The sequence below is a fragment of the Hemiscyllium ocellatum genome, chromosome 50 (genome assembly GCF_020745735.1).
Source record: "Hemiscyllium ocellatum isolate sHemOce1 chromosome 50, sHemOce1.pat.X.cur, whole genome shotgun sequence".
Lineage (NCBI taxonomy): Eukaryota > Metazoa > Chordata > Chondrichthyes > Orectolobiformes > Hemiscylliidae > Hemiscyllium > Hemiscyllium ocellatum.
In genome coordinates this window covers 4,048,918-4,188,990 of record NC_083450.1, presented here as the reverse complement: position 1 = coordinate 4,188,990, position 140,073 = coordinate 4,048,918, and the positions used below count along the sequence as shown (strand labels likewise).

The window sequence follows — 140,073 nt, the reverse complement described above, 5'->3', positions numbered from 1 at the left end:
CAGGAAGGAGCTAAAGAGGGAGCTAAGAGAAGCGAGAAGGGGACATGAAAAGTCTTTAGCTGGTAGGATTAGGGAAAACCCAAAGGCTTTCTATAGGTATGTCAAGAATAAAAGGATGACTAGGGTAGGTATCAGTCCAGTCAAGGATAGTAGTGGGAAGTTGTGTGTGGAGGCGGAGGAGATTGGAGAGACATTAAATCAGTACTTTTCATCAGTATTCACTCAGGAACAGGACACTGTTGCTGATGTGAATATGGAATCACAAATAATTAGAATGGATGCCCTGGAAATATGCAGGGAAGAGGTTTTGGGAATATTGGAAAGGATGAATATAGATAAGACTCCTGGGCCTGATGGCATTTACCCCAGGATCCTATGGGAAGCTAGGGAGGAGATAGCAGAGCCATTGGCCTGGATTTTTTATGTCGTCATTGTCAACGGGAATAGTACCAGAGGACTGGAGGATAGCGAATGTGGTCCCATTGTTCAAGAAAGGGAGTAGGGATAGCCCTAGTAACTATAGGCCAGTGAGTCTGACTTCAGTGGTGGGCAAAGTCTTAGAGAGAATGGTAAGGGATAAGATTTATGAACATCTGGGTAGGAATAACGTGATCAGGGATAGCCAGCATGGTTTGTGAAGGGCAGGTCGTGCCTCACAAACCTTATTGAGTTCTTTGAGAAGGTGACTAAGGAAGTGGATGAGGGTAAAGCAGTAGATGTTGTGTATATGGATTTTAGTAAGGCGTTCGATAAGGTTCCCCATGGTAGGCTAATGCTAAAACTTCGGAGGTATGGCATTGAGGATACATTAGAGGTTTGGATTAGGAATTGGGCTGGCTGGAAGGAGACAGAGGGTAGTAGTTGATGGATTATGTTCATCTTGGAGCGCAGTTACTAGCGGTGTACCACAAGGATCTGTTTTGGGACCATTGCTTTTTGTTATCTTTATAAATGATCTAGAGGAAGGACTTGAAAGCTGGGTAAGCAAGTTTGCGGATGACACAAAAGTCGGTGGAGTTGTGGATAGTGAGGAAGGAAAGTGGTAGGTTACAGCGGGATATAGATAAGTTGCAGAGCTGGGCGGAAATGTGGCAAATGGAATTCAATGTAGCTAAGTGCGAAGTCGTTCACTTTGGTAGGAATAACAAGATGATGGATTACTGGGCTAATGGTAGGCTACTTGGTAGTGTGGATGAGCAGAGGGATCTTGGTGTCTATGTACACAGATCTCTGAAAGTTGCCACCCAGGTAATTAGTGCTGTGAGGAAGGCATATGGTGTACTGGGCTTTATTGCAGAGGAATTGAGTTCCGGAGTCCTGAGGTCATGTTGCAGTTGTATAAGACTCTGGTGAGGCCTCATCTGGAGTATTGTGTGCAGTTTTGGTCGCCATACTATAGGAAGGATGTGGAAGCTTTAGAACGAGTGCAGAGGAGGTTTACCAGGATGTTGCCTGGAATGGTAGGAAAATCTTATGAGGAAAGGCTGAGGCACTTGGGGCTGTTCTCATTGGAGAAGAGAAGGTTTAGGGGAGATCTGATAGAAGTGTATAAGATGATTAGGGGTTTAGATAGGGTAGATACTTTTACCGCTAATGGAGTCAGGTGTTACTAGGGGACATAGCTTTAAATTAAGGGGTGGTAGGTATAGGACAGATGTTAGGGTAGATTCTTCACACAGCGGGTTGTGAGTTCATGGAATGCCCTGCCCGTATCAGTGGTGAACTCTCCTTCTTTATGGTCATTTAAGCGGGCATTGGATAGGCATTTGGAAGTTATTGGGCTAGTATAGGTTAGGTAGGATTCGGTCGGCGCAACATCGAGGGCCGAAGGGCCTGTACTGCGCTGTATCCTTCTATGTTCTATGTAGATGGAGGGAGAGGAAGACATGGGGAAGGGGTCAGAGAGGGATGGGGAGAGAGGGAGACATGGCACGGGGGTCAGAGAGAGATAGGGAGAGAGGGAGACATGGGGAGGGGGTCAGCGAGAGATGGGGAGAGAGGGAGACATGGGAAGGGGGACAGAGCAAGATAGGGAGAGAGGGAGACATGGGGCAGAGGACAGAGAGAGAGACATAGGTAGAGGGACAGAGGGAGATGGGGAGACATGGGAAGTGGGAGAGTGAGATGGGGGGAGAGAGAGAGACATAGAGAGAGACATTGAGAGAGGGTCAGAAACAGATGGGGAGAGAGAAAGACATGGGGAAGAGGACAGAGAGAGATGGGAGAGACGGAGACATGGGGAGGGGAACAGAGGGAGGTGGGGAGTCATTGGAAGGAGGCGACTATGAGATAGGGAGAGAGTGAGAGACATGGGGAGCGGGACAGAGAGAGATGGGAGAGTTCCAGACATTGGGAGGGGGACAGAGAGAGAGGGGGAGAGAGGAAGACATAGGGTGGGGGACAGAGAGAGATGGGGAGAGAAGGAGACATGGGGAGGGGAACAGAGGGAGATGGGAAGAGAGATAGATATGGGGAGAGCGATGGCGAGAGAGATGGGGAGAGAGGGAGACATGGGGAGGGGGTCAGAGAGAGATGGGGAGAGAGGGAGACATGGGAAGGGGGTCAGAGAGAGATGGAGAGAGAGGGAGACATGGGGAAGGGGACTGTGAGAGATGGAGAGAGAGGGAGACATGTGAAGGGGGACAGAGAGTGATGGGGAGAGAGGAAGACATGGGAAGGGGGACAGAGAGAGATGGGGAGACATGGGAAAGGGGAGAGTGAGAGATGGGGAGAGAGGGAGTCATGGGGTGGGGGACAGAGAGAGGTGGGGAGACAGGGAGCCATAGCGAGGGGGGACAGAGGGAGATAGGCAGAGAGGGAGACATGGGGAGGTGTTCAGAGAACGATGGGGAGAGAGAGAGAGACATGGGGAGGGGACTGTGAGAGATGGAGAGAGAGGGAGACATGTGGAGGGGGGACAGAGAGAGATGGGGAGAGAGGGAAACATGGGGTGGGGCACAGAGAGAAATGGGAAGAGAAAGAAAGAGACATAGGGAGATGGGGAGGGAGGGAGAGACATGGGAAGTGGGGATAGAGATGGGGAGAGTCAGTCAGAGATGGGAACAGAGAGAGATAGAGAAAGAGAGATGAGGAGAGAGAGAGATGTGGGAGGGGGTGGAGAGAGACAGAGATGCAGTGTGTGAGAAAGATGGGTCAGAGACAGAAAGATGTTGAGGGGGTGTAGAGAGAGAGCGGGAATTGAGAGAGGGAAATGGAGAGTGCGAAATAGAGAGGAAAAAGTGAGAGATAAGGGAAGTGAGAGAGATGGATGATGGGGAGAATAAGGCGAAAAAGGTGAAAGAGAGAGAGATGGGTAGAGAGAAATGAGAGACAGGCTTGGGCCAGAGATGGGGGTGAGAGAGAGGCAATTGAGGGATAGAGAGCAGGAGGATGGACATGGAAAGAGAGGGATAGGAAGAGACGGGAGATAGACTTATGGGAGAGGTAGGGAGGAGGAGAAATGGACACAGAGGGAAGGAGGGGGGGAAGTGCATGGTTGGTAGGAAGTAGATGAAGGGAAGAGGAAAAAGGGAGGGTGACAGATGAAAGAGTGAGAGTGAGACAAAAAGCTGGAGGAATGAAAAGAGGGATGGGAGTGGAGAGCGAGAGCGCGATTCCAGGCATAATCTTTATGCCTTCTCTTTCTATCCATCCTTTCCTTCAATCCTCTTTTTCTCTCTCCCCTCACCCTCTTTTCCCTCCCTTTGCTCTCTCTCTCCTTCTCACTCTATCTCATCCCTTGCCTCCCTCTTCTCTCTCTACTTGCCCTCCACTCACTTGTTGTTCCCCCATACACTCTCCCTCTCCTCAAACACTCTCTCTCTTCCCCCCACCACCCCTCCACAGTCTCTCTCTCCCCTCTCACTCTCTCCTCCTCACACACTCTCTCTCTCCTTGTCACACACTGTCACTCTCCCCCCCCCCACAAACACTCTCTCTCCCTCACACTCTCTCACCCCCCACACAGACTCTCTCTCCACATCACACACTCGATCTCTCCCACCACACCCCACAGTCTCTGTCCCCCTCACACATTCTCTCCCCCCCTCACACTCGCTCCTCCTCACACACACTCTCCCTCTCCACTTCACACACTCTATCTCTCCACTTCACACACTCTATCTCTCTCTCTCTCACCCCCTCACACAGACTCTCTCTCCACATCACACACTCTGTCTCTCCCACCACACCCCAGTCTCTGTCCTCCTCACACTCTCTCTCTCCATGTCACACTCTCTCTCCCCCCCCCACACACTCTCTTCCATTATCACTCTGCCTCCCTTTCTTCACTCCTCTTCTCTCTCGCTCCCTCTTTTTATTTCTCTCTCCCTTTCTCATCTTCTCTATACCTCTCCCTGTATCACTCACTCTCTCTCCCTCTCCCTTTCTGTCTCTGTCTCTCTCTCTCTTTGCCTCTGTCCCTCCTTCACCCTCTCTTTTTATATCTCTCTCTCTTTTTCACTCACTCTCTGTCCCGTCTGTCTCTCTGCCTCATTACCTCCCTGCGGTATTTCAGGAGTCTGTGTGTATTTTTAGACATTGATAATGGCCTGCGCAGTGGGGCTGGTTGGAGACTGGAGATCAGCAGCCCTGAACAAGGTATCCTTTCCTGACCTTATCCTGTTAGCTGCATCCCTGTGTTCACCAGGAGGGCTGGGGCCTTGGGGTGGGGAGACCTACAGAGACAAACAGATACGTGCAGAGACATCAAAAGCAGAACGACGGGGATGGGAATTAAATCTGGGACACTTGCTAAGTTGAGCATCTGTTTCTGAGGTTAAATAGATCCACAATTAACCTCTGCTCTGTTACACAACACACACTGACTACAGAGTGTCTCATCCTGAAAGATCTCAACTCATTTTCTGAAGGTATCTACTTCTAAGGCTTTCCTCTGTCCCCTAAGTCACCTTCACTCTTCTGTCTCTGTCCCCTCCCTCACACTCTGCCTCTTTTTCTCTCAACCACATCCCCCAGTCCCTTCACAATCTTTTCTGTATCTATCTCTCTCTCTCTCTCACACACACACACACAGTGTAATCCAACTCTACCTTTGTCTGTCACCTTTGTCTCAGGACCTTCTGTCTCTGTTATCTCCCTCTCTATTCTCCTTCTCTCTTTCCCTCTTTCTTTAACTATTTCATGTTCCCCACCTCACCCCATTCCCATTTATGATCATTCTCTTTGCCTTTACTTCTCTCTCCATCTCTCTCTCTCTGTTTGTCTGTCTCTCTCTCCCCCAAATTGGCAATCCCTTGTTCTTATTTCTCTCGGGTCCCTCTCTCTCTCTCTCCATCTCTCTCTATCTCTCTCTGTCTGTCTCTCTCTCCCCCAAATTGGCAATCCCTTGTTCTTATTTCTCTCGGGTCCCTCTCTCTCTCTCTCTCCATCTCTCTCTATCTCTCTCTGTCTGTCTCTCTCTCCCCCAAATTGGCAATCCCTTGTTCTTATTTCTCTCGGGTCTCTCTCTCTCTCTCTCTTTCTCCATCTCTCTCTCTCTCTCTCTGTCTGTCTCTCTCTCTCCCCCAAATTGGCAATCCCTTGTTCTTATTTCTGTCGGGCCCCTCTCTCTCTCGCTCTCTCTATCTCTCTCTGTCTGTCTCTCTCCCCCACATTGGCAATCCCTTGTTCTTATTTCTCTCTGGTCCGTCTCTCTCTCTGGTCCGTCTCTCTGTCTGTCTCTGTCCCCCAAATTGGCAATCCTTTATTCTTATTTCTCTCTGGTCCCTCTCTCTCTCTCTCTCTATCGTTGTTAACCTCTCTCTCTCTCTTTCTTTCCTCCCCCCTCCCTCTGACAACACCATCTCTTTCTTTCTCCCAATGCATTCTATATGTCTCACGTTCACCTCCTTCATCCCTCCTTAACACTCTGCCTCTCTCTTTCTCTCCCCTTTTACCTTCCCCCTCTTCACCAGTCAGTCTCCTTTCCTCTCTCTCTCTTTGTCTTTTCCTGAGTGATACCTTATCTGTTCGTATCTGGCCCTCTGTTTCTGTATTTCTTTCTCTTTCTGTTTCCCTCCCTCTCTCTCTCTCTCTCTCTATCAGTCACCTCTCCCCCACTCTCCCTGTTACTCACTTTGACAATGCCCGCTCCCTCAGCACTGCCCCTCCGACAGTGCCCACACCCTCAACACTGATCTCCCGACAGTGCCTGCTCCCTCAGCACTGACCCTCCGACAGTCCCCGCTCCCTCAGCACAGATCCTCCGACAGTGCCCATGCCCTCAACACTGATCCCCCGACAGTGCCTGCTCCCTCAGCATTGACCCTCCTACAGTGCCCACTCCCTCAGCACTGACCCTCCAACAGTGCCCTATCCCTCAGCACTGACCCTCCAACAGTGCCCTATCCCTCAGCACTGACCCTCCAACAGTGCCCTATCCCTCAGCACTGACCCTCCGACAGTGCCCGCTCACTCAACACAGATTCCCCGACAGTGCCCGCTCCCTCAGCACTGACCCTCCGACAGTGCCCACTCCCTCAACACCGATCCCCCGACAGTGCAGCACTCCCTCAGTGCTGACCCTCCGACAGTGCCCGCTCCCTCAACACTGATTCTCCGACAGTGCCCGCTACCCCAGCACTGACCCTCCGACAGTGCCCTATCCCTCAGCACTGACCCTCCAACAATAACCGCTCCCTCAACTCTGACCCTCCGACAGTGCCCACTCCCTCAGCACTGATCCTCCGACAATGACCGCTCCCTCAACAATGACCCTTCGACAGTGCCCACACCCTCAACACTGATCCCCCGACAGTGCCTGCTCCCTCAGCACTGACCCCCCGACAATGACCACTCCCTCAACAATAACCCTCCGACAGTGCCTGCTCCCTCAACACTGACTCTCCGACAGTGCTCAATCCCTCAGCACTGACCCTCTGACAATGACCGCTCCCTCAACACTGACTCTTCAACAGTGCCCACCCACCGACAATGCCCGTTCCCTCTACAATGACCCTCCGACAATAACCGCTCCCTCAACACTGACCCTCCGACAGTGCCCACTCTCTCAACACTGACCCTCCGACTGTGCCTACTCCCTCAGCACTGACCCTCAGACAGCACTGACCCTACGACAATACGGCACTCCATCAGCATTGACACTCTGACAATGCCCACTCCCTCAGCACTGACCCTCTGGCAGTGCACACTCCATTATAACTGACCCTCCGACATTGCCTGCTCCCTCAGCACTGACCCTCCGACAATGACCCCTCCCTCAACAGCGACCCTCCGACAGTGCCCACTCCCTCAGCACTGACCCAACGACAGTGCCCGCTCCCTCAGCACTGACCCTCAGACAATGCGGCGCTCCCTCAGCACTGACCCCTCCAACAGTGGCCCCAACCTCAGCACTGACCGTCGAAAATGCCCACTCTCTCAACACTGACCCTCTGACAGTGCCTGCTCACTCAAAATGACCGTCCGATAGTGCCCACTCCCTCAGTGCTGACCCTCCAACAATGCTCACTCCCTCAACACTTACCCTCCAACAGTGCCTGCTCCCTCAACACTGACCGTTCGATAGTTCCCACTCCATCAGCACTGACCCTCCAACATATCCACTCCCTCAGTGCTGGCCCTCCGACAATGCCCGCTCCCTCAACACTGACCCTCTGACAGTGCCAACTCCCTCAGCACTGACCCTCAGAGAATGCCCGCTCCCTGAGAACTGATCCTCCGATAGTGCCCGCTCCTTCAACACTGACCCTCCGGCAGTGCCCGCTTCCTCAACTCTGACTCTCTGACAATGCACACCCCCTCAGCACTGACCCTCCGACAATGACTGCTCCCTCACCACTAACCGCCCGACAGTGTCCACTCCCTCAGCACTGACTCTCCGACAATGACCGCTCCCTCAACACTGACCCTCTGACAGTGCCAACTCCCTCAGCACTGACCCTCTGAGAATGCCCGCTCCCTGAGAACTGATCCTCCGATAGTGCCCGCTCCTTCAACACTGACCCTCCGGCAGTGCACACTCCCTCAGCACTGACCCCCTGGCAGTGCCCACTCCCTCAGCACTGACCCTCTGGCAGTGCACACTCCCTGAGCACTGACCCTCCGACATTGCCCGCTCCCTCAACACTGACCCTCTGACAGTGCACACTCCCTCAGCACTGACCCTCTGGCAGTGCCCACTCCCTCAGCACTGACCCTCAGACAGTGCCCACTCCCTCAGCACTAACCCTCAGACAGTGCCCACTCCCTCAGCATTGACCCTCTGGCAGTGCACACTCCCTCAGCACTAACCCTCAGACAGTGCCCACTCCCTCATCACTGACCCTCTGGCAGTGACCACTCCCTCAGCACTTTACTCACCGACAGTGCCTGCTCCCTCAGCACCGACCCTCTGACAATGCCCCTCCCTCAGCACTGACACTACGACAGTGCCCGTTTCCTCAGCACTGACCGTCAGACAGTGCGATACTCTGTCAGCACTGACCCCTCCAACAGTGCCCACTCCCTCAGCACTGACCGTCGGACAGTGTGGTGCTCCCTCAGCACTGACCCCTCCAACAGTGCTCACTCCCTCAGCACTGACCCTGCGACACTGCCCACTCTCTCAACACTGACCTTCTGACAATGACTGCTCCCTCAACACTGACCGTCCGATAGTGCCCACTCCCTCAGTGCTGACCCTCCAACAATGCCCACTCCCTCAACACTGACCCTCTGACAGTGCCAACTCCCTCAGCACTGACCCTCTGAGAATGCCCGCTCCCCCAACACTGACCCTCCGACAGTGCCCACTCCCTCAACACTGACCCGCCAAGAGTGACCGTTCTCTCAGCACTGACCGTCCGACAATCTGGCACTCCATCAGCACTGACCCTCCGACAGTGCCCGCTTCCTTATCACTGACCCTCTGACAGCACCTGCTTCCTCAGCACTGACCCTCCGACAATAAGGCGCTCCGTCAGCACTGACCCCCGAAAGTGCCCATTCCCTCAGCACTGACCCTGCTGAGGACTCCCTGAGAACTGACCCTCCGACATTGCCCGCTCCCTCAACACTGACATCCGACAGTGCCCGCTCCCTCAACACTGACCCTCTGATAATGCCCACTCTCTCAACACTGACCTTCTGACAGTGACTGCTCCCTCAACACTGACCGTTCGATAGTGCCCACTCCCTCAGTGCTGACCCTCCAACAATGCTGGCTCCCTCAACACTGACCTTTTGAGAGTGCCAACTCCCTCAGCACTGACCCTCTGAGAATGCCCGCTCCCTAAGCACTGATCCTCCGATAGTGCCCGCTCCTTCAACACTGACCCTCTGGCAGTGCCCGCTCCCTCAACATTAACCCTCCAACAATGACAGCTCCCTCAACAATGACCCCTGGACAGTGCCCATTCCCTCGACACTGACCCTCCGACAGTGCCCACTTCCTCAGCACTGACCCTCCGATAGTGCCCACTGCCTCAGCACTGACCCTCCGACAATGACCGCTCCCTCAACACTGACTCTCCAACACTGCACACTCCCTCAGTGCTGACCCTCCGACAATGACCGCTCCCTCAACAATGACCCTCCAACAGTGCCCGCTCACTCAACAATGACCCTTCAACAGTGCCCACTCCCTCCACACGGACCCTCAGACAGTGCCTGCTCCCTCAGCATTGACCGTCAGACAATACGGCACTCTATCAGCACTGACCCTCCGACAGTGCCCACTCCCTCAGCACTGACCCTCCGACAGTGCCCACTCCCTCAGCACTGACCCTCCGACAGTGCCCATTCCCTCAGCACTGACCCTCTGGCAGTTCACACTCCCTCATAACTGACCCTCCGACAGTGTACACTCCCTCAGCACTGACCCTCCAACAGTGCCGTCTCTCTTAGCACTGACCCTCTGGCAGTGCCCACTCCCTCAGCACTGACCCTCTGGCAGTGCCTGCTCCCTCAGCACCGACCCTCTGGCAGTGCCCACTCCCTCAGCACTGACCCTCTGGCAGTGCCCGCTCCCTCAGCACCGACCCTCTGGCAGTGCCTGCTCCCTCAGCACTGACCCTTACACAGTGCCCGCTGCCTCAACACTGACCCTCCAATAGTGTCCTCTCCCTCAGCACTGAGCCTTCGACAGTGCCTGCTCCCTCAGCACTGACCTTCTGACAATGCCTGCTCCCTCAGCACTGACCTTCTGACAGTGCCTGCTCCCTCAGCACTGACCCTTCAACAGTATGGCACTCTTTCAGTATTTTCTCTCATCTGTTCTCAATGTTCCAGGTTTGAAGGTCAGTCTCTTCCCATTATTTTAATCATCGGCAATGGAGGTTTTGGTGTCCCAGAATTCATAGCTGTATTGAAAGTCCCCTCTCAACATCCTCCCACATTTTCCCTCTTGTCATCTCTGTGCTGTCTCCTCTTGTCCTGCCCCGTCTCTCCCCGTCCCTGTCTCTTGCCCTCCTGGTTACAACTGTCTAGATGACCCCTTTCACCTTCGACCTCCTCCCATTGGCCCATGCTCCTATTTGCTCTCTAACCCTTTCTCATGTCTTTCCCTTCCGATCTCTGCCTGAGAATTGTCTCACCTCACCTCTTCCTCTCCCTCCTTGTGTTCCCCTCCTCACCTCCACTTCTCTCATTCCCTCTCCTCACACGCCCCCTCCTCTCGCTCCCCTCCTCGCGCTCCCCCAGTCTCCCACTCCCCTCCTTACACTCCCCCCCTCTCACTTCACCTCCTCTCACTCACCCTCCTCTCGCTCCCCCTCCTCTCACTCCCCCTTCTCTCGCTCCCACTCCTCACGCTCCCCCTCCTCTAGCTCCCCCTCCTCTAGCTCCCCCTCCTCTCGCTCCCTTCCTCTCGCTCTCCCTCCTCTCACTCCCCCTTCTCACACTCCCCGTCCTCTCACTCCCCCTCCTCTCAATCCCCCTACCTCTCATTCCCCCCTCCTCCCACTCCCCGTCCTCTCGCTCCCCTCCTCTCGCTCCCCTTCGTCACACTCCTCCTCCTCTTACTCCCCATCCTCTCACTCCCCGCTCCTCTCGCTCCCCCTCCTCTCACTCCCCCTCTTCTCACTCCCTTCCCCTCTCACTCACTCCTCCTCTCGCTCCCCCTCCTCTCACTCCCCCTCCTCACACTTCCCCTCCTCTCACTCCCCCATCCTTGGGAAACAGATTTTGGAAAGGTGCAGAAGCCACAGGGTAGTAGTCATGGGCGATTTCAACTTCCCAAATATTGATTGGAAGCTCTTTAGATCAAGTAGATTGGACGGGGCGGTGTTTGTGCAGTGTGTCCAGGAAGCTTTTCTAACTTAGTATGTAGATTCTCCGACCAGAGGGGAGGCCATATTGGATTTGGTACTTGGTAACGAACTGGGACAAGTGATGGGCTTGTTAGTGGGTGAGCATTTTGGTGATGATGACCACAATTCTGTGACTTTCACCTTGGTTATGGAGAGAGATAGGTGGGTGCAACAGGGTAGGTTTTACAATTGGGGGAAGGGTAAATACGATGCTGCAAGACAGGATCAGAGGAGCATAAATTGGGAGCATAGGCTGTCAGGGAAGGATGTCATTGAAATGTGGAACTTTTTCAAGGAACAGATATGACGTGTCCTTGATATGTATGTACCTGTCAGGCAGGAAAGAGATGGTCGTGTGAGGGAACCTTGGTTGACGAGGGAGGTTGAATGTCTAGTAAGGAGGAAGAAGGAGGCTTCCATAAGGTTGAGGTAACAAGGTTCAGACCAAGCGTTGGAGGGATACAGGATAGCCAGGAGGGAGCTGAAGAAAGGGATTAGGAGAGCTAAGAGAGGGCATGAAAAATCTTTGGAGGGTAGGATCAAGGATAACCCCAAGGCCTTTTATGCGTATGTGAGAAACAGGAGAATGACGAGAACGAGGGTAGGTCCGATCAAGGACAGGAGTGGGAGACTGTGTATTGAGTCGGAAGAGATAGGAGAGGTCTTGAATGAGTACTTTTCTTCAGTATTTACAAATGAGAGGGACCGTATTGTTGAAGAGGAGAGTATGAAACGGACTGGTAAGCTAGAGGAGATACTTGTTAGGAAGGAAGATGTGTTGGGCATTTTGAAAAACTTGAGGATAGACAAGTCCCCCCGGGCCTGACGGGATATATCCTAGGATTATGTGGGAAGCAAGAGAGGAAATTGCGGAACCGTTGGCAATGATCTTTTCGTCTTCACTGTCAACGGGGGTGGTACCAGGGGACTGGAGAGTGGCGAATGTTGTGCCCCTGTTCAAAAAAGGGAATAGGGATAACCCCGGAATTACAGGCCAGTTAGTCTTACTTCGGTGGTAGGCAAAGTAATGGAAAGGGTACTGAGGGATAGGGTGTATGAGTATCTGGAAAGACACTGCTTGATTAGGGACAGCCAGCACGGATTTGAGAGGGGTAGGTCTTGCCTTACAAGTCTTATTGAATTCTTTGAGGAGGTGACCAAGCATGTGGATGAGGGTAGAGCAGTGGATGTAGTGTACATGGATTTTAGTAAGGCATTTGATAAGGTTCCCCATGGTAGGCTTATGCGGAAAGTCAGGAGGCATGGGATAGTGGGAAGTTTGGCCAGTTGGATAGAGAACTGGCTAACCAGTCAAAGTCAGAGAGTGGTGGTAGATGGTAAATATTCAGCCTGGAGCCCAGTTACAAGTGGAGTTCCGCAGGGATCAGTTCTGGGTCCTCTGCTGTTTGTAATTTTTATTAATGACTTGGAAGAGGGAGTGTCGAAGGGTGGGTCAGTAAATTTGTAGGCGATACGAAGATTGGTGGAGTTGTGGATAGTGAGGAGGGCTGTTGGTCAGCTGCAAAGGGACTTCGGTATGATGCAGAGCTGGGCTGAGGACTGGCAGATGGAGTTCAACCCTGTCAAGTGTGAGGTTGTCCATTTTGGAAGGACAAATAAGAATGCGGAATACAGGGTTAACGGTAGGGTTCTTAGTCAGGTGGAGGAGCAGTCTATGTTGGGGTCTATGTTCATAGATCTTTGAAAGTTGCCACTCAGGTGGATAGAGCTTGTAAGAAGGCCTATGTTGTATTAGCGTTCATTAGCAGAGGGATTGAATTCAAGAGTCGTGAGGATATGTAACAGCTTGGTAAGGCCATATTTGGAATACTGTGTGCAGTTTAGATTAGATTAGATTAGATTAGACTAGATTAGACTTACAGTGTGGAAACAGGCCCTTCGGCCCAACAAGTCCACACCGACCCGCCGAAGCGCAACCCACCCATACCCCTACACTTACCCCCTACCTAACACTACGGGCAATTTAGCTTGGCCAATTCACCTGACCCGCACATCTTTGTGACTGTGGGAGGAAACCGGAGCACCCGGAGGAAACCCACGCAGACACGGGGAGAACGTGCAAACTCCACACAGTCAGTCGCCTGAGTCGGGAATTGAACCCGGGTCTACAGGCGCTGTGAGGCAGCAGTGCTAACCACTGTGCCACCGTGCCGCCCACAAGTTCTGGTCACTTCATTTTAGGAAAGATGTGGAAGCTTTGGAGAGGGTGCAAAGGAGATTTACCAGGCTGTTGCCTGGAATGGAGAATAGGTCGTATGAGGATAGGTTGAGAGTGCTAGGCCTTTTCTCATTGGAACGGCAAAGGATGAGGGGTGACTTGATAGAGGTTTATAAGATGATCAGGGGATAGAGTAGACAGTCAGAGACTTTTTCCCCGGGTACAACAGAGTTTTACAAGGGGACATAAATTTAAGGTGAAGGGTGGAAGGTATAGGGGGGATGTCAGGGAGAATGGTGGGGGCATGGAATGCACTGCCTGTGGGAGTGGCAGAGGCAGAATCATTGATGACCTGTAAGCAACTATCGTATAGGTACATGGATAGGTGCTTAAGCTAGGACAAATGTTCGGCACAACATCGTGGTTGAAGGGCCTGTTCTGTGCTGTACTGCTCTATGTTCTATATTCCTCTCACTCCCCCGTCCTCTCGCTCTCCCCTCCTCTCACTCCCCCGTCCTCTCGAACCGATCCTCTCGCTCTCCCCTCCTCTCACTCCCCACTCCTCACACTCCCCACTCCTCTCACTCCCCCTCCTCTCACTCCCCCCTCCTCTCGCTCCCCCTTCCTCTCACTGCCCCCTCCTCTTACTCCTCTCCTCTCACTCCCCCACCTCTCACTCCCTCCTCCTCTCACTCCCCCTCCTCTCACTCCCTATTCTCACTCCCCTCCTCTCACTTCACCTCCTCTCACTCCCCCACCTCTCACTCCCTCCTCCTCTCACTCCCTCCTCCTCTCACTCCCCCCTCCTCTCACTCCCTCCTCCTCTCACTCCCTCCTCCTCTCACTCCCTCCTCCTCTCACTCCCCCACCTCTCACTCCCTCCTCCTCTCACTCCCCCTCCTCTCACTCCCCCACCTCTCACTCCCTCCTCCTCTCACTCCCCCTCCTCTCACTCCCTCCTCCTCTCACTCCCCCTCCTCTCACTCCCCCACCTCTCACTCCCTCCTCCTCTCACTCCCCCTCCTCTCACTTCTTCCTCCTCTCACTTCTTCCTCCTCTCATTCCCCCTCCTCTCGCTCCCCCTCCTCCCACTCCCTCCTCCTCTTGCTCCCCCTCCTCTTGCTCCCCCTCCTCTCGCTCCCCCTCCTCTCGCTCCCCCTCCTCTCACTCCCTCCTCCTCCCCCTCCTCTCGCTCCCCCTCCTCTCACTCCCTCCTCCCCTCCTCTCACTCCCTCCTCCTCTCACTCCCCCTCCTCTCACTCCGTCCTCTCACTCCCCCTCCTCTCACTCCCCCTCCTCTCACTCTCTCCTCCTCTTGCTCCCCCTCCTCTCACTCTCTTTCCTCCACCCTCCTCTCACGCCCCCCTCTTCACGGGCTGTTGGAGAGTGAAAGGAAATGATTCCAAACTGTTGCTGGAAAGCCATGATCTTTTTAGGGGATAAAAGACAGTCCCAGGCAGAGAGAGAGAGAAAGAGAGAGAGAGAGAATCCAGCTCTGCGATCGGAAAGGTTTTCTGATGCAGTAACCCTCAATCATTGGACAGAATCCAAGGCAGTGATTCTTTCCTTTCTGCTACTGAAATACGTTTTTTTGTTATTCGAATGAAGGAAGTCCCCTATGGCTTTTTCACCAGGAATAAAAAGTGCCTTTGCAGGAGTTGTGAGGTGAATATAAAGACACAGGCTCCATTGTGCTGCTTGTTTTGAAGACGGTCAGATTTGGCCACCAGAGCTGGACCTTGGAAATTCTCAACGCTCCAAGGGAACTGGCTGGAGCCCAGGGAGAGAAGTGGAGAGATGAAGGCGATGGGAACAGGAATTGTCCTCCACTGGCTATGCGGGGAATTATTTTACAAAACAATTACCCATTCACTGGACCGGACTGTCAATGTCAAGGGGAGGATTTATGACCTGCCCTGAATTGCCCTGTGAGAAGATGGTTTCACAAAAGACTAGAGATAGGGGTTAGCTCTGTAGAGGTTAACATGACAGGTAAAGATAGGTTTAATGGCGAGAGTCTTTTCCCCAGGGTGGGGAATTTCAAGACCAAGGGGCAGAAGGTGAGAGGGGAAAGATTTAAAAAGGACAGAAGGGGCAATTCTTTTCATACAGATGGTGGAATAAACTTTCTGAGGAAGGGATGGGTGTGGGGACAGTTACAATGTTTAAAAGACATATGGATAAGGACATGAGTAGAAAAGGTTTGCAGGAATGTGTGCAGAGACACACAGGTGGGACTGGTTTAGTTTGGGATTATGGTTGGCATGGACTGGATGGGCTGAAGGGTCTGTTTCAATACTGGATAAGACAATGACTCCAGGTCCTACAAGAAGACCTCTCCCTATCCCTATCTCTGTCACCCCCTCCAGCCCCTACACCCCCCTCCCTATCTCTGTCACCCCCTCCAGCCTCTACACCCCCTCCCTATCTCTGTCACCCCCATCAGCCCTACACCCCCTCCCTATCTCTGTCACCTCCTCCAGCCCCTACTTCCCTCCGTATGTCTGTCACCTTCTATGAACCTCCGATATCTCCCTGGTCGTGTAATCCCACTGCTCAAGCATTACCAATTCCCATCATTCCACCACTGGTGGCTATGCCTTTAGCTCTATGGGGCCTTGACCTCAGGAATTTCTTCCACAAACCTCTACACATCTCTCTCTCCCTCTCCTTTAAAATCTTCAAACCAACCTGTTTGACCTTGTGCCTTTCCATAACATCCCCTATTTTGACCCTCCTGGATTATTTCTCCTCAGCTTTCTCTGACTGTCTTTGATTGGTCACCAACAAAACCTGCTCCGTAAATGCAACAACTCAGATTTTCGGAGGTGTCCAGGAAGGAAAGAATGCGCGAATGGAGAGAGTGACTGGCTTGAGCCAATTTCAGTGACCGCCGTTGGGCGGTCTAGAGTCACATGCAAGCCCAGACAGGGTTAGGGTGGCTGATTTAGGGGGTGATGGGGACGTGGCAGGAAGTGGGGGTTGATCAGATCGACCTTGACCTCACTGAATGCTGGAGCGGAGTGATGGGCTGAATGGCCCACATCTGCTCCATGTCTTCAGCTCCTGAGGACAAAGAAGCATGGTAGAGGGAGGATAAGGCAACTGTGGCTGCCTAGAGAAGTTAGCGACAGTGTTAAAGCGAAAGAGAAAGCATATAATATGGCGAAGGATGGTGGGAAACCAGAGCATTAGGAAGCTTACAAACACCAACAGAGAGCAACAAAAAAAGAGAAAAGGAGGGGGAAATTTCAACGTGAGGGTAAGCTAGCCAGTAATATAGGGGAAGACTGCAAGAGTTTCTTTAGTCATATAAAGGGCAAAAGAGAGACACTGAGCCACTGGTAAATGATGCTGGAGTGTGGAACAAGGAAATGGCTGAGGAGCTGAATAATTACTTGGCGTTAATCTTCACAGTGGAAGACAGGAGTAACATCCCAAAAATTCAAGAGAATGAGGGGCAGAGTTGAGTCTGGTGGCCATCACCAAGGAGAAGGTGTTAGAAAAACTGAATGGCCTCAAGGCAGATAAATCACCTGGACTAGATGGAGTACACCCCACATTTGGCGTAGTGTGCACAGTTTTGGGCCCCATATCTGAGGAATGTACTGAGGAATGTACTGACCTTGCAGCATGTTCAGAGAAGGTTCACAAGAATGGTCCCAGGAATGAAAACTTTAACATTTTGAGGTCTCTGGGTCTATACTCGATTGGGTTGAGAAGGATGAGGGGGAACCTAATTGAAACTTACAGATACTGAGTGGCCTGGACAGAATGGATGTTGGAAAGATGTTTCCATTGGTAGGAGAGACGAGGATCCAAGGGCACAGCCTCAGGGTAAAGGGAAGAGCTTTTAGAACGGAGATAAGGAGAAACTTCTTCAGCCAGAGTCATAGAGATATACAGCACGGAAACAGACCCTTCGGTCCAACCCATCCATGCCGACCAGATATCCCAACCCAATCTAGTCCCATTTGCCAGCGTTTGGCCCATATCCCTCTAAACCCTTTCTATTCATGTACCCATTTAAATGTTGTAATTGTACCAGCCTCCACCACTTCCTCTGGCAGCTCATTCCACTCACGCACCACCCTCTGCATGAAAAAGCTGCCCCTTACGTCCCTTTTAAATCTTTCCCCTCTCACCCTGAACCTATGCCCTCTATTTCTGGAATCCCACACCCCAGGGAAAAAGACCTTATCTATCTACCCTATTCTTCCCCCTAATGATTTTATAAACCTCTATAAGGTCACCCCTCAGCCAACGATACTCCAGGGAAAACAGCCCCAGCCTGTTCAGCCCCTCCCTGTAAACTCAAACCCTCCAACCCTGGCAACATCCTTGTAAATCTTTTCTGAATCTTTGCAAGTTTCACGTCCTTCCCATAGGAAGGAGACCAGAATTGCACGCAATATTCCAAAAGAGGCCTAACCAATGTCCTGTACAGGCACAACATGACCTCCCAACTCCTGTACCCAATACTCTGACCAATAAAGGAAAGCATACCAATTGCCAGAGAGTGGGGAATCTATGGAATTCACTGCCACAGAAGGCTGTGGAGGCCAGATCATTGAGTGTATTTAAGATGGAAATAGCTAGTTCTTGAGGATCAAGGGAGAAAGTGGGAGAATGGGGTTGAGAGACTTATCAGCCATGATTGAGTGGGGGAGCAGATTCAATAGACTGAATCGCCTAAGTTCTGCTTCTATGTCTTATGGTCTTATAGTTTTATTTATTTTCCTGGGTCTGGGACAAATCGACCCGACAAATCCTCCCTGCGCTCTCTCTCTCTCTCTCTCGTGCATGCACATAGCACCTGTACCGTCCTGAGTTTAATCAGGGCCTCGAAGAGGTGAGATGGGGAGGGTGTGGAGAGGGAATCCTAGAGTCCAGGGTCCCTGACCACTGCCAATGGCGGAGTGGTTTAGGCAAAACAGAGTGGCACCTTGACAGGTGGATATTTGAGATGATAGAGGTCTGCAGCACAGGGAAGAGGCCCTTCGGCCTATCACAGCTAACCCTTCTCATTCCGTTTACCAGCTCTCGCCTCAGCCTGGACATGTTGCCATCTCTATTGCTGATCTTCATTCTCCAGGATGTATCGATGGCTCTGCCTCTGTCAAACGCAGTTCAGGGTAAGAGTCTCTCCCCTTCGGGTTTATTGATGGCGTTTTGTGTGGAATTATTCCACCCCCTTCCCCCCGACGCTCTCTGTAAGCTCAGGTCCAATCTAGAGACTCGGGAACCAAAACAGAAAATGCTGGAAAACCTCAGCAGGTCTGGCAGCATCTGTAAGGAGAGAAAAGAGCTGACGTTTCGAGTCTAACTGACCCTTTGTCAAAGCCTTTGTCAGAGACTCAGGGTTCAAGGCTCACCTCAGCAATGCTATGGATTATTAGTTGCTGTGTTAAGGGCTCACACAGCGTAGAAACAGGCCATTCTGCCCATGTTGTCCCTGCACTGGGAGTATTCGATGGGAGGCAGTGTAGAGGGAGCTCTATTTTCCCTCATTTTCAGCATAGAAGAGTAGAGTGAGTTTGACTTTCAATTCACAAGGGCTGTCTGAGTTTTATTCTGTATGTAATCCCATGCTGTACCTAGCCTGGGAGTGTTTGATAGGGACGCTGCAGGTTAAAATAATGCTGAAAGCTTCACTCGGTATCTAATCCCATGCTATCCCTATCCTGGGAGTGCTGGAAGATTAGAGGAAGCTTAGCTCTATAATCTAACCCTGTGCTATCCCTGTCCTGGGAGTCTTTGATGAGAACCGTGTAAAGGGACTTTACTTTCAATTTCGAAGAGTAGAGAGAGCACTACTCTGAATCTAACCCCGTGCTGTCCCTGTCCCTGGGAGTGTGTGATGGGGGACAGTGTAGAAGGAGCTTTACTCTATATCTAACCCCGTGCTGTCCCTGTTCTGGGAGTGTTTGATGGGGGGACAGTGTAGAGGGAGCTTTACTCTGTATCTAACCCCGTGCTGTCCCTGTCCTGGGAGTGTGTGATGGGGGAACAGTTTAGAGGGAGCTTCACTCTGTATCCAACCCTGTGATGTCCCTGTCCTGGGAGTGTGTGATGGGGGAACAGTGTAGAGGGAGCTTTACTCTGTATCTAAACCTGTCCTCTCGCCTGTGTAATCACATCCTTCTGATAATGTGGTGCCAAGAACCACACACAGTAATTCCAAAGTTACCTAAACATTGCTCTACACTGTTCAAGACTTCCCTGCTCCGATATTCAACACCCTGGTTAATGAAGGCATCTTGTGTGCTAACTCCTTCAGGGATTTATGGATTTGGATATGGAGTTAGGCCATGGAGCCATCATGACCTCGTTGACTGGCGAAGGGGCTGAATGGCCTTCTCCTGGTCAGTCACAACTTGGGGGATTTGTTTATTTTTAAACTAACTTACTCACAGGCTGTAGGCACCGGTGGTGGGGCCCGGAGTTGTTGCCGGTCCCCAGTTACCCCTTCAACCCGGTTAGACGATTTCAGAGGGCAGTAAAGAGGTGACTCCCATCGCTGTGGGCTCTGGAGTCGTGTGTAGGCCCATACCTGCCTGGTAGGAATGGCAGATTACCTTTTCCATCAGTGAACCTGAAGGGACTTTTTAATCTCCATTGTCAATAGTAATGTTGTCACCATTTGGCCCAGTTCTAATTCCATACTTCCAAACAAAAAGGAAATGGTGGGGTTTGAACTTGTAACTCAGGCCATTAGCCTGTGCTTCTGGCTGACTAGCCCAGTGACATACCACCACAGCAGGTTAATGCATATAAAATGGGAACAGGAGGAGGTCATTCGGCCCCTCAAGCTTGCTCCACCATTCAATAGGATCATGGCTGATCCAACTCTCTTCCTGCCCACTTTCCTGCCCTGTTCTCCTCTGTAATGTTTGATTTCCCCAACTGATCAAGAATCTAGCCAACTCAGCCTTAAAAATAGACAAGGGCACTGCCCCCATAGCTCTCTCTGTGGCGAGGACTTCCAAAGACTTAAAAACTTTGACAGGATAAAATCCTCCTCATCTCAGTCTTAAAGTGGCGCCCCCTCTGATGATACCCTGTGGTCCTGGACCCTCCCAATGAGAGGTAACATCCTCTCAGATTGTCTCAGTCAAGACCCTTAAGAATCCTCAATGAGATCACCTTTATCTTCTAAACTCCAGTGAGTAGAGTCCCAACCTGTTTACTCATAAGTCAATCCCTCCTACCTGGGATCATCCTAGTCTTTTTATTAAATGTATTCATTTTGCAGGACATGGGTGTCGCTGACTGGGCCCAGCATTTCTTGCCTATCCCTAGTTGCTCTCTTGAGCAGGTGGGGGTGAGTTTCCTTCTACAGTCCATCTGCTGTGGTTGACCCACAATGCCCTCAGGGAAGGAATCACAGGATTCTGACCCAGCGACACTGAAGGGACGCTGATATATTTCCAAGTCAGGATGGGAAGGGGCTCGGAGGGGAATTTGCAGGGGGTGGTGTTCCCATGTATCTGCTGCCCTTGTCCTTGTAGATGGAAGTGGTGGTGGGTTTGGATGCTGCTGCCTGAGGATCTTTGGCGAGTCACTGCAGTGCATCTTGTAGATAGTACACACTGCTGCTACTGAGCATCAGTGGGGGAGGGAGTAGATTTTGTGGGTGTGGGGTCAATCAAGTGGGGGCTGCTTTGTCCTGGATGCTGTCAAGCTTCTTGAGTGTTGTTGGAGCCACATCCATCCAGGGCAAGTTCGCTCTCCTAAAGCCGAGCATCCCACTAACTACGGCGAACAGCAGCTTAAGAGGATTCACTAAACTCTACAGTGTGAGGGACACATAGCCCGACTGAGCATTAAAGGCAGAGAGATGGGAGGGGAGATGGCAGTGGGGGTGAGAGCAAGAGAGGGAGGGAAGGAGGCAGTGAAAGACAAGGAGGAAGGGGGAGAGAGAGGGAGAGTGAAAACAAGAGAGGGAGTGAGAATGAGAGAGGGTGAGAGAGGGAGTGAACAACAGAGGGGAGAAAAGAAAGGTGTTGAGAGGGCGAGGGGGTGAGAGACAGAGAGAGAGGGAATGAGAGATGGAGGGTGGGGGGTGGGAGAGAGACAGAGACAGAGACAGAGACAGAGAGGGAGTGAAAGAAGGTAGAGAGGAAAATGTGACCAAAATGTGAGTCAAGAGGTAGGGACTTAAAGAGAGAGGGAGGGAAGGGGGGGAGAGAGAGAGAGAGAGAGGGAGAAAGAGAAAGCAAGAGACAGAGTCAGATGGAGGGAGGAAGGGAGGAGAATGCGACCAAGAGAGGCAATCAGGTGGAAGTTAAAGAGAGAGGGAAGGGAGGAGAGAGAGAGAGTGTGAAAGAGAAAGGAGGTGGGGAGGGGGGGAGGTGATAGTGGGAGTGAGAGCAAGAATGAAGGGAGGGAGTGAGATGGAATGCTAAAGCAACAGAGGGAATGAGACACTAGGAGAAAGGGAGAAATGGAGGTGGGGAGAAGGGAGGGAGGAAGGAGAGTGAGAAGAAAGGGAGAGAAATTGAAAGGGGAAAAAAGTGAGAGGGGTACATGAAAAGGAGGGTTTAGAGGGATATGGGCCAAGTGCTGGCAAATGGGACTAGAGTAATTTAGGATATCAGGTCAACATGGACGAGTTGGACCAAAAGGTCTGTTTCCGTGCTGTATATCTCTATGACTCTAAGAGACGGAGAGAGTGTCAGAAAAGAGGGAGAGATACAATGAGGAGAGAGCTGAAGGAGGGAGAGAAAGGGGAATTGAGAGAGGGAGAAAGCTCAAGAAAGAAGGAGGGACAGGTGAGGACGAGAGAGAGAGGCAATGAGAGAAAGACCCAGTGGGAGGGAGGGAGAACGAGGGAGTGTGGAAGAGAGAGGATGGGTGGAAGATAGAGAGGAGAAGGTAAGGGAGGGTGTTATTGAGAGAGAGGGGGGGAGAAGGGAAATGGAAATAGAGGAAGGATAAAGAAAATCGGAGAGAGGAAAGATAAAGTGATGGGATGAAGGAAGGAGGAATGAGACAGGAGATGCTGAGGATTAAACAGAGAACGCCAGAAGCAATGATGGAGTGAGGGGACAAGTGCGGGAGTAATTGGCAGAAATGGTAGAGGGAAGGGGAGAATAAGAGAGACAGAGAGATTGGAATGGGGTGATGGATGTGGACAACGATGTGTGACCAATCGAATGTGCTTCTCTCTCAGAGGAGGTGAGGGCGCTGAATGTGACGATCGGTGCCCTGACACCAATACAGGGGGTGCTGGGTGACAGCCTGACCATTCCCTGCTTCGCCTCTTATTCCGAGCCCCCCCAGACTCCCGGCACACCGAGAGTCAAGTGGAGTTTTATTCGTGATGGCAACGAGACTGACATCCTGGTGGCCACGGTGCTCAAAGTGAAGGTCAACGAGAGGTACCACCGGAGGGTGGCACTGCCACATTACCCAGCCACGGTCACCGATGTCTCCCTGGAGATTCGTCAACTGCTCAGCAATGACTCGGGGATATACCGCTGTGAGGTGCAACACGGGATAGACGATGCGCAGGACTTCACTGAGCTTGTTGTCAAAGGTAACGGGAGAGTGGAGTGTGCTGCACAGTCAGAGGGTCAGCGCTGAGGGAGTGGGCACTGTCCGAGGGTCAGTGCTGAGGGAGTGGGCACTGTCCGAGGGTCAGTGCTGAGGGAGTGGGCACTGTCAGAGGGTCAATGCTGAGGGAGCAGGCACTGTCGGAGGCTCAGCGCTGAGGGAGTGGGCACTGTCAGAGGGTCAGTACTGAGGGAGTGGGCACTGTCAGAGGGTCAATGCTGAGGGAGTGGGCACTGTCAGAGGGTCAGTACTGAGGGAGTGGGCACTGTCAGAGGGTCAATGCTGAGGGAGCAGGCACTGTCGGAGGCTCAGCGCTAAGGGAGTGGGCACTGTCAGAGGGTCAGTACTGAGGGAGTGGGCACTGTCAGAGGGTCAATGCTGAGGGAGTGGGCACTGTCAGAGGGTCAGTACTGAGGGAGTGGGCACTGTCAGAGGGTCAATGCTGAGGGAGCAGGCACTGTCGGAGGCTCAGCGCTGAGGGAGAGGGCACTGCTGGAGGGTCAGCACCGAGGGAGTGCCGCATTATCAGGGAGGTCAATGCTGAGGGAGCAGGCTCTGTCGGAGGGTCTGAAGACTGACTGTCCTGAGCTGGAGTATAGTGTCTGCTAACAGCTGCCTCACTTTGAGGATGATCATGGATTGGAGGAGATTAAAAGGGTAGAGCTGGGTGAAGGGGGTGTTATTACCAGGGCCATGCATATGGATTTAAGGAGATAGGAGGTGGGCAGAGACAGACTAGCTTCTTGGGGTTGGGAGGGGGATTGCGGACTGTATTGTGGGTCTTTTTGCACCTCTTCTTCTGACTTCGCACTCTTTCCAGGTGTCGTATTTCACTACCGTGAGACCTCCACTCGCTACGCCTTTAGCTTTGCCAGAGCACAGCAGGCCTGTGCTGACGTCAGTGCCAGGATAGCTACCCCTGAGCAGCTGGAGACTGCCTATGCCAGTGGCTTTGAGCAGTGTGATGCCGGCTGGCTGTCTGATCAAACTGTGCGGTAAGTGACCACCTCCCTACCTGTATGTGCCCCACAGGAGATCACGGTATCGTCATTGTGCCCTGTGTCCCATGTAATTACAGTAACAGCAGCCCACACCGGTTACCCTAACCTGCGCTCTGACCTGTACATGTGTCACATTGCACAGTTGGTTCTGTCCTTCCACTCTCCATCCTATGCAAGTTAATGATTAGAGTCATACAATCACACAGCACGGGGAAATAGACTTTTCAGTACAAGCCATCCATACTGACCAGATATCCTAACCTAATCTATTCCCATTTGCCAACATTTGGCCCATAACCCTCTAAACCCTTCCTATTCATATCGCCATCCAGATGCCTTTTAAATGCTGTAATTGTACCAGCCTCCACCACTTCCAGCTCATTCCATATACGTACCACCCTCTGTCTGAAAAAGTTGCAAATCCACAACATTGGGGAAAATTTAAATAAACCTGCTGGACTATAACCTGTTGTCATGTGATTTTTGACTGTGTCCATCCCAGTTTAACACTGGCACTTCCACATTATGAGACAGTTGCCCCTTAGGTCCCTTTTAAATCTTTCCCCTCCCACCCTAAACCCCGGTTTTGGATTACTCTACCCTGGGGAATAGACCTTGTCTATTTACCCTATCCATGTCCCTCATTATTTCATAAACCTCTAGAAGGTCACTCCTCAGCCTTCAACGCTCCAGGGAAACCAGTCCCAGCCTATTCAGCCTCTCCCTATAGCTCAAACCCTCCAACCCGGCAACATCATGACCAGAACCTAAACACTAACTGCCCATTATATTTGGATCCCTAACTTGACTCATTCTAACTCTAGCCTAACCCTATCCAAACTTTGCGCCAACTCTAACCTCCTGCCTGCAATCCTTAACAACATTAAATAACCTAGTCCTGACCCCTAAACAGTACCATCCTTAATCTGAACTAATCCTACTTTAACTCTGTCCTAATTTCCTGCCTGCAAGACTTAATGACATTATGTAATCTAACCTGAAACATGATCCTAACTCTGAACATAATCCTTAAACTAACTCTAATTTGACCCTGTGCTAACTCTAACTCTGTAGCCGTCCTGAATAACATTATGTAACCTAGTCCCGGTCCCTAAACATGACTACAACTCTTTGTGTGATCCTAATCCTAACTCTAATTTAGATTTAGCTCTCATTCCTAATCCAAAAGTATCCTTAGCCCTAACCTAATTTTCACCCTCATCCTAACCCTGCAGAGAAAGGCACAATGGGAGATATAGTGCTTTATTTCCGCCACCTAACTCCCTTTCGACGTAGTCCTTTCCAGCTCTCGCTATTCTCCACCTCACTTTCGATGTTTTGCACGACACACAATGGACTTTCCCTGTGAATACTTATGTGGTACACGGGTGTCTTAACTGGTGGTAGTTCCTGGTTTAAAAAATTGCAAACATTCACCGTGATTTTGGTGGTTGGAAGGCACTCAGTTGGACGTGATAACAGTTCTGAGTGAAAGAAAAAGGCAAAAAGTAGATAAAACTGCCCCCAAATAGGCTCTAATGTTGCAGTGGTAGTATCCTGACCTATGAACCAGGAGTTCCAGGTTCAAGTCCCACCTGCTGCAGAGGGCTGCAACAATATCTCTGAACAGGTTAACCAAATGAAACAAAGTCTTAGTCCTGATGATGTGGAGATGCTGGTGTTGGGACTGGGGTGTACAAAGTTAAAAATCACACAACACCAGGTTATAGTCCAACAGGTTTAATTGGAAGCACACTAGCTTTCGGAGCGACGCTCCTTCATCAGGTGATTGTGGAGGGCTCGATCGTAACACAGAATTTATAGCAAAAATTTGTAGTGTGATGTAACTGAAATTATACATTGAAAAATTAATTATCTGTTAAGCCTTTCATCTGTTAGAATACAGTGATAGTTTCACTTCTTTCATGTGTAAATCACAAAACCCTTTTTTTAAAAGTTGCATTCTCGGGTTCGCTGTTAACAATGGTGATAGCTAGACAACATGTTGAAGGTGTTAGCCCCCTGTGTTCTCTGTCTATGACCTGATGTTTAGATTGATTCTAATCTAAAAAGTGAGATAACAGAGTTTTACATAAATTCATGCAGTTTTTTGAGTTCAGAGTTCTACAGGAATGTATGCAGCTTTTGAGCAAAGTGCAATGTAACTCTGCAAGTACAAATTCACCACGTGTGAATTTGTTTTTGAGCTGAGTTCTACATGAATGCATACAGGTTTTGAGCAAAGTGCATTGCCTGAAACGTCGACTCTCCTGCTCCTTGGATGCTGCCTGACCTGCTGCGCTTTTCCAGCAACACATTTTCAGCTCTGATCTCCAGCATCTGCAGTCCTCACTTCCTCCTAGCTAACCCGAGAATGCAACTTTTAAAAAAAAGGGTTTTGTGATTTACACATGAAAGAAGTGAAACTATCACTGTATTCTAACAGATGAAAGGCTGAAAACAGACAATCAATTTTTCAATGTATAATTTCAGTTACATCACACTGCAAATTTTTGCTACAAATTCTGTGTTACGATCAAGCCCTCCACAATCATCTGATGAAGGAGCGTCGCTCCGAAAGCTAGTTTACTTCCAATTAAACCTGTTGGACTACAACCTGGTGTTGTGTGATTTTTAACTTAGTCCTGATGGTCATGGTCATTCCCACCCGATGCTAATTCTAACCTAATGGGAATCCTGAGATCACCTGGACCCATATCCTCACTTCCCCAGCAATTTCTGTTCTTGGTTCAGATCTCCAGCCTCCCACAGCTCCTTGTTTTATGCAAATTCATAACTCCGAGCACCATGCTGATGTGAGTCTAACAAAGTTAATGAATGGGAGTGGAAGTGTTTTTCCAAGTTCGGGTGTGGCCTTGATTGACGCTCTCTCTGTCCTCTGTCCCAGCTATCCCATACACACCCCACGAGCTGGTTGCTACGGGGACATGGATGGTTTCCCTGGTGTTCGCAACTATGGTACACAAGACCCAGAGGACACGTACGACGTCTACTGCTATGTTGAAGACATAGAAGGTACTTCGGAGCTTTCACCCATCGCCCGATTCCCAGCGCTGCACCACTGTGCCATCAGCTGCCTGGGGACCTGACGTCTGGAAGTCCCTCCCCAAACCTCTCTGCCTCTCACTCTGTCCATCTCTGTCACCATCTCTGTCTCTCTGCTCAAAGATGAGAGGAAAACTGAGGGAGCAGTGCACTTTTGGGGGACTGCCACATTGTCGGAGGGTCAGCGCTCAGGGAAAGGGCACAGTCAGAGGATCAGTGCTGAGGGAGAGTGCACGGTCGGAGGGTCAGTGCTAAGGGAGTGGGCACGGCTGGAGGGTCAGCGCTGAGGGAGTGGGCACGGTCAGAGGGTCAGCGCTGAGGGAGTGGGCACTATCGGAGGGTCAGTGCTGAAGGAGTGGGCACGGTAGGTGGGTCAGCGCTGAGGGACTGCCACATTGTCGGAGGGTCAGCGCTGAGGGAATGGGCACAGTCAGAGGGTCAGTGCTGAGGGAGAGTGCACGGTCAGAGGGTCAGTGCTGAGGGAGTGGGCACGGCCGGAGGGTCAGCGCTGAGGGAGTGGGCACGGTCGGTGGGTCAGCGCTGTGGGAGTGCCACATTGTAGGAGGGTCAGTGCTGAGGGAGAGGGCACTGTAGGAGGGTCAGTGCTGAGGGAGAAGGCACTGTAGGAGGGTCAGTGCTGAGAGAGAGGGCATTGTAGGAGGGTCAGCGCTGAGGGAGAGGGCACTGGCGGAGGGTCAGTGCTGAGGAAGTGGGCACTGTCGGTGAGTCAGCGCTGAGGGAGTGGGCACTGGTGGAGGGTCAGCGCTGAAGGAGTGGGCACGGTCGGTGGGTCAGCGCTGAGGGACTGCCACACTTCGGAGGGTCAGCGCTGAGGGAGTGGGCACAGTCAGAGGGTCAGTGCTGAGGGAGAGTGCACGGTCAGAGGGTCAGTGCTGAGGGAGTGGGCACGGCTGGAGGGTCAGCGCTGAGGGAGTGGGCACGGTCGGTGGGTCAGCGCTGTGGGAGTGCTGCACTGTAGGAGGGTCAGTGCTGAGGGAGAGAGCACTGTAGCAGGGTCAGTGCTGAGGGAGAGGGCACTGTAGGAGGGTCAGCGCTGAGGGAGAGGGCACTGGCGGAGGGTCAGTGCTGAGGGTGTGCCGCACTGTAGGAGGGTCAGCGCTGAGGAAGTGGGCACTGTCGGTGGGTCAGCGCTGAGGGAAAGGGCACTGTCGGAGGGTCAGCGCTGAGGGAGAGGACACTGTTGGATTTTAAGACGTCTTGGACCAATAAATATTGGGTTAAAAACACATTGATCAAATTCCATTGTGTGTTATCTTCCTCTCTGCTAGTTATTTGCTGCAGTTTCTGAGGGTGTTCCCGCAGACTGTGAAAGGTATGGCCCTGAGTGGGTGTGAAACAGTGTACAAGCTGGCCGTCTCTCTCTCTCCATTACAGGGAGTATCTTTGCCAGTGATGTGGACAGCCTGACCTTTGAGGATGCCACACAGTTTTGCGAGGAGCGAGGCTCTCGCCTGGCAACCACTGGTGAGCTGTATGCAGCCTGGAGCCAGGGCTTTGACCACTGCACCCCTGGGTGGCTCTTCGATGGCAGTGTGAGATACCCCATTGTCAACGCCAGGGAACGTTGTGGGGGCCATGTCCCCGGGGTCAAGACTGTTTACGCCTTCCGCAACCAGACCGGATTCCTCGACCCCTCCTCGCTGCACGGAGCCTTCTGTTTTCTAGGTGACTATCCTCCGAGGTTTGGGTTACAGGGGTTGGGGGGGGGGGGTGGAGTGGGACGCAATGATGAGTGGGGGGAAGGGCAGAGTGAGGGGGCAGGAGGATTGAGGGTAAGTGACGAGGTGAGGGGGCAGGAGGATTGAGGGGGAATGGGGAGGTGAGGGGGAAAGAGGATTGAGGGGGAATGGGGAGGTGAGGGGGCAGGAGGATTGAGGGGGAATGGGGAGGTGTGGGGGCAGGAGGATTGAGGGGAATGGTGAGGTGAGGGGGCAGGAGGATTGAGGGGGAATGGGGAGGTGAGGGGGTTGGAGGATTGAGGGGGAATGGGGAGGTGAGGGGGCAGGAGGATTGAGGGGAATGGGGAGGTGAGGGGGCAGGAGGATTGAGGAGGAGGGAGGTGAGGGGGCAGGATGATTGAGGGGGAATGGGGAGGTGTGGGGGCAGGAGGATTGAGGGGAATGGTGAGGTGAGGGGGCAGGAGGATTGAGGGGGAATGGGGAGGTGAGGGGGCAGGAGGATTGAGGGGGAATGGGGAGGTGTGGGGGCAGGAGGATTGAGGGGAATGGTGAGGTGAGGGGGCAGGAGGATTGAGGGGGAATGGGGAGGTGAGGGGGCAGGAGGATTGAGGGGAATGGGGAGGTGAGGGGGCAGGAGGATTGAGGGGGAATGGGGAGGTGAGGGGGTTGGAGGATTGAGGGGAATGGGGAGGTGAGGGGGCAGGAGGATTGAGGGGGAATGGGGAGGTGAGGGGGTTGGAGGATTGAGGGGAATGGGGAGGTGAGGGTTTGGAGGATTGAGGGGGAATGGGGAGGTGAGGGTCTTGGAGGATTGAGGGGAATGAGGAGGTGAGGGGGCAGGAGGATTGAGGGAGAATGGGGAGGTGAGGGTTTGGAGGATTGAGGGGGAATGTGGAGGTGAGGGGGTTGGAGGATTGAGGAGGAATGGGGAGGTGAGGGGGCAGGAGGATTGAGGGGGAATGGGGAGGTGAGGGGGCAGGAGGATTGAGGGGGAATGGGGAGGTGAGGGGGTTGGAGGATTGAGGGGAATGGGGAGGTGAGGGGGTTGGAGGATTGAGGGGAATGGGGAGGTGAGGGGCTTGGAGGATTGAGGGGAATGGGGAGGTGAGGGGGCAGTAGGATTGAGGGGGAATGGGGAGGTGAGGGGGCAGGAGGATTGAGGGGAATGGGGAGGTGATGGGGCAGGAGGATTGAGGGGGAATGGGGAGGTGAGGGGGCAGGAGGATTGAGGGGAATGGGGAGGTGAGGGGGCAGTAGGATTGAGGGGAATGGGGAGGTGAGGGGGCAGGAGGATTGAGGGGAATGGGGAGGTGATGGGGCAGGAGGATTGAGGGGGAATGGGGAGGTGAGGGGGTTGGAGGAATGAGGGGAATGCGGAGGTGAGGGGGCAGGAGGATTGAGGGGAATGCGGAGGTGAGGGGGCAGGAGGATTGAGGGTAAGTGACGAGGTGAGGGGGCAGGAGGATTGAGGGGGAATGGGGAGGTGAGGGGGAAAGAGGATTGAGGGGGAATGGGGAGGTGAGGGGGCAGGAGGATTGAGGGGGAATGGGGAGGTGTGGGGGCAGGAGGATTGAGGGGAATGGTGAGGTGAGGGGCAGGAGGATTGAGGGGGAATGGGGAGGTGAGGGGGTTGGAGGATTGAGGGGGAATGGGGAGGTGAGGGGGCAGGAGGATTGAGGGGAATGGGGAGGTGAGGGGGCAGGAGGATTGAGGAGGAGGGAGGTGAGGGGGCAGGATGATTGAGGGGGAATGGGGAGGTGTGGGGGCAGGAGGATTGAGGGGAATGGTGAGGTGAGGGGGCAGGAGGATTGAGGGGGATGGGGAGGTGAGGGGGCAGGAGGATTGAGGGGGAATGGGGAGGTGTGGGGGCAGGAGGATTGAGGGGAATGGTGAGGTGAGGGGGCAGGAGGATTGAGGGGGAATGGGGAGGTGAGGGGGCAGGAGGATTGAGGGGAATGGGGAGGTGAGGGGGCAGGAGGATTGAGGGGGAATGGGGAGGTGAGGGGGTTGGAGGATTGAGGGGAATGGGGAGGTGAGGGGGCAGGAGGATTGAGGGGGAATGGGGAGGTGAGGGGGTTGGAGGATTGAGGGGAATGGGGAGGTGAGGGTTTGGAGGATTGAGGGGGAATGGGGAGGTGAGGGTCTTGGAGGATTGAGGGGAATGAGGAGGTGAGGGGGCAGGAGGATTGAGGGAGAATGGGGAGGTGAGGGTTTGGAGGATTGAGGGGGAATGTGGAGGTGAGGGGGTTGGAGGATTGAGGAGGAATGGGGAGGTGAGGGGGCAGGAGGATTGAGGGGGAATGGGGAGGTGAGGGGGCAGGAGGATTGAGGGGGAATGGGGAGGTGAGGGGGTTGGAGGATTGAGGGGAATGGGGAGGTGAGGGGGTTGGAGGATTGAGGGGAATGGGGAGGTGAGGGGCTTGGAGGATTGAGGGGAATGGGGAGGTGAGGGGGCAGTAGGATTGAGGGGGAATGGGGAGGTGAGGGGGCAGGAGGATTGAGGGGAATGGGGAGGTGATGGGGCAGGAGGATTGAGGGGGAATGGGGAGGTGAGGGGGCAGGAGGATTGAGGGGAATGGGGAGGTGAGGGGGCAGTAGGATTGAGGGGGAATGGGGAGGTGAGGGGGCAGGAGGATTGAGGGGAATGGGGAGGTGATGGGGCAGGAGGATTGAGGGGGAATGGGGAGGTGAGGGGGTTGGAGGAATGAGGGGAATGCGGAGGTGAGGGGGCAGGAGGATTGAGGGGGAATGGGGAGGTGAGGGGGTTTGAGGATTGTGGGGAATGGGGAGGTGAGGGGGTGGAGGAATGAGGGGAATGCGGAGGTGAGGGGGCAGGAGGATTGAGGGGGAATGGGGAGGTGAGGGGGTTTGAGGATTGTGGGGAATGGGGAGGTGAGGGGGCAGGAGGATTGAGGGGAATGGTGAGGTGAGGGGGCAGGAGGATTGAGGGGAATGGGGAGGTGAGGGGGCAGGAGGATTGAGGGGGAATGGGGAGGTGAGGGTGTTGGGGGATTGAGGGGGAATGGGGAGGTGAGGGGATTGGGGGATTGAGGGGGAATGGGGAGGTGAGGGGGTTGGAGGATTGAGGGGAATGGGGAGGTGAGGGGGTTGGAGGATTGGGGGGAATGGGGAGGTGAGGGGGCAGGAGGATTGAGGGGGAATGGGGAGGTGAAGGGCTTGGAGGATTGGGGGGAATGGGGAGGTGAGGGGGCAGGAGGATTGAGGGGAATGGGGGAGGTGAGGGGCAGGAGGATTGAGGGGAATGGGGAGGTGAGGGGGCAGTAGGATTGAGGGGAATGGGGAGGTGAGGGGGCAGGAGGATTGAGGGGAATGGGGAGGTGATGGAGCAGGAGGATTGAGGGGGAATGGGGAGGTGAGGGGTTGGAGGATTGAGGGAGAATGGGGAGGTGAGGGGTTGGAGGATTGAGGGGGAATGTGGAGGTGAGGGGGTTGGAGCATTGAGGGGGAATGGGGAGGTGAGGGGGCAGGAGGATTGAGGGGGAATGGGGAGGTGGGGGGTTGGAGGATTGAGGGGAATGGGGAGGTGAGGGGGTTGGAGGATTGAGGGGGAATGGGGAGGTGAGGGGCTTGGAGGATTGAGGGGGAATGGGGAGGTGAGGGGGCAGGAGGATTGTGGGGAATGGGGAGGTGAGGGGCCAGGAGGATTGAGAGGGAATGGGGAGGTGAGGGGGTTGGCGGATTGAGGGGGAATGGGGAGGTGAGGGGGCAGGAGGATTGAGGGGAATGGGGAGGTGAGGGGGCAGGAGGATTGAGGGGGAATGGGGAGGTGAGGGGGCAGGAGGATTGAGGGGGAATGGGGAGGTGGGGGGGTTGGAGGATTGAGGGGAATGGGGAGGTGAAGGGGTTGGAGGATTGAGGGGGAATGGGGAGGTGAGGGGCTTGGAGGATTGAGGGGGAATGGGGAGGTGAGGGGGCAGGAGGATTGTGGGGAATGGGGAGGTGAGGGGCCAGGAGGATTGAGAGGGAATGGGGAGGTGAGGGGGTTGGCGGATTGAGGGGGAATGGGGAGGTGAGGGGGCAGGAGGATTGAGGGGAATGGGGAGGTGAGGGGGCAGGAGGATTGAGGGGGAATGGGGAGGTGAGGGGATTGGGGGATTGAGGGGGAATGGGGAGGTGAGGGGGCAGGCGGATTGAGGGGGAATGGGGAGGTGAGGGGGCAGGAGGATTGAGGGATTGGGGAGGTGAGGGGCTTGGAGGATTGAGGGGAATGGGGAGGTGAGGGGGCAGTAGGATTGAGGGGAATGGGGAGGTGATGGGGCAGGAGGATTGAGGGGGAATGGGGAGGTGAGGGGGCAGGAGGATTGAGGGGAATGGGGAGGTGATGGGGCAGGAGGATTGAGTGGAATGGGGAGGTGAGGGGGCAGAAGGATTGAGGGGGAATGGTTGAGGTGAGGGGGTTGGAGGATTGAGTGGAATGGGGAGGTGAGGGGGCAGAAGGATTGAGGGGGAATGGTTGAGGTGAGGGGGTTGGAGGATGAGGGGGAATGGGGAGGTGACGGGGCAGGAGGATTGAGGGAGAAGGGGAGGTGAGGGTTGGAGGATTGAGGGGGAATGTGGAGGTGAGGGGGTTGGAGGATTGAGGGGGATTGGGGAGGTGAGGGGGCAGGAGGATTGAGGGGGAATGGGGAGGTGAGGGGGTTGGAGGATTGAGGGGAATGGGGAGGTGAGGGGGTTGGAGGATTGAGGGGGAATGGGGAGGTGAGGGGGATGGAGGATTGAGGGGAATGGGGAGGTGAGGGGGTTGGAGGATTGAGGGGAATGGGGAGGTGAGGGGGCAGGAGGATTGAGGGGGAATGGGGAGGTGAGGGGGTTGGAGGATTGAGGGGAATGGGGAGGTGAGGGGCAGGAGGAATGAGGGGAATGGGGAGGTGAGGGGTTTGGAGGATTGAGGGGAATGGGGAGGTGAGGGGCAGGAGGATTGAGGGGAATGGGGAGGTGATGGGGCAGGAGGATTGAGGGGGAATGGGGAGGTGAGGGGGCAGGAGGATTGAGGGGGAATGGGGAGGTGAGGGCGTTGGAGGATTGAGTGGAATGCTGAGGTGAGGGGGCAGAAGGATTGTGGGGGAATGGTTGAGGTGAGGGGGTTGGAGGATTGAGGGGGAATGGGGAGGTGAGGGGGCAGGAGGATTGAGGGAGAATGGGGAGGTGAGGGGTTGGAGGATTGAGGGGGAATGTGGAGGTGAGGGGGTTGGAGGATTGAGGGGGATTGGGGAGGTGAGGGGGCAGGAGGATTGAGGGGAATGGGGAGGTGAGGGGTTTGGAGGATTGAGGGGAATGGGGAGGTGAGGGGGCAGGAGGATTGAGGGGAATGGGGAGGTGATGGGGCAGGAGGATTGAGGGGGAATGGGGAGGTGAGGGGGCAGGAGGATTGAGGGGGAATGGGGAGGTGAGGGCGTTGGAGGATTGAGTGGAATGCGGAGGTGAGGGGGCAGAAGGATTGAGGGGGAATGGTTGAGGTGAGGGGGTTGGAGGATTGAGGGGGAATGGGGAGGTGAGGGGATTGGAGGATTGAGGGGGAATGGGGAGGTGAGGGGGCAGGCGGATTGAGGGGGAATGGGGAGGTGAGGGGGCAGGAGGATTGAGGGATTGGGGAGGTGAGGGGCTTGGAGGATTGAGGGGGAATGGGGAGGTGAGGGGTTTGGAGGATTGAGGGGGAATGGGGAGGTGAGGGTTGGAGGATTGAGGGGGAATTTGGAGGTGAGGGGGTTGGAGGATTGAGGGGGATTGGGGAGGTGAGGGGGCAGGAGGATTGAGGGGGAATGGGGAGGTGAGGGGGTTGGAGGATTGAGGGGAATGGGGAGGTGAGGGGGTTGGAGGATTGAGGGGGAATGGGGAGGTGAGGGGGATGGAGGATTGAGGGGAATGGGGAGGTGAGGGGGCAGGCGGATTGAGGGGGAATGGGGAGGTGAGGGGGCAGGAGGATTGAGGGATTGGGGAGGTGAGGGGCTTGGAGGATTGAGGGGGAATGGGGAGGTGAGGGGTTTGGAGGATTGAGGGGGAATGGGGAGGTGAGGGGGCAGGAGGATTGTGGGGGAATGGGGAGGTGAGGGGGTTGGAGGATTGAGGGGAATGGGGAGGTGAGGGGGCAGGAGTATTGAGGGGGAATGGGGAGGTGAGGGGGTTGGAGGATTGAGGGGAATGGGGAGGTGAGGGGTTTGGAGGATTGAGGGGAATGGGGAGGTGAGGGGGCAGTAGGATTGAGGGGAATGGGGAGGTGATGGGGCAGGAGGATTGAGGGGGAATGGGGAGGTGAGGGGCCAGGAGGATTGAGGGGAATGGGGAGGTGATGGGGCAGGAGGATTGAGTGGAATGGGGAGGTGAGGGGGCAGAAGGATTGAGGGGGAATGGTTGAGGTGAGGGGGTTGGAGGATTGAGTGGAATGGGGAGGTGAGGGGGCAGAAGGATTGAGGGGGAATGGTTGAGGTGAGGGGGTTGGAGGATGAGGGGGAATGGGGAGGTGACGGGGCAGGAGGATTGAGGGAGAAGGGGAGGTGAGGGTTGGAGGATTGAGGGGAATGTGGAGGTGAGGGGGTTGGAGGATTGAGGGGGATTGGGGAGGTGAGGGGCAGGAGGAATGAGGGGAATGGGGAGGTGAGGGGTTTGGAGGAATGAGGGGAATGGGGAGGTGAGGGGTTTGGAGGATTGAGGGGAATGGGGAGGTGAGGGGCAGGAGGATTGAGGGGAATGGGGAGGTGATGGGGCAGGAGGATTGAGTGGAATGCTGAGGTGAGGGGGCAGAAGGATTGTGGGGGAATGGTTGAGGTGAGGGGGTTGGAGGATTGAGGGGGAATGGGGAGGTGAGGGGGCAGGAGGATTGAGGGAGAATGGGGAGGTGAGGGGTTGGAGGATTGAGGGGGAATGTGGAGGTGAGGGGGTTGGAGGATTGAGGGGGATTGGGGAGGTGAGGGGGCAGGAGGATTGAGGGGAATGGGGAGGTGAGGGGTTTGGAGGATTGAGGGGAATGGGGAGGTGAGGGGGCAGGAGGATTGAGGGGAATGGGGAGGTGATGGGGCAGGGGGATTGAGGGGGAATGGGGAGGTGAGGGGGCAGGAGGATTGAGGGGGAATGGGGAGGTGAGGGCGTTGGAGGATTGAGTGGAATGCGGAGGTGAGGGGGCAGAAGGATTGAGGGGGAATGGTTGAGGTGAGGGGGTTGGAGGATTGAGGGGGAATGGGGAGGTGAGGGGGCAGGAGGATTGAGGGAGAATGGGGAGGTGAGGGGTTGGAGGATTGAGGGGGAATGTGGAGGTGAGGGGGTTGGAGGATTGAGGGGGATTGGGGAGGTGAGGGGGCAGGAGGATTGAGGGGGAATGGGGAGGTGAGGGGGTTGGAGGATTGAGGGGAATGGGGAGGTGAGGGGGCAGGAGGATTGAGGGGGAATGGGGAGGTGAGTGGATTGGAGGATTGAGGGGGAATGGGGAGGTGAGGGGGTTGGAGGATTGAGGGGAATGGGGAGGTGAGGGCAGGAGGATTGAGGGGAATGGGGAGGTGAGGGGGCAGGAGGATTGAGGGGGAATGGGGAGGTGAGCGGGTTGGAGGATTGAGGGGAATGGGGAGGTGAGGGGCAGGAGGATTGAGGGGAATGGGGAGGTGAGGGGGCAGGAGGATTGAGGGGAATGGGGAGGTGATGGGGCAGGAGGATTGAGGGGGAATGGGGAGGTGAGGGGGTTGGAGGATTGAGGGGGAATGGGGAGGTGAGCGGGTTGGAGGATTGAGGGGAATGGGGAGGTGAGGGGTTTGGAGGATTGAGGGGGAATGGGGAGGTGAGGGGGCAGGAGGATTGAGGGGAATGGGGAGGTGAGCGGGTTGGAGGATTGAGGGGAATGGGGAGGTGAGGGGTTTGGAGGATTGAGGGGAATGGGGAGGTGAGGGGCAGGAGGATTGAGGGGAAGGGGGAGGTGAGGGGGCAGTAGGATTGAGGGGGAATCGGGAGGTGAGGGGGCAGGAGGATTGAGGGGAATGGGGAGGTGAGGGGGCAGGAGGATTGAGGGGGAATGGGGAGGTGAGGGGGCAGGAGGATTGAGGGGAATGGGGAGGTGAGCGGGTTGGAGGATTGAGGGGAATGGGGAGGTGAGGGGTTTGGAGGATTGAGGGGTATGGGGAGGTGAGGGGCAGGAGGATTGAGGGGAATGGGGAGGTGAGGGGGCAGTAGGATTGAGGGGGAATGGGGAGGTGAGGGGCAGGAGGATTGAGGGGGAATGGGGAGGTGAGGGGGCAGGAGGATTGAGGGGAATGGGGAGGTGAGCAGGTTGGAGGATTGAGGGGAATGGGGAGGTGAGGGGTTTGGAGGATTGAGGGGAATGGGGAGGTGAGGGGCAGGAGGATTGAGGGGAATGGGGAGGTGAGGGGGCAGTAGGATTGAGGGGGAATCGGGAGGTGAGGGGGCAGGAGGATTGAGGGGAATGGGGAGGTGAGGGGGCAGGAGGATTGAGGTGAATGGGGAGGTGAGGGGGTTGGAGGATTGAGGGGGAATGGAGAGGTGAGGGGGCAGGAGGATTGAGGGGAATGGGGAGGTGAGGGGGTTGGAGGATTGAGGGGGAATGGGGAGGTGAGGGGGCAGGAGGATTATGGGGGAATGGGGAGGTGAGGGGGCAGGAGGATTGAGGGGAATGGGGAGGTGAGGGGGTTGGAGGATTGAGGGGGAATGGGGAGGTGAGGGGCTTGGAGGATTGAGGGGGAATGGGGAGGTGAGGGGGTTGGAGGATTGAGGGGAATGGCGAGATGAGGGGGCAGGAGGATTGAGGGGGACTGGGGAGGTGAGGGGGTTGGAGGAATGAGGGGAATGCGGAGGTGAGGGGGTAGGAGGATTGAGGGGGAATGGTGAGGTGAGGGGGTTTGAGGATTGAGGGGAATGGGGAGGTGATGGGGCAGGAGGATTGAGGGGGAATGGGGAGGTGAGGGGGTTGGGGGATTGAGGGGGAATGGGGAGGTGAGGGGGGCAGGAGGATTGAGGGGAATGGGGAGGTGAGGGGGTTGGGGGATTCAGGGGGAATGGGGAAGTAAGGGGGCAGGAGTATTGAGGGGGAATGGGGAGGTGAGGGGGCAGGAGGATGAGGGGGAATGGGGAGGTAAGGGTGTTGGGGGATTGAGCGGGAATGGGGAGGTGAGGGGGTTGGGGGATTGAGGGGGAATGGGGAGGTGAGGGGGCAGGAGGATTGAGGGGGAATGGGGAGGTGAGGGGGTTGGGGGATTGAGGGGGAATTGGGAGGTGAGGGAGCAGGAGGATTGAAGGGAATGGGGAGGTGAGGGGGCACGTGGATTGAGGGGGACTGGGGAGGTGAGGGGGTTGGAGGAATGAGGGGAATGCGGAGGTGAGGGGGTAGGAGGATTGAGGGGGAATGGGGAGGTGAGGGAGTTTGAGGATTGAGGGGAATGGGGAGGTGATGGGGCAGGAGGATTGAGGGGGAATGGGGAGGTGAGGGGGTTGGGGGATTGAGGGGGAATGGGGAGGTGAGGGGGGCAGGAGGATTGAGGGGAATGGGGAGGTGAGGGGGTTGGGGGATTGAGGGGGAATGGGGAAGTAAGGGGGCAGGAGTATTGAGGGGGAATGGGGAGGTGAGGGGGCAGGAGGATGAGGGGGAATGGGGAGGTAAGGGTGTTGGGGGATTGAGCGGGAATGGGGAGGTGAGGGGGTTGGGGGATTGAGGGGGAATGGGGAGGTGAGGGGGCAGGAGGATGAGGGGGAATGGGGAGGTGAGGGTGTTGGGGGATTGAGCGGGAATGGGGAGGTGAGGGGGTTGGGGGATTGAGGGGGAATGGGGAGGTGAGGGGGCAGGAGGATGAGGGGGAATGGGGAGGTGAGGGTGTTGGGGGATTGAGGGGGAATGGGGAGGTGAGGGGGTTGGGGGATTGAGGGGGAATGGGGAGGTGACGGGGTTGTGGGATTGAGGGGGAATGGGGAGGTGAGGGGGCAGGAGGATTGAGGGGGAATGGGGAGGTGAGGGGGTTGGGGGATTGAGGGGGAATTGGGAGGTGAGGGAGCAGGAGGATTGAAGGGAATGGGGAGGTGAGGGGGCAGGTGGATTGAGGGGGAATGGGGAGGTGAGGGGGCAGGAGGATTGAGGGGAATGTAACAGACTGAAGGAGGGGGCTGAATGGCCTCTTTATCTTGTTCATGTAACAGGCTAGAGGAGGGGGTTTGAGTGGCCTCTTCCTCTTGATGTGTAACAGTCTCAAACAGTTGGTGAATTTCACAAATAACCAGCTTGATTGGGCTGAATAGCCTCTTCCTGTGTCATTGGCTCGGGAAGGTGTGAAGTCCATTGCTGGGGCACTATGCTCTCTTTCAGTTCTCTGTTTCCGTGGATGTTTGAGCCGTTCGTTAGTTTGTTTGAGCTGTGTTCGGAAGCATTCGCTCGAATTTGGATCATATAACCGCAGCCCAGTCCCCTCCCATTCTCTCTCATGCCTTTGCAGAAATGGAGGAGTCCTATTCTGACTACTTTGCGACAGACCTGGAATACGAGGACCACACAGAGGATTCAGTGCTGGTGCAGAGCACGACGGAGGGCGTGGGGGAGCTCGTGACTGAGGCTGAGGCCGGTGAAGAGGTCAAGGGGGACGTGTTTACCTTCACGCCGAGCACAGACGTGGTTCCACTGGACAACCCACATACCCCAGCTGCCACGCCTCACACTGCACTGGTGGTGCCCCAACTCAACACTGTCCTGCAAGCACTGACAACCGTTCCTGCACCCCAGGACCGGTGGGGCTCCACACCCCAGCACTGGCCAGCTTCAGAAACCCCTGGCGGGAACCAGGCTGCCCCCAGCAGCGAGGACCAGGACCCACTATGTGCCCAGGGGCCTCCACATAGCGGGCAGCTGGATTGCGATGACGGAGACGAGAGCATTGGCTCCGAGGTCCGGGTACCTCTTGGTCAAGCCCCCCCAGCTGGCAAGGAGGGCACAGCATCCCCACCACGAGTGCCAGGAACCGCTCCCCAGGAGGAAGGAGGCATGGATGAGGAGGGGACACATGTACTGAATGCTCTCCAACCAACAGGTAGGCCTTCATACGGTTGATTCCTGGGCACCGAAGTGTGGAGAGGGTTGCATTTGCCCATCAACAGCCTCTGAACCCTCAGTTTCTGTTTTGCCACAGACCTGAGAGTTGGTCCATTCATTGTAGAAGGATACAATGCCAACTCTGTCTGTCTGTTTGTCTGTCTTTTTGTCTGTCTGTCTCCCTTCTATCTGTCTATCTGTCTCTATCTATCGATCTGTCTCTCTCTCTCTCTCACAATCAATGGGGGATTCCGTTGGTGGTCCGGCACCCCCCTCTGTAACTAGGGAAACGTGGGTGACCGATTTCAACAGAGTAGGATCCCATTGTGCAGCCATACACATCCTTAACGGTGTTCAGGGCCGGGGATCTTGAGTTATGCTGGGTGTCATGGACCGCAGTGGCTCCAGTGTTCGGGGGTGGGTGGTGAGGAAATGGGTTCCCGTCTTCCCATCTCTGCTTGCTGGCCCATGCTGAGGGGCTGAGATTCTACCAGTGTTTGAAAGGTTACATTTCCCACCTCAGGGTCGAGACGAGGGTTGTGACATGGAGGAATGGTGGATGAGGTGAATTTAAATTATGATCACTCTTCCCCTCTTACGTCCAAGACAGCAATGTATTGTCTGGTTCCTTTCTTTACTCTTTGTTTTAACTCCTGCCTGTTACTGAGGTGGGTCAAAGGCAGTTTCTGAAACTCTGCTTCTCGAGTTACTGAACAAAGCCCACGGAAAAACTCCTTTCGGATGAAATCGAAGGAAGGGTGGACTAACAACATTGAGAACACAAAGTCATTGCTTCACACAAGCACTCACACTTCGGGAAGACAGGGCAGGAGAGGAGGTAGGTTATAAAATTGCAGTTTTGGTCAATCAAGATGTGTCTAACAAAATCGGTTCATGTAATAATAGATTTCTTCAGTGAATGGTGCTCCTCACTGCAGCAAAACTTTCTAGCCAACTATTGAAAGAGATTTGAGGGGTTGAGGTGTTCCAGGCAACTTAGCCCTTACTCCAACCCTCAGCCTAGACTGTGGTGAGACTGTGGCCCCAGACAAGGGGCAGAGGGTGTTGTCGATTTCAGACGGTCCCTCATCAATCCAATCGGAAATTCAGGAGGAACGTCAATCCTCTCCCTCCCCACGCACCCCCCCAGAGAATGAGGGGAATGTGGGACTCGCTCCCATGGGGAGCGCTGCATTGATGGAGGCAGGGAGTGGGGAGGTGGAGGAAGCAGGACAGACTCGAGGGAGGAAGAGAAGGATCAGGGGATGGTGGGTGGAGGGAGACGATGGTGGGTGGGGTGGTGATGTTGTGGGAGGAGGCTCACGGAGATCGCAGATCAGCGAGGCTGAATGGCCTGTTTTGGTGCTGGAAAGTGGTGCTCTAAGAGATTGTAGAGACTGTTGGTGGGGGAGGAACATGTCAATTTGGACAGGAATGGACAGTGATTAATGGCCTTCATTCCTCAGCTTGTCTTCCTACCATCTCTAACCTGGTCTTCACACTTCTTTCTCTCTCTTTCCCATCCTCTTCTTTCCTGACTGCCAGGGGATTTCCTTTGTTTGGAGTTGGTCACTAGTATGAACCCGAACCCCTGCAATACATCCTATGGGCTCTCAGGAAAGCGGTGGCTGCTACCCCCCCACCCCATATCCTCACTTCCGTAACCCATCCCCCGTCGACTCCCTGTGGATCGCAGCTCAGTCTAACTCGGCCTCGAACAGATCCAGCAACCCACAGACCCACGGCCCTTCTTGTCTCTGCCTTCAGTGGGAAACCCCTTTTTTCTGAAACTTTGCCCCCTTCCAGTTCCAGATTCTGTTCCCAACAGGGAGGCAATATCCCCTCAGTTATACTCTCTCTTAAGTAAGTGAACCAAAACTGTACACAATACTCCGGTTCGGACCTCTCCCATACCCTGCAGCAAAACATCCTGAATTTTACATTCCATTCCCCTCACCCTATATACCAATATTGCCGTAGCTTTCCTGATCACTGGCTGCGCCTTGCAGACCAACTTTCTGTACCAGGACACCCAGATCCCTCTGTACCACTAGACTCTGTGGAATTCTCTGCCTCCGAAAGCAGCTGAGGCCGAAACATTGAACTTATTTGAAGGAGCTTGATACAGTTCTTAGAGCTAAAAGGGGTCAAATGGTATGGGGGAGAAAGGGGGGAACAGGAGACTGAATTGGATGATCAGCCTTGATCCTGTTGCATGGTAGAGCGGGCTTGAGGGGCTGAATGACCGACACCTGCTCCTTTTTTGCCACCTCTCTCCATTTAACCTTCTACTCTTCACTAGAGTGGACGACCTCACGTTTCTCTAACTGAAACTCCTTCTCCAAGTACCTACCAGTCTTACTCCCTCACCTGGAATATAGATTCATTGATTCCACAGATAAATGACCATCTGAGTCAGAAGAGCCTCCTCAAATCAACTTTAAATGGGAGACAGGCAAAGCGCTCTAAAATTCAATCCCTGTTTCTCATCAAACTGAAGAAAAAGCTTTTGTCAATCATCAGTAACAAAAGTTGCTTGCTTTGGTTCCTTTCTTACTGCAATCGAAAACACCAGACCTCCACCAGATCCCTTCAGTGAACTCAGAATAGCTCATTTACCAAAAGCATGCTGCTTAACTGGTTACCTAAGTGACTGTGAAGGAATGAAGGATATGCCTCTTCATCCTTAATGCACACACACTTCCATGCAGACAGAAGACCACACAGCTCTGCAACATACACTGGATAGGAGAAGAACAGGCTTTAAGAAAAAAAAATGCTATGATTGGTCAAGGATTCAAAATGCGGATCATAAATAGATCACAGTTCTTTTGATTGTCCGTCAACCAGCTTCGATTGCTGTTATTTCCAGAGCATTTGGAGACCCTGGGCTCAGGTAGCAGATCAGTTAGACCCAGGTCCTTGGCTTGAGTTAATCATTTGACATTTGGAGTCTATGAGGATGTCTAACTAATTTTATTCTGAGGGTTATTGTTTACTCAGAGAGAGGGGGAGAGAGAGAGAGAGACGGAGAGACAGAGAGGGACACAAAGAGAAGAGAGAGGAAAAGAAAGAGAGAGTGAGAGAGAAACATAGGTACAGAGAGAGAGTTGGCACTGCATCCCTCCACAATGGATCGACACTCAAGTCTGTGGCAAAACAGAAACCAAATATTCAGAGGCTGTTGATAGGCAGTCTTCAGCACAAAGCCTCTTCCAAATCTCACTCTGTCCAAACTATCCATCTTGTCCAGTTCTCAAGGTAGATACAGATCCAGCCGATCCAACCATTTCTCATAAGATAACCTCCCCTTCTGCCAAGCTGCTTCCAATATCCTTCGTTAAAGCTTGCTCACAGTATTCCAGATGTGGCCTTACCAACACACAGTGCAATTACAATGAAAACATCCCTACTTTTATATTCCATTCCCCTTGGTATGGCCTTCCTAACCACTTGCTGTTTTTGTAGATTAACTTGATGTACCAGGACACTCATTTCTCCCTGTTCTTCAATGTCCTGCAATCTCTCTCCCCACCTCAATGAAAGAAAACAAACCTTGTGGGTGCTAGAATCTGAAACAGGAACACAAAGTGGCGGGGAAAGTCAGCAGGTCTGACAGTCTCTGAACGAGGGGTGGAGTGGGCAAGGAGAGAGAATTAACATTTCCAGTCTGAGGGTGGAATCAGGATTGGGGGGTTGGGGGGGGGTGGGAGAGAGAGAGAGAGAGAGAAACAGAGACTGGCGGCACACAAACCTATCTCCTGTCTTGCAGCTCACTGGCTCCAAGGGCAAGTCATATTGGATTGGAAACGTTAACTCCATGTGCAGATTTGATGGGCAGAATGGCCTGCTTCTGCTCCTCTGTCTGACAGTTTTCCTCCCTCTCTATGCTTAGCTTCCCCACCATGTCATCTTTAATATTCCCCTGACTAACTCAGGAACAGGAGGAGGCCATTCAGACTGTTCCACCATTCAGTGAGACCTGACTGACCTGCAGCCCTGACTCCACTGAGTTGCCTTGTAGAATCATAGAATTTAATAGTACAGGAGGCCATTCGACCCCTCAGCTTCCAAAAGAGCTGTCCAGCTAGTCTCACTTTCCAGCCCTATCTCTGTAACCCTCTAGACTCATCAGTTTAAAACAGACATCCAGCTCTCTTTTGAAACCTCCGATGGAATCCCCTTCCACCATTCTCCCAGGTGGCTCATTCCAAATTCTGACTCTCTGAGTAAAATTGTTTCTTCTCATCTCATTCCTAGCTCTCTTGCTGACAATTCTGAAGCTATGAGCCGTAGTTACTAATATGGAGAAAGTGAGGATGTATGCAGATGCTGGAGATCAGAGCTGAAAATGTGTTGCTGGAAAAGCGCAGCAGGTCAGGCAGCATCCAAGGAACAGGAAATTCGACGTTTCGGGCATAAGCCCTTCATCAAGAGAGGGCTGATGAAGGGCTTATGCCTGAAACGTCGAATTTCCTGTTCCTTGGATGCTGCCTGACCTGCTGCCCTTTTCCAGCAACACATTTTCAGCCGTAATTACTAATATACCAACCAATGGAAACAGAATATCATCATTTGGAACACCTCAGTAAGCTGGTTTGAGGATTCTTAGAGGCTGGCACATGTTACATGCCAATGTCTGTAGAAAGAAAGGCTGGATAAGCTGGACCTTTTCCACTGGAGGGTAGAGGTTGAGAGGTGACCTGATAGAAATTTATAAAAGAATGAAAGGTATAGATAGAGTTAATGGTAGTTGTCTTTTCCCTATGATGGGGGATTCTAAGATGAGGGAGCACGTTTTTAAGGTGAGAGGAGAGAAATTTAAAGAAGACATGAGGGAATCTTTTACACAGAGGGTGTTTCACGAGTGGAATGAACATCCTGAGGAAGTGGTCAATATGGGCACAGTTACAACATTTAAAAGATATTTGAATAAGTAGGAAAGGTGTGGAGGGATATGGGCCAGTAGCAGGTAGGTGGGACTCGTTTAGTTTGGGATTTCAGTCAGCATGGACTGGTTGGGCCGAAGGGTCTGTTTCTGTGCTGTGTGAATCCAGGACTATAACTGGATGTGTGTGGCTGGTGCCCATAGTGTAATACCTTGAGATGCTTGTGTCTGGATTTTGGCCCTTTTCTGTTAATACCTATACTTAACAAGAATTTCTGTCTCTCAGCGATAAAACTAACAACTGATCCCGCATCCACTGCCTGTTTGTGGAGATCAGTTCCAAACCTGGATCACATGTGTCTGTGTGTGCACACCGCACATGCCACATGTATGCAGAAGCACTTCCTAGCAACAGAAACAGAAATTGCTGGAGAAACTTGGTAGGTCAGGCAGTATCTGTGGAGAGAAAGAGAGAGAGACTGAGACAACATTTCAGGTTCAGTGAGTGTTCTTTCCACAAATGCTGAGATTTCTCCAGCAATTTCTGTTTTGGCTTCTGATTTCCAGGATCTGCAGTCCTTTCGACTTTCCTTTCCAATCTTTATCTACCCTGCCGTTCCCTGTTTGTGCTTGCTCTGCATTAATACTTCGACATTTGGAGTCTATGAGGTGGTGAGGGGCACTGATTCCTGGAACTAACTCAATTATTCAGAAAATACTTTGACAAGTTAGCTCGCTAGCTTACAAACAAGAACAGAAATTGTTGGGAAAATACTCAGTAGGTTCTTAAAGTGGGGGGTAGGGGTTCACTGAAAAATTGACTCTGCTTTTCTCCCTCACTCCTGTGGATGCTGCCAGACCTGCTGAGTTTCTCCAGTAATTTCTGTTTAAATCCAGCGTGTCTCAGTTCTGAGGAGGAGAGATACTGGACTCTCTGACACGCTGACTGCTTTTCTCCCTTCCACTCCCACGGCCAGACCTGCTTAGCCTCTCCAGCAATTCCTGCTTAAATCCAATATGACTCGGTTCTGAGGAGGAGATATATTGGACTTTCTGAAACACTGTCTCTTGCAGATGCTGCCAGACCTGCTGAGTTTCCCCAGCAACTTTTGTTTTCGTTTCTGATTTCCAGCAGCCACAGTTCTTTCCTTTTTCTGAGCTTACCAGCTAGTTTTCTTCTTTTGCTCACAAGAAAGTCATAGATCTAAAGTCAACCATTCCTGATGGCTCTACGTAGTCCAAATATCTTTGTGCCCATTGCTGTGTGGACTTGCTTTGTACAATTACATTTAAAAGACATCTGGATGGGTACATGCATAGGAAGGGTTTAGAGGGATATGGGTCAAATGCTGGCAAATGGGACTGGATTATTTGGATGTGAACATAAGAGGTATGGTTAGTAAGTTTGCAGCTGCCACCAAAATTGGTGGTGGAGTGGACAATGAAGAAGGTTACTTTCGAGTCCAACGGGATCTTGAGCAGATGGGCTGAGGAGTGGCAAATGATGTTTAATTTAGATAATCGTGAGGTGCTGCATTTTGGAAAGACAAATCAAGGCAGGATTTATACACTTCATGGCAAAGTCGTGGGGAGTACTGCTGAACAGAGAGAGCTTGGAGTGAAGGTTCATAGCTCCTTGAAAGTGGAATCGCAGGTAGATAGGATAGTGAAGAAGGCGTTTGGTATGCTTTCCTTTATTGGTTAGTACATTGAGTATAGCAGCTGGGAGGCCATGTTGCGGCTGTACAGGATATTGGCTAGGCCATTACTAGAATACTGCATTCAGTTCTGGTCTCCCTGCTATGGGAAGGATGTTGTAAAACTAGAAAGGCCTCAGAAAATATTTACAAGCATGTTGCCAGGGTTGAAAGACTTGAGGTATCAGGAGAGGCTGAATATGCTGGGGCTTTTTTCCCTGCACCATTGGAGGCTGAGGGGTGACCTAATAGAAGTTTATCAAATCATGGAGGCATGGATAAGGTAAATAGACAAAGTCTGGGGTGGGGGAGTCTAAAACTAGAGGGCATAGGTTTAAGGTGAAAAGGGAAAGATTTAAAAGAGACGTAAGGGGCAACTTTTTCACACAGAAGGTGGTACATGTATGAGATGAACTGCCAGAGGAAGTGGTGGAGGCTGGTACAATTGCAACATTTAAAAGGCATCTGGATGGGGACATGTATGGGAAGGGTTTGGAGGGATATGGGCCAAGTGCTGGCAAATGAGAATAGGTTAAAATATCTGATTGGCATGGACAAGTTGGACCTAAGGGTTTGTGTCCGTGCTCTATGACTCTATCTTTCTCTCTCCCTCTGGGGATCTGTAAACTTTGCTAGGAAGCCATTTTTGGAGGTGGCTCATGTTGGACATTTGCTCAACCCTGTTTAAATTCAAAATCCAGCAAAACAATAAAGAAAGGTAACCTGTAAAGCAGCACCGCCTCTGTGTGTCTGGACCCCCCTTCTTGCTGTTTGCTCTCCACTCTCCTGCCTTTTCTGTCCCTCAGGCGAGACCCTGGAGCCGAGAGGATGTGGCCGAGGGCAAGATGGAAGTCAGGGCAGCGAAGGCCTGGAAGGCTACCAGGGGCCTGCTGGTGAGGCCACAGACCTGGAGTTTACTTCCTCCATCTCCAAGGCCACTCGCCGGCAGCCCCACCACCGCCACCACCATCGTCTCCCCAGCGAGCGGGAGGCCGGTGGCCTGAATGAGGCCCAAGCCCGGACGCCAAGCCTGTGGCCCTCAACCACCGGGGGTGGACGTGATGGGGTGCCCCTAAGACCCCAGCAAGAGCTAGCATCACCACCTCCACCTCAGGCCGCCGACCCCGGGAGAGCAAGCCAAGGGTGGCCGAAAGGTTCTGGAAGATTGCCGGCTGCCGGAATCTGGCCCAGTGAAGTGACCCGCGGACGGAAGGAAGATTCTCGAAACTCGCCAGCTCCTAGCCTTTTGGAAAGTTCTAGAAGCTCGCAGGCAAGTGGACACTGGCCTGGAATGACCCACGGAGGGATGGAAGCTTCTAGAAACCCACCAACCTCTGGCCTTGTGGAAAGTTCTAGAAACTCGCAGCCGACTGGACTCTGGCCTGGAATGACCCGTGGAGGAACAGAAGATTCTAGAAACTTGCCGACCCCTGGCCTTGTAGAAAGTTCCAGAAACTCGCTAGTCCCCAGACTCCAGCCCAATGGAGTGACCGGTAGAGGGATGGTAGGTTCTGGAAAGAAGCCAGCCTTTCCTGTTCATCCATCGGATAGCCCGAGTGGAATGAGCGAGGCCCCTGGCCTTCTAGAAGATTCTGGAAGCTTGCCAGCCACCCCGGTTGGAGAGGGGCCCCTGGGGGAGCAGGGAGAAGGTTTCAGAAGGAACAGGAGCAGCCACGGGGCTCCATCTGGAGAAGTTGATGGCTGTAGGGCCTCAGGCCAGGCAGTGTCCCTGTTTCCAGCCACTCGGGCCCCCAGCCTGCCAGTGGGCCTGGGCTCCCCCAGGGTCCCCGACCATCTCGGGCCCTCTTCGCCCAACCATGGCCCCGTGCTCCGAGTTGATGGGGGTCCCACCCAGCAGGACTCGGCTCCATCTCCTCCTCCTCCCTTCGGCATTCCCATGGAGGAAGGGAGTGGGCTGGAGCCTGTGGCTCCCGATGGTGATGGACCCACTGAGAAGGCAACTTTTGGGAAGGCAACACAGCTGAAGGGGACACAAGGCCGGGGGCTCCTTCTCATTCTACTCGGAGCACTCTCTATCCAGATACCGAGGTACTAAACCTTCCCTTCATCCCCTCCCTCCCACCCACTCCCCCACTCCTCATTCCCCCACTTTCCATTCTCCCACTCCCCAACTCCCCATTCCCCCACGCCCCATTCTCCCATTTCCCCATTCCCCAACCCCCATTCTCCCATTCCCCCACTCCCCATTCCCCCACTCCCCATTCCCCATTCCCCACTCTCCCATTCCCTCACTCCAAACTCCCCTGACCCCCACTCCCCTACTCCCCATTCTCCCACTCCCCAACCCCCCCATTCTCCCACTCCCCAAACCCCCACTCTCCCACTCCCAACCCCTATTCTCCCACTCCCCCACTTCCCATTCTCCCACTCCCCAAACCCCCACTCTCCCACTCCCAACCCCTATTCTCCCACTCCCCCACTTCCCATTCTCCCACTCCCCAACACCCCATTCTCCCACTCCCAAACCCCATTTTCTCACTCCCCCACTCCCATTCTTCCACTCCCCATTCTCCCACTCTCCCACTCCCCATTCCCCCACTCCCAACCCCTCATTCTCCCACTCCCAACCCCTCATTCTCCCACTCCCAACCCCTCATTCTCCCACTCCCAACACCCCATTCTCCCACTCCCAACCCCTCATTCTCCCACTCCCCAACCCCTAATTCTCCCACTCCCAACCTCCCATTCTCTCACTCCCCCACTCCCCATTCTCCCACTTCCCACTCCCATTCTCCCACTCCCAACCCCCCATTCTCCCACTCCCCACCCCCATTCTCCCACTCCCCACCCCCCATTCTCTGACTCCAAATCCCCTATTCTCCTATTCTCCCACTCCCCATTCTCCAACTCCTAAACCCCCCATTCTCCCACTCCCCCACTCCCCATTCTCCCACTCCCCCACTCCCCATTCTCCCACTCCCCCACTCCCCATTCTCCCACTCCCCCACTCTCCATTCTCCCAGTCCCCCATTCCCCATTCTCCCACTCCCCCAACCCCCCATTCTCCCACTCCCCCACTCCCCATTCTCCCACTCCCCAACCCAATTCTCCCACTCCCCCACTCCACATTCTCCCACTCCCCCACTCTCCATTCTCCCAGTCCCCCATTCCCCATTCTCCCACTCCCCCAACCCCCCATTCTCCCACTCCCACACTCCCCATTCTCCCACTCCCCAACCCAATTCTCCCACTCCCACACTCCCCATTCTCCCACTCCCCCACTCTCCATTCTCCCACTCCCCCAACCCCCCATTCTCCCACTCCCACACTCCCCATTCTCCCACTCCCAACCCCCCATTCTCCCACTCCCCCAACCCCCCATTCTCCCACTCCCCCAACCCCCCATTCTCCCACTCCCACACTCCCCATTCTCCCACTCCCCACTCCCCTACTCCCAACCCTCCATTCTCCCACTCCCCACCCCCCATTCTCCCATTCCCAACCCCCCATTCTCCCACTCCCACACTCCCCATTCTCCCACTCCCCCAACCCCCCATTCTCCCACTCCCCCACTCCCCATTCTCCCACTCCCCAACCCAATTCTCCCACTCCCACACTCCCCATTCTCCCACTCCCCCACTCTCCATTCTCCCACTCCCCCAACCCCCCATTCTCCCACTCCCACACTCCCCATTCTCCCACTCCCAACCCCCCATTCTCCCACTCCCCCAACCCCCCATTCTCCCACTCCCACACTCCCCATTCTCCCACTCCCCACTCCCCTACTCCCAACCCTCCATTCTCCCACTCCCCACCCCCCATTCTCCCATTCCCAACCCCCCATTCTCCCACTCCCACACTCCTCATTCTCCCACTCCCACACTCCCCATTCTCCCACTCCCACACTCCTCATTCTCCCACTCCCAACCCTCCATTCTCCCACTCCCCACCCCCCATTCTCCCATTCCCAACCCCCCATTCTCCCACTCCCACACTCCCCATTCTCCCACTCCCCACCCCCATTCTCCCATTCCCCACCCCCATTCTCCCATTCCCCACTCCCCATTTTCCCCTTATCCTCATTCCCTCCTTCTCTCCCCTCTGCCATCCCTTCTCCCATGCCCTCTGTCCCTCTTCTTTCTATTCCCTCCCCTACTTCCTCCCGTCCCCTTCGCTCAATTGGTCCCTCTCATCCTCCTCCCCTCTCCCTCTTCCCTGCCTCCTGGAAGTCTGTCCCCTCATTCTGCCTGCCTATAATTTCCGAGCACAGCGGTGCCCTGGTGTGACTGGGGCTATTTATCGGGGTCGCGGGTAAACATCACAGGGACAGGGAGTTGAATTACAACCAGGATTCAGTGCAAAGATCTGGAATGTAAAAATGTCACAATGCCCCATGTCAATTGTCATTAAAAACCCCATTGGGAGTTGGGGGGGGGGTTCATTAATGGAGAAGGAAATCTGCCATCCTTACTGGGTTATGGTTCACAGTAATTGGGGTGGGCATTAACTGATTAACTGGTTAGGTGCCTTCTGGGCAGTAAATGGCAGTGTGAGCAACAATGCCAAGGTCCCACATGTGATGGATGTTTTTAAAAAAGCAATGCATCTTCCAGGTTGGCTTGAGAGGACAAACCAGCAAGCGCCGAACTCAAAAACGCTGTAGGTCTAAAATCAAAGCAGCAAGGCCTGGGGAAACTCAGCAGGGTCTGTGCAGAGAGAGAAACATTTTGACTCTGATATGGCTCTTATAACTGTGAACCCTCACTTCTCTGTCTGCAGATTTCACCAGCCCTTTCTGCCATGTCCAACTAACACTCATTTTTTTTTTAATTTAAAAAAGATTGAAAAGCAGGAGGAAATTTTGCCTTTGCATGATGTTTCCTGAGAGCTTCTGTGAAGTGTAAGATGTTAATAATTTCTATGAAAGTTGCTATTAAAGGTATTTTACAGACAAACTCTATCACTGCTGAGTCTTTATTCTGCAACTAATTCAGCCACTAACTCATCTTTCCTACTGTCCTTTCTGCTCCCACCCCCCCACTGATTCATCTTGTCTCTTCAATTTAATAGCCACCTTCTGCATGTCGCTGGGTGCTTTAAAATGTTAGGGTAGACTTGGAGGGGTTTTGAGGGGGAGTTGGAGGAGAGGAGGTTAGGGAGGAGCCTTCAGCCTTGGCTGCCTGGGGTGTCTTCCATTGTTGAGGGTGAGGGTGAGGGAGGGATCAGCTGAAACTCCAGAGGTAGAGGAAGGATGATGTTGCAGTTCGCGTGCACCTCTCTTTACACACAGGGCTGTCCCAAATTACTCAACAGGGCACAAATACAACATCCCACTGGCACACAGCATGCTCCCAAAAGCAGTGAGGCAATGACTACGGGATAAATATTAGCTCCAAATTACTCTCCGACAGTCCTCACTCCCTCAGTACTGACCCTCCAACACTGCACATTTCCTCAGCACTGACCCCCTGCTAATGCAGCACTCCCTCAGTACTGACCCTCCAACACTGCACATTTCCTCAGCACTGACCCCCTGCTAATGCAGCACTCCCTCAGTACTGACCCTCCAACACTGCACATTTCCTCAACACTGACCCCCTGCTAATGCAGCACTCCCTCAGTACTGACCCTCCAACACTGCACATTTCCTCAGCACTGACCCCCTGCTAATGCAGCACTCCCTCAGTACTGACCCTCAGACAGTGCAGTGCTCCCTCAGTGCTGACCCTCAGACAGTGCAGTGCTCCCTCAGTACTGACCCTCTGACAGTGCAGCACTCCCTCAGTACTGACCCTCCAACAGTGCAGCACTCCCTCAGTACTGACCCTCAGACAATGCAGCACTCCCTCAGTACTGACCCTCAGACAGTGCAGCACCCCCTCAGTGCTGACCCTCTGACAGTGCAGTGCTCCCTCAGTACTGACCCTCAGACAGTGCAGCACTCCCTCAGTACTGACCCTCCGACAGTGCAGCACTCCCTCAGTACTGACGCTCAGACAGTGCAGTACTCCCTCAGTACTGACCCTCAGACAGTGCAGCACTCCCTCAGTACTGACCCTCAGACAGTGCAGCACTCCCTCAGTACTGACCCTCAGACAGTGCAGCACTCCCTCAGTACTGACCCTCAGACAGTGCAGCACTCCCTCAGTACTGACGCTCAGACAGTGCAGTACTCCCTCAGTACTGACCCTCAGACAGTGCAGCACTCCCTCGGTACTGACCCTCAGACAGTGCAGCACTCCCTCAGTACTGACCCTCAGACAATGCATCACTCCCTCAGTACTGACCCTCTGACAGTGCAGCACTCCCTCAGTACTGACCCTCAGACAGTGCAGCGCTCCCTCAGTACTGACCCTCTGACAGTGCAGCGCTCCCTCAGTACTGACCCTCTGACAGTGCAGCACTCCCTCAGTACTGACCCTCCGACAGTGCAGTGCTCCCTCAGTATTGACCCTCTGATAGTGCAGCACTCCCTCGGTACTGACCCTCAGACAGTGCAGCACTCCCTCAGTACTGACCCTCAGACAGTGCAGCACTCCCTCAGTACTGACCCTCAGACAGTGCAGCACTCCCTCAGTACTGATGCTCAGACAGTGCAGTACTCCCTCAGTACTGACCCTCAGACAGTGCAGCGCTCCCTCAGTACTGACCCTCCGACAGTGCAGCGCTCCCTCAGTACTGACCCTCTGACAGTGCAGCGCTCCCTCAGTACTGACCCTCCGACAGTGCAGCACTCCCTCAGTATTGACCCTCCAACAGTGCAGCGCTCCCTCAGTATTGACCCTCTGACAGTGCAGTGCTCCCTCAGTACTGACCCTCCGACAGTGCAGCACTCCCTCAGTATTGACCCTCCAACAGTGCAGCACTCCCTCAGTACTGACCCTCAGACAGTGCAGCACTCCCTCAGTGCTGACAGTGCAGCACTCCCTCAGTACTGACCCTCAGACAGTGCAGCGCTCCCTCAGTACTGACCCTCCGACAGTGCAGTGCTCCCTCAGTACTGACCCTCCGACAGTGCAGCGCTCCCTCAGTACTGACCCTCTGACAGTGCAGCGCTCCCTCAGTACTGACCCTCTGACAGTGCAGCGCTCCCTCAGTACTGACCCTCCGACAGTGCAGCGCTCCCTCAGTACTGACCCTCTGACAGTGCAGCGCTCCCTCAGTACTGACCCTCTGACAGTGCAGCGCTCCCTCAGTACTGACCCTCCGACAGTGCAGCACTCCCTCAGTGCTGACAGTGCAGCACTCTCTCAGTACTGACCCTCAGACAGTGCAGCACTCCCTCAGTGCTGACAGTGCAGCACTCCCTCAGTACTGACCCTCTGACAGTGCAGCACTCCCTCAGTACTGACCCTCTGATAGTGCCCACACCCTCAACGCTGCCCCTCTGACAGAGCCATTCCCTCAGCAGTGACACTCTGATAGTGCCCGCTCCCTCAGTGCCCGCTCCCTCAGTGCTGACCCTCCAATGGTGAAACTGTCCTTTGGCACTGACCGTCCAACACTTTTGATGAAAGAAATGAGTGAGAAACAGTTCCCTCTGGCAGGAGAGGTGGTCACCAGAGGGAGGCATGGATTGAAGAGAATCGGCAAAACCAACAGAGCGTGGGGGAGAGGAGGAGTGTTTATTTTTCAGCATGGCAAGTTCTTGTGCTACTTGGAAGGGAGCAGGTTCTACAGGAACCTGCAAAAGTTCAGTGGGACAGGGAGAATCACTGGATGGGGAAGATTTGCAGGGGCAATGAAGGGGAGGGGAAAGAATCGGGGAGGAGAGAGGAGTGGCGCTGATTGGTGAGCTGTTCCAAAGAGCTGGCCTGGGGACAATGGGCAGAGTGGCCTTCCACCCAGAGAGTTGCTATTTGTACTTGTTTGATTGCCACCACCAGCTGAGAGAACAAATTCTTCCTCATACCCATCTTCATGGAGGTGCCCTCATTCTGAAATTGTGCACCCCCCCCCCAGGAAACATCCTCTCAGTCTTCACCCCTGTTAAGCTCCCCCCTCAGGACCTTGGATGTTTCACTAAGATCGCCTCTCATTCTTTTAAACTCTGACAGGCTGACCCTGCTCAACCTTACCTTGTAAGGCTAACCTTTCATACCAGGAATTAACCTAGTCCAAACAGCCAAACACACAGGGAAACTGGGTCAGTTAATAAGAAAGGGGGTTTCAGGACACCCCCACAAGCAGACAGTGATGCTGGAAGAGCATAGCAGTTCAGGCAGCATCCAAAGTGCAGCGAAATTGATGAAATCATGATGAAGAGCTTTTGCCTGAAACGTCGATTTCGCTGCACTTTGGATGCTGCCTGAACTACTGTGCTCTTCCAGCACCACTGATCCAGAACCTGGTTTCCAGCATCTGCAGTCATTGTTTTTACCCACAAGCAGACAGCTGATAGCACAGCCCCCAAGGATGGAGTGATGGGAATCAAGGATAGGCCAGACTAATGCTGGAGGCAGCACCTATGAGACTGGTCCCGAGAATGCAGAGCCCAATTTGCCAAAAGGGGTCATGGATGACCACGGCAGCACCGACTGATAATCCCGTTCATTGTGACAAGCCCCCTTTCCACATGCTATGACAACTGGTTCTGTCATCTGAAGGAGGAGCAGACAACGTCCAACTGTACCAAGAGAAATCAATCAGCACAGAACCTGAATTAAAACAACAAATTACATTAACATTCACACTGATGCGTGCTGTTTAATCATGCTCACTATTTAAACCTTAACATTCTGCTTAACACTCACACTCTGTGATTAACCCTCACACACTCTATTGAACCTTCTCACACTCTCTGTTTAACCCTATCACTCTGTTTAACCCTCTCACACTGTTTAACTCTCTCATTTCACTTAACCCTCTCACTCTCTGTTTAACCCTCTCATTCTGCATTTAACCCTCACGTTCTCTGTTTAACCCTCTCATTCTGTGCTTATCCCTCAGGCTCTCTGTTTAACCCTCTCACATGCTATTTAGCCCTCAGACTCTGTTTAACCCTCTCACTCTCTGTGTTTAACCCTCTCATTCTGTGTTTAACCCTGTTATTCTCTGTTTAACCCTCTCATTCTGTGTTTAACCCTCTTATTCTCTGTTTATTCCTCTTACTCTCTGTTTAACCCTCTCATTCTGTGTTTAACCCTCTTACTCTCTGTTTAATCCTCTCATTCTGTGTTTAACCCTCTTACTCTCTGTTTAACCCTCTCACACTCTATTTACTCTCTGTTTAACTGTCTCAGACTCTTTGTTTAACCCTCACACTGTCTGTGTTTAACCCTCACTCTCTCTGTGTTTAACCCTCACTCTCTGTGTTTCACCCTCACTTGCTGTTTAATTTACACTCTCTATTTAACCCCATGCTCTCAGGTTAACCCTCTCACACTCTATTTAGCCATCTCACACTCAGTTTAAGCCTCACACTCTCTGATTAACCCTCTCACGTTCTATTTAACCCTCACACTCTGTTTAACCCTCACATTGTTTAACCCTCATACTCTCTGTTTATCCCTCACAGTGCGTTTAACCCCCCTCACTGTTTAACCCTCAGACACACTGTTTAACCCTCACACTCTCTCTGTTTAACCTCACACTGTTTAACTCTCACGTTCTTTCTGTTTAATCCTCATTTACTTTATTTAACCCTCTCACTCTCTGTGTTTAACTCTCACACTGTTTAACCCTCTCTCTGTTTAACCCTCACACTCTCTGTGTTTAACCCTTACACTCTCTATTTATTCCTCTCAATCTCTGTTTAACCTGCTTACTCTCTGTTTAATCCTCACACAGTTTAACCCTCACACTCTATCTTTTTAATGCTGTCAATCTGTGTTTGGCCCTCTTACTGTTTGACCCTCTCACTCCCTCTGTTTAAACCTCGCATTCTCTGTTTAACCCTCACTCTGTGTTTAACCCTCAAACTCTCTGTGTTTAACTCTCTGTTTAATCCCCTCACACTCTGTGTTTAACCCTCACACTCTGTGTTTAACCCTCACACTCTCTGTGTTTAACCCTCACACTCTGTGTTTAACCCTCACACTCTGTGTTTATCCCTCTCACTCTCTGTGTTTAACCCTCACTCTCTGTGTTTAACCCTCTCACTCTGTGTTTAACCCTCCCATTCTCTGTGTTTAACCCTCTCACTCTCTGTGTTTAACCTTCTCACTCTGTGTTTAACCCTCACACTCTGTGTTTAACCTTCTCACTCTCTGTGTTTAACCCTCTCACTCTGTGTTTAACCCTCTCACACTCCGTGTTTAACCCTCTCGCTCTCTGTGTTTAACCCTCTCACTCTGTGTTTAACCCTCTCACACTCCGTGTTTAACCCTCTCGCTCTCTGTGTTTAACCCTCACTCTCTGTGTTTAACCCTCACACTCTGTGTTTAACCCTCTCACTCTCTGTGTTTAACCCTCTCACTCTGTGTTTAACCCTCTCACTCTCTGTGTTTAACCCTCTCACTCTGTATTTAACCCTCTCACTCTCTTTGTATAACCCTCTCACTCTCTGTGTTTAACCCTCCCACTCGCAGTGTTTAACCCTCTCACACTCTGGGTTTAACCCTCCCGCTCTCTGTGTTTAACTCTCTCACTCTCTGTGTTTAACCCTCACACACTGTGTTTAACCCTCTCACTCTGTGTTTAACCCTCACACTCTCAGTGTTTAACCCTTTCACACTGTGTTTAACCCTCTCACTCTCTGTGTTTAACCCTCACTCTGTGTTTAACCCTCACTCTCTCTGTGTTTAACCCTCTCACTCTCTGTGTATAACCCTCACACTCTGTGTTTAACCCTCTCTCTCTCTCTGTGTTTAACCCTCCCACTCTCTGTGTTTAACCCTCCCATTCTGGGTTTAACCCTCACACTCTCTGTGTTTAACCCCCTCTCACTCTGTGTTTAACCCTCTCACTCCCTGTGTTTAACCCTCCCACTCTGTGTTTAACCCTCTCACTCTCTGTGTTTAATCCTCACTCTCTGTGTTTAACCCTCCCACTCTGTGTTTAACCCTCACTCTCTCTGTGTTTAGCCCTCACTCTCTGTGTTTAACCCTCTCACTCTATGTTTAACCCTCACACTATGTTTAACCCTCACACTCTCTATTTAACCCTCACACTCTGTGTTTAACCCTCCCACTCTCTGAGTTTAACCCTCTCACTCGTTGTGTTTAACCCTCACACTGTGTTTAACCCTCACACTCTCTATTTAACCCTCACACTCTGGGTTTAAACCCTCACACTCTGTGTTTAACCCTCCTACTCTCTGTGTTTAACCCTCACTCTCTCTGTGTTTAACCCTCCCACTCTCTGTGTTTAACCCTCACTCTCTCTGTGTTTAACCCTCACACTCTCTGTGTTTAACCCTCTCACTGTTTAACCCTCACACACTGTGTTTAACCCTCACTCTCTGTGTTTAAACCTCTCACTCTGTGTTTAACCCTCCCACTCTGTGTTTAACACTCTCACTCTCTGTGTTTAACCCTCACACTCTCTATTTAACCCTCACACTCTGTGTTTAACCCTCACTCTCTCTGTGTTTAACCCTCCCACTCTCTGTGTTTAACCCTCTCATTCTGGGTTTAACCCTCCCACTCTCTGTGTTTAACCCTCTTACTCTCTGTGTATAACCCTCACACTCTGTATTTAACCCTCTCACTCACTGTGTATAACCCTCCCACTCTCTGTGTTTAACCCTCTCACACTCTGTGTTTAACCCTCACACTCTGTGTTTATCCGTCTCACTCTCTGTGTTTAACCCTCTCACACTCTGTGTTTAACCCTCATACTCTGTGTTTAACCTTCCCACTCTCTGTGTTTAACCCTCTCACTCTCTGTGTTTAACCCTCACACTCTGGGTTTATCCCTCCCACTCTCTGTGTTAACCCTCACTCTCTCTGTGTTTAACCTCACACTGTGTTTAACCCTCACTCTCTCTGTGTTTAACCCTCACACTCTCTGTGTTTAACCCTCTCACTGTGTTTAACCCTCACTCTGTGTTTAACACTCTCACTCTGTGTTTAACCCTCTCACTGTGTTTAACCTTCCCACTCTCTGTGTTTAACCCTCTCACTCTCTGTGTTTAACCCTCTTACTCTCTGTGTATAACCCTCACACTCTGTGTTTATCCCTCTCACTCTCTGTGTATAACCCTCACACTCTGTGTTTAACCCTCTCATTCTGTGTTTAACCCTCACACTCTGTGTTTAACCCTCCCACTCTCTGTTTTTAACCCTCACACCCTCTGTGTTTAACCCTCTCACTCTCTGTGTTTAACCCTCTCACTCTGTGTTTAACCCTCACACTCTGTGTTTAACCTTCTCACTCTCTGTGTTTAACCCTCTCACTCTGTGTTTAACCCTCTCACACTCCGTGTTTAACCCTCTCGCTCTCTGTGTTTAACCCTCTCACTCTGTGTTTAACCCTCTCACACTCCGTGTTTAACCCTCTCGCTCTCTGTGTTTAACCCTCACTCTCTGTGTTTAACCCTCACACTCTGTGTTTAACCCTCTCACTCTCTGTGTTTAACCCTCTCACTCTGTGTTTAACCCTCTCACTCTCTGTGTTTAACCCTCTCACTCTGTATTTAACCCTCTCACTCTCTTTGTATAACCCTCTCACACTCTGTGTTTAACCCTCCCACTCGCAGTGTTTAACCCTCTCACACTCTGGGTTTAACCCTCCCGCTCTCTGTGTTTAACTCTCTCACTCTCTGTGTTAACCCTCATTCTCCCTGTGTTTAACCCTCACACTATGTTTAAACCTCACACTCTGTGTTTAACCCTCACTCTCTCTGTGTTTAACCTCATACTCTGTGTTTAACCCTCACACTCTGTGTTTAACCCTCTCATCTGTGTTTAACCCTCATTCTCACAGTGTTTAACCCTCACACTCTGTGTTTAACCCTCTCACTCTGTGTTTAACCCTCTCACTGTTTAACCCTCACTCTCTGTGTTTAACCCTCACACTCTGTGTTTAACCCTCCCACTCTCTGTGTTTAACCCTCACACTCTGTGTTTAACCCTCTCACTCTGTGTTTAACCCTCACACTCTCTGTGGTTAACCCTCTCACTCTCTGTGTTTAACCCTCACACTGTGTTTAACCCTCACACTCTCTATTTATCCCTCACACTCTGTGTTTAACCCTCACTCTCTCTGTGTTTTACCCTCACACTCTCTGTGTTTAACCCTCACACTCTGTGTTTAACCCTCCCACTCTCTGAGTTTAACCCTCTCACTCGTTGTGTTTAACCCTCACACTGTGTTTAACCCTCACACTCTCTGTGTTTAACCCTCTCACTGTGTTTAACCCTCACACTCTGTGTTTAACACTCTCACTCTGTGTTTAACCCTCTCACTGTGTTTAACCCTCACACTCTCTATTTAACCCTCACACTCTGTGTTTAACCCTCTCACTCTCTGTGTTTAACCCTCCCACTCTCTGTGTTTAACCCTCCCACTCTGTTTAACCCTCACACTCTGTGTTTAACCCTCTCACTCTGTGTTTAACCCTCACACTCTGTGTGGTTAGCCCTCTCACTCTCTGTGTTTAACCCTCCCACTCTCTGTGTTTAACCCTCCCACTCTGTTTAACCCTCACACTCTGTGTTTAACCCTCTCACTCTGTGTTTAACCCTCACACTCTGTGTGGTTAGCCCTCTCACTCTCTGTGTTTAACCCTCACACTGTGTTTAACCCTCACACTCTCTATTTAACCCTCACACTCTGTGTTTAACCCTCTCACTCTCTGTGTTTAACCCTCCCACTCTCTGTGTTTAACCCTCTCCCACTCTGTGTTTAACCCTCTCACTCTCTGTGTATAACCCTCACACTCTGTGTTTAACCCTCTCACTCACTGTGTTTAACCCTCCCACTCTCTGTGTTTAACCCTCTCACTCTGTTTTTAACCCTCATTCTCTCTGTGTTTAACCCTCTCTCTCTCTCTGTGTTTAACCCTCTCACTCTGTGTTTAACCCTCTCACTATGTTTAACCCTTACACTCTCTATTTAACCCTCACACTCTGTGTTTAACCCTCCCACTCTCTGTGTTTAACCCTCACAATCTCTATTTAACCCTCACTCTCTGTGTTTAATCCTCCCACTCTCTGTGTTTAACCCTCACTCTCTCTGTGTTTAACCCTCACACTCTCTGTGGTTAACCCTCTCACTCTGTGTTTAACCCTCACACTCTCTGTGTTTAACCCTCTCACTGTGTTTAACCCTTCCACTCTCTGTGTTTAACCCTCTCACTCCCTGTGTTTAACCCTCCCACTCTGTGTTTAACCCTCTCACTCTCTGTGTTTAATCCTCACTCTCTGTGTTTAACCCTCCCACTCTGTGTTTAACCCTCACTCTCTCTGTGTTTAGCCCTCACTCTCTGTGTTTAACCCTCTCACTCTATGTTTAACCCTCACACTATGTTTAACCCTCACACTCTCTATTTAACCCTCACACTCTGTGTTTAACCCTCCCACTCTCTGAGTTTAACCCTCTCACTCGTTGTGTTTAACCCTCACACTGTGTTTAACCCACACACTCTCGATTTAACCCTCACACTCTGGGTTTAAACCCTCACACTCTGTGTTTAACCCTCACACTCTGTGTGGTTAGCCCTCTCACTCTCTGTGTTTAACCCTCACACTGTGTTTAACCCTCACACTCTCTATTTAACCCTCACACTCTGTGTTTAACCCTCTCACACTCTGTGTTTAACCCTCCCACTCTCTGAGTTTAACCCTCTCACTCGTTGTGTTTAACCCTCACACTGTGTTTAACCCTCACACTCTCTATTTAACCCTCACACTCTGGGTTTAAACCCTCACACTCTGTATTTAACCCTCCCACTCTCTGTGTTTAACCCTCACTCTCTCTGTGTTTAACCCTCACACTCTCTGTGTTTAACCCTCTCACTGTTTAACCCTCACACTCTGTGTTTAACCCTCACTCTCTGTGTTTAACCCTCTCACTCTGTGTTTAACCCTCCCACTCTGTGTTTAACACTCTCACTCTCTGTGTTTAACCCTCACACTCTCTATTTAACCCTCACACTCTGTGTTTAACCCTCACTCTCTCTGTGTTTAACCCTCCCACTCTCTGTGTTTAACCCTCTCATTCTGGGTTTAACCCTCCCACTCTCTGTGTTTAACCCTCTTACTCTCTGTGTATAACCCTCACACTCTGTATTTAACCCTCTCACTCACTGTGTATAACCCTCCCACTCTCTGTGTTTAACCCTCTCACACTCTGTTTAACCCTCACACTCTGTGTATATCCGTCTCACTCTCTGTGTTTAACCCTCTCACACTCTGTGTTTAACCCTCATACTCTGTGTTTAACCTTCCCACTCTCTGTGTTTAACCCTCTCACTCTCTGTGTTTAACCCTCACACTCTGGGTTTAACCCTCCCACTCTCTGTGTTAACCCTCACTCTCTCTGTGTTTAACCTCACACTCTGTGTTTAACCCTCATTCTCTCTGTGTTTAACCCTCACACCCTCTGTGTTTAACCCTCTCACTGTGTTTAACCCTCACACTCTGTGTTTAACACTCTCACTCTGTGTTTAACCCTCTCACTGTGTTTAACCCTCACACTCTCTGTGTTTAACCCTCTTACTCTCTGTGTATAACCCTCACACTCTGTGTTTATCCCTCTCACTCTCTGTGTTTAACCCTCTCACACTCTGTGCTTAACCCTCACACTCTGTGTTTAACCCTCCCACTCTCTGTGTTTAACCCTCTCACTCTGGGTTTAACCCTCACACTCTGTGTTTAACCCTCTCACTCTCTGTGTTAACCCTCATTCTCCCTGTGTTTAACCCTCACACTATGTTTAAACCTCATACTCTGTGTTTAACCCTCACTCTCTCTGTGTTTAACCCTCACACTCTGTGTTTAACCCTCTCATCTGTGTTTAACCCACATTCTCACTGTGTTTAACCCTCACACTCTGTGTTTAACCCTCTCACTCTGTGTTTAACCCTCTCACTGTTTAACCCTCACTCTCTGTGTTTAACCCTCACTCTCTGTGTTTAACCCTCTCACTCTGTGTTTAACCCTCCCACTCTGTGTTTAACACTCTCACTCTCTGTGTTTAACCCTCACACTCTCTATTTAACCCTCACACTCTGTGTTTAACCCTCACTCACTCTGTGTTTAACCCTCCCACTCTCTGTGTTTAACCCTCTCATTCTGGGTTTAACCCTCCCACTCTCTGTGTTTAACCCTCTTACTCTCTGTGTATAACCCTCACACTCTCTGTGTTTAACCCTCTCACACTCTGTGTTTAACCCTCACACTCTGTGTATATCCGTCTCACTCTCTGTGTTTAACCCTCTCACACTCTGTGTTTAACCCTCATACTCTGTGTTTAACCTTCCCACTCTCTGTGTTTAACCCTCTCACTCTCTGTGTTTAACCCTCACACTCTGGGTTTAACCCTCCCACTCTCTGTGTTAACCCTCACTCTCTCTGTGTTTAACCTCACACTCTGTGTTTAACCCTCATTCTCTCTGTGTTTAACCCTCACACCCTCTGTGTTTAACCCTCTCACTGTGTTTAACCCTCACACTCTGTGTTTAACACTCTCACTCTGTGTTTAACCCTCTCACTGTGTTTAACCCTCACACTCTGTGTTTAACCCTCTCACTCTCTGTGTTTAACCCTCTTACTCTCTGTGTATAACCCTCACACTCTGTGTTTATCCCTCTCACTCTCTGTGTTTAACCCTCTCACACTCTGTGCTTAACCCTCACACTCTGTGTTTAACCCTCTCATTCTGTGTTTAACCCTCACACTCTGTGTTTAACCCTCCCACTCTCTGTGTTTAACCCTCTCACTCTGGGTTTAACCCTCACACTCTGTGTTTAACCCTCTCACTCTCTGTGTTAACCCTCATTCTCCCTGTGTTTAACCCTCACACTATGTTTAAACCTCATACTCTGTGTTTAACCCTCACTCTCTCTGTGTTTAACCCTCACACTCTGTGTTTAACCCTCTCATCTGTGTTTAACCCTCATTCTCACTGTGTTTAACCCTCACACTCTGTGTTTAACCCTCTCACTGTTTAACCTTCACTCTCTGTGTTTAACCCTCACACTCTGTGTTTAACCCTCTCACTCTGTGTTTAACCCTCACACTCTCTGTGGTTAACCCTCTCACTCTCTGTGTTTAACCCTCACACTGTGTTTAACCCTCACACTCTCTATTTATCCCTCACACTCTGTGTTTAACCCTCACTCTCTCTGTGTTTTACCCTCCCACTCTCTGTGTTTAACCCTCACACTCTCTATTTAACCCTCACACTCTGTGTTTAACCCTCTCACTCTCTGTGTTTAACCCTCCCACTCTCTGTGTTTAACCCTCCCACTCTGTGTTTAACCCTCACACTCTGTGTTTAACCCTCACACTCTCTGTGTTTAACCCTCTCACTGTGTTTAACCCTCACACTCTGTGTTTAACCCTCTCACTCTGTGTTTAACCCTCACACTCTGTGTGGTTAGCCCTCTCACTCTCTGTGTTTAACCCTCACACTGTGTTTAACCCTCACACTCTCTATTTAACCCTCACACTCTGTGTTTAACCCTCTCACTCTCTGTGTTTAACCCTCCCACTCTGTGTTTAACCCTCTCCCACTCTGTGTTTAACCCTCTCACTCTCTGTGTATAACCCTCACACTCTGTGTTTAACCCTCTCACTCACTGTGTTTAACCCTCTCACTCTCTGTGTTAAACCCTCTCACTCTGTTTTTAACCCTCATTCTCTCTGTGTTTAACCCTCTCTCTCCCTCTGTGTTTAACCCTCTCACTCTGTTTAACCCTCTCACTATGTTTAACCCTTACACTCTCTATTTAACCCTCACACTCTGTGTTTAACCCTCCCACTCTCTGTGTTTAACCCTCACAATCTCTATTTAACCCTCACTCTCTGTGTTTAACCCTCCCACTCTCTGTGTTTAACCCTCACTCTCTCTGTGTTTAACCCTCACACTCTCTGTGGTTAACCCTCTCACTCTGTGTTTAACCCTCACACTCTCTGTGTTTAACCCTCTCACTCTGTGTTTAACCCTCCCACTCTCTGTGTTTAACCCTCTCACTCTCTGTGTTTAACCCTCACTCTCTCTGTGTTTAACCCTCACTCTCTCGGTGTTTAACCCTCACTCTCTGTGTTTAACCCTCTCACTCTCTGTGTTTAACCCTCACACTGTGTTTAACCCTCACACTCTCTATTTAACCCTCTCACTCTGGGTTTAACCCTCACACTCTCTGTGTTAACCCTCACTCTCTCTGTGTTTAACCCTCACATACTGTGTTTAACCCTCACACTCTGTGTTTAACCCTCACACTCTCTGTGTTTAACCCTCTCACTGTGTTTAACCCTCACACTCTGTGTTTAACCCTCTCACTCTGTGTTTAACCCTCTCACTGTTTAACCCTCACACTCTGTGTTTAATCCTCACTCTCTGTGTTTAACCCTCTCACTCTCTGTGTTTAACCCTCACACTGTGTTTAACCCTCACACTCTCCATTTAACCCTCTCACTCTGTGTTTAACCCTCTCACTCTCTGTGTTTAACCCTCACACTCTGTGTTTAACCCTCACTCTCTCTGTGTTTAACCTCACCCGCTGTGTATAACCCTCACACTCTGTGTTTAACCCTCTCAGTGTGTTTAACCCTCACTCTCTGTGTTTAACCCTCTCACTGTGTTTAACCCTCACTCTCTGTGTTTAACCCTCCCACTCTCTGTGGTTAACCCTCTCACTCTCTGTGTTTAACCCTCACTCTCTCTGTGTTTAACCCTCACTCTCTCGGTGTTTAACCCTCACACTCTGTGTTTAACCCTCACACTATGTTTAACCCTCACACTCTGTGTTTAACCCTCACTCTCTGTGTTTAACCCTCTCACTCTCTGTGTTTAACCCTCACACTCTCTATTTAACCCTCTGACTCTGGGTTTAACCCTCACACTCTGTGTTTAACCCTCACACTCTCTGTGTTAACCCTCACTCTCTGTGTTTAACCCTCACACTCTCTGTGTTAACCCTCACTCTCTCTGTGTTTAACCCTCACACTATGTTTAACCCTCACACTCTGTGTTTAACCCTCACACTCTGTGTTTAACCCTCTCACTGTGTTTAACCCTCACACTCTGTGTTTAACCCTCACTCTCTGTGTTTAACCCTCTCACTCTGTGTTTAACCCTCCCACTCTGTGTTTAACGCTCTCACTCTCTGTGTTTAACCCTCACACTGTGTTTAACCCTCCCACTCTCTGTGTTTAACCCTCCCATTCTGTGTTTAACCCTCACACTCTCTGTGTTTAACCCTCCCACTCTCTGTGGTTAACCCTCTCAGTCTGTGTTTAACCCTCACACTCTCTGTGTTTAACCCTCACACTCTCTGTGTTAACCCTCACTCTCTCTGTGTTTAACCCTCACACTATGTTTAACCCTCACACTCTGTGTTTAACCCTCACTCTCTCTGTGTTTAACCTCACCCTCTGTGTATAACCCTCACACTCTCTGTGTTTAACCCTCTCACTGTGTTTAACCCTCACATTCTGTGTTTAACCCTCACTCTCTGTGTTTAACCCTCTCACTGTGTTTAACACTCACACTCTGTGTTTAACCCTCACACTCTGTGTTTAACCCTCTCACTGTGTTTAACCCTCACACTCTGTGTTTAACCCTCACTCTCTGTGTTTAACCCTCTCACTCTGTGTTTAACCCTCCCACTCTGTGTTTAACGCTCTCACTCTCTGTGTTTAACCCTCACACTGTGTTTAACCCTCCCACTCTCTGTGTTTAACCCTCCCATTCTGTGTTTAACCCTCACACTCTCTGTGTTTAACCCTCCCACTCTCTGTGGTTAACCCTCTCAGTCTGTGTTTAACCCTCACACTCTCTGTGTTTAACCCTCCCACTCTCTGTGTTTAACCCTCTCACTCTGTGTTTAACCCTCTCACTCCCTGTGTTTAGCCCTCTCACTCCGTGTTTAACCCTCTCACTGTGTTTAACCCTCACACTCTGTGTTTAACCCTCACTCTCTGTGTTTAACCCTCTCACTCTGTTTTTAACCCTCCCACTCTGTGTTTAACGCTCTCACTCTCTGTGTTTAACCCTCACACTGTGTTTAACCCTCCCACTCTCTGTGTTTAACCCTCTCACTCTGTTTTTAACCCTCCCATTCTGTGTTTAACCCTCACACTCTCTGTGTTTAACCCTCCCACTCTCTGTGGTTAACCCTCTCAGTCTGTGTTTAACCCTCCCACTCTCTGTGTTTAACCCTCACACTCTGTGTTTAACTCTCTCACTCCCTGTGTTTAGCCCTCTCACTCTGTGTTTAACCCTCTCACTCTCTGTGTTTAACCCTCCCACTCTGTGTTTAACCCTCCCGCTCTCTGTGTTTAACCCTCTTGCTCTCTGTGTTTAACCCTCTCACTCTCTGTGTTTAACCCTCCCATTGTCTGTTTAACCCTCTCACTCTGTGTTTAACCCTCCCACTCTGTGTTTAACCCTCCAACTCTCTGTGTTTAACCCTCCCACTCTCTGTGTTTAACTCTCTCACTCTCTGTGTTTAACTCTCCCACTCTCTGTGTTTAACCCTCTCACTCTGTGTTTAACCCTACAACTCTCTGTGTTTAACCCTCTCACTCTGTGTTTAACCCTCCCACTCTGTGTTTAACCCTCACTCTCTGTGTTTAACCCTCTCACTCTGTTTTTAACCCTCCCACTCTGTGTTTAACGCTCTCACTCTCTGTGTTTAACCCTCACACTCTGTGTTTAACCCTCACTCTCTGTGTTTAACCCTCTCACTCTGTTTTTAACCCTCCCATTCTGTGTTTAACCCTCACACTCTCTGTGTTTAACCCTCCCACTCTCTGTGGTTAACCCTCTCAGTCTGTGTTTAACCCTCCCACTCTCTGTGTTTAACCCTCTCACTCTGTGTTTAACTCTCTCACTCCCTGTGTTTAGCCCTCTCACTCTGTGTTTAACCCTCTCACTCTCTGTGTTTAACCCTCCCACTCTGTGTTTAACCCTCCCGCTCTCTGTGTTTAACCCTCTTGCTCTCTGTGTTTAACCCTCTCACTCTCTGTGTTTAACCCTCCCATTGTCTGTTTAACCCTCTCACTCTGTGTTTAACCCTCCCACTCTGTGTTTAACCCTCCAACTCTCTGTGTTTAACCCTCCCACTCTCTGTGTTTAACTCTCTCACTCTCTGTGTTTAACTCTCCCACTCTCTGTGTTTAACCCTCTCACTCTGTGTTTAACCCTACAACTCTCTGTGTTTAACCCTCTCACTCTGTGTTTAACCCTCCCACTCTGTGTTTAACCCTCTCACTCTCTGTGTTTAACCCTCACTCTATGTGTTTAACCCTCCCACTCTGTGTTTAATCCTCACAGTCTGTGTTTAACCCTCTCACTCTGTGTTTAACCCTCACACTCTGTGTTTAACCCTCACTCTCTGTGTTTAACCCTCCCACTCTCTGTTTTTAACCCTCACACTCTCTGTGTTTAACCCTCACACTCTGTGTTTAACCCTCCCACTCTCTGTGTTTAACCCTCACACTCTCTGGGTTTAACCCTCACACTCTGTGTTTAACCCTCACTCTCTCTGTGTTTAACCTCACACTCTGTGTTAAACCCTCACACTCTCTGTGTTTAACCCTCTCACTGTGTTTAACCCTCACTCTCTGTGTTTAACCCTCTCACTCTGTGTTTAATCCTCCCACTCTCTGTGTTTAACCCTTTTACTCTCTGTGTATAACCCTCACACTCTGTGTTTATCCCTCTTACTCTCTGTGTTTAACCCTCTCATACTCTGTGTTTAACCCTCACACTCTCTGTGTTTAATCCTCCCACTCTGTGTTTAACCCTTTCACTCTCTGTGTTTAACCCTTTTATTCTCTGTGTATAACCCTCACAGTCTGTGTTTAACCCTCTCATTCTGTGTTTAACCCCCTCCCACTCTCTGTGTTTAACCCTCTCGCTCTCTGTGTTTAACCCTCCCGCACTCTGTGTTTAACCCTCCCGCACTCTGTGTTTAACCCTCTCGCTCTCTGTGTTTAACCCTCTCACTCTCTGTGTTTAACCCTCCGATTGTCTGTTTAACCCTCTCACTCTCAGTGTTTAACCCTCCCACTCTCTGTGTTTAACTCTCTCACTCTCTGTGTTTAACTCTCCCACTCTCTGTATTTAACCCTCTCACTCTCTGTGTTTAACCCTCTCACTCTGTGTTTAACCCTCCAACTCTCTGTGTTTAACCCTCTCACTCTGTGTTTAACCCTCCCACTCTGTGTTTAAATCTCTCACTCTCTGTGTTTAACCCTCACTCTCTGTGTTTAACCCTCCCACTCTGTGTTTAATCCTCACAATCTGTGTTTAACCCTCTCACTCTGTGTTTATCCCTCACACTCTGTGTTTAACCCTCACTCTCTGTGTTTAACCCTCTCACTCTGTGTTTAACCCTCCCACTCTCTGTGTTTAACCCTCTCACTCCCTGTTTTTAACCCTCACTCTCTCTGTGTTTAACCCTCTCACTCTGTGTTTAACCCGCACACTATGTTCAACCCTTACACTCTCTATTTAACCCTCACTCTCTGTGTTAAACCCTCACTCTCTGTGTTTAACCCTCTCACTGTGTGTTTAACCCTCCCACTCTCTGTGTTTAACCCTCACACTCTCTGTGTTTAACCCTCTCACTCTGTGTTTAACCCTCACACTCTGTGTTTAACCCACACACTATGTTTAACCCTTACACTCTCTATTTAACCCTCACTCTCTGTGTTTAACCCTCACTCTCTGTGTTTAACCCTCTCACTGTGTGTTTAACCCTCCCACTTTCTGTGTTTAACCCTCACACTCTATATTTAACCCTCACACTCTGGGTTAAACCCTCTCACTCTGTGTTTAACCCTCCCACTCTCTGTGTTTAACCCTCACTCTCTCTGTGTTTAACCCTCACACTCTCTGTGTTTAACCCTCTCACTGTGTTTAACCCTCACACTCTGTGTTTAACCCTCACTCTCTGTGTTTAACCCTCTCACTCTGTGTTTAACCCTCCCACTCTGTGATTAACGCTCTCACTCTCTGTGTTTAACCCTCACACTGTGTTTAACCCTCCCACTCTCTGTGTTTAACCCTCCCATTCTGTGTTTAACCCTCACACTCTCTGTGTTTAACCCTCCCACTCTCTGTGGTTAACCCTCTCAGTCTGTGTTTAACCCTCACACTCTCTGTGTTTAACCCTCCCACTCTCTGTGTTTAACCCTCTCACTCTGTGTTTAACCCTCTCACTCCCTGTGTTTAGCCCTCTCACTCTGTGTTTAACCCTCTCACTCTCTGTGTTTAACCCTCACTCTCTCTGTGTTTAACCCTCACTCTCTCGGTGTTTAACCCTCACACTCTGTGTTTAACCCTCACTCTCTGTGTTTAACCCTCTCACTCTCTGTGTTTAACCCTCACACTGTGTTTAACCCTCACACTCTCTATTTAACCCTCTCACTCTGGGTTTAACCCTCCCGCTCTCTGTGTTTAACCCTCTTGCTCTCTGTGTTTAACCCTCTCACTCTCTGTGTTTAACCCTCCCATTGTCTGTTTAACCCTCTCACTCTGTGTTTAACCCTCCCACTCTGTGTTTAACCCTCCAACTCTCTGTGTTTAACCCTCCCACTCTCTGTGTTTAACTCTCTCACTCTCTGTGTTTAACTCTCCCACTCTCTGTGTTTAACCCTCTCACTCTGTGTTTAACCCTACAACTCTCTGTGTTTAACCCTCTCACTCTGTGTTTAACCCTCCCACTCTGTGTTTAACCCTCTCACTCTCTGTGTTTAACCCTCACTCTATGTGTTTAACCCTCCCACTCTGTGTTTAATCCTCACAGTCTGTGTTTAACCCTCTCACTCTGTGTTTAACCCTCACACTCTGTGTTTAACCCTCACTCTCTGTGTTTAACCCTCCCACTCTCTGTTTTTAACCCTCACACTCTCTGTGTTTAACCCTCACACTCTGTGTTTAACCCTCCCACTCTCTGTGTTTAACCCTCACACTCTCTGGGTTTAACCCTCACACTCTGTGTTTAACCCTCACACTCTGTGTTTAACCCTCACTCTCTCTGTGTTTAACCTCACACTCTGTGTTAAACCCTCACACTCTCTGTGTTTAACCCTCTCACTGTGTTTAACCCTCACTCTCTGTGTTTAACCCTCTCACTCTGTGTTTAATCCTCCCACTCTCTGTGTTTAACCCTTTTACTCTCTGTGTATAACCCTCACACTCTGTGTTTATCCCTCTTACTCTCTGTGTTTAACCCTCTCATACTCTGTGTTTAACCCTCACACTCTCTGTGTTTAATCCTCCCACTCTGTGTTTAACCCTTTCACTCTCTGTGTTTAACCCTTTTATTCTCTGTGTATAACCCTCACAGTCTGTGTTTAACCCTCTCATTCTGTGTTTAACCCCCTCCCACTCTCTGTGTTTAACCCTCCCGCACTCTGTGTTTAACCCTCCCGCACTCTGTGTTTAACCCTCTCGCTCTCTGTGTTTAACCCTCTCACTCTCTGTGTTTAACCCTCCCATTGTCTGTTTAACCCTCTCACTCTCAGTGTTTAACCCTCCCACTCTCTGTGTTTAACTCTCTCACTCTCTGTGTTTAACTCTCCCACTCTCTGTATTTAACCCTCTCACTCTCTGTGTTTAACCCTCTCACTCTGTGTTTAACCCTCCAACTCTCTGTGTTTAACCCTCTCACTCTGTGTTTAACCCTCCCACTCTGTGTTTAAATCTCTCACTCTCTGTGTTTAACCCTCACTCTCTGTGTTTAACCCTCCCACTCTGTGTTTAATCCTCACAATCTGTGTTTAACCCTCTCACTCTGTGTTTATCCCTCACACTCTGTGTTTAACCCTCACTCTCTGTGTTTAACCCTCTCACTCTGTGTTTAACCCTCCCACTCTCTGTGTTTAACCCTCTCACTCCCTGTTTTTAACCCTCACTCTCTCTGTGTTTAACCCTCTCACTCTGTGTTTAACCCGCACACTATGTTCAACCCTTACACTCTCTATTTAACCCTCACTCTCTGTGTTAAACCCTCACTCTCTGTGTTTAACCCTCTCACTGTGTGTTTAACCCTCCCACTCTCTGTGTTTAACCCTCACACTCTCTGTGTTTAACCCTCTCACTCTGTGTTTAACCCTCACACTCTGTGTTTAACCCACACACTATGTTTAACCCTTACACTCTCTATTTAACCCTCACTCTCTGTGTTTAACCCTCACTCTCTGTGTTTAACCCTCTCACTGTGTGTTTAACCCTCCCACTTTCTGTGTTTAACCCTCACACTCTATATTTAACCCTCACACTCTGGGTTAAACCCTCTCACTCTGTGTTTAACCCTCCCACTCTCTGTGTTTAACCCTCACTCTCTCTGTGTTTAACCCTCACACTCTCTGTGTTTAACCCTCTCACTGTGTTTAACCCTCACACTCTGTGTTTAACCCTCACTCTCTGTGTTTAACCCTCTCACTCTGTGTTTAACCCTCCCACTCTGTGATTAACGCTCTCACTCTCTGTGTTTAACCCTCACACTGTGTTTAACCCTCCCACTCTCTGTGTTTAACCCTCCCATTCTGTGTTTAACCCTCACACTCTCTGTGTTTAACCCTCCCACTCTCTGTGGTTAACCCTCTCAGTCTGTGTTTAACCCTCACACTCTCTGTGTTTAACCCTCCCACTCTCTGTGTTTAACCCTCTCACTCTGTGTTTAACCCTCTCACTCCCTGTGTTTAGCCCTCTCACTCTGTGTTTAACCCTCTCACTCTCTGTGTTTAACCCTCACTCTCTCTGTGTTTAACCCTCACTCTCTCGGTGTTTAACCCTCACACTCTGTGTTTAACCCTCACTCTCTGTGTTTAACCCTCTCACTCTCTGTGTTTAACCCTCACACTGTGTTTAACCCTCACACTCTCTATTTAACCCTCTCACTCTGGGTTTAACCCTCACACTCTCTGTGTTTAACCCTCACACTATGTTTAACCCTCACTCTCTCTGTGTTTAACCCTCACTCTCTCAGTGTTTAACCCTCTCACTCTGTGTTTAATCCTCACAGTGTTTAACCCTCACTCTCTGTGTTTAACCCTCACACTCTGTGTTTAACCCTCTCACTCTCTGTGTTTAACCCTCACACTGTGTTTAATCCTCACACTCTCTATTTAGCCCTCTCACTCTGGGTTTAACCCTCACACTCTGTGTTTAACCCTCACACTCTGTGTTTAACCCTCACACTCTCTGTGTTAACCCTCAATCTCTCTGTGTTTAACCCTCACACTATGTTTAACCCTCACACTCTGTGTTTAACCCTCACTCTCTCTGTGTTTAACCTCACCCTCTGTGTATAACCCTCCCACTCTGTGTTTAACCCTCTCACTCTCTGTGTTTAACCCTCACTCTCTGTGTTTAACCCTCCCACTCTGTGTTTAACCCTCACTCTCTGTGTTTAACCCTCTCACACTCTGTGTTTAACCCTCTCACTCTCTGTGTATAACCCTCACACTCTGTGTTTAACCCTCTCACTCACTGTGTTTAACCCTCTCACACTCTGTGTTTAACCCTCACTCTCTGTGTTTAACCCTCTCACTCTGTGTTTAACCCTCCCACTCTCTGTGTTTAACCCTCTCACTCTCTGTGTTTAACCCTCTCACTCTCTGTTTTTAACCCTCACTCTCTCTGTGTTTAACCCTCTCTCTCTCTGTGTTTAACCCTCTCACTCTGTGTTTAACCCTCACACTATGTTTAACCCTTACACTCTCTATTTAACCCTCACTCTCTGTGTTTAACCCTCACTCTCTGTGTTTAACCCTCTCACTGTGTGTTTAACCCTCCCACTCTCTGTGTTTAACCCTCACACTGTCTATTTAACCCTCACTCTCTCTGTGTTTAACCCTCACACTCTCTGTGTTTAACCCTCTCACTGTGTTTAACCCTCACTCTCTCTGTGTTTAACCCTCACACTCTCTGTGTTTAACCCTCTCACTGTGTTTAACCCTCACACTCTGTGTTTAACCCTCACTCTCTGTGTTTAACCCTCTCACTCTGTGTTTAACCCTCCCACTCTGTGATTAACGCTCTCACTCTCTGTGTTTAACCCTCACACTGTGTTTAAACCTCACACTCTCTATTTAGCCCTCTCACTCTGGGTTTAACCCTCACACTCTCTGTGTTTAACCCTCACACTATGTTTAACCCTCACTCTCTCTGTGTTTAACCATCTCACTCTGTGTTTAATCCTCACAGTGTTTAACCCTCACTCTCTGTGTTTAACCCTCACACTCTGTGTTTAACCCTCACTCTCTGTGTTTAACCCTCTCACTCTGTGTTTAACCCTCTCACTCTCTGTGTTTAACCCTCACACTGTGTTTAAACCTCACACTCTCTATTTAGCCCTCTCACTCTGGGTTTAACCCTCACACTCTGTGTTTAACCCTCACACTCTGTGTTTAACCCTCACACTCTCTGTGTTAACCCTCAATCTCTCTGTGTTTAACCCTCACACTATGTTTAACCCTCACACTCTGTGTATAACCCTCACTCTCTCTGTGTTTAACCTCACCCTCTGTGTATAACCCTCCCACTCTGTGTTTAACCCTCTCACTCTCTGTGTTTAACCCTCACTCTCTGTGTTTAACCCTCCCACTCTGTGTTTAACCCTCACTCTCTGTGTTTAACCCTCTCACACTCTGTGTTTAACCCTCTCACTCTCTGTGTATAACCCTCACACTCTGTGTTTAACCCTCTCACTCACTGTGTTTAACCCTCTCACACTCTGTGTTTAACCCTCACTCTCTGTGTTTAACCCTCTCACTCTGTGTTTAACCCTCTCACTCTCTGTGTTTAACCCTCTCACTCTCTGTTTTTAACCCTCACTCTCTCTGTGTTTAACCCTCTCTCTCTCTGTGTTTAACCCTCTCACTCTGTGTTTAACCCTCACACTATGTTTAACCCTTACACTCTCTATTTAACCCTCACTCTCTGTGTTTAACCCTCTCACTGTGTGTTTAACCCTCCCACTCTCTGTGTTTAACCCTCACACTCTCTGTGTTTAACCCTCTCACTCTGTGTTTAACCCTCACACTCTGTGTTTAACCCTCACACTATGTTTAACCCTTACACTCTCTATTTAACCCTCACTCTCTGTGTTTAACCCTCACTCTCTGTGTTTAACCCTCTCACTGTGTGTTTAACCCTCCCACTCTCTGTGTTTAACCCTCACACTGTCTATTTAACCCTCACTCTCTCTGTGTTTAACCCTCACACTCTCTGTGTTTAACCCTCTCACTGTGTTTAACCCTCACACTCTGTGTTTAACCCTCACTCTCTGTGTTTAACCCTCTCACTCCCTGTGTTTAGCCCTCTCACTCTGTGTTTAACCTTCTCACTCTCTGTGTTTAACCCTCACACTCTGTGTTTAACCCTCACTCTCTGTGTTTAACCCTCACACTGTGTTTAACCCTCACACTCTCTATTTAACCCTCACTCTCTGTGTTTAACCCTCACTCTCTGTGTGTAACCCTCTCACTGTGTGTTTAACCCTCCCACTCTCTGTGTTTAACCCTCACACTGTCTATTTAACCCTCACTCTCACTGTGTTTAACCCTCACACTCTGTGTTTAACCCTCACTCTCTGTGTTTAACCCTCTCACTCCCTGTGTTTAGCCCTCTCACTCTGTGTTTAACCCTCTCACTCTCTGTGTTTAACCCTCTCACTCTGGGTTTAACCCTCACACTCTCTGTGTTTAACCCTCACACTATGTTTAACCCTCACTCTCTCTGTGTTTAACCCTCACTCTCTCGGTGTTTAACCCTCTCACTCTGTGTTTAATCCTCACACTCTGTGTTTAACCCTCACTCTCTGTGTTTAACCCTCTCACTGTGTGTTTAACCCTCCCACTCTCTGTGTTTAACCCTCACACTGTCTATTTAACCCTCACTCTCTCTGTGTTTAACCCTCACACTCTCTGTGTTTAACCCTCTCACTGTGTTTAACCCTCACACTCCCTGTGTTTAGCCCTCTCACTCTGTGTTTAATCTTCTCACTCTCTGTGGTTAACCCTCACACTCTGTGTTTAACCCTCACACTATGTTTAACCCTCACTCTCTCTGTGTTTAACCCTCACACTCTGTGTTTAACCCTCACTCTCTGTGTTTAACCCTCACACTGTGTTTAACCCTCCGACTCTCTGTGTTTAACCCTCCCATTCTGTGTTTAACCCTCACACTCTCTGTGTTTAACCCTCCCACTCTCTGTGGTTAACTCTCTCACTCTGTGTTTAACCCTCTCACTCCCTGTGTTTAGCCCTCTCACTCTCTGTATAACCCTCTCACTCTCTGTGTTTAACCCTCACTCTCTCTCTGTGTTTAACCCTCACTCTCTGTGTTTAACCCTCTCACTCTCTGTGTTTAACCCTCACACTATGTTTAACCCTCACTCTCTCTGTGTATAACCCTCCCACTCTGTGTTTAACCCTCTCACTCTGTGTTTAACCCTCACTCTCTGTTTTAACCCTCCCACTCTGTGTTTAACCCTCACTCTCTGTGTTTAACCCTCTCACACTCTGTGTTTAACCCTCTCACTCTCTGTGTATAACCCTCTCACTCACTGTGTTTAACCCTCTCACTCTCTGTTTTTAACCCTCTCTCTCTGTGTTTAACCCTCTCTCTCTGTGTTTAACCCTCTCACTCTGTGTTTAACCCTCACACTCTGTGTTTAACCCTCACACTATGTTTAACCCTTACACTCTCTATTTAACACTCACTCTCTGTGTTTAACCCTCACTCTCTGTGTTTAACCCTCTCACTGTGTTTAACCCTCCCACTCTCTGTGTTTAACCCTCACACTCTCTGTGTTTAACCCTCTCACTCTGTGTTTAACCCTCACACTCTGTGTTTAACCCTCACACTATGTTTAACCCTTACACTCTCTATTTAACCCTCACTTTCTGTGTTTAACCCTCACTCTCTGTGTTTAACCCTCTCACTGTGTGTTTAACCCTCCCACTCTCTGTGTTTAACCCTCACACTGTCTATTTTACCCTCACTCTCTCTGTGTTTAACCCTCACACTCTGTGTTTAACCCTCTCACTGTGTTTAACCTTCACACTCCGTGTTTAACCCTCACTCTCTGTGTTTAACCCTCTCACTCCCTGTGTTTAGCCCTCTCACTCTGTGTTTAACCCTCTCACTCTCTGTGTTTAACCCTCACACTCTGTGTTTAACCCTCACTCTCTGTGTTTAACCCTCTCACTCTGTGTTTAACCCTCACACTGTGTTTAACCCTCACACTCTCTATTTAACCCTCACTCTCTGTGTTTAACCCTCACTCTCTGTGTTTAACCCTCTCACTCCCTGTGTTTAGCCCTCTCACTCTGTGTTTAACCCTCTCACTCTCTGTGTTTAACCCTCTCACTCTGGGTTTAACCCTCACACTCTCTGTGTTTAACCCTCACACTATGTTTAACCCTCACTCTCTCTGTGTTTAACCCTCACTCTCTCGGTGTTTAACCCTCTCACTCTGTGTTTAATCCTCACACTCTGTGTTTAACCCTCACTCTCTGTGTTTAACGCTCACACTCTGTGTTTAACCCTCACTCTCTGTGTTTAACCCTCTCACTCTGTGTTTAACCCTCTCACTCTCTGTGTTTAACCCTCACACTGTGTTTAACACTCACACTCTCTAATTAACCCTCTCACTCTGGGTTTAACCCTCACACTCTGTGTTTAACCCTCACACTATGTTTAACCCTCACACTCTCTGTGTTTAACCTCACCCTCCGTGTATAACCCTCCCACTCTGTGTTTTACCCTCTCACTCTCTGTGTTTAACCCTCACTCTCTGTGTTTAACCCTCCCACTCTGTGTTTAATCCTCACTCTCTGTGTTTAATCCTCACTCTCTGTGTTTAACCCTCCCACTCTGTGTTTAACCCTCCCATTCTGTGTTTAACCGTCTCACTCTGTGTTTAACCCTCTCACTCTCTGTGTTTAACATTCCCACACTCTGTATTTAACCCTCACTCTGTCTGTGTTTAACCCTCTCACTCTGTGTTTAACCCTCACAGTCTGTGTTTAACCCTCTCATTCTGTGTTTAACCCCCTCCCACTCTCTGTGTTTAACCCTCCCACTCTCTGTGTTTAACCCTCTCACTCTCTGTGTTTAACCCTCCCACTCTGTGTTTAACTCTCTCACTCTCTGTGTTTAACCCTCTCACTCTGTGTTTAACCCTCCCACACTCTGTGTTTAACCCTCCCACTCTGTGTTTAACCCTCCCGCTCTCTGTGTTTAACCCTCTCGCTCTCTGTGTTTAACCCTCTCACTCTCTGTGTTTAACCCTCCCATTATCTGTTTAACCCTCTCACTCTCTGTGTTTAACCCTCTCACTCTGTGTTTAACCCTCCCACTCTGTGTTTAACCCTCCAACTCTGTGTTTAACCCTCCCACTCTCTGTGTTTAACCCTCTCACTCTCTGTGTTTAACTCTCCCACTCTCTGTGTTTAACCCTCTCACTCTCTGTGTTTAACCCTCTCACTCTCTGTGTTTAACCCTCATATGCTCTGTTTAACCCTCTCACTCTCTGTGTTTAACCCTCTCACTCTGTGTTTAACCCTCCAACTCTCTGTGTTTAACCCTCTCACTCTGTGTTTAACTCTCCCACTCTCTGTGTTTAACCCTCTCACTCTCTGTGTTTAACCCTCATATGCTCTGTTTAACCCTCTCACTATCTGTTTAACCTTCCCACTCTATTTAACCCTCTCACTCTGTGTTTAACCCTCTCACTCTCTGTGTTTAACCCTCTCACTCTCTATGTTTAACCTTCATACTCTCTGTTTAACCCTCACTATCTGTTTAACCTTCACACTCTATTTAACCCTCTCACTCTCTGTGTTTAACCCTCTCTCTCTGTTTAACCCTCATACTCTGCTTAACCCTGACAGTCTCTGTTTAATTTGTGCAACACTCACATTCTCTGTTTAAGCCTCCCTTTCTCTCTCTAACCCTGTCACTGTGTTTAACCCTCACACTCTCTGTTGCACGCTCTCACTGTGTTGAACCCTCTCACTCTGTGTTTAACCCTCACAATGATATGCAGGTATGAACAGCTCTCTGCCTGTGTTCGCTTGCCCTTGTTGTTCTCTGCACTAACTGCGGTCCAATCAGCGTTTCTGCTGAGATTACACTGAAGGCCCCACATTCTCAGCCTGTCTGTTCCCCTAACTTTCACTTCATGGTCAGCCACTTCCCTCTCTAATGGGTGAGCAGCTGACAGCACCCCGGAACAGAGATGGTTGATCACTCACGGCCCCAAACAGGCACGTGTTGGCTGTAGCTCCCGCTGTGCTGCCTCTCAGAAACAGCGTGTGATAAACAAACTGTGCTGATATCTGATTCAGTCTGGCCGCTCTCATTGTTTCAGATCCCTGCTACCCAAACCCCTGTGTGAATGGAGGAACCTGTGTCGAGGAGGATGACATCTTTCAATGTCTCTGTTTGCCAACCTATACAGGCAGCCTCTGCCACCTGGGTGAGTCTTAGACAGCTGCCCTTGTTCCTGTGTGGGGCAACAGCGGTTCAACTATATCTCCCAGACAACCATCCAAATGTTGTGGTTTTCAAAAGCCATTTCGGAGAATTCAGCACAGCATTTAAGCTGGCATACTGATACTGCATTCCGATACTTTGGGAATGGACACTGTCAGAGAGCCAGTGCTGAGGGAACAGACACTGTCAGAGGGTCACTGCTGAGGGAACGGACACTGTCAGCGGGTCAGTGCTGAGGGAACGGACACTGTCAGAGGGTCACTGCTGAGGGAACGGACACTGTCAGAGGGTCAGTGCTGAGGGAACGGACACTGTCAGAGGGTCAGTGCTGAGGGAACGGACACTGTCAGTGGGTCAGTGCTGAGGGAACGGACACTGTCAGAGGGTCAGTGCTGAGGGAACGGACACTGTCAGCGGGTCAGTGCTGAGAGAGCAGACAGTGTCAGAGGGTCAGTGCTGAGAAAGTGGCCATGTTGGAATGTCAGTGCTGACAGAATTATGCACTATCGGGGGTCAGTGCTGAGGGAGCGGGCACTGTCAGAGAGTCAGTGCTGAGGAAGCGGGCACTGTCAGAGGGTTGGTGGTGAGGGAGCGGGCACTGTCAGAGGGTCAGTGCTGAGACAGTGGCCATGTTGGAATGTCAGTGCTAACAGAATTATGCACTATCGGGGGGTCAGTGCTGAGGGAGCTGGCACTGTCGGAGGGTCAGTGCTGAGGGAGTGGGCATGTTGGAGGGTCAGTGCTAAGAGAGCAGGCACTGTCAGAGGGTCACTGCTGAGAGAGTGGCCATGTTGGAATGTCAGTGCTGACAGAATTATGCACTGTCGGGAGTCAGTGCTGAGGGAGCAGGCACTGTCAAAGGGTCAGTGTTGAGGGAGTGGGCATTGTCAGGGGGTCAGTGCTGAGGGAATGGGCACCTTTGGAGGTTCAGTGTTGAGGGAGTGGGCATTGTCAGGGGGTCAGTGCTGAGAGAGTGGGCACTGTCAGAGGGTCAGTGTTGAGGGAGTGGGCATTGTCAGGGGGTCAGTGCTGAGAGAGTGGCCATGTTGGAATGTCAGTGCTAACAGAATTATGCACTATCGGGGGGTCAGTGCTGAGGGAGCTGGCACTGTCGGAGGGTCAGTGCTGAGGGAGTGGGCATGTTGGAGGGTCAGTGCTAAGAGAGCAGGCACTGTCAGAGGGTCACTGCTGAGAGAGTGGCCATGTTGGAATGTCAGTGCTGACAGAATTATGCACTGTCGGGAGTCAGTGCTGAGGGAGCAGGCACTGTCAAAGGGTCAGTGTTGAGGGAGTGGGCATTGTCAGGGGGTCAGTGCTGAGGGAATGGGCACCTTTGGAGGTTCAGTGTTGAGGGAGTGGGCATTGTCAGGGGGTCAGTGCTGAGAGAGTGGGCACTGTCAGAGGGTCAGTGTTGAGGGAGTGGGCATTGTCAGGGGGTCAGTGCTGAGAGAGTGGGCACTGTCAGAGGGATGGTGCTGAGGGAGCGGGCACTGTCAGAGGGACGGTGCTGAGGGAGTGGGCATTGTCAGAGGGTCAGTGCTGAGAGAGTGGCCATGTTGGAATGTCAGTGCTGACAGAATTATGCACTATCGGGGGTCAATGCTGAGGGTGCACTGCACTGTCAGAGGGTCAGTGCTGAGAGAGTGACTATATTGAAATGTCAGTTCTGACAAAATTATGCACTATCGGGGGTCAGTGCTGAGGGAGCGGGCACTGTCAGAGGGTCAGTGCTGAGGGAGTGGCCATGTTGGAATGTCAGTTCTGACAGAATTACGCACTGTCGGGGTTCAGCGCTGAGGATGCTCTATACTGGTGGAGGGTGAGTGCTAAAGGAGCAAGCACTGTCAGAGGGTCAATGCTGAGGGAGTGGGCACTGTCGGAGGTTCGGTGCTGAGAGAGTGGCCATGTTGGAATGTCAGTGCTGACAGAATTACGCACTGTCGGGGTTCAGCACTGAGGATGCTCTATACTGGTGGATGGTGAGTGCTAAAGGAGCGAGCACTGTCAGAGGGTCAATGCTGAGGGAGTGGGCACTGTCGGAGGTTCGGTGCTGAGGGAGCACTATACTGTTGGAGGGTCAATGCTGAGGGAGCAGGCAATGTTGGAGGGTCAATTCTGAGGGAGTGGGCATTGTCAGAGGGTCAGTACTGAGGGAGTGGGCACTGTTGGAGGGTAAGTGCTGAGGGAGCGGGCACTGTCGGAGGTTCAGTGCTGAGGGAGTGGACACTGTTGGAGGGTCAGTACTGAGGGATTGGGCACTGTTGAAGGGTCAGTGCTGAGGGAGCGGGCACTGTTGGAGAGTCAGTGCTGAGGGAGTGGGCACTGTTGGAGGGTCGGTGCTGAGGGAGCGGGCACTGTTGGAGGGTCAGTGCTGAGGGAGTGGGCACTGTTGGAGGGTCAATGCTGAGGGAGTGGGCACTGTTGGAGGGTCAGTGCTGAGGGAGTGGGCACTGTATATTGGAGGGTCAGTGCTGAGGGAGCGGGCACTATTGGAGGTTCAGTGCTGAGGGAGTGGGCACTGTTGGAGGGTCAGTGCTGAGGGAGTGGGCACTGTTGGAGGGTCAGTGCATAGAGAGCTCTTGCTGTGTGTGTGTTGATGGAGTGATGCCTGACTGGACAGTGGTCTGTGTTGGAGTTGACGCTGTGCTGTTTGTATCCTGAGTTAGATGAAGTGACCTGTGAACCCAACTGGCTGAAATTCCTGGGAAATTGCTACAAGCACCATAGGGTGCGCCGGACATGGGAGACAGCGGAGGAACAATGTCGGAGTGAGGGGGGGCACCTCACTAGTATCATGACCCCCGAGGAACAGAGATTCATTAATGGTAAGCTTTGGGTACAAATGATATATCGCCAAATTCATGCAGAACCCCAATGGCCGTGTACAGGGACTTGCATTTCATTAGCACCTTTCTCAACCTTGAATGTTCCAACATTTCCTATCGCCAGCAAAGGATCGTGCAATCAAAGTCACAGACAAATGAGGTCACTACTTTGTGCACAGCAAGATTCCACAAACGTCAAGTGCTACTGTCACATGCAATCTGATCTTTGTTTTGATGTTGGTGACTTTAGGATGTGCCCCTGGCACATTCCATGCACCCGTGACCCTAGCACACCCCTCGCCCAGCACCTCGCAATTCTGTCAGTGAGATTTTTTTTACATCTGAGCTAAATATCACATCTGAGAAGGCAGCGTGTCTACAGCTTGAGATTCCTTCAGCACTGACCTTCCAACAGTGCCTGATGCAGGGACTACTGGGTTGAGGTTTGAGAGTGTGATTCAGTCTCCCCAACTTAGTGACGGGTGACAGAGACAGAGGACGGGGTGGGGTGGGGTGGGGGGGTGGAGGGGGGAAGAGGGAGAGAGAGAGAGAGAGAGAGAGAGAGAGAGAAAGAGAGAGAGAGAATGGTCGTCACTGAGACTTGACCATTAGCCCATGATTATGAGATTTCTATTCACATGGAGATGGTTTGGTGCCTGCAGTAGATTAAGTCATAAGGACAGGAATATCAGAGGACTTGTCTCATGCTGGGTGTCTCCTGTCCTGTTAACTCCAAATGAGCGTTTCCCACTCCCTCCTCATTCACCTCCCTCTCTGTCCTCATATCTCTCTACTCCTTAGTTCATCATATTTGTCCAGCTATACGCTTAAAAGCAGCAAAGGTTTCCACTTGTCCCTAACCTGTAATGGAACCATGGGCCTACCTTTCCAACAGGGACAATCCAACAATGCTGGGAATTTGGGAAGTTTTATTGCCATGTCCAGCTAGTGGGCTAGCATGACTGCAAGGGGCATCAGGGGGCTTTGGGACATGCGGATGTTCCCCATTGCCCTTAGTTTGGTGGGTAGCGTGGGGCAGGCAGGCGAGGGGAGTGAGTTCCTGGAGATAGCACTGAACCATGGACGAGAGGCGGCGAGTGGTCAACTCTCACTGAACCCCTCTTTTCTCCCCAATTTCCCAGATCACTTCCGGGAATACCAGTGGATCGGGCTGAATGACAAAACAATTGAGAATGACTTCCAGTGGTCAGACGGAAATCAGTTGGTACGTCGCTGAAGGAGGAGGGTGAAGGGATGGTTTCATATCAAATCCTCCCCTTGTGAGTGGAGTGGGGTGAGGGTACAGCCTAGGGCCAATATGGATACCCGGAGGTTGGGGAGCTTTTGTTGAGACTGGATGGAACAGAGTGAGTGGTCAAGGAAGATCCCGGGAACAATGCAGGCACGAACTGGCCTCTGGAGGATGTGGGGGAGAATGGGGGAGAACTGGGGACTTGCTCCCACGGGGAGTGGGGTGAGAATGGGGGACTCGCTCCCACGGGGAGTGGAGGGGGGCAGAATAGGGGACTTGCTCCCACAGGGAGTGGGGTGAGAATGGGGGACTCGCTCCCACGGGGAGTGGGAGGAGAATGAGGGACTCACTCCCATGGGGCGTGTGTGGAGAATGAAGGACTCGCTCCCACGAGGAGTGGGAGGAGAATGAGGGACTCACTCCCATGGGGCGTGTGTGGAGAATGAAGGACTCGCTCCCACGAGGAGTGGGAGGAGAATGAGGGACTTGCTCCCATGGGGAGGGGGGGAGAATGGGGGAGTCGCTCCCAAAAGGTTTAGGAGAGAAGTGGGGTACTCAGGTTAGTGAGGGACAGAATCACCTCCTGTTCATGTATAACCATTTTGAGAGGAGCAGAATGGCCTCCTCCAGTTCCTGTGTAACAGGTTGGTGAGGCGCTGAAAGGCCTCCTCATGCTGGTGTGATCCTCACTGACACTCTCTGTAACAGTTTCTCCTTTTCCTTTTTGTCATGTTGTGGGTTTCCCTCCCCACCTCTCCTCCGGCCTGCGACCCCCAGCTTTATGAGAATTGGTACAGTGGCCAACCAGACAGTTTCTTTGTGTCTGGGGAAAACTGCGTGGTGATGGTCTGGCACAAGGGAGGCCAATGGAGTGATGCACCATGTAACTACTTCCTCGCATTCACCTGCAAGAAAGGCGCCAGTAAGTATGCTGCTCCGCCTCCCATCCTGTACTCGGCAAGCCCACCTGACTCAGCCCTTCCCTTCTTGCTAACCATACCCCTCCTCTCCAGCTCCACCACAGCACCTGCAAATCTCTCCTGTTCGAGTGTCCCCTCCCCCAGCTTTTGCAAGTTTCTGCTGAACTTACTCCCTTTCAGGCAGCACTTGCCCAAAAGAACACAAATTCTCCTCTCGTCCTCCTCCCTCTGCTTCATTTTTCCAAACCTCATCAAGCCATGTACGCCCTCTGGTGACTGCAGCAACAGGCCCTCCCTCATTCCGCTTCGATTGAAATCCCCTTCGCGATTTGGAACGCTCAATTCAATCCCCCCCCCCTCCCCCCTTTCTCTATTCTGAGGGAAACCATCCCAACTTCACAGAATCCCTACAGTGTGCAAATAGGCCATTTGACCCATCGGGTCCACACCGACCTTTCAAAGAGCATCCCACCCAGACTCACCCGACTCTCCGATCCCTGTAACCAAGCATTCCCCACGGCCAATCCACCCTAACCTGCACATCCCTGGGCACTATGGGACAATTTCCCATGGCCAATCCACCCTAACCTGCACATCCCTAGGCACTATGGGACAATTTCCCATGGCCAATCCACCCTAACCTGCACAACCCTGGGCACTATGGGACAATTTCCCATGGCCAATCCACCCTAACCTGCACAACCCTGGGCACTATGGGACAATTTCCCATGGCCAATCCACCCTAACCTGTACATCACTGGGCACTATGGGACAATTTCCCATGGCCAATCTACCCTGGACTCTATGGGACAATTTCCCATGGCCACTCCACCCTAACCTGCACATCTTTGGACTGTGGGAGGAAACCACAGCACCGACAGGAAACCCGGATATACACAAGGGGAACGTTCAAACTGCACACAGACAGTTGCCCAAGGATGGAATCAAACCTGGGACCTTAACGCAGTGAGGTGCAGTGCTAACCATTGGGACACTGTGCTGCTCAGGATTCTGTTCATGAGCTGAAACCCCTTGTTCCCCAACTATCCTATTGCAGGAAAGCCACGCACCCTCCCCCCTGCCCTCTCTCTCTCTCTCAACAAAGGATGTTTGACCTGCTTTTCTGTGCTCTGTCTCCTATCCTGCGGTGGTTGTGTGGATAGGATCGTGTGGGCCACCCCCTGCAGTACCAAAGGCTCAGTTACTTGGCAAGCTCAAAGTCAGATATGAAACCGACTCGGTCGTACGGTACCAGTGCAAAGCAGGCTTCTCCCAAAGCCATGTACCCATCATCAGATGCCAGGCAGATGGCAGCTGGGAGCAGCCACGGATTGTCTGTACACGTGGTGAGTTGCAGTAGCTTCAGCCTGGATGGGGTGGTGAGGTGAGGAAAGGGGCACGGGGCAGAATGTAATATTACTGGATGCTGTTTAAAATGGTTGTTTTGAGGCAGCTTTACTCTGTATCTAACCCCATGCTGTCCCTGTCATGGGAGTGTTTGAAGGGGACAGTGTAGAGGCAATTTTAATTTAAGGTTAAAAGAACAGTGGTAGCTCTACTTTCAATTTAAAAGTATAGACAGGTCTTTACTCAGTATCTAATCCCATGCTGCCCCTGTCTTGGGAGTGTTTAATAGTGGTAACAGTGTATAGAGCTCTATCTATACCTGTGCTATTTTGTTCCTATAAATATTTGATGGGGATAGTGTAGAGGGTGCTTTACCATGTACCTAACCTCTGTGCTGGTTTGTCCTGATGTGGAGGTGCCGATGTTGGACTGGGGTGGACAAAGTTTTTTAAAAAAATCATACAACACCAGGTAATAGTCCAACAGGTTTATTTGGAAGTACTAGCTTTCGGGGGACTGCTCCTTCATCAGCTACCTGATTTTAAATCTGGTGTTGTGAGACTTTTAACCTGTTTTGTCTGAGGAGTGTTTTATGTGGATAACGTAGATAAAGCTTTACTCTATATCCAATCCCAGGATTTACCATAAGTGGAAAGTTGCCCAGTCTTTTAAGCTGCCCTCAATGAATGTTTCCTTGTTCTTTTCCCTATTTCTTGCACAGTTTCCAATTACACCGTGGTGCCCAACAGCCAGGAAGAGGACACCAATTCCTTGGCAGCTATGTTTTTGGAATAAGGAGCTTTGGGAATCTCTCGGGTATCCTACTCATTCCAGATGAGAGGATAGTTCCAGGTCATCACGTCTGTCCAAGCAAATACAACTGGAACTGCTAAATCTCACCCTACAATCTGAAACGGCTGGACTTTTAACTTTGAAAGAATAATTCCGTGTAAAGTTGAACCACTGACTTCTTAGCACGTCCTGTGTGTGAACTAACAGAAGGATAAGAAACACCTTTCTAAGCACTAATAGAAATCCTCTCTGAGCTGCTGCCATAAGTTGTATTAAAGCTTGCCCCTGGTTTCGGGCTCTCTCCCACACTCGGGATCTAACGCTGGGCTGTTCCTGTCCTTGGAGTGTTTAAGGGCATCGGTGCAGAAGCAGCTTTACTCTAATCCCTTGCTGTCCCTGTCCTGGGAGTGCTTGATGGGGGAAGAGCAGTGTAGATAGAACTTTACTCTTGCATCTAACCCCTTGCAGTCCCTGTCCTGGAAGCGTCTGATAGGCGACTGTGCAGAGGAAGCTTTATTTTGTATCTAACACCCTGTTCAATGCTTATATTGTGGCAAGTTACTCAACCCTCCACTGGATTGTCCATTGTATACCTTTCTGCACCAGACCATGTCCATTGTTGGTCTCACTACCCTTCAGGTGACTTCTATTGTTCTCAATTCTAACCCTACAAATCAGACAGTCTTACAAGAGAACACTTGGGGTTTTGCTGCTGCTGAATTCATTTGTATCCTTTTACACCTCAAATTATAATAAATTTGAAATGTGCCTTTTCTCTAGTTGTGCTTTTTAAATTGGGTCAGTGAAATGAAGCACAGCCTTTAAGTATCTCAAACATCTTTCCAAGAATTACCTTTTCAAAATATTACAACACCTCTTCCAACTCCCACTGTACACAATCCCAATGGACCCAACCCCCTACCCATTCACTCCTATTGTACACAATCCCATTTAGTTCCAGCATGGCGATTGTTCCTGGTCTCGGCCCATATTAGTTGGTGAAAGGTTATCTTAGTCTGTGCTGTTGATCGACCCCCATTCTCCCAGGAAGAACGGTCACTCAGATATGATGAGAGCTGATGGTTAAGGTGAATGAACCCAGTGCATGGTGTATCCTCCACAAACTGTGGACAAGAACTGGCAACATCAAGGAATTCAGTACAAAAAAAATGAAACCATGGAATGAAAAATTTACAAATTCACAATTCCATTTTAATTCCACAGCATCTTGCAAAAATATGTATTAGCAGCAAGGGAGAACACAAATCACTTCCAAAGTCCAACCACTGAGGGTTTACGATACAGATGATTAGTGTCTCTAAGTGGCTATTAAATGATCATCAGTGAAAACATAGCTAATGCTAGCAGGAAGTGCTTTATAACCTATTTAGAAGTTGCTGTTCCAGTTGCGTCCCCACTAATAAATATTAGAAACAACAGAGTCTAGTAGCTTAGCTCTGGATGGTCACCATTATACATTAGGCCAGCAGGAGGCAACAGCAGTTACATTAGTACAGAGTGAAGAAGTTGTATCCAAGTGCAGGAAACGCCATTTGGCATGTCAGTGATGCACGCAGATCGCCTTCAATTCCACCTATCTCCTCTCAGCCACTCAACATCATCTTCAACATTCCCCCAGCTGTCATCATTCCCACATCTGCTCGTCTTCCTCTCTTTCAAAGCGTCAGTTGATTCAATCCATTGAAGTGTAGTTTCACATTCCCCCCGTTCTCTGCATGATGATATTTCTCCCGAGTTCCCCAAAATGAACTTATCAATGACTGTTGTCTTTATCCATTCCCCCGTCTGGATGAAGGGGTCTGGTACAGAGACACACGGAAACGAAGAACAGGAGAAGGCTATTCAGCCCCACCCTCGGGTCTGTGACAAAGAAACAGGAGGCCATTCAGTCCCCTCCTCGAGCCTGTTACAGAGGAACAGGAGGCCATTCAACTCCCTCCTCGAGCCATGTTGCACAGGAACTGGAGGCGGCCATTCAGCCCGCTCCTCGAGCCTGTTATGCAGGAACTGGAGACCATTCAGCTCCATCCTCACGCTTGTTACACAGCAATAGGTGGAAAGTTGTCAGCCTCTCTCAAGTCTGTTGAACAGTGAGGGAAGGAATGAGGGGGGATGGTTGAGAGGATGTGTGGTGAAGGTGGCAGTGGGGTGGGGTGGTTTTGGGGATGGGGGAGAGCTCATCGTGGTTTGTAGCAGTAGACCCCATATGCACGGTGGGAGAGTCTGGGGAAGCCGAGGCTGCGCACACCAGGCTGGGATCCTCCACACCGGGACCGGGGAGAGACAATGGGGTAACGCACACTGCCATCTGCCAGCCAGCCTGGCTCACAATGGTTCAGCCCAGAGAACCTCCAGGCTGAGTACACTTGACCGACCTTGGCCACGGTGGCCCCATCACGGCGACACGCACTAGTGCCCCCAACGTAGTCAAACATGGCAGACTCTCTCCGGAAATACACCGAGCCTGGTTGGAGAAGGAAATGGGGGTTAGATACAGAGTAAAGCTCCCTCTACACTGTCCCCTCCCATCAAGCACTACCAGGTCACGGACAACACAGGATTAGGTACACTGTAAAGCTCCCTTTGTTCACCCATCCCCTTCAAATACTCCCAGGATAGGGACAGCATGGGGTGAGATACAGAATTTCATTTATAGCCCCAAGAATCTCACAAAGCATGTCTAAATAAATGTATCACGTAAAATTATTAGGTTCAAGGACAGTGTATGTACTGCTCCACTCATCCAGCAGATGGTGGTATCTTCCTGTTATCAGCAATACTGTCGGAGAGTCAGGGAAAGGGAGTGGGCACTGTCAGAGGATCAGCACTAAAGGAACGCTGCCCTGTCAGGGTTTCAGCACTGAGGAAGCAGACACTGGCAGAGGGTTAGAACTGAGGGAGCACAGCCCTGTTGGAGATTCAGTGCTGCAGGAGCACCAACCTGTTGGAGGATTAGCACTGAGGAAGTGGGCACTGGCAGAGGGCCAGCACTGAGGAAGTGGGCACTGGCAGAGTCAGCACTGAGTGAGTGCTGGGCTACCAAGTGCTTTGTTGCATCCCAAGGTGAGGGCAGGCACTGTGGGAATACAGGGAGAAAGACAGGACTGTAGATGTTGGAGATCAGAGTTGAAGAGTGTGGTGTTAGACAACATCTAGGAGAAGGAGAATTGACATTTCATCATGAAAAGTTTATGCTCAAAATGTCGATTCACCTGCTCGTCGGATGCTCCCTGACCGGCTGTGCTTTTCCAGCAGTACACTCTTTTGACACTGTAAGAATAAAGTTGGGAGGATGTGTTCCCTCAAGGTTACTCGTGGATGTTTGGAGGGATTACCTTTGAAGGTGGAGGTGAAACAGAAGGCATCGAAGCGGTCACGCTGCTTGTCCCGGGCTCCATAACTCCTGATTCCTGGTGGCAGGTTCTTGCCCCCACAGGGCTCCCGAGGGACAGCGACCGGATAGTGAACTGTTCCATCTTCCAGCCATCCAGCATTACACCAGTCCAGACCCTTCTGCCACTCTGTCCAAGGCCCAAAGTCGGAGTTGTCAGCTCAGCCAGCCTCACTGATTTGCCAACCACTCCCTTCCCAAAACCTGCCTCTCATCTACAACTCCACCTGAAAAAAAATCTCCTGTCAACACACACCCGCTACCTAAATACTCTATCTCCCAATAATCCCCTTCCCAACCATCTCTTCTGTCCTTCCTGTTCCTCCAATCGCACTCTCCACACCACTTGGCCTCCCTACTCCTCCAATCACATGCTCTGCCTCTCCCCCCCTCTCTGGTCCTCCGATTGCATGTTCCATCTCTTCCCCTCCCTGCTCCTCCAATGCCTTTTCTGCTCCTTCTGAGACCAAGCCCATGAGTGGATAAACAGCACGCAAAAGCTGGAAGGATGGGGCCTCTGATTGGAGGTCAAGGGGCAGTAACCATACCCTATCCAGCTGCTACCCTGTTGTAGTTTTTCAGCTGCACCATCGCCAATTCCTTCAGCACGACCCCACCCCCTTTGTTTTTATTCATAAAAATAGTTTTGAAGTAAAGGATATCTTTCTAAATATGCATAGTCACAAATGCAGTTCAGTTCTGTACAGTAGCATATCAAGGAAACAAACATTGGAGTTTGACTATCTTAACAAACCAGAAACAGCTCTTACATATACAAAGCATACATGCATTTGAGGCACTAGGAGGGTCCGATAATGGAGGGAGAGACTCCCACTTCAGCGAGAAGACTTCAGACGGTGGTCTTTTCCCACTGCCCCTTAGGGGCGTCTGCCCCAAGCTTTAGTACCTCCCTCAGCACATAGTCTTGGACCTTGGAGTGTGCCAGTCTGCAATACTCGGTCAGCGTCAACTCCTTGGAAGAGCAACACATTTTAGGCACACCAACAAGTTTTGGGTAGACCAAAGGGCACTTTTCACCAGTTAATGGTCTTCCAGATGCAATTGATGTTTGTCTCAGTATCTGTCCCGGGAGACAGACCACACAGCACAGAGTCCTGCCTCATGGAGTTGCTCAGGATGAACCTGGACAAAAAGCACTGCCCTTTCTCCAGACTTCATTTCAAGGGCACATTCCAGAAGGAGATGTGTGATAGTCTCAAGCTCCATGACCACTTTGAGGGCAGCGTGCAGGGGCCCAGGCTGACCAGGCGGTACATTAAAGATCTCATAGGTTGTGCTCTTCTCACCACCACCCAAGCAATGTCTTGGTATTTGTTGGAAAGATTTCGCAATGAGACATTCTGCCAAATGACTGTGACAGTCTGCTCAGGGAACAACGCAACAGGATCCACCCACTCTTTTTCCTGCAGGGTCTCAAGGACACTGTGTGCGCCGATCACTTCCTGATGGTCTATGGTGTTTTTCTTTGCAAATTTCTCCACAAAGGGACCCCAACCCCTTTCCATCAAACCCCTGTGAGAAATAAACCTATTACTCTAATACTGGCGATGAATTTCTGAGGAGAACTACTGGAGTCCTGGATCAGTTGGTAAGGAAAATGGGGCATGGTAACAGAAGTGGCCGCCTTTTTAACCTTTCCCAGCAATAGGGCTATTTAGAGAGCACTCAATGATAGTAGCAGAGGTGGTGAGGGGAGAAGGGGTGCGACAATGTAAATTGGAAGTTGTAGGTGGAATCCAAATTTGGCAGAAATTCACAAAAAACAAAGCTAGAATGATAACCCAAAATCCTCATGTCAACTGCTTTAACTGACTGCGAGTGAAGGTTTACAAAGAGCACCAGAAAGCCATAAACTAGCCCCCGAAAATTGGAAAGTACTCTCTGGTCAGTTGTCTTTCTCACACAATTACTTTGTGCTCTCCTGCTTTCCTCATCACAATGTAACTGGCACGTGAGGCACTGCTCTCCTGCATTCCTTACCTTCGAAGAGCTGCTGGAATGTGGCAAGCTTGGCATCCTGCTCTTTGCATGCCTGCACGGCCTGGTAATAGGTGAACTGATAGCGGCCCTTGTTTGCTTGGTATGGAAACACCACGCCTGGTGAAAGAACAGGTACCTGTTTTAATTACATACAGCAAAGGGACAGACAGCCATATTAATCACATCTGGTAATGGGACAGACAGCCATTCTAACCACACTCAGCAAGTAGAGAGACAACTATGTTGAGAACACTCATAGCAGGAAGGGCCACCCAGAATGGAGAGATAGTCATTTTAAATAGACTTGGCCATGTGAGAGGCAGCAGTTTGGAATTGCACATAATTCCTTTCAAGAAGCACACGGCCAAAGCCATGGATCACTTACAGTGAACCACAATGGCCTACTGACTCCAATTCATAGAGGATGTTGGAAATCAAAAACAAAACCAGAAATTGCTGGGAAAACTCAGCATGCCTGGCTGCATCTGCGGAGAGAGAATTCACAGCTAATGTTTTGGGTCGAGTAACTTTCTGAAGAAGGGTAACTGGATCCAAAATATTAACTGTGCTTTCTCTCCACAGGTGCTGCCAGATGTAAGTTTCTCCAGCAATTTTTATTTTTGCCCTTGCTGTCAAGGCCTTGTGATAGTCAAGGGGAATAGCTAAATGTGGGCAAGGTGCAGAAGTGAAGTGAGGCAGAAAGCAATAGAAAGATAGAATGATGGTACGGGGGAGGGTGGGGAGGAGCGGGTGTTGGGGAGCGGGTGTTGGGATTAAGAAGGGGGAGCAGGGTTGGGAGGACCTTGGATTAAAAGACCAGGTGCTCAGTTGCAGGACCAAATGGCCTCTCCCTGTGGTACAGCTCTCCACCCCACCATTCAACTCACAACCCAAGCACACAACCTCCACCCTAAACCCACACCACCCCTCCCTGCCTGCACAACTCAACCCCTAGCACCCAATTTCCCCCCCCACCCCACAACCTGACCTCCCACCTTCAACCACGCACCACGCTCTGCTCCTAACCCCAAAACCCAACCCTCACCCACCACCAACCCAAGACACAACTCTCCCACCCCCAACCCAAGACACAACTAACTGCCACCCCCAACCAAAGACCCAACCCTCACCCACCATCAACCAAAGACCCATACCGCGCTCCACTCCTCACCCCAAGATCTAACCCTCACCCACCACCAACCCAAGACCCAACCCTCACACCCCACCCCAAGACACAACACTCACTCCCACCCCCAACCCTCGCTGCACTCCTAACCCCAAGACCCAAACCTCGCTTCACCCCCAGCCCAAGACCGAACCCTCGCTCCAACCCTAAACCTCGCACCCAACCTTCTCACCCACCCCAACCCAAAACACAACACTCACTCCCACCCTCAACCCAAGATCCAACCCTCACTCCCACCCCCAAGTAAAGACACAAACCTCTTACTCCACCTCCACTAGAGCCAACCCTCGCTCCACCCTCAATCCCAGATCCAACCCTCACACCTCACTCCTAACCTCAACCCAAGACCCAATCCCCAAATGACCCAACTCTCACTCCCACCCCCAAAGACGCAACCCTCACATCCCATCCCCAACCTCAGACCCAACCCCCAGACCCCACCCACCATCCTGACCCCACCCTCAACCCCAGATGCAACCCCCAAACCCCACCCCAATACCCCACCCTCAGACCCCACCCCCAACCCCAGACCCAACTTCAGGCCCCACCCTCAGACCCCAGACCACCCTCAAACCCAGAGCCAACCCGCAGACCCCACCCTCAGACCCCAGAGCCCACCCGCAGACCCCATCGTCAACCCCCCACCCTGAACACCCCACCTGCAGACACCAGACCGCAACCTCAACCTCCAGACCCCACCAATACCCCACCACCAAACCCAGACACCTGACTGCAGACCCCACCCCTCCGACCGCACACCCATCCACCAACCCCAACCCCAAAGCCCAACCCCCACACCCCACCCTCCGACCCCGAGCCCAACCCCCACACCCCACCCTCCGACCCCAGACCCGACCCCCACACCCGACCCTCCAACCCAACCTCCACACCCCACCCTCACCCCAGACCCAACCCCCACACACCAGCTCCAGATCCCACCCCCAACCCTCACCCCCCCGACCCTACCCACACACGCCAGACCTTACCCCCACACGCCACCCCCAACCCCAGACCCTACTGCCATAGCCCAGACCTTACCCCAGACCCCAACCCTAGACCCTACCCCACACCCCACTCCCAATCCCCACCCCAACCCCTCCTCCAACCCAGACCCGACCCGCACACCCCAGAGCCCACCCCAACCCCGTCACCCCCCCCTCCCACCCCAAGACACCACCCGCAATCCTCCCTCCCCACCCCCATCCCCAGACCCCACCCGCTACCCTCCCACCCCACACCCACACCCCATCCCCACCCCCAGACCCGACCCGCAACCTTCCCATCCCACCCCCAGACCCCACTCGCAACTCTCCCACTCCAACCCCACAATCCCCCATACCTCACCGCCCACCCTCACCCATCACCCCCCCACCCCCAAACCCAGACCCCAACCCCACACACGCCACCCCCAACCCCCACATGCCAACCCCACACCCCAATCCCCACCCCAAACCTCTCCTCCAACCCAGACCCAACCCACACACCCCAGAGCCCACCCTCACCCCCGTCACCCCCCACCCACAATCCCCCACACCCCACCGCTCACCCTCACCCCCCCACACACATCAACCCTCACCCCCAAACCCAGACCCCATGCCCTACCCCCACACCCCAACCCAACCCCACCCCACCCCCACACGCCACCACCAAACCCACCCCACCCCCAAACGCCACCACCAAACCCCAACACCTCAGCCCCAACCCCACCTGCAACCCTCACGCCCCCAAACTCCCAACCCTCACCCCACCCTTCACATCCCACCCGCAATCCTCACACCCCACCCCCAATCCTCACACCCCTAACCTCCCAAACCTCACCCCCAACCCTTCACCCCCCCACCCCAACTCTCACCTCCTCACCCTCAACTCTCACACCCTGCCCACAACCCCACCCCCACACCCCACCCCCCAACCCACCTCCAACCCCAACTCCACCTCCCAACCTTCCCACTCCACCTCCCAACCTTCCCACCCCACCTCCCCCACCCCACCCGCAACCCTCCCACCCCACCCCCAGCCCCACCCCCAACCATGCCACCCCACCTCCAGACCCCACTCGCAAACCTCCCGCCCCACCCCCCAACCCCACCCCTAGACCCCACCCGCAATCCTCCCTCCCCACCCGCAACCCTCCCATCCCACCCCCAGACCCCACTCGCAACTCTCCCACCCCAACCCCACCCACAATCCTCCCATCCCTCCCCCAACCCCACCCCTAGACCCCACCCACAACACTCCCACCCCACCCCCAACCCCACCCGCAATCCTCCCACCCCACCCCCAACCCCCAACTCTCACACCCCACCCCTACACACCACCCACAACCCCTCTCACCCCACCCCCCAACCCTCACACCCCGCCCACAACCCTCACACCCCGCCCACAACCCTCACCCCCACACGCTACCTTAATACCCCACCCCCAACCCTCACACCCCACACCCAAACCCCACACCCCTAACCGCCCAAACCTCACCCCACCCACACCCAACCCTCACCCCCACACAACTCTCACCCCACCCACAACCCCACCCCCAACCCTCACACCCCACCCCCCCCAACCCAGCCCCCTCACCCCAACCACCACCCCACCCCCAACCTTCACACGCCATCCCCAATGCTCATATCCCACCCCCAACCCACACACCGCACCTACAATGCCCACACCCCACCCCCAAACCTCGCAACCCAACCTCCCAAACCTCACCCCCAACCCTCACCCCCCCACGCTAACCTCACACCCCATACCCAACCCCCACACCCAACCCCCCTAACCTCCCAAACCTCACCCCCAACCCTTCACCCTCCACCCCTAACCCTCACCCGCCCACCCACAACCCCACCCCCAACCCTCACCCCCCACCCACTCCCCACCCTCCCAACCCAGCCCCAACCCTCCCACCCCCAACCCTCTCACCCCATCCCCACATCCCACCCACAACCCTCTCACCCCACCCCCAACCCAACCCTCTCACCCCACACACTCCCCATCCCTCACACTCCCAACCTTCCAATCCTCACCCCAACCCTCACCACCCCACACCCCAACCCTCACACCCTACCCACACCCCACCCCCACCCCCCCACACACCCAACCCTCACGCCCCACCCCAAACGCGCATATCCCGCCCGCAACCCTCACACAACCCCAATCCTCACACACCCAACCTCCCAAACCTCACCCCCCCACCCTCACATGCCACCCCCAACCCTCACACCCCTAACCTCCCAAACCTCACCCCCAACCCTCAACTCTCACACCCCACCCACAACCCCAACCCCCCACACCCCACATCCCAACCCACCCACTCCTCACCCCCAACCCTCCCAACCCCACCCCCAACCCACCCCCCACACCACCTTCCACCCCTCCCAACTTCAACTCCCAGCCCCAACTCACCCACCCACCCAACCCCACCACACACCCCCACCCCACACCCAACCCTCCAGCCCCACCCCACCCCGATACCTACCACCCCACCCCCAGACCCTATCCGCAATCCTCCCACCCCACCCGCAATCCTCCCACCCCACCCTCAACCCCAGACCCAATCCTCACACCCCAGATACCACCCCCAGACCCAACCCTCACACCCCAGACACCACCCCCAGACCCAACCCTCACATCCCACCCCCAGACCCCAAACCCAGACCCAGACCCAACCCTCACACCCCACCCCCAATCCCAACCCTCACACCCCCACCCTCAACCTCGGACCCAACCCTCACAGCCCACCCTCACACCCCAGACCCAACCCTCACAGCCCACCCTCACACCCCAGACCCAACCCTCACAGCCCACCCTCACACCCCAGACCCAACCCTCACAGCCCACCCTCACACCCCAGACCCAACCCTCACAGCCCACCCTCACACCCCAGACCCAACCCTCACAGCCCACCCTCACACCCCAGACCCAACCCTCACAGCCCACCCTCACACCCCCCCCCCAATCCCAATCCCAGACCCCACCCTCACACCCCAACCCAAGACCCAGACCCCACCCTCACACCCCAATCCCAAACCCCACCCACACACCCCAGACCCCACCCACACACCCCAACCCAAGACACAGACCCCACCCACACACCCCAGACCCCACCCACACACCGCACCCTAGACCCCACCCTCGGACCCCAGACCCAACCCTCACAGCCCACCCTCACACCCCAGACCCAACCCTCACAGCCCACCCTCACACCCCAGACCCAACCCTCACAGCCCACCCTCACACCCCACCCCCAATCCCAATCCCAGACCCCACCCTCACACCCCAACCCAAGACCCAGACCCCACCCTCACACCCCAATCCCAAACCCCACCCTCACACCCCAATCCCAAACCCCACCCACACACCCCAGACCCCACCCACACACCCCAACCCAAGACACAGACCCCACCCACACACCCCAGACCCCACCCACACACCGCACCCTAGACCCCACCCTCGGACCCCAGACCCCACCCTCGCACCCCACACTGAGACCCGACCTCGCACCCCACCCTCGGACCTGAGACCCGACCTCGCACCCCACCCTCGGACCCCTCACTGAGACCCGACCTCGCACCCCACCCTGGCACCCCAGACCCCGGCACCCCAGACCCAACCCTCGCACCCCACCCTGGCACCCCAGACCCAACCCTCACACCCCACCCTGGCACCCCAGACCCAACCCTCACACCCCAGATCTCCCCCTCACACCGCAATCCTCACACCCCAGACTCCAACCCTCACACCCCACCCTCACACCCCACCCCCAATCCCAACCCTCACACCCCACCCCCAATCCCAACCCTCACACCCCACCCCCAATCCCAGAACCCACCCCAACCCCAGATCCTATCCTCACACCCCACCCCCAATCCCAAACCCCACCCTCACACCCCAACCCCAATCCCAGAACCCACCCTCGCACCCCAGACCCCACCCTCGCACCCCACCCTCGCATTCCAGACCCAACCCTCGCACTCCAGACCCAACCCTCGCACCCCACCCCCAGACTCCACACCCAACCCTCACACCCCACCCCCAGACTCCACACCCAACCCTCACACCCCACCCCCAGACTCCACACCCAACCCTCACACCCCATCCCCAGACTCCACACCCAACCCTCACACCCCAGATCCCCCCTCACACCACAATCCTCACACCCCAGACTCCAACCCTCACACCCCGCCCCCAGACCCAACCCTCACACCCCGCCCCCAGACCCAACCCTCACACCCCGCCCCCAGACCCAGACTCCACCCCCAACCCCAGACCCAATCCCAGACCCCACCCTCACACCCCAACCCAAGACCCAGACCCTACCCTCACACCCCACCCTCGCACCCCAATCCCAACCCTCACACCCCACCCCCAATCCCAGAACCCACCCCAACCCCAGATCCTATCCTCACACCCCACCCCCAATCCCAAACCCCACCCTCACACCCCAACCCAAGACCCAGACCCCACCCTCGCACCCCAGACCCCACCCTCGCACCCCACCCTCGCATTCCAGACCCAACCCTCGCACTCCAGACCCAACCCTCACACCCCACCCCCAGACCCAACCCTCACACCCCACCCCCAGACTCCACACCCAACCCTCACACCCCACCCCCAGACTCCACACCCAACCCTCACACCCCACCCCCAGACTCCACACCCAACCCTCACACCCCAGATCCCCCCTCACACCACAATCCTCACACCCCAGACTCCAACCCTCACACCCCGCCCCCAGACCCAACCCTCACACCCCGCCCCCAGACCCAGACTCCACCCCCAACCCCAGACCCAATCCCAGACCCCACCCTCACACCCCAACCCAAGACCCAGACCCTACCCTCACACCCCACCCTCGCACCCCAGACCCAACTCTCACACCCCGCCCCCAGACCCAACCCTCACACCCCGCCCCCAGACCCAGACTCCACCCCCAACCCCAGACCCAATCCCAGACCCCACCCTCACACCCCAACCCAAGACCCAGACCCTACCCTCACACCCCACCCTCGCACCCCAGACACCACCTTCACACCTAGACACCTGTCTCACACCCCACCCTCGCACCCCAGACCCCACCCTCGCACCCCACCCCCAGACCCAACCCTCACACCCCACCCTCACACCCCAGACCCAACCCTCACACCCCAATCCCAGACCCCACCCTCGCACCCCAACCCAAGACCCAAACCCAGACCGAATCCTCACACCCCACCCTACACCCCAGACCCAACCCTCACACCCCACCCTACACCCCAGACCCAACCCTCACACCCAGACCCCACTCTCACACCCCACCCAACCCCCACACCCCACCCTACACCCCAGACCCAACCCTCACACCCAGACCCCACTCTCACACCCCACCCAACCCCAGACACAACCCTTACACCCAACCCCAGACCCAAATCCCACACCCCACCCAACCCCAGACCCCACCCTCACACCGCACCCTCACACCCCAGACCCCACCCTCACACCCACCCCCAATCCCAACCCCAGACCCAACTCTCACACCCCAGACCCAACCTCAGACCCCATCCTCACACCCCAGACACCACCCTCAGACCCCACCCTCACACCCAACCCTCACACCCCAGACACCACCCTCACACCCAACCCTCACCCCACCAACCCCAGACCCAACCCCCAACCCCAGACCCAACCCGACCCCACCCTCACACCCACCCACAATGCCAGACCCAACCCTCACACCCCAGACCCCACCCTTACACCCCACCCTCATAACCCCAACCCTCACACCCCACCCCCAATCCCAATCCCAGATCCAACCCTCATACCAAAGACCCAACCCTCACACCCCACCCCCAGACTCAACCCTCATACCCCAACCCAAGACCCAGACGCTACCCTCACACCCCAATCCCAGACCCCACGCTCACACCCCACCCCCAACCTCAGGCCCCAGCCTCACACCCCAACCCAAGACCCAGACCATACCCTCACACCCCACCCCCAATCCCAGCCCCAACCCTCACACCCCACCCTCACACCCCAGACCCCACCCTCACACCCACCCCCAATCCCAAATCCAACCCTCATACCACAGACCCAACCCTCACACCCCACCCCCAGACCCAGACCACACTCACACCCCACCCACCTAACCCCAACCCTCACACCCCACCCCCAATCCCAATCCTAGATCCAACCCTCATACCACAGACCCAACCCTCACACCCCACCCCCAGACCCAGACCACACGCTCACACCCCACCCCCAATCCCAATCCCAGTCCCAGACCCCACCCTCAAACCAAGACCCAGACCCCACCCTCACCCCAAACCCAGACCCCACCCTCACACCCCAACCCAAGACCCAGACCCCACCCTCACACCCCACCCAACCACAGACCCCACCATCACACCCCACCCCCAATCCCAATCCCAGACCCAACCCTCACACCCCAACCCAAGACCCAGACCCCACCCTCACCCCAATCCCAGACCCAACCCTCACAGCCCAACCCCAGACCCAAAACCACACCCCACCCTCACACCCAAACCCCACCCTCACACCCCACCCAACCACAGACCCCACCCTCAATCCCAATCCCAGACCCAACCCTCACACCCCAACCCAAGACCCAGACCCCACCCTCACACCCCAACCCAAGACCCAGACCCCATCCTCACACCCCAACCCAAGACCCAGACCCCATCCTCACACCCCACCCCTACCCCAGACCCTACCCGCATATCCCACCCCCAACCCTCACACCCCACCCAACCCAAGACCCCACCCCCAATCCCAGACACAACCCGCACACCCCAACCCAACCCTCACAGACCAACCCCAGACCCAAAACCACACACCACCCTCACACCCCACCTCCAACCCTCACACCCCAACCCAAGACCCAGACCCAACCGTCACAACCCACCCTCACACCCCAGACCCAACCCTCACAACCCAGCCTCACACCCCAGACCCAACCCGCGCAACCCACCCTCACAACCCAGACCCCACCCTCACAACCCACCCTCACACCCCAGACCGCACCTTCACACCCCACCCAGGCACCCCAGACTGCACCTTCACACCCCACCCAGGCACCCCAGACCCCACCCTCACACCCCGTCCTCGCACCCCACCCTCACATCCCAGACCCAACCCTCACACCCCAGACCCAACCCTCACACCCCACCCCCAATCCCAAACCCAGACCCACCCTCACACCCCAAACCAAGACCCAGACCCCACGCTCACACGCCAGACCCGACCCTCACACCCCACCCCTCGCACCCCAGACCCAACCCTCACACCCCACCCCCAATCCCAATCCCAGACCCCACCCTCACACCCCAAACCAAGACCCAGACCCCACGCTCACACCCCAATCCCAGACCCACCCTCACACCCCAAACCAAGACCCAGACCCCACGCTCACATGCCAGACCCGACCCTCACACCCCACCCCCAATCCCAGACCCCACCCTCACACCCCAAACCAAGTCCCAGACCCCACCCTCACACCCCAAACCAAGTCCCAGACCCCACCCTCACACCCCAAACCAAGTCCCAGACCCCACCCTCACACCCCAAACCAAGACCCAGACCCCACCTTCACACCCCAACCCCAGACCCCACCTTCACACCCCAACCCCACACCCCACCTTCACACCCCAACCCCAGACCCCACCTTCACACCCCAACCCCAGACCAAGACTCCACCCTCACACGCCAGACCCGACCCTCACACCCCACCCCTCGCACCCCAGACCCCACCCTCACACACCCACCCCCAATCCCAGACCCCACCCTCACACCCCAATCCCAAACCCCACCTTCACACCCCAACCCAAGACCAAGACTCCACCCTCACACGCCAGACCCGACCCTCACACCCCACCCCTCGCACCCCAGACCCCACCCACTCACCCCACCCCTCGCACCCCAGACCCCACCCTCACACCCCACCCCTCGCACCCCAGACCCCACCCACTCACCCCATCCCTCGCACCCCAGACCCCACCCTCACACCCCACCCCTCGCACCCCAGACCCCACCCACCCCAGACCCCACCCCTCGCACCCCAGACCCCACCCACTCACACCCCACCCCTCGCACCCCAGACCCCACCCTCACACCCCAAACCTCGCACCCCAGACCCCACCCTCACACCCCACCCCCAATCCCAGACCCCACCCTCACACCCCAAACCAAGACCCAGACCCCACACTCACACCCCAATCCCAGACCCACCCTCACACCCCAAACCAAGACCCAGACCCCACGCTCACACGCCAGACCCGACCCTCACACCCCACCCCTCGCACCCCAGACCCCACCCTCACACCCCACCCCCAATCCCAGACCCCACCCTCACACCCCAATCCCAGACCCCACCTTCACACCCCAATCCCAGACCCCACCTTCACACCCCAAACCAAGACCCAGACCCCACCCTCACACCCCAATCCCAGACCCAGACCCCACCTTCACACCCCAACCCCAGACCCAGACCCCACCTTCACACCCCAACCCCAGACCCCACCTTCACACCCCAACCCCAGACCCCACCTTCACACCCCAACCCCAGACCCCACCTTCACACCCCAACCCAAGACCAAGACTCCACCCTCACACGCCAGACCCGACCCTCACACCCCACCCCTCGCACCCCAGACCCCACCCACTCACCCACCCCACCCCTCGCACCCCAGACCCCACCCACTCACCCACCCCACCCCTCGCACCCCAGACCCCACCCTCACACCCCACCCCTCGCACCCCAGACCCCACCCACTCACCCCACCCCTCGCACCCCAGACCCCACCCTCACACCCCACCCCTCGCACCCCAGACCCCACCCCTCGCACCCCAGACCCCACCCCCAACCCTCACCCCCCACCCACTCCCCACCCTCCCAACCCAGCCCCAACCCTCCCACCCCCAACCCTCTCACCCCATCCCCACATCCCACCCACAACCCTCTCACCCACCCCAACCCTCTCACCCCACACACTCCCCATCCCTCACACTCCCAACCTTCCAATCCTCACCCCAACCCTCACCACCCCACACCCCAACCCTCACACCCAACCCACACCCCACCCCCACCCCCCCACACACCCAACCCTCACGCCCCACCCCAAACGCGCATATCCCGCCCGCAACCCTCACACAACCCCAATCCTCACACACCCAACCTCCCAAACCTCACCCCCCCACCCTCACATGCCACCCCCAACCCTCACACCCCTAACCTCCCAAACCTCACCCCCAACCCTCAACTCTCACACCCCACCCACAACCCCAACCCCCCACACCCCACATCCCAACCCACCCACTCCTCACCCCCAACCCTCCCAACCCCACCCCCAACCCACCCCCGACACCACCTTCCACCCCTCCCAACTTCAACTCCCAGCCCCAACTCACCCACCCACCCAACCCCACCACACACCCCCACCCCACACCCAACCCTCCGGCCCCACCCCACCCCGATACCTACCACCCCACCCCCAGACCCTATCCGCAATCCTCCCACCCCACCCCCAGACCCAATCCTCACACCCCAGATACCACCCCCAGACCCAACCCTCACACCCCAGACACCACCCCCAGACCCAACCCTCACATCCCACCCCCAGACCCCAAACCCAGACCCAGACCCAACCCTCACACCCCACCCCCAATCCCAACCCTCACACCCCCACCCTCAACCTCGGACCCAACCCTCACAGCCCACCCTCACACCCCAGACCCAACCCTCACAGCCCACCCTCACACCCCAGACCCAACCCTCACAGCCCACCCTCACACCCCAGACCCAACCCTCACAGCCCACCCTCACACCCCAGACCCAACCCTCACAGCCCACCCTCACACCCCACCCCCAATCCCAATCCCAGACCCCACCCTCACACCCCAACCCAAGACCCAGACCCCACCCTCACACCCCAATCCCAAACCCCACCCTCACACCCCAATCCCAAACCCCACCCACACACCCCAGACCCCACCCTCACACCCCAACCCAAGACCCAGACCCCACCCTCACACCCCAATCCCAAACCCCACCCTCACACCCCAATCCCAAACCCCACCCTCACACCCCAGACCCCACCCACACACCCCAACCCAAGACACAGACCCCACCCACACACCCCAGACCCCACCCACACACCGCACCCTAGACCCCACCCTCGGACCCCAGACCCCACCCTCGCACCCCACACTGAGACCCGACCTCGCACCCCACCCTCGGACCTGAGACCCGACCTCGCACCCCACCCTCGGACCCCTCACTGAGACCCGACCTCGCACCCCACCCTGGCACCCCAGACCCCGGCACCCCAGACCCAACCCTCGCACCCCACCCTGGCACCCCAGACCCAACCCTCACACCCCACCCTGGCACCCCAGACCCAACCCTCACACCCCACCCTCACACCCCACCCCCAATCCCAACCCTCACACCCCACCCCCAATCCCAACCCTCACACCCCACCCCCAATCCCAGAACCCACCCCAACCCCAGATCCTATCCTCACACCCCACCCCCAATCCCAAACCCCACCCTCACACCCCAACCCAAGACCCAGACCCCACCCTCGCACCCCAGACCCCACCCTCGCACCCCACCCTCGCATTCCAGACCCAACCCTCGCACTCCAGACCCAACCCTCGCACCCCACCCCCAGACCCAACCCTCACACCCCACCCCCAGACCCAACCCTCACACCCCACCCCCAGACCCAACCCTCACACCCCACCCCCAGACTCCACACCCAACCCTCACACCCCACCCCCAGACTCCACACCCAACCCTCACACCCCACCCCCAGACTCCACACCCAACCCTCACACCCCAGATCCCCCCTCACACCACAATCCTCACACCCCAGACTCCAACCCTCACACCCCGCCCCCAGACCCAACCCTCACACCCCCCCCCCAGACCCAACCCTCACACCCCGCCCCCAGACCCAGACTCCACCCCCAACCCCAGACCCAATCCCAGACCCCACCCTCACACCCCAACCCAAGACCCAGACCCTACCCTCACACCCCACCCTCGCACCCCAGACCCAACTCTCACACCCCGCCCCCAGACCCAACCCTCACACCCCGCCCCCAGACCCCAGACCCAGACTCCACCCCCAACCCCAGACCCAATCCCAGACCCCACCCTCACACCCCAACCCAAGACCCAGACCCTACCCTCACACCCCACCCTCGCACCCCAGACACCACCTTCACACCTAGACACCTCTCTCACACCCCACCCTCGCACCCCAGACCCCACCCTCGCACCCCACCCCCAGACCCAACCCTCACACCCCACCCTCACACCCCAGACCCAACCCTCACACCCCAATCCCAGACCCCACCCTCGCACCCCAACCCAAGACCCAAACCCAGACCGAATCCTCACACCCCACCCTACACCCCAGACCCAACCCTCACACCCCACCCTACACCCCAGACCCAACCCTCACACCCAGACCCCACTCTCACACCCCACCCAACCCCCACACCCCACCCTACACCCCAGACCCAACCCTCACACCCAGACCCCACTCTCACACCCCACCCAACCCCAGACACAACCCTTACACCCAACCCCAGACCCAAATCTCACACCCCACCCAACCCCAGACCCCACCCTCACACCGCACCCCCAATCCCAACCCCAGACCCCACCCTCACCCCAGACCCAATCCCAACCCCAGACCCAACTCTCACACCCCAGACCCAACCTCAGACCCCATCCTCACACCCCAGACACCACCCTCAGACCCCACCCTCACACTCAACCCTCACACCCCAGACACCACCCTCACACCCAACCCTCACCCCACCAACCCCAGACCCAACCCCCAACCCAACCCGACCCCACCCTCACACCCACCCACAATGCCAGACCCAACCCTCACACCCCACACCCCACCCTCATAACCCCAACCCTCACACCCCACCCCCAATCCCAATCCCAGATCCAACCCTCATACCAAAGACCCAACCCTCACACCCCACCCCCAGACTCAACCCTCATACCCCAGACCCAGCCCTCACACTCCAGACCCAACCACACCCCACCTCAATCCCAATCCCAGAACCCACCCTCACACCCCAACCCAAGACCCAGACGCTACCCTCACACCCCAATCCCAGACCCCACGCTCACACCCCACCCCCAACCTCAGGCCCCAGCCTCACACCCCAACCCAAGACCCAGACCATACCCTCACACCCCACCCCCAATCCCAGCCCCAACCCTCACACCCCACCCTCACACCCCACACCCCACCCTCACACCCACCCCCAATCCCAAATCCAACCCTCATACCACAGACCCAACCCTCACACCCCACCCCCAGACCACACTCACACCCCACCCACCTAACCCCAACCCTCACACCCCACCCCCAATCCCAATCCTAGATCCAACCCTCATACCACAGACCCAACCCTCACACCCCACCCCCAGACCCAGACCACACGCTCACACCCCACCCCCAATCCCAATCCCAGTCCCAGACCCCACCCTCAAACCAAGACCCAGACCCCACCCTCACCCCAAACCCAGACCCCACCCTCACACCCCAACCCAAGACCCAGACCCCACCCTCACACCCCACCCAACCACAGACCCCACCCTCACACCCCACCCCCAATCCCAATCCCAGACCCAACCCTCACACCCCAACCCAAGACCCAGACCCCACCCTCACCCCAATCCCAGACCCAACCCTCACACCCCAACCCAAGACCCAGACCCAACCCTCACAGCCCAACCCCAGACCCAAAACCACACCCCACCCTCACACCCAAACCCCACCCTCACACCCCACCCAACCACAGACCCCACCCTCAATCCCAATCCCAGACCCAACCCTCACACCCCAACCCAAGATCCAGACCCCACCCTCACCCCAATCCCAGACCCCACCCTCACACCCCAACCCAAGACCCAGACCCCATCCTCACACCCCACCCCTACCCCAGACCCTACCCGCATATCCCACCCCCAACCCTCACACCCCACCCAACCCAAGACCCCACCCCCAATCCCAGACACAACCCGCACACCCCAACCCAACCCTCACACCCCACCTCCAACCCTCACACCCCAACCCAAGACCCAGACCCAACCCGCGCAACCCACCCTCACAACCCAGACCCCACCCTCACAACCCACCCTCACACCCCAGACCACACCTTCACACCCCACCCAGGCACCCCAGACTGCACCTTCACACCCCACCCAGGCACCCCAGACCCCACCCTCACACCCCGTCCTCGCACCCCACCCTCACATCCCAGACCCAACCCTCACACCCCAGACCCAACCCTCACACCCCACCCCCAATCCCAAACCCAGACCCACCCTCACACCCCAAACCAAGACCCAGACCCCACGCTCACACGCCAGACCCGACCCTCACACCCCACCCCTCGCACCCCAGACCCAACCCTCACACCCCACCCCCAGTCCCAGACCCCACCCTCACACCCCAAACCAAGTCCCAGACCCCACCCTCACACCCCAAACCAAGTCCCAGACCCCACCCTCACACCCCAAACCAAGACCCAGACCCCACCTTCACACCCCAACCCCAGACCCCACCTTCACACCCCAACCCCAGACCCCACCTTCACACCCCAACCCCAGACCCCACCTTCACACCCCAACCCCAGACCAAGACTCCACCCTCACACGCCAGACCCGACCCTCACACCCCACCCCTCGCACCCCAGACCCCACCCTCACACCCCACCCCCAATCCCAGACCCCACCCTCACACCCCAAACCAAGACCCAGACCCCACCCTCACACCCCAATCCCAAACCCCACCTTCACACCCCAACCCAAGACCAAGACTCCACCCTCACACGCCAGACCCGACCCTCACACCCCACCCCTCGCACCCCAGACCCCACCCACTCACCCCACCCCTCGCACCCCAGACCCCACCCTCACACCCCACCCCTCGCACCCCAGACCCCACCCACTCACCCCATCCCTCGCACCCCAGACCCCACCCACTCACCCCACCCCTCGCACCCCAGACCCCACCCCTCGCACCCCAGACCCCACCCACCCCAGACCCCACCCCTCGCACCCCAGACCCCACCCACTCACACCCCACCCCTCGCACCCCAGACCCCACCCTCACACCCCACCCCCAATCCCAATCCCAGACCCCACCCTCACACCCCAAACCAAGACCCAGACCCCACACTCACACCCCAATCCCAGACCCACCCTCACACCCCAAACCAAGACCCAGACCCCACGCTCACACGCCAGACCCCACCCTCACACCCCACCCCTCGCACCCCAGACCCCACCCTCACACCCCACCCCCAATCCCAGACCCCACCCTCACACCCCAAACCAAGACCCAGACCCCACGCTCACACCCCAATCCCAGACCCCACCTTCACACCCCAACCCAAAACCAAGACTCCACCCTCACACGCCAGACCCGACCCTCACACCCCACCCCTCGCACCCCAGACCCCACCCTCACACCCCACCCCCAATCCCAGACCCCACCCTCACACCCCAAACCAAGACCCAGACCCCACCCTCACACCCCAATCCCAGACCCAGACCCCACCTTCACACCCCAACCCCAGACCCCACCTTCACACCCCAACCCCAGACCCCACCTTCACACCCCAACCCCAGACCCCACCTTCACACCCCAACCCAAGACCAAGACTCCACCCTCACACGCCAGACCCGACCCTCACACCCCACCCCTCGCACCCCAGACCCCACCCACTCACCCCACCCCTCGCACCCCAGACCCCACCCTCACACCCCACCCCTCGCACCCCAGACCCCACCCACTCACCCCATCCCTCGCACCCCAGACCCCACCCTCACACCCCACCCCTCGCACCCCAGACCCCACCCCTCGCACCCCAGACCCCACCCACCCCAGACCCCACCCCTCGCACCCCAGACCCCACCCACTCACACCCCACCCCTCGCACCCCAGACCCCACCCTCACACCCCACCCCTCGCACCCCAGACCCCACCCTCACACTCCACCCCCAATCCCAATCCCAGACCCCACCCTCACACCCCAAACCAAGACCCAGACCCCACACTCACACCCCAAACCAAGACCCAGACCCCACGCTCACACGCCAGACCCCACCCTCACACCCCACCCCTCGCACCCCAGACCCCACCCTCACACCCCACCCCCAATCCCAGACCCCACCCTCACACCCCAAACCAAGACCCAGACCCCACGCTCACACCCCAATCCCAGACCCCACCTTCACACCCCAATCCCAGACCCCACGCTCACACCCCAACCCAAAACCAAGACTCCACCCTCACACGCCAGACCCGACCCTCACACCCCACCCCTCGCACCCCAGACTCCACCCTCACACCCCACCCCCAATCCCAGACCCCACCCTCACACCCCAAACCAAGACCCAGACCCCACCCTCACACCCCAATCCCAGACCCAGACCCCACCTTCACACCCCAACCCCAGACCCCACCTTCACACCCCAACCCCAGACCCCACCTTCACACCCCAACCCAAGACCCCACCCACTCACCCCTCGCACCCCAGACCCCACCCCTCGCACCCCAGACCCCACCCACTCACCCCACCCCTCGCACCCCAAACCCTCACACCCCACCCCCAAACTCTCACAGCTCACAGCCCACAGCCCACACCCCCGACATCAGACCCCCACCCCATACCGTCCAGCCGCAGCTCCACGGTGACACTGTCGTCGTCGACGCCGTTGATGAGCTCGCACTTGTAGCTTCCAGAATCTTCCAGGCGGAGGTCGCGCAGGCGCAGTGAGAGGTCGTGCCTGTCGGCGCGGGGCAGCGAGGCTCGCGCTGCGAAGGCGCCGCGGGCGCGCTCCCGGCGGCTGTCGGCCATCAGCGCGATGTTCTCCCGGGGCGAGCGGCCCAGCTTCACCCACTTGAGGCGGTAATCCCGGGGCAGCACCCGGAGGCGGCACGGCAGCGTCACGTTCGCCCCGGTGTGGGCGCGCACCGCCCGCGGGCCCGACCTCTCCAGGTACTGGATGTGGCCCAGCAACGCTGGGGGGGAAGGCACAGCAAGGGTCAAACCAAGGCCACTCAGCCCTTCCAGACTGTCCCCTCCCTACCCCCATCACACACTCCCCAGGACAGGGACAGCACGGGGTTAGATACAGAGTAAAGCTCCCTCTACACTGTCCCCCCATCAAACACTCCCAGGGACAGCGACAGCACGGGGTTAGATACAGAGTAAAGCTCCCTCTACACTGTTCCCCCCATCAAACATTCCCAGGACAGGGACAGCACAGGGTTAGATACAGAGTAAAGCTCCCTCCACACTGTCCCCCATCAAACACTCCCAGGACAGGGACAGCACGGGGTTAGATACAGAGTAAAGCTCCCTCTACACTGTCCCCCCATCACACACTCCCCAGGACAGGGACAGCACGGGGTTAGATACAGAGTAAAGCTCCCTCTACACTGTCCCCCCATCAAACACTCCCAGGGACAGCGACAGCACGGGTTAGATACAGAGTAAAGCTCTCTCTACACTGTTCCCCCCATCAAACATTCCCAGGACAGGGACAGCACGGGGTTAGATACAGAGTAAAGCTCCCTCTACACTGTCCCCCCCATCAAACATTCCCAGGACAGGGACAGCACGGGGTTAGATACAGAGTAAAGCTCCCTCTACACTATCCCCCCATCAAACACTCCCAGGGACAGGGACAGCACGGGGTTAGATACAGAGTAAAGCTCCCTCTACACTGTCCCCCATCAAACACTCCCCAGGACAGGGACAGCACGGGGTTAGATACAGAGTAAAGCTTTCTCTACACTGTCCCCCATCAAACACTCCCCAGGACAGGGACAGCACGGGGTTAGATACAGAGTAAAGCTCCCTCTACACTGTCCCCCATCAAACACTCCCCAGGACAGGGACAGCACGGGGTTAGATACAGAGTAAAGTTCCCTCTACACTGTCCCCCCATCAAACACTCCCCAGGACAGGGACAGCACGGGGTTAGATACAGAGTAAAGCTCCCTCTACACTGTTCCCCCATCAAACACTCCCAGGACAGGGACAGCACGAGGTTAGATACAGAGTAAAGCTCCCTCTACACTGTCCCCCCATCAAACATTCCCAGGACAGGGACAGCACAGGGTTAGATACAGAGTAAAGCTCTCTCTACACTGTCCCCCCATCAAACATTCCCAGGACAGGGACAGCATGGGGTTAGATACAGAGTAAAGCTTCCTCTACACTGTCCCCCCCATCAAACACTCCCAGGGACAGGGACAGCACGGGGTTAGATACAGAGTAAAGCTCCCTCTACGCTGTCCCCCCATCAAACATTCCGAGGACAGGGACAGCACAGGGTTAGATACAGAGTAAAGCTCCATCAACACTGTCCCCATCAAACACTCCCAGGGACAGGGACAGCACAGGGTTAGATACAGAGTAAAGCTCCTTCTACACTGTCCCCCATCAATACTCTCAGGGACAGCATGGGGTTAGATGCAGAGTGAAGCTCCTCTACACTGTCCCTCCATCACACACTCCCAAGACAAGGACAGCAAGGGTTAGTTACAGAGTAAAGCTCTCTCTACACTGTTCCTGCCATCAAACACTCCCAGGACAGGGACAGCATGGGGTTAGATACAGAGTAAAGCTCCCTCTACACTGTCTCCCCCATCAAACACTCCCAGGGACAGCATGGGGTTAGATACAGAGTAAAGCTCCCTCTACACTGTCCCCCCATCAAACACTCTCAGGGACAGGTACAGCATGGGATTAGATACAGAGTAATGCTAACTCTTCACTGTCCCCCATCAAACACTCCCAGTATAAACCACCTGCAGCTTCAGTTGGGTATGAACTGAATGGTGAACTGGGTTCTATCTAAGTCTGTCCGGCTGTCCACTATGTGTCGTGGAACTGAGTGAGAGATGTTGACGATTACCTTGATCCCCTCGGACGTGGTATCTGTACTCCTCGCCGCTCCGTCCTGCCTGCGGCCTGTAGTAATACGGACCACAGGCACCCAGGCTCAGGAGATGCAGCACAAATAGTGTTTGTGTTGTCCTCATCCTTGTCGCTGCTCCGTCATCCAGCGCGAACAATCGCTCGGCCTCGCACTAGCAGTGAATTCCCAAGCCTCGGTCTGAAGAACTGAATGGAGCTCATCAAACTTTTATCATTAAGGGGAAACACATACACAAGTTGGCAGTTTGTGCTTCAGAGAGAGAGACCCAATCTGGAGTCAAAAGTAAAGACACCATAGTCTCATAAGAGAGAGAGAGAAAAGGCAAGTGTTTAATTTAATCTGAGTGTCACCACACTTTGCTTTCGTCAGTCAGAGCATTGATCATATGAGTTAGGGCGTCTTGTACAAGATGTTGGTGAGGCTCATATGCAGTGTTGCATGCAGTATATGCCCTACTATATTACCAAACTAGAAAGAGTGCAATCAAGATTTCCTAGGATTTTACGTGGGCTGGAAGATTTGAGTTATAAGGGGAGGTTGGATAGGCTGGGACATTTTTTCCTGGGGCGTAGGAGACTGAGGGGTGACCTTGTAGAGGTCTGTAAAATCATTAGCGCCATAGATAAGGTAGACAGCCAACAGTTTTTCACCATGCATGGGGAGTAGAAACCTAAAGAGTTTCAAGGTGAGAGGGGAGGGATACAGAAATGTCCAGAGGAACACTTTTTTCACACAGAAGATGGTGAGTGTCTGGAATGGGCTGCCACAGGTAGGGGTGGCAGTGAGTACAATTTGTATTTTAAGAAACATTTAGAAACGTACATGGATGGGATAAGTATGGAGGAAATGGGACTAGAGTCATAGAGCTGTACATCATTGGTCCAACTCGTCCATGCTGACCAGTTATCTTAAATAAGTCTAGTCCCATTTGCCAGCATATGGCCCCTATCCCTCCAAACCTTCCTATTCATATACCCATATTGTAATTGTACCAGCTCCCTCCACTTCCTCTGGCAGCTCATTCCGGACACGCACCACCCTCTGCAGGGAGAGACCTGGAGTGCAGATTCATAGTTCGTTGAAAGTGGAGTTGCATACAGGTTGGTGAAGGTGGCATTTGGTATACTTGCCTTTATTGGTCAATGCATTGAGTATAAAAGTTGGGATGTCATATTGTGGCTATAGAGTACATTAATTAGACCAATTTTGGAACACTGTGCAATTCTGCTCTCCCTCCTATAGGAAGGATGTGAAACTTGAAGGGTTCAGAGAAGATTCACAAGGATGATGCCTGGACTGGAGGGTTTGAGCCCTAGGGAGAGGCTGAATAGGCTGGGGCTAATTTCCCTGGAGTGTTGGAGGCTGAAGGATACCGTCATAGAGGTTTATAAGATCATGACAGGCATGGATAGGGTAAATAGATAAGGTGTTATTCCCAGGGTGGAGAAGTGTAAAACTAACAGGCACAGGTTTAAGGTGGAGGGGGGAGGGGGTGGAGATTTGAAAAGGACCTAAGTTTAATTGTGAAAATTGGGCCAAAGAGCCTGTTGCTGTGCTGTAGGTCTGTCTGACATCAGGCCAGGGGAGATGGGCGGCACAGTGGTTAGCACTGCTGCCTCACAGCGCCAGATACCCGGGTTCAATTCCCGTCTCAGGCGACTGACTGTGTGGAGTTTGCACGTTCTCCCCGTGTCTGCGTGGGTTTCCTCCCACAGTCCAAAGACGTGCGGGCCAGTTGAATTGGCCATGCTAAATTGTCCGTAGTGTTAGGTAAGGGGCAAATGTAGGGGTATGGGTGGGTTGCGCTTCGGCGGGTCGGTGTGGACTTGTTGGGCCGAAGGGCCTGTTTCCACACTGTAAGTAATCTAATCTAATCTAGTCTAATAGGTAACATCAGTCGGTGCAGGGATTGACCTCACGCTGCTGTGTCACAAACCAGCCGTCCCAAGCTACTGTACACAGGACTGGTTTCCTTATTTAAGGAAGGATGTACGTATATTGGAGTTAGTTCAGAGAATGTTTAATGGACTCTTCCCCCCCAGAATGGAATCGGTTGTTATCTGAGGAAAGCTTGCACAGGCTGGGCTTGTACCCACTGGAGTTTAGAAGATGAGGGGAAGACTGAAAGGTCTTGAGGGATCTAGACAGGGCAGTATTGGAGAGAGTGGTTCCTCCTGTGGGAGATTATAGGTTCACTGTTGACAAATCAGGGGTCATCCATTTAAAACAGAAAAAAAAATCATCTTTACGTGTTTGGTAAGTCTTTCAAACTCTTCACCAGGAAGGCAGAATCTTTGAATATTTTTGTACTGTACAGGTGGATGTAACAGGAGATGATGACCTGTATGACACTGTGATATTCTGCTATAAATTTCTTGTCCTATGATCCTGTCCCACTAGCTATCCGATGAATAAGCAGCGCTCTGAAAGTTAGTACTTCCAAATAAACCTGTTGGACTATAACCTGGTGTTGAGAGATTTTTAACTTTGCTGAAAATGTGTTGCTGGTTAAAGCACAGCAGGTCAGGCAGCATCCAAGGAACAGGAAATTCGACGTTTCGGGCCAGAGTCCTTCATCCTGATGAAGGGCTCTGGCCCGAAACGTCGAATTTCCTGTTCCTTGGATGCTGCCTGACCTGCTGTGCTTTAACCAGCAACACATTTTCAGCTCTGATCTCCAACATCTGCAGACCTCACTTTTTACTCGAAGATTTTTAACTTTGTCCACCCCAGTCCACCTCTGCATCATTGGCTAGGCTATTAATCCAGAGACCCAGGTAATGTTCTGAGGACCCAGGTTAAAATCCTGCTGTGGCAGATGGTGGAATTTGAATTCAGTTAAAGTCTAAAATTAATGAAGACCATGAAACCATCGCTGATTGTCAGGATAGAACCATCTGGTTCACCATGTCCTTTAGGGAAGGAAATCTATCCTTACCTGACCTAAACATGACTCAAAGCCACAGCAATGTGGTTGACTCTTAACTATTCTCTGGGTAATTAAAGAGAGGCAATAAATGCTGGTGAACAAATAGAAAAATTGTGATTAGCAAAGGGGAATTGAATGCTTATCAGGGTGGGAATGCATTATAAGGCCATCATGCAATGGCCATATCCTGTGTTTTTTAAAGCACGATCTTCAGAAGTTGTAGAGTAGCCCCAAGGGGCTGAATGGCATGTTCCAATGAGCCCATTTAGAACATAGAACATAGAAAAATACAGCGCAGTACAGGCCCTTCGGCCCTTGATGTTGTGCCGATCCAAGCCCACCTAACCTACACTAGCCCACTATCCTCCATATGCCTATCCAATGCCCGTTTAAATGCCCATAAAGAGGGAGAGTCCACCACTGCTACTGGCAGGGCATTCCATGAACTCACGACTCACTGAGTAAAGAATCTACCCCTAACATCAGTCCTATACCTACCACCCCTTAATTTAAAGCTATGCCCCCTTGTAATAGCTGATTCCATACGTGGAAAAAGGTTCTCATGGTCAACCTTATCTAAACCCCTAATCATCTTGTACACTTCTGTCAAGTCACCCCTAAACCTTCTTTTCTCCAATGAAAACAGCCCCAAGTGCCTCAGCCTTTCCTCATACGATCTTCCTACCATACCAGGCAACATCCTGGTAAACCTCCTCTGCACCCGTTCCAGTGCCTCCACATCCTTCCTATAGTATGGTGACCAAAACTGCACACAATACTCCAGATGAGGCCGCACCACAGTCTTATACAACTGCAACATGACCTCAGGACTCCGGAACTCAATTCCTCTACCAATAAAAGCCAGTACACCATATGCCTTCTTCACAGCACTATTTACCTGGGTGGCAACTTTCAGAGATCTGTGTACATGGACACCAAGATCCCTCTGCTCATCCACACTACCAAGTATCCGACCATTAGCCCAGTACCCCATCTTCTTGTTACTCTTACCAAAGTGAATCACTTCACACTTAGCTACATTGAACTCCATTTGCCATCTTTCTGCCCAGCTCTGCAGCTATCTATATCCCTGTAACCTGCCACATCCTTCCTCACTGTCAACAACTCCACCGACTTTCGTATCATCCGCAAACTTGCTCACCCAACCTTCTAGCCTCTCCTCCAGGTCATTTATAAAAAAAAATTTGTTTGGAGATAATCGTAAGAAAGCTCCTGAATTGGAAACAAGACTAGCTGGGGGTCATTGGAGTGTTAGGTGGGTGAAGGGAATGGATTGAGGCAGCTTCTGCAAGAGGGAGAGGCATTGGGGATCAGGGACAGGATCTGCCCTGGGTCTGATGTTCGTGCTGTGGGATTCAGGTGTTGGAGGGGAGTTGGGGAAATGTGACTACGATTAGGTAGCTCAATAGATGTAGCATTGTCATTTCAAATAAACAAAGCACTGAGAATCACAGTGGAGTTATGCAACACAGTTGGAGGCCACTCAGCCGGTCAACGTCATGCCAGCCCCCTGTGAGCACAGCTCAGCCCATCCCACACTCCTGCCTTTTCCTCCCAGTCTTCTTATTTATGTAAGACCATCACGCTGTAGTTACACCCTCCCACAACTCGGGGTGCAGTGCTGGTTTAACTTTGTAGGTCCTTGTGTGTACTCCCCATGCTGCTACAAGCTCTTAAATGTTGCAGAATCGTAGGAGGCTGTTCGATAAAAACAATGACTGCAGATGCTGGAAACCAGAGTCTAGATTAGAGTGGTGCTGGAAAAGCACAGCAATTCAGGCAGCACCCAAGGAGCAGTAAAATCGTCATTTCGGGCAAAAGCCCTTCATCAGGAATCCAAGCAGAGTGCCTGAAGGGTGGAGAGATAAATGGAGGCTGTTAGACCTGCCATTCCTTTGCTAGCTCTTTGTGAGAGCTGCAGACTCTCCCCTGCATATCCCCACACCCCAACCTGAATTCTTCCCCAGCCCCGACAAATTGTCCCTGTTGAATCCTCCTCCCAATTCCCACCCTACCCTTTCAAATGTTCCTGTTGAATCTGCTCCCTTTGAGATACCAGATCACTGTGTCAAAAAAAAAACAAATTCTCCTCCTCTCAAAAACTTGAAAGAACTGCGGGTGCTGGAAATCTGAATCAAAAAGCAGAAACAGAGATTGCATGATAAATCTCAGCAGCTCTGGCAGCATCTGTGGAGAGAAAGCCCAAAATATTAGCTCTGATTTCCTTTCCCAGATGCTGCTGAGCTTTTTCAGCAATTAGTTTTGTTTTCCTCCTTCCCCTCCTATATTAGTTCCTTTGCTGATTCTTTTCAAATGATGACTGACCCTCCTGCCAGTGAGAACGGTTTCTCCCTTGATCATAACGTTCTGCTTAATTTTGTATGTCTGCATTCAGTCTCCCCCCCCCCCCCCCCCCCCCCCGAACCGTCCCTGCGTCTCTCTGCCCTTCGCTTTCCTTCACACTGTCCCTGGCCTTCTGTCTTCCTCTCACTGTTCCCCTCTCTTCCTCTGCCACACTCACTCTGCCACTTTTTCTCTCGCTTTTCCCCCCCAGCCCTGACTCTCTCTCTCTTTTCCCCCTCCCCGATGATGCCAAGACTCTAGCCTGAGACACAAAAAGGGAAATAGCTGGAAAAGCTCTGGCAGCAATTGTGTAGAGAAATCAAAGTTAACATTTTGGGTCCAGTTACCCTTCCTCAGAACTGAGGAAGTTCTGGGATTTATACGTTAATGAATCGAAACCTGCAAACCCATTCTAAAAGATGAAAGACTTAACAGCAATCTCGGTTTGTTCAATGTATCGCATCAGTTGTATGACACTGTGATATTTTGCGATAAATTCTGTATCCTATGATCCTACCCCACTCGTTACCTGACAGAGGAGCAGCGCTCCGAAAGCTAGTGCTTCCAAATAAACCTGTTGGACTATAACCTGATTCCTGATGAAGGGCTTATGCCCGAGCCGTCGAATTTCCTGTTCCTTGGATGCTGCCTGACCTGCTGTGCTTTTCCAGCAACACATTTTCAGCTATAACCTGGTGTGGTGTGATGTTTAACTTTGTCCACCCCAGTCCAGCACCGGTACCTCTGCATCATGGCTTCACAGATACTGCCAGACCTGCTGAGCTTTCCAACAACTTCTGTTGTTTAGGTTAGATTGGATTCGATTCCCTACAGTGTGGAAACAGGCCCTTCGAAGAGTAACCCACCCAGACCCATTTCCCTTCTGACTAATGCACCTAACAGTTTTGTTTCAGTTTTTTTTAAACCCAGATTGAGAGAGTTCCTGGTCGATAGGCCCTACCTCCAATTGAGAAGCAGGGAGGGGAATAAAGGATAAGCTGTGTAATTGTTTTGACATCAGGCAGCGCCAACAACGCCCACCCCCTGCTGAACCCTTGTCAACTTGCCACCTCCACCAACATCCCTTACCTCAGTTGGGATGCTTTCCTCCTCAGTCGTGGGGTTGGAGGTGTGATGAATGGGGCTGTGTGGCCTCAAGGACAAGGATGGACAGGGTGAGTTGAGAGATGGTAAAAACTGTCTGGCTGTCAGATCTTCAGTGACACACATTAATCCTGCCCCAGGCTCTGCCTTATTGTTGTGGAATGAGTACAGATCAGCTCTTGAATGCCAAGAACAAACAGCCTGTTTAGCCTGCATTGTGCAGAGACTGTGAGATGTTCATTGTGTGTGTGTGTGTGTTCTTGCGATCTTATGCCTCGAAGGCGGGCAATTAATGGCCAGGTTTTTAAAGGATGTATTGTCCTAGAGACTAAGTGTCCCAGCTCAAATGTCACTTCTTTACTCCTTCCCATATTGCCACTCTTTCTCCCTTCCTGCCAATCAGTGGGTGAGCAGGGTAGGGATACACGGCTCAGTGTCTGCCAGTTCCCATGGTTCGAGCTTTCTGTTTTAATTAGAGATGCCTCTGTCAATCATACTTACCATTTCCCTGTGGGACACAGTGACAGGACAGCTTGGCTGTGAAAATGTCCCGTCCGAGGGGTCACCGCATTTCTGCAGGAAAACTGTTAGCCCTGACACTCTCTCTCTCTTTTGCTCTCTCACTGCTTCTCTCTTTACTCTCTCTCTTTAACATTGCGTCATCTCTGACTGTCTCTTTCCTCACATCTCTCTCCCTCTGTACTATCTCTCTCTCATATTGTAGTATGTCTTTCTTTCCTTGTCTCACTGTTTCTGTGCTACCTCTCTGTTCTTGTCTTGCGCTCTCTCTCTGTGCTATCTCTCGCTGTCTGTCCATCTGCCTCTCTAGCACTCCACTTTTATGTCATAGAGTCATAGAGATATTTAGCATGGGAACAGACCCTTCCGTCCACCTTGTCAATGCTGAACTAATCCAGTCCCGTTTGCCAGCACTTGACCCATATCCCTCTAAACCCATCCTATTCATATAGCTATCCAGACGCATTTTAAATGTAATTGTAGCAGCCACTTCATACACGCACCACCCTCTGCATGGAATCACTGTCCCTTATGTCCCTTTTAAATTATTCCCCTTTACCCTAAACCTAGTTCTGGCCCCACCCACTCCAGGGAAAGGATCTTGGCTATTTACACTGCCCCTTATGATTTTATAAACTTCTATAATGTCACCCCTTAGCCTCCCGACGCTCCAGAGAAAGCAACCCTAGCCTATTCAGCCTCTCCACATAGCTTAAACTCTCTAATCCTGATAAAATCCTTATAAATCTTTTCTGAACCCTTCAAAGTTTCACAACATTCTTCCTATAACAGGGAGACCAGAATTGCACATCATATTCCAAAAGTGGCTTAAACAATGTTCTGTGCAACCACAACATGATCTCCCTAGTCTGTCACTCTCTGTCTGTCTTTGATTGTGCTATCCCTCTCTCTGTATCCTTCTTCACTGCCCCGCTGTCTCTGTATGGCATTGCACGCTCTCTCTCTCTCTCCCCTTCTAGATTAGATTACTTACAGTGTGGAAACAGGCCCTTCGGCCCAACAAGTCCACACCGACCTGCTGAAGCGCAACTAACCCATTCCCCTACATTTACCCATTTACCTAACACTACGGGCAATTTAGCATGGCCAATTCACCTGACCTGCACACCTTTGGACTGTGGGAGGAAACCGGAGCACCCGGAGGAAACCCACGCAGACACGGGGAGAACGTGCAAGCTTCACACAGACAGTCGCCTGAGTCGGGAATTGAACCCGGGTCTCTGGCGCTGTGAGGCAGCAATGCTAACCTCTCTCTCTCTCTCTCTCTCTCTCTGTCTCCCCCCCTTCTCTGTCTCTCTCTTCCCCCCTTCTCTGTGCCTGTGTTTCTCTTACAACATTCTCCCACCCCACCCCCACTCCAAACTGTCTCTCTATCTCTATCTCTCTGCGTTCCTACCTCTGTCTCTCACTCTGCATCCTCTCTCTCTCTCTGGACTGTCTTTCTCTGAGTTTTCCTCTCTTTTGTCTCATTAGTACTGCACTGTCTCTGTTTCAGTAAATATCTTTTTTTGTCATTCGCAACATTCAATCCCTCTTTGTCTCTCACTGCATTGTCTTTCTCTCTCTGTGTTCCTATCTCTTTCTCACCCTCTGCATTTTTCTCTCTCACTCCTTGTCTTTCTCTCACAGGGCTGTCATCCTCTGTGTTTATTTCTCTCTCTCTTCCTCCTCCATCTCATTGGCACTGTCTCTTTTTCTCTATATGTGCCCCTGTTTTTCTCTCTCTCTCATTCACAACATTCTTTCTCTCTCTCTCTATCTCTCTCTCTCACTGAATTCAATATCTGTATATAGAACAATACAGCGCAGAACAAGCCCTTCACCCCTCGATGTTGCGCTGACTTGTGAACTAATCTAAGCCCATCTCTCTCTATACTATCCCATCATCATCCAAGTGCTCATCTAAGAATTGTTTAAATCTCCCTAATGTGGCTGAGTTACCTACATTAGCAGGTAGGGCATTCCTCACCCTTACCACTCTCTGAGTAAAGAACCTGTCTCTGACATCTGTCTTAAATCTATCACCCCTCAATGTGTAGTTATGCCCCCTTGTACAAGCTGACATCATCATCCTAGGAAAACTTTCACTTTCTCCCCTATCTAATTCTCTGACCATCTTGTATGTCTCTATCAAATTCCCCCCCCCCCCCCTTAGCCGCCCTCTCTCCAATGTGAACAGACCCACGTCCCTCAGCCTTTCCTCTTAAGACCTTCCCTCCAGACCAGGCAACATCCTGGTAAATCTCCTCTGCACCTGTTCAATGCTTCCACATCCTTCCTGTAATGGGGCGACCGGAACTGTCCACAATATTCCAAGTGCAGCCGCACTAGCGTTTTGTATAGCTGCAGCATGACATTACAACTCTGGAACTCAATCTCTCTACCAGTAAAACCTAACGTACCGTATCCCTTCTTAACAGCGCTATCAACCTGGGTAGCAACTTTCAGGGATCTTCGTACATGAACTCCAAGCTCCCTCTGCACATCCACATTATCAAGAATCTTTCCCTTGACCCAGTATTCTGCCTTCCTCTCTCCAATATTCTCTCTCTCTCTCTCTCTCTCTGTTTCTTCCTTCCTGTCTGCACTGTTGTTTTGTTTGTTTAGGGAGGATTGTAGGGGCTATAGGAGGTGACATGGAGGGGAGGGGGAGGTTTGGGCAAGCGTAGGTTATAGGGAATGGTATAGGAACTAGAGGTGACAGTGAGGTTGTTGGGGGAGTGAACCAAGATGATGTGTGGGGGTGAAGGTACTGAAACTGACAAGAGGGAAAATTAGCTGATGACCAGGGAGAGACCGGCACATGGAGGGTTTCATTGTGCCTGGAGTCAGTTGAGCACTTCCTGCTGCCTCTGTATTTCCTGAATTACGGGACGTGAGGTCTTGTTATTGTTGTGGGAGCACATACTGTCTCAATGTGCCTCTTATACTGTGGGCACTTGTTCAGAGAGAGAAAGCCCTTGGCAGATCAGTACTGCCTGACCGGATTATTATGCTGTGCATGTTACGCAGAACTGGGCAAACCATCAAAGAGTCCCTTTCAACTGCATCGCCAGGCGTCGAGTCTTGCCAGCTCCTGTTCTGAAAACCCTGATTTGTTTTCATCTCCTTTGTGTCACTCAATTCCCAATGATTTTGCCTCTCTATCTCTCTTACTCTGAGTCCGCATGTTGGCTCCCCAGGACATGGACGCACTCTCCAATCCTCTCCTCATCTTCGAATGTAATCATGAACCGAAATCCAAAATGTTAGGGAGACCGAGGAGTCAAAGGAAAGTAGCATTTGTAAAAAGATTGCACTGTAGAAATTAAATGGGAATGGAAGTTGACAATTATTCGAGGCCTGATGGTCTACCTCCCACGGTGTTATCGGTGGTTGATATAGAGATTGTCAACGGATTGTCAATTTTCTAGACTCTCAACTGCTTCTGAAGTATTGAAAAGTGAAAAATGTTCCTCCACATTTAAAAAGATGTGGAGGTGCTGTGTTGGACTAGGGCGAACAAAGTCAGACATCACACGCCACCAGGTTATAGAGTTTATTTGACATCACTAGCTTTCAAATCACTACTTCTTCGTCAGATGACATCACCTGAAGAGGGAGCAGCTCTGAAAGTTTGTGATTTCAAATAAATCTATTGGACTATACCCTGGTGTCATGGGACTTCTGTATTTAAGAAGCAAGGGTTAAAAAAAGTTAAAATTGATTGCTAAGGATGCTACAGGAAGGATAGAAAGGGAGGCCAGAGAGGAGGGGGAGGGATGTTTTCGATAAAGGATAGCGTTACAGCTGTACTGAGGGAGGATATTCTTTGAGGTACATCCAGGGAAGTTATTTGGGTGGAATTGAGAAATAAGAAAGAGATGATCACCTTATTGGGATTGTATTATAGACCCCCTAATAGTCAGTAGGAAATTGAGAAACAAATTTATAAGGAGATCTCAGCTATCTGTAAGAATAATAGGGTAGTCATGGTAGGGGATTTTAATTTTCCAAACACAGACTGGAACTGCCGTAGTGTTACGGGTTTAGATGGAGAGGAATTTCTTAAGTGTATGCAAGAACATTTTCTGATTCAGTATGTGGATGTACCTACTAGAGAAGGTGCAAAACTTGATCTACTCTTAGGAAATAAGGCAGGGCAGAGGTGTCAGTGGGGGAGCACTTTGGGGCCAGCGACCATAATTCTATTAGTTTTAAAATAGTGATGGAAAAGGATAGACCAGACCTAAAAGTTGAAGTTCTTAATTGGAGGAAGGCTAATTTTGACGGTATTAGACAAGAACTTTCAAAAGCTGATTGGGGGCAGAAATTCACAGGTAAAGGGACAGCTGGAAAATGGGAAGCCTTCAAACATGAGATAAGGAGAGTCCAGAGAAACTATATTCCTGTTCGGGGGAAAGGAAAGGCTGGTAAGTGTAGAGAATGCTGGATGACGAGAGAAATTGAGGGTGTGGTTAAGAAAAAGAAGGAAGCATATGTCAGGTATAGACAGGATAGATCGAGTGAATCCTGAGAAGAATATAAAGGCAGTAGGAGTATACTTAAGAGGGAAATCAGGAGGGCAAAAAGGGGACATGAGATAGCTTTAGCAAATAGAGTTAAGGAGAATCCAAAGAGTTTTGACAAATACACCAAGGACAAAAGGGCAACTAGGGAGAGAATAGGGACCCTCAAAGACCAGCAAGCTACAGGAGATGGGGGAGATTAGAAACGAGTATTTTGCATCAGTATTTACTGTAGAAAAGGACATGGAAGATATAGAATGTAGGGAAATAGATGGTGACATCTTGAAAAATGTCCATATTACAGAGGAGGAAGTGCTGGATGTCTTGAAGCACATAAAAGTAGATAAGTCTCCAGGACCTGATCAGGTGTATCCTAGTGCTCTGTGGGAAGCTAGGGAAGTGATTGCTGGGTCCCTTGCTGAGATATTTGTACCATCGATAGTCACAGGTGAAATGCCAGAAAACAGAAGGTTGGCAAACATGGTATTGCTATTTAAGAAAGGTGGTAAGGACAAGCCAGGGAACTATAGACCAGTGAGCCTGATGTCAGTGGTGGGCAAGTTGTTGGAGGGAATCCTGAGGGACAGTATGTATATGTATTTGGAAAGGCAAGGACTGATTAGGGATAGTCAACATGGCTTTGTGCATTGGAAATCATGTCTCACAAACTTGACTGAGTTTTTTGAAGAAGTAACAAAGAAGATTGATGAGGGCAGAGTGGTAGATGTGATCTATATGGACTTCAGTAAGGCTTCCCCATGGGAGACTGCTTAGCAAGGTTAGATCTCATGGAACTCAGGGAGAACTAGCCATTTGGATAGAGAACTGGTTTGAAGGTAGATGACAGAGGGTGGTGGTGGAGGGTTGCTTTTCAGACTGGAGGCCTGTGACCAGTAGAGTAACCCAATTCGGTTCTGGGTCCACGACTTTTCATCATTTAAAAGGCATCTGGACGGGTATATGAATTGAAAAGGTTTAGAGAGATATGGGTGGTGTGCTGGCAGGTGGGACTAGACTGCGTTGAGATATCTGGTTGGCATGGATGAGTTGGACTGAAAGGTCTGTTTCTGAGCTGTACATTTCTGTGATTCTAAGAACAATAGACAATAGGTGCAGGAGTAGGCCATTCTGCCCTTCGAGCCTGCACCACCATTCAATATGAGCATGGCTGATCATCCTTAATCAGTATCCTGTTCCTGCCTTATCTCCATAACCCTTGATTCCACAATCCTTGAGAGCTCTATCCAACTCTTTCTTCAATGAATCCAGAGACTGGGCCTCCACTGCCCTCTGGAGGCAGAGCATTCCACACAGCCACCACTCTCTGGATGAAGAAGTTTCTCCTCATCTCTGTCCTAAATGGTCTACCCCGTATTTGATAGAGGGGAGTCAGTGGATGTAATACATTTAGATTTTCAAGAGGTTTTTGGTAAAGGCTCCCAACAAATGAGACTAGTTCAAAAATTAAAGCATCTGGGAGATGGCAGGTAATGTCCTGGCACAGATTAATGATTGGCTGACAGAAACAGAGTAGGAATGAATGGGTCATTGTCATGATGGCTGACTTTGACTTATGGGGTACCACAGGGTTCAGTGCTTGGTCCCCAGCTGTTCACAATAAATACAGGAAGGAGATAGAGGGCTTGGTGACATGGGGGTGCATTGAGAACACCCTCTCAATCAACGTCAGCAAAACTAAAGAACTGATCTTTGACTTCAGGAAGAAAGGAGGAGTACACGTCTCCATCTACATCAACAGAGCTGAGGTTGAGAGGGTGGAGAGCGACAAGTTCCCAGGAGTGACGAAAACCAGCAACCTGTCCTGCAACTTCCCACGTAGATGTGACGGTCAAGAAGGCACAACGCCTCCTCCTCCTGAGCTGGCTCAGGAAATTCGACATGTCTATTAAGACCCTCGCCAGCTTCTCCAGACGCACCATTGAAAGCATACTGACCAGACGCAGAACGGCCTGCTCTACCCAGGACCATAAGAAACTGCAGAGGGTTGTGGGCACAGCCCAGACCATCACAGAAGCCAACCTTCCACCTATGGACACGTGGCTCGCTACTGCAGAAAAGCTGCCAACATCATCAAAGCCCCATCGCACCCTGGTAACGCTCTCCTCCAAGATCTTCCGTCAGGGCAGAAGATACACAAGTTTGAACATGTACCAGCAAGTCCAGGAACAGTTTCTTCCCTGCCAATGTTAGACTGATGAATGGACTCTCTCACGTCAAATAATGCTGATCATGCCAATGTTCATCTTGCCTAGCATACACCCTATTCGAAGTAACCTGTCTGCCTCTTGAGTTTTTCCCCCCACTCTACGATCTGTATGTCGTTGTTTACATGAACTGCTGTCCTTGATCTGCCTGTACTGCTTGTAAACAAAGCTTTTCACTGTATTTAGGTACACCTGACAATAAATAAATTAAATAAGTATTGTTGATTTGGAGGTGGGACTGAATGTAATATTTCCAAACTTCCAAAAGCTGTATGGGAATAAGGGCTGAGAGAAAGGCAACTTCAGGAAGATTGCACAGTCGTATTGAATGGTCAAGAATCTGACAAATGGAATACAGAGCTGAAAATGTGTTGCTGGAAAAGCGCAGCAGGTCAGGCAGCATCCAAAGAGGAGGAGAATCGGCGTTTCGGGCATGATTCTGCCTGACCTGCTGCGCTTTTCCAGCAACACATTTTTCAGCTCTGATCTCCAGCATCTGCATCTGCAATCCTCACTTTCTCCTCGAAGATGGAATACAGTGTCATGTAGAAGTGTAGAATATTCTTAAATGTTGGAAAGTGTAAAGGTACAAAGAGACTCCGGTGTCCTTGTCGATAAGTCACTGGAGGCCAACGTTCAGGTGCAGCAAACTATTCGGAAGCCTGTTGGAACGTTAGCCTTTATTGTGAGAGGGTTCGAGTACAGGAGGAGTGAGGTCTAGCTTTGATTGTCTGGGAGCTTGGTTCGATCACACCCGGAGTACTGTGTGCGCAGTTCAGGACATGATTGTCACAGAGGGAATGCAGCAAGATTTGTCCCCAGGATGCTGGGACCGTCCTGTAGAGAGAGAGAGAGAGAGAGAGTGGGCGATTGGAGCCTGACGCTCTGGAGGTTTAAGAATGAGAGGTCATCTCAGCTACATAAAACTGGACAGCCAGGGTTGATGCACGTCAGATGGTTGGAGAGTGTAGAGCCAGGGGCCACGATTTCAAAATAAGGGGGGATACCACTGAGGAGACTTGAGTTGAGTCAGAAAGTGGTGAATCTTTGGAATTCTGTCCCACAGAGAGAGCTGTGGAAGCTTAGTCTTTGAGGGTAGAGGTTGGTAGATCTCTCACTCCTGGGGGGGATGGCTGGGTCAACAGCATCGAAGTATTCAATCATCGGGTTGAAGAGTGGGGCAGCCTCGATGGGCTGAATGGAGTCCTCGTGTTCCTCAGTTCCCAAAATTCAAAACCACCTACATCTACACAAAAGCCCCAACACCTTCCACTCTTCATTACTTTCCCCTATATACTCTGTCACCCGACAAAGACACTTAACCTCCCTCCCTCTCTGTAACCTCTTCCAGCCGTCAGACCGCTCTGCATGTCTGTACCTTGGCCCACTCACTGCTCCCTCCCTATCTCTGTAACCACCTCTGGACCCGATACCACCACCCGATCTCTGTCACCCCCTCCAGCCCCTGCACACCCTCACTATCTCTGTCACTTCCTCCAGCCCCTACACCCCCTCCCTATCTCTGTCGCCCCCTCCAGCCCCCTACACCCCCTCCCTATCTCTGTCACCCCCTCCAGCCCCTACATCCCTTCCCTATCTCTGTCACCCCCTCCAGCCCCCTACACCCCCTCCCTACCTCTGTCACCTCCTCCAGCCCCTACACCCCCTCCCTATCTCTGTCACCCCCTCCAGCCCCTGCACACCCTCCCTATCTCTGTCATCTCCTCCAGCCCCTACACCCCTCCCTATCTCTGTCACCTCCTCCAGCCCCTACACCCCCTCCCTACCTCTACAACCTCCTCCAGCCCCTACATCCAGTCCCTATCTCTGTCATCTCATCCGGCCCTTACACCCCCTCCCTATCTCTATCACCCCCTCCAATCCTTACATCCCTCCCTATTTCTGTCAGCCCCTACTCCCCCTCCCTATCTCTGTCAGCCCCTACACCCCCTCCCTATCTCTGTCACCTCCTCCAGCCCTTACACTCCCTCCCTATCTCTGTCATCTCCAGCCCTTACACTCCCTCCCTATCTCTGTCATCTCCTCCAGCCCTTACACTCCCTCCCTATCTCTGTCACCCCCTCCAGTTCCCTACACCCCCTCCCTATCTCTATAACCTCCTCCAGCCCCTACACCCCCTCCCTATCTCTGTCACCCCCTACAGCGCCTGCACCCCCTCACTATCTCTATAACTTCCTCCAGCCCCTACACCCTCCCAATCTCTATCACACCCCATCTAGCCTCTAAACCCTCTCCCTATCTCTATAACCTCCTACAGCCCCTACACCCCCTCCCTATCTGTCACTCCCTCCAGCCCCCAGACCCCCTCACTATCTCTATAACCTCCTCCAGCCCTTACACCCCCTCCCTATCTCTTTCACACCTCCTCCACCTCTAAACCCCCTCCCTATCTCTGTTAACCCCTCCAGCCCCTAAACCCCCTCCCTATCTCTGTAACCTCCTCCAGCCCCCCTGCACCTCCTCCCTATCTCTGTCACCCCCTCCAGCCCCCTAAACCCTCTCCCTATCTCTGTCAGCCCCTACACCCCCTCCCTATCTCTGTCACCTTCTCCCGCCCCTACACCCCCTCCCTATCTCTATCACCTCCTCCAGCCCCCTACACCCACCCATCTCTGTCACCTCCTCCAGCCCCCTACACCCCCTCCCTATCTCTGTCACCTCCTCCAGCCCCTTACACCCCCTCCCTATCTGTCACCCCCTCCAGACCTTACAACCCCTCCCTATCTCTGTCACCCCCTCCAGCCCCCTAAACCTCCCTATCTCTGTCACCCCTTCCAGCCCCCTACACCCCCTCCCTATCTCTGTCACCTCCTCCAGCCCTTACACCCCCCATATCTCCGTCACCCCCTCCAGCCCCTACACCCCCTCCCTATCTGTGTCGCCCCCTCCTGACCTTACACTCCCTCCCTATCTCTGTCACCTCCTCCAGCCCCCTACACCCACCCATCTCTGTCACCCCCTCCAGCCCCTACACCACCTCCCTATCTCTGTCACCTCCCCCAGCCCCCTACACCCCCTCCCTATCTCTGCCACCCCTCCAGCCCCTACATCCCTCCCTATCTCTGTCACCCCCTCCAGCCCCTACACTCCCTCCCTATCTGTCACCTCCTCCAGCCCTTACACCCCCTCCCTATCTCTGTCACCCCCTCCCTATCTGTGTCGCCCCCTCCTGACCTTACACTCCCTCCCTATCTCTGTCACCCCCTCCAGCCCCTACACCACCTCCCTATCTCTGTCTCCTCCTCCAGCCCCCTACACCCCCTCCCTATCTCTGTCACCCCCTCCAGCCCCTACACTCCCTCCCTATCTGTCACCTCCTCCAGCCCTTACACCCCCTCAAGACCCCCTCCTTATCTCTATAACCTCCTCCAGCCCCTACACCTCTTCCCTCTCTGTCACCCCTTACAGCCCCTGCACCCCTTCACTATCTCTGTAACCTCCTCCAGCCCCCTCCCTATCTCTGTCACACCCCCTCCAGCTCCTACACCCCCTCCCTATCTCTGTCAGCTCCTCCAGCCCCCTACACCCCTTCCCTATCTCTGTCACCCCCTCCAGCACCTACACCCCCTCCCTGTCTCTGTCACCCCCTACACCCCCTCCGTGTCTCTGTCACCCCCTCCAGCCCTTACACCTCCTCCCCATCTACAGAGATCTACCTCCTATGACCCTCCGAGATCTTTGCACCCCTTCAGTCCTGGTCTTTCTAGTATCCTCCGATTTCCATTGCCTTGCCATTGCTGGTCATGCCTCCACCTGCCTGGGGACCCTGATCTCTGGAATACCCTCCCTAAACCTCTCCCTCTCCCACCCCATCTCTCTCTCTCTCTCTTTTAAGAGACTTGTTTAATCCAATATCTATGACTGAGTTTCTCACTGAATTTCTCATCTCTCCATCTCTAGTCGGGGACAAATCTTACTGCATTAAAGGCACTTTATATATGTGAGTAGTTGTTGTTGATGACTATGAAATAATATTTTACTTCGCAAACAATGGTCAATTTGTGAACAATTGCCAAAAACAGCAAGGTCTAGACGTGAAATTGTCTGCAAACTACTCACGTTATACATCAATGGTGTGGATGAAGGGACTGAGGGCATTGTTGGTTGAGTTTGTAGGTGACGCAGACACAGGTCAAGGGGCCCCTAGTGTTGAGGAAGCAGGGAGGCTTCAGAAAGACTTGAACGCGCTAGGCGAGTGGGCAAGGACGTGGCAGATAGAATGCAGTGTGGGAAAGTGTGAGATCATGCACTTTGGTAAGAAGAACAGAAGCATAGCCTGTTTTCTAAACGGGAAAGGCTTCTGAAATCTGTAGCACAAAGGGACTTGGGTGACATAGTTCAGGGTTCCCTTAAGTTTAAGAAAACAGTGCAAGACTGGGGCGTGGCAGATGGCGTTTAATTTGGACAAACGCGAGGAATTGCATTTTGGCGAGGACAGGACTTATACAATTATAAAAGGGCTTTGGATAGTGTTGTCGAACAAAGAACATGAGGAGGTCAGGGACATAATTCTTTGAAGTTTGCGTCACGTAGGCAGGGTGATTAAGAAGATGTTTAGCACACTTGCTTTCATTGCTCAGACCTTTGAGTATCAGAATTGGAACGTTATGTTGAGGTGGTACAGGACATTGGTGAGGTCTCTTCTGGAGTACTGTATCCAAACCTAGTCACCTTACTAAACGAAGGCTATTATTAAGCTCTGCAGGGTTCAGAAGAGATTACCAGGATGTTGCTGGGAATGGAAGGTTTGAGACATATGGAAAGGCTGGGACATTTTTCACTGGAGTGTCAGGGTGACTTTCTAGAGGTTTATAAGATCTGTACAATTATAAAAGGACTTTGGATAGTGTTGTCGAACAAAGAAGATGAGGAGTTCAGGTACATACTTCTTTGAAGTTTGCGTTCCATAGGCAGGGTGATTAAGAAGATGAGGTACAGATAAGGTGAATGATAGATACCTTTTCCCTAGGGTGGGAGATGACTAGGGGGCATATTTTTAAGGCGAGAGGAGAAAGATTTTAAAAAGACATGAGGGGCAATTTTATTTTACAGAGTGGAATGAACTTCCAGAGGATGCAAATACAGTTCAGTGTTTAAAAGACATTTGGATAAATATATGAATAGGAAAGGTTTAAAACAGGAACACGCAAGTCTGTTTCAAGAGTTGGGAGGTCATGTTGCAGCTGTACAGGACATTGGCTAGGCCACTGTTGGAACATTGCGTGCAATTCTAGTCTCCTTCCTATCGGGAAGATGTTGTGAAACTTGAAAGGGTTCGGAAAAGATTTGCAAGGGTTGCCAGGGTGGGAGGGTTTGAGCTATAGGGAGAGGCTGAACAGGCTGGGGCTGTTTTCCCTGGAGCGTCAGAGGATGAGGGGTCTTCTTATAGAGGTTTACAAAATTATAAGGGGCATGGATAGGATAAATAGGCAAAGTCTTTTCCCTGGGATGAGGGAGTCCAGAACGAGAGAGGGGTGAGAGAGGAAAGATATAAATGAGACCTAAGGGGCAACTTTTTCACACAGAGGGTGGTACATGTATGGAATGAGCTGCCAGAGGAAGTGGTGGAGGCTGGTACAATTACAGCATTTAAGAGGCATTTGGATGGGTATATGGTTTTGGAGGGATATGGGCCGGGTGCTGGCAGGCGGGACTAGATTGGGCTGGGATATCTGGTCGGCATGGACGGGTTGGACCAAAGGGTTTGTTTCCATGCTAGACATCTCTCTGACTCAATGACAGGAGCAGAGATACACTGCTGTAGCTGTATAAGCTTGGAATATTGTGAACAGTTTTGAGCTCCGTATCTAAGGAAGCTTGTGCTGACTTTAGAGGGGGCCAGAAGGTTTACGAGAACGATCCTGGGAATGGAGGGCTTGAACTTTGAGGAACGGTTGAGAACTCTGGGTCTGGAATTTCGAAGGATGAGCAAATTGAAATTGAAAAGATACTGAGAGGCTTGGATAGAGTGAATGTGAAGAAACTGTCTCCACTTGGAGGACAGACCCAGACCTGAGGGCACAGCCTCAGAGTGAAGGGACAACTCTTCAGAATTGAGATGTGGAGGAATTTCTTCAGCCAGAGGGGGGTGAATCTGTGGATTCAGAGGGCTGTGGAGACCAGGCCATCGAGTGCAATTAAAACAGATAAGTTCTTGATTCATGACGGGATCAAGTATTATGGGGAGAAGGCAGGAGATTGGGGTTGAGAAACATGTCAGCCATGATTGAATGTGGACCGGACTCAATGGGCCAAATGGCCTAAGTCTGCACCTATATCCTATTGTCATGGACTCATACAGCACGAAACAGATCTTTACGTTCCAACTCGTCCATGCCGACCAGATATCCCAACCCAATCTAGTCCAACCTGCCAGCACCCGGCCCATATCCCTCCAAACCCTTCCTATTCACATACCCATCCAGATGCCTTTTAAATGTTGTCATTGTACAAGCCTCCACCACATCTTCTGGCAGCTCATTCCATACACGTACCACCCTCTGCATGAAAAAGCTGCCCCTTAGGTCTTTTATATCTTTCCCCTCTCACCCTAAACCTATGGCCTCTAGTTCTGGACTCCCCCATCCCAGGGAAGAGACATTGTCTATTTATCCTATCCATGCCCCTCATAATTTTAGATTAGGTTAGATTCCCTACGGTATGGAAACAGGCCCTTCGGCCCATCCAGTCCACACCAACCCTCTGAAGACTAACCCACCCAGACCCATTCCCCTAGCCTATATTTACCTCTGGACCTATCACTATGAACAATTTAGCATGGCCAATTCACCTGGCCTGCACATCTTTGGACTGTGGGAGGAAACCGGAGCACCTGGAGAAAACTCACGCAGACACGGGGAGAATGTGCAAATTCCACACAGTTGCCCAAGGTGGGAATTGAACCTGGGTCCCTGGCGCAGTAGTGCTAACCACTAAGCCACCTCACCCCTCAGCCTCTGACGCTCCAGGGAAAACAGCCCCAGCCTATACAACCTCTCCCTATAGCTCAAATCCTCCAACCTTTGTGGTCTGCAAAATGAGATCCGATGTCCTGACACTGGGCGAGGTGCTACAGAAATGCAGGTTCTATTTCTCTGTACTGCTGTCAGCGCTGACCTTCTGACAGTATGGCGCCCTCTTGGCTCTGACACCCCCCCCCGACAGTGCCCGCTCCAACAGCTCCGACCTTCTGACAGTGCCCGCTCCATCAGCTCTGACCCCCCTGACAGTGCCCGCTCCATCAGCTCTGACCCCCCTGACAGTGCCCGCTGCATCAGCTCTGACCTTCTGACAGTGCCTGCTCCCTCAGCACTGACCCTCCTGACAGTGCCCGCTGCATCAGCTCTGACCTCTCTGACAGTGCCCGCTCCATCAGCTCTGACCCTCTGACAGTGCCCGCTGCATCAGCTCTGACCTTCTGACAGTGCCTGCTCCCTCAGCACTGACCCTCTGACAGTGCCCGCTGCATTAGCTCTGACCTCCCTGACAGTGCCCGCTCCATCAGCTCTGACCCCCCTGACAGTGCCTGCTCCCTCAGCTCTGACCTTCTGACAGTGCCCGCTGCATTAGCTCTGACCCCCCTGACAGTGCCCGCTCCATCAGCTCTGACCCCCGACAGTGCCCGCTGCATCAGCTCTGACCTTCTGACAGTGCCCACTGCATTAGCACTGACCCCCCCTAACAGTGCCCGCTCCATCAGCTCTGACCTTCTGACAGTGCCCGCTGCATTAGCTCTGACTTCTGACAGTGCCCGCTGCATTAGTTCTGACCCCCCGACTGCCCGCTACATCAGCTCAGACCTTCTGACAGTGCCTGGTCCCTCAGCACTGATGCTCTGACAGTGCCCGCTGCATTAGCTCTGACCCCCCTGACAGTGCCTGCTCCCTCAGCTCTGACCTTCTGACAGTGCCTGCTGCATTAGCTCTGACCCCCCTGACAGTGCCCGCACCATCAGCTCTGACCCCCGACAGTGCCCGCTGCATCAGCTCTGACCTTCTGACAGTGCCCGCTGCATTAGCTCTGACCCCCCTGATAGTGCCCGCTCCATCAGCTCTGACCTTCTGACAGTGCCCGCTCCATCAGGTCTGACTTTCTGACAGTGCCCGCTGCATTAGCTCTGACCCCCCTGACAGTGCCCGCTCCATCAGCTCTGACCTTCTGACAGTGCCCGCTGCATCAGGTCTGACCTTCTGACAGTGCCCGCTGCATTAGCTCTGACCCCCCTGACAGTGCCCGCTGCATCAGCTCTGACCTTCTGACAGTGCCCGCTGCATTAGCTCTGACCCCCCTGACAGTGCCCGCTCCATCAGCTCTGACCTTCTGACAGTGCCCGCTGCATCAGGTCTGACCTTCTGACAGGGCCCGCTGCATTAGCTCTGACCTTCTGACAGTGCCCACTCCATCAGCTCTGACCTTCTGACAGTGCCCGCTGCATCAGCTCTGACCCCCCTGACAGTGCCTGTTGCATCCGCTCTGACTCCCCTGACAGTGCCCGCTGCATTAGCTCTGACCTTCTGACAGTGCCCGCTGCATCAGCTCTGACCCCCTGACAGTGCCCGCTCCATCAGCTCTGACCCCCTGACAGTGCCCGCTGCATTAGCTCTGACCTTCTGACAGTGCCTGCTGCATTAGCTCTGACCCCCCTGACAGTGCCCGCTCCATCAGCTCTGACCCCCTGACAGTGCCCGCTGCATTAGCTCTGACCTTCTGACAGTGCCTGCTGCATTAGCTCTGACCCCCCTGACAGTGCCCGCTCCATCAGCTCTGACCCCCGACAGTGCCCGCTGCATCAGCTCTGACCTTCTGACAGTGCCCACTGCATTAGCACTGACCCCCCCAACAGTGCCCGCTCCATCAGCTCTGACCTTCTGACAGTGCCCGCTGCATTAGTTCTGACCCCCCGACTGCCCGCTACATCAGCTCTGACCTTCTGACAGTGCCTGGTCGCTCAGCACTGACGCTCTGACAGTGCCCGCTGCATTAGCTCTGACCTCCCTGACAGTGCCCGCTCCATCAGCTCTGACCCCCCTGACAGTGCCTGCTCCCTCAGCTCTGACCTTCTGACAGTGCCTGCTGCATTAGCTCTGACCCCCCTGACAGTGCCTGCTCCATCAGCTCTGACCCCCGACAGTGCCCGCTGCATCAGCTCTGACCTACTGACAGTGCCCGCTGCATCAGCTCTAACCTTCTGACAGTGCCCGCTGCATTAGCTCTGACCCCCCTGATAGTGCCCGCTCCATCAGCTCTGACCTTCTGACAGTGCCCGCTCCATCAGGCCTGACCTTCTGACAGTGCCCGCTGCATTTGCTCTGACCCCCCTGACAGTGCCCGCTCCATCAGCTCTGACCTTCTGACAGTGCCCGCTGCATTAGCTCTGACCCCCCTGATAGTGCCCGCTCCATCAGCTCTGACCTTCTGACAGTGCCCGCTGCATTAGCTCTGACTTCTGACAGTGCCCACTGCATTAGTTCTGACCCCCCGACTGCCCGCTACATCAGCTCAGACCTTCTGACAGTGCCTGGTCCCTCAGCACTGATGCTCTGACAGTGCCCGCTGCATTAGCTCTGACCCCCCTGACAGTGCCTGCTCCCTCAGCTCTGACCTTCTGACAGTGCCTGCTGCATTAGCTCTGACCCCCCTGACAGTGCCCGCACCATCAGCTCTGACCCCCGACAGTGCCCGCTGCATCAGCTCTGACCTTCTGACAGTGCCCGCTGCATTAGCTCTGACCCCCCTGATAGTGCCCGCTCCATCAGCTCTGACCTTCTGACAGTGCCCGCTCCATCAGGTCTGACTTTCTGACAGTGCCCGCTGCATTAGCTCTGACCCCCCTGACAGTGCCCGCTCCATCAGCTCTGACCTTCTGACAGTGCCCGCTGCATCAGGTCTGACCTTCTGACAGTGCCCGCTGCATTAGCTCTGACCCCCCTGACAGTGCCCGCTGCATCAGCTCTGACCTTCTGACAGTGCCCGCTGCATTAGCTCTGACCCCCCTGACAGTGCCCGCTCCATCAGCTCTGACCTTCTGACAGTGCCCGCTGCATCAGGTCTGACCTTCTGACAGGGCCCGCTGCATTAGCTCTGACCTTCTGACAGTGCCCACTCCATCAGCTCTGACCTTCTGACAGTGCCCGCTGCATCAGCTCTGACCCCCCTGACAGTGCCTGTTGCATCCGCTCTGACTCCCCTGACAGTGCCCGCTGCATTAGCTCTGACCTTCTGACAGTGCCCGCTGCATCAGCTCTGACCCCCTGACAGTGCCCGCTCCATCAGCTCTGACCCCCTGACAGTGCCCGCTGCATTAGCTCTGACCTTCTGACAGTGCCTGCTGCATTAGCTCTGACCCCCCTGACAGTGCCCGCTCCATCAGCTCTGACCCCCTGACAGTGCCCGCTGCATTAGCTCTGACCTTCTGACAGTGCCTGCTGCATTAGCTCTGACCCCCCTGACAGTGCCCGCTCCATCAGCTCTGACCCCCGACAGTGCCCGCTGCATCAGCTCTGACCTTCTGACAGTGCCCACTGCATTAGCACTGACCCCCCCCAACAGTGCCCGCTCCATCAGCTCTGACCTTCTGACAGTGCCCGCTGCATTAGTTCTGACCCCCCGACTGCCCGCTACATCAGCTCTGACCTTCTGACAGTGCCTGGTCGCTCAGCACTGACGCTCTGACAGTGCCCGCTGCATTAGCTCTGACCTCCCTGACAGTGCCCGCTCCATCAGCTCTGACCCCCCTGACAGTGCCTGCTCCCTCAGCTCTGACCTTCTGACAGTGCCTGCTGCATTAGCTCTGACCCCCCTGACAGTGCCTGCTCCATCAGCTCTGACCCCCGACAGTGCCCGCTGCATCAGCTCTGACCTACTGACAGTGCCCGCTGCATCAGCTCTAACCTTCTGACAGTGCCCGCTGCATTAGCTCTGACCCCCCTGATAGTGCCCGCTCCATCAGCTCTGACCTTCTGACAGTGCCCGCTCCATCAGGCCTGACCTTCTGACAGTGCCCGCTGCATTTGCTCTGACCCCCCTGACAGTGCCCGCCCCATCAGCTCTGACCTTCTGACAGTGCCCGCTGCATTAGCTCTGACCCCCCTGATAGTGCCCGCTCCATCAGCTCTGACCTTCTGACAGTGCCCGCTCCATCAGGCCTGACCTTCTGACAGTGCCCGCTGCATTAGCTCTGACCCCCCTGACAGTGCCCGCTGCATCAGCTCTGACCTTCTGACAGTGCCCGCTGCATCAGGTCTGACCTTCTGACAGTGCCCGCTGCATTAGCTCTGACCCCCCTGACGGTGCCCGCTCCATCAGCTCTGACCCCCCTGACAGTGCCCGCTGCATTAGCTCTGACCTTCTGACAGTGCCCGCTCCATCAGCTCTGACCTTCTGACAGTGCCCGCTCCATCAGCTCTGACCCCCCCTGACAGTGCCCGCTGCATTAGCTCTGACCTTCTGACAGTGCCCGCTCCATCAGCTCTGACCCCCCCCCGACAGTGCCCGCTGCATCAGCTCTGACCCCCTGACAGTGCCCGCTGCATTAGCTCTGACCTTCTGACAATGCCTGCTGCATCAGCACTGACCCTCTGACAGTGCCCGCTGCATCAGCTCTGACCTTCTGACAGTGCCTGCTCCATTAGCTCTGACCCCCTGACAGTGCCCGCTCCATCAGCTCTGACCCCCCTGACAGTGCCCGCTGCATTAGCTCTGACCTTCTGACAGTGCCCACTCCATCAGCTCTGACCCCCTGACAGTGCCCGCTGCATTAGCTCTGACCCCCCCTGACAGTGCCCGCTGCATTAGCTCTGACCTTCTGACAGTGCCTGCTCCATCAGCTCTGACCCCCTGACAGTGCCCGCTGCATTAGCTCTGACCTTCTGACAGTGCCCGCTGCATTAGCTCTGAGCCTCTGACAGTGCCACAGAGCTCTGGTGTGGAGGTGAGTGAGGCTGAGGGATGTGACTCCTGTCAGGAGTAGTCAGTGGGCTGCACCGAAACTGGACAGGTGAATGAGCCAGTGGATGACCTTCCTGACGTTGTGACCCGTAATGCTCCTGTGAATTCGGCTGCTATGGGTTTGACTGAGTCAAACAAAATGTTGTTTAAACATTTGCAAATGTTACATAATTCCAGAGCTTGTTACTCATCAGTTGTCGTTCAAGTTGTTTCATAACTCTGAGTGTGTGTCTGCCAAGTAGCTTGCCAATCCAGCCCTCCCCAAGATATTTTTCATAAATCTTTCTGATCTAAAGCCAGCCATCTCAACATTCTGATAGACCAAGAGATAGACCAAGAGTTGACGGGCTCGGGCACGTTAGCTCACTTCAGTTATAGCTCGATGGTAGCATATTCATTGCTCAAAGTTAGAAGACCAGCAGATCGAATCATCTGCTCGAGAGACTCAAGCTCAATAGTCAGGTCAGCACTTACCATGCTGATTCTGAGGGAGCAGGCAATATTAGAGCATCAGCACTGAGGGAGTACTGCACTATTGGAGGGTCCTTATTTAGGGAGGGCCGCACTGTCGGACGCTCAGTGTTGAGGGAATGTCGCACTGACAGAGGATCGGTGCTGAGGGAGTGGGCACTGACAGAGGGTCAGCACTGAGAGAGTGCTGCACTGTCAGAGGATCAGTGTTGAGGGAGTGGGCACTGTTGAAGGTTCAGTGTTGAGGGGGTGGGCACTGACAGAGGGTCAGCACTGAGAGAGCGCTGCACTGTCAGAGGGTCAGTGTTGAGGGAGTGGGCACTGTTGAAGGTTCAGTGCTGAGGGAGTGGGCACTGACAGAGGGTCAGCACTGAGAGAGCGCTGCACTGTCAGAGGATCAATGTTGAGAGAATGGACAGTGTTGGAGGTTCAGTGTTGAGGGAGTGGGCATTTTCAGAGGGTCAGTGCTGAGGAAGTGGGCACTGACAGAAGGTCAGCGCTGAGAGAGTGCCACACTGTCAGAGGATCAGTGTTGAGGGAGTGGGCACTGTCAGAGGGTCAGTGCTGAGGGAGTGCCACACTGTCAGAGGGTCGGTGTTGAGGGAGCGGGCACTGTCGGAGGATCAGTGCTGAGGGAGTGGGCACTGACAGAGGGTCAGCGCTGAGGAAGTGCCGCACTGTCAGGATCAGTGCTGAGGGAGTGGGCAGTGTTGGAGGTTCAGTGCTGAGGGAGCGGGCACTGTCAGAGTGCCCATGTTGAGGGAGCGGGCACTGTTGACGGGTCAGTGCTGAAGGAGTGCCACACTGTCAGAGGGTCTGTGATGAGGGAGCGGGCACTGTCGGAGGGTCAGTGCTGAGGGAGTGGGCACTGACAGAGGGTCAGCGCTGAGGAAGTGCCGCACTGTCAGAGGGTCAGTGCTGAGGGAGTGGGCAGTGTTGGAGGTTCAGTGGTGAGGGAATGGGCACTGTCGCACGGTCATCTCTGCACTGTCGGTGTTGTTTTGCTGAGGGAGTCCCAGACACCGTGCTGTCCGACCGGACAGGGTACTGCACAGTGCCCAAGCTCGGTCCGATTGGTGGCTGGTAAGGGATGGGGGTGGGGTGAGAGTGTGGGACTCTGGGGGTGCAAGGGTTAATCCCAGTGGGGTGATATTCCAGGCTGCGGGCGAGCTTGGCGCCACGGAGGGTGCTGAGGCGTGACGGAATGTAGTCCCAACCAGTTTCTCTCAATCAGCTCCATCTCGTCCAGGAGCCTTTCCACCTTTCACGGAATGCGGATCCGGAACAGCTGCTGGCCATTCAGCCCCTCCGGCCTGCCCTGCCCATTTGGAAGATCACAGCCGACCCAATGCTGGCTTCCATGTCACATTCCTGCGCCCCCTTCCAATACTTCTGAGGCTCCCCCCTCCTCTGTGACCTTTGCTCATTTAGAATCTCTCTCTCTCTCTCTCTCTCTCTCTCTGCCTTGGAAATACTCAGCCTCCTCCATTTGCTCACTCTCCCTCAAAATCCGGCTGGGAGTTAGGAGAAGGCAGTGCGGGGAAATACCTTTAACATCGAGCTGGGTATGACATGAGTTAGACCTGCTGTGGAGAACAGTGCTCAGTTCTGGCCATGCCAACTCAAAACAGGTCAGTTCCCCTTCCACAGGAACGATGCTTCCTGTTGACCAACAGATTGGGGATTGTGAGTTGGGAGCCTGTGTGACTGCATGGTGGAGGGAGGACAGCTGGTGTGGGCAGGCCTGAGCGCCATTTTGATTCAACCGCCCTCAAGGTTGGCCAACTACATGCCCCAACCCCTCGCCATTGCCAAGGCCTCCATTCAGATGAGCCACTGGGCACCAAATTTGGTAACGAAGGACATTTGCCAGAAAAGTGGGCTGAGAGACGCCGAATGCAAATTTAACGAGGGACCTGGGTTAGGTTATTTCCCCCACGTAGAGTTTTCTGCAGGGCGATGGTCAATCTTAGATTCATCGGCTGATCAGCTGGACCTAGGTCTTCCCTTGAATTGGAATCCTTTCTCCCCTCGACTCGGTGCAGACCTTGTGTGAGAGCCCATAGGATTGAGGTTGAAGAGCAACATTTTAACTGACCGACTGTCTGAAATCAGCCCCTTCCACAGCTCATCTCCCCCGCCCCTCCCGCCATGGTTTTCTGGGATGCCAGCTAGCCGTGGGTTGCCAGTGTTGGCTGGGACAGCCGCAGTGTGTGTCCGATCTTGAAGTTGGTATGGAAGGGGTGGGGGAAGAGGACAACAGAACTGGTCACCCCATAACTGCTGTTAATTAGACGCTTTGGTCCAATTCATCCATGCCAACCAGATATCCTAAACTAATCTAGTCCC

General features: G+C 52.9%; 2 protein-coding genes and 1 long non-coding RNA gene across 3 annotated transcripts; 2 read left to right on the top strand and 1 right to left on the bottom strand.

Annotated features, from left to right (window-relative positions):
* The first annotated feature begins 18,394 nt into the window (after positions 1 to 18,394).
* On the top strand, positions 18,395 to 86,035 carry LOC132805525 (brevican core protein-like). Its single transcript, XM_060820637.1, has 13 exons — positions 18,395 to 18,563; positions 22,604 to 22,969; positions 23,807 to 23,981; positions 26,896 to 27,023; positions 28,449 to 28,739; positions 39,190 to 39,777; positions 47,171 to 48,413; positions 78,749 to 78,879; positions 81,563 to 81,721; positions 82,864 to 82,946; positions 83,751 to 83,895; positions 85,057 to 85,239; positions 85,962 to 86,035. The coding sequence occupies exons 1-13, from the start codon at positions 18,395 to 18,397 to the stop codon at positions 86,033 to 86,035; spliced, it is 3,735 nt and encodes a 1,244-aa protein (XP_060676620.1).
* Positions 86,036 to 87,222: 1,187 nt separating this feature from the next.
* Positions 87,223 to 111,731, bottom strand: hapln2 (hyaluronan and proteoglycan link protein 2). The gene is made up of 5 exons (XM_060820558.1): positions 111,593 to 111,731; positions 109,338 to 109,688; positions 91,446 to 91,562; positions 89,389 to 89,574; positions 87,223 to 88,517 (listed from the first exon to the last, which is right to left on the bottom strand). The coding sequence occupies exons 1-5, from the start codon at positions 111,717 to 111,719 to the stop codon at positions 88,231 to 88,233; spliced, it is 1,068 nt and encodes a 355-aa protein (XP_060676541.1). The 5' UTR covers positions 111,720 to 111,731; the 3' UTR covers positions 87,223 to 88,230.
* LOC132805470 (uncharacterized) lies at positions 109,454 to 125,511 on the top strand. Its single transcript, XR_009640919.1, has 2 exons — positions 109,454 to 109,665; positions 124,782 to 125,511. It is a non-coding gene; the product is annotated as an uncharacterized LOC132805470 (long non-coding RNA).
* Positions 125,512 to 140,073: the final 14,562 nt, after the last annotated feature.

Excerpts from the sequence above, each read along its gene's own strand:
- LOC132805525 (XM_060820637.1), top strand. The coding sequence starts at position 18,395 with ATGATAGAGGTCTGCAGCACAGGGAAGAGGCCCTTCGGCCTATCACAG. Across the intron at positions 27,024-28,448 it reads CTATGTTGAAGACATAGAAG|GGAGTATCTTTGCCAGTGAT; the intron begins GTACTTCGGAGC and ends TCTCCATTACAG. Across the intron at positions 48,414-78,748 it reads CTCTCTATCCAGATACCGAG|TCTGGCCGCTCTCATTGTTT; the intron begins GTACTAAACCTT and ends TATCTGATTCAG.
- hapln2 (XM_060820558.1), bottom strand. The coding sequence starts at position 111,719 with ATGAGGACAACACAAACACTATTTGTGCTGCATCTCCTGAGCCTGGGT. Across the intron at positions 89,575-91,445 it reads ATTCCAGCAGCTCTTCGAAG|AGTGGCAGAAGGGTCTGGAC; the intron begins GTAAGGAATGCA and ends GGCCTTGGACAG. Across the intron at positions 88,518-89,388 it reads TTTCACCTCCACCTTCAAAG|GCTCGGTGTATTTCCGGAGA; the intron begins GTAATCCCTCCA and ends TTCTCCAACCAG.